General features: G+C 37.2%; 2 protein-coding genes across 2 annotated transcripts in view; both read left to right on the top strand.

The window, feature by feature from the left end:
* The first annotated feature begins 45,159 nt into the window (after positions 1-45,159).
* INTU (inturned planar cell polarity protein) lies at positions 45,160-116,978 on the top strand. Its single transcript, XM_060147435.1, has 16 exons — positions 45,160-45,382; positions 58,252-58,790; positions 69,319-69,404; positions 77,875-78,078; positions 82,428-82,546; positions 85,924-86,013; positions 88,334-88,411; positions 90,747-90,936; positions 94,683-94,736; positions 101,365-101,427; positions 102,258-102,479; positions 103,110-103,565; positions 104,582-104,679; positions 108,460-108,649; positions 111,385-111,542; positions 114,031-116,978. The coding sequence occupies exons 1-16, from the start codon at positions 45,237-45,239 to the stop codon at positions 114,140-114,142; spliced, it is 2,805 nt and encodes a 934-aa protein (XP_060003418.1). The 5' UTR covers positions 45,160-45,236; the 3' UTR covers positions 114,143-116,978.
* A 3,281-nt stretch (positions 116,979-120,259) lies between these two features.
* SLC25A31 (solute carrier family 25 member 31) overlaps positions 120,260-144,179 on the top strand; it is a 24,137-nt gene continuing 217 nt past the window's right edge. The window contains exons 1-5 of the mRNA XM_060147436.1: positions 120,260-120,503; positions 129,132-129,259; positions 137,868-137,985; positions 138,782-138,936; positions 140,626-140,751. Coding sequence (XP_060003419.1) covers positions 120,260-120,503; positions 129,132-129,259; positions 137,868-137,985; positions 138,782-138,936; positions 140,626-140,751 — 771 coding nt within the window. The remainder of the gene's footprint in view (positions 120,504-129,131; positions 129,260-137,867; positions 137,986-138,781; positions 138,937-140,625; positions 140,752-144,179) is intronic.

Below are 144,179 nucleotides of genomic sequence, written 5' to 3' on the forward strand. Positions count from 1 at the left end.
TCTTTGTCTTTCTCTCTCTCTTCTTACCCTCCTTCCTTCCTTTTCCTTTTATCTCTCCCTCTTTCCATCCTCCATTCCTCCCTCCTTCTTTCTTTCCATTCTTTATGTATTGGCTCTTGTTTTTAAAGATTTTTCTTTTCATCTCTATTTCTTTTATTCTCATTCTTTGTGTTTATTTATTTTGTACTGTCTTTTATATTGGTTTATGCCATTCTCTCCCCCCGCCCACTCTTTCTCTCTCCCTTCTTCTCTGTCTCCTTCTTTATTTTATTCTTTTTAAAAATATTGACTTCTACTTTTAAAATCTCCTCCCCATCACACAAAATTGTACCTCATTTTCTTATTGGCCCCTCCTACTCACATTCTCTTATTCTCCTTTATTTCACTCCTTTCCTTACTGATTCATCATTTATAAACTACTTTTATTTCTTCCTTCTTTCCTACTTTCTTTCCATCATCTTCCTTCCTCACCTCCCTCCCTCCCTCCTACCTTTCTTCCTTCATTACTTGTCTCTATATGTCCTTATTCCTTTCACCCTCTCCCTCTGGATTTGTCTTTTCTTTGTGAACCTAAACTCCTCCCTTCTTTCCCTTCCTTTCTACTCCATTCCTCCCTCCTGCTCTCCCTCTGTCTTCCCTCTCTTCTTTTACTCCCCCACGCTTTTATTTTTTGGCCACACTCTGCGGCATGAAGGTTCTTAGTTCCTCAACCAGGGGTTGAACCTGTGCCCCCTGCAGTGGAAGTGCAGATTCTTAACCACCAGACTGCGAGGGAAGTCCCTTCTCCCTTTTTTAAAACTGGTTCCTCTATCAAATTCTTTTCATTCCTAATAGTCTCTTTTAAAAATATTTTGAATATTGTCTTTTGTACCAGGCCCTCCTTATAAAATCCTATCTATCTATTTATTCATCTAGTTGTCATCCATCCATCTATCTACCTTTAATTCTTTGTATTTTAACTGACTTCTTTTCATCTCTCTCTCCTTGCCCTCCACTTTCACCCTCCCCTTCCTTCCCCCTTCCTTCCTGCCTGCCTGTCTTTATGCCCTTTCTCTACTTCTCAATCCACTTCTTTGCTGTCTTTCTCCCTCTTTTCTTCCCCACTTGCATGGGTGCACTCTGACTACCCCCTCCGCAAAAAATTGACCTCAGATAAAGAAGTGAACTTTTTATTCATAGGATGCCTCTGTCTTCTAAAGTGAATGGTTCTATGCATTTGAAATCATTATAAGATTAGTAGGAGTCTCCTTCTACATAAAATCATGACCAAGATGGGAAATAACCTGCCATGAGATGGTTTATAAATGTCATTCCTTCAGAATTGGAGCTTAGGTAGCCTAAGGGTGGACAGAGTTGAGGAAATCTAAGTGTCTTACCAAGATGGAGATGCCCATGGTGCACACAGATAACACTATGTAACTGGCAGTTGGAAATTTATACCCAGACCGCAAAAGCAAAAGTAAAGTCAATAGAAATGTAATTATTTATAACATATCCACATAAAGTAAAGTGGACATGTTTTAGTGTTCCAGGTACCCAAAGTCATGATCTGCAGATATCAGTAAATGTGCTGAATGAATGAATTCAGCTTTTTTCCCTCCGATAAGAAGTTCAAGCTGCAATAGCAGCTGGTATAGAAAGCCCTTCCACTAAAGCTGCTTTCCACTAAGTTCTCCACATTCTGACACGCTTTGTGGTTTGCGTGGATTCTAGAAAAAAGAATTAGAGGGAAAAACTTTGGAAAGAGGGTGTCCTGGAAAATCAGTTGCACTTGGTGAAGAATGTCACCGGTCTCCAGAGTTTGATTCAATTCCTTAGGGTCATCCAATTGCTCATATTGACACTATAATCATCAAGCAACTGTCTGATCCCAACTTGACCTCAGATAATTTTTTATTGAGAAGAGAATAAGGTAACCAGTCAATACCAGAATTTTTACTCACTCAGAAGTTACATTCTTCAGTATAAATATTGGCCTTCAGTTTACAAGTTTGATTAAAATCCAGAAGTTTCACAACCTCCCCATAGGTGAAGTAAGGAACTCAATAAGCATTGAGGGCTAGACCCTGGACCTCCAGAAAAATGGGAACTTCATTCTATCCCCATGATATATGCTCAATAACTAATGAAGGAATAAAAGAAGGGAGGGGAGCAGGGGAGATTTGTGATGACCTATGAATTCTGGGAGCTTTTCAATGTCTTTCAATATCTTAAAGCTCTCTCGCTCTCTCTCAACTGCAGCAAAATGCCACATTTACCTGTAGATAAATATATTGCCATTAAATATTATGCAAAACAGCTGTATACTAAGTGGGACAGTGGGAGAAAGAGAGGGAGATATTGTTTCGGGACCAAGAAATACATGTTTCTATCTGGTATTTGAGTTTCAGAATTCTTTATGCAGATGCAGTTAAAAAGAATCAGTAGTGAAACCAGTTGTACTGCATTTGATTTATCATATAATTTATAAATATCCACTTTACTGTCTTGAACAGATAGTCAAAACTCAAGTTTCAGGCAATAAGAAACAAATCCTGTGTGAGATAAACATATAACTCACTTTCAGAATGGTTTTATGTTTGGAATGGAGCAATAGGGCAATGACTGAAAGCCACACATGACTAAACCCCATTCTCCAATTAAGCAACTTTATACGTGCAAATAAGTGGACAATCTGCAAGTGAGACCTAGGATTTATGTAATTTCCCAAGTTCTAAAAATAAGTAATATGATTTCATGGATAATATTTTTTAAATCCCAGATGTTATTTTGACTATAAAAATGGATTTCAGATCACAGCACAAACATATACTATGTGTGTGTTACAAGGATTAATTTAATCGAAGTATTATCCCTGATGGCTCTGATCTATGTATAGAGTTTTAGCTGAAAGTTGCATAGAACATTAAATACTCATTGACCTTAAAGAATAATTCACTAAGTGTATGGATTTTGTGTAATTAATTTTCATTAAGTGAATCAACAGGAAAAAATCAATAACATATGGTTAAGTATCTGGCTTCTGTATAATCCATTTCCCAAATAAATAAAATCTCATTTCTTTGTTAGTATCTATTTTTAATTAGTAACTACTTCTTTCAAAAAAATCATTTTTTAGTTATTCATATTCACTTTTTATTGTCCAAATATGCAATTTATTTTATATACATTATTCTATATAGGACATTTTTCTATACAGTCTCCAAATTCACTGGTTAAAATTTAAAATAACTAGAGAGGAAAAAAGAATACAAATATTTCCAAATCCTAAAAAATTAAAAGATATATTAAGGGCACTCATAACACTTCAAAGCTAGCTAAAGTTTGAAAGCATTAGGACATATTATAAGTCTTGAATAATAGTTTTTTGTTCTTTGAAACTTTCTCAAAAGTCCCTTAGAACTTTTCCAAAACTGATTCTTTATTCCTCAGGTGTCAAGATGTCTGCTACAGATTTTAGCTCCAAAGCTTTCCTAGTTTTAGGCTGTATTAAGATTTATATTTTTTTATCCTGGCTCTGCTACTTATTCACTGTTTGACTTGGGGATAGTCAATGCCTCAGTTTTCTCATTTGTAAAATGTAAATAACAATTCCTACCTCATAGGGTGGTTGTAAGGATTTGAAGAAGCATATTCATATAGTGCCTAGCACAGGGCCTGGCCCACTGTGGCAGCTGTGGTGGAGGTAGAGTTGATGGCGGTGTTGGCTGCTGATTGACCACAAAGGAAAACATAGACAGTATTTCCTGGGCTTCACTAACTGAATGTGGGAAAGGGCTTTAAGTGGTAGTGTACTGCTGTTTGCTTGGTCTGGCTTGGAGTGCCCACTGGAAATATTCATTAACTTTTCAAGCTTGGCAGTTGTAGAAGCATTTACACCATGGGGAATTGTCAAACTCCACACCAGGGCTGCTTCCCATCCCCCTCAACCCCCGGTACTACCCCAGCAAGTTGCCTGCACAATGCCAGCTCTAAGCCTTGTTTTATGGAGTTTATTTATTAAAGAAACTTGCCTAAGCTCAGATTGTTCTTTCTTTTTTAATATTTATTTATTTATTTATTTTGGTTGTGCCAGGTCTTAGTTGTGACAGGTGGAATACTTAGTTATGGCTCCAGGGTTCCTTAGTTGTGGCTTGCAGGCTCCTTAGTTGCAGCAGGCAGGCTCCTTAGTTGTGGCATGTGAACTTTTAGTTGTAGCATGTGTGTGGGATCTAGCTCCCTGACCAAGGATCGAACCCAGACCCCCTGCATTGGGAGTGTGGAGTCTTATCCACTGTACCACCAGAGAAGTCCCCCTCAGATTGTGTTTATGGCCACATATTTCAATAGATCCTTTATTATTCATGATTTAAGCTTAATTTATGGGTTGCCCCAAGGAATAAATGCAAACCTTTTAACCCTTGTTTTTCTTTTCTATTTTTTCCCTTTTTTTTTTTTGGCTGCACCGCATGGCTTGTGAGATCTTAGTTCCCCGACCAGGGATTGAACCTGGGCCCTCGACAGTGAGACGGCAGAATCCTAACAACTGGACCACTAGGAAATTTCCCAAATCCTGTTTTTCAATATTCTGCTCTGCTTCTTCAGCCTGCTTAATAATGAACTGCTCTTCATTTCTCTGCGTCTTTACTCTCTATTTCATGATTTTCTGTACCAGGAATCTATAGGTTAACACTCAAGGAAGCAGAAAGGAAGAGAAAAATGAAAAACAAAACAAAACAAAAAAACCCTCTGCAACTTCCTTTTTAAGCCTGTATTTCTTTGTGTTCATACACTGTGGCAAAGACAATACTATGTGTACACCAAACTATTTGCATTTTCCTCCTGGACACACAGGAAGGTTACATTTCCCAGCACTCTGGCATCTGAGTGGGCCCATATGACTAGTTCTGGCCTAAGGAATGTCAGTAGAAGTGATGTACACCACTTCTAAATCTGGTCCTTAACAAAGTTCTCACACCTTTTCTTCTCTCTCTCAATCTCTCTCCCTCTCTGTCTTCCTCTGTTTCCCCATGTACCAGCCTGGACATAGGACTCCAAAATGGCAGAATCACACAAAAATAGCTCAGATAATTGAGGCCCCTCTGAGAAGAGGTGCCTGATCTGACCCAAACACAAGTGAAAATAAACTTACACTGTGTTTGTCACTGAGAGTTCAAAGACATCTTATTACAACAAAAAGAAACACATAAATACTATCAACCCTCCCTGTTTATACACAAAGTCTTCAGAAAGAAGGGGAGGGAAGAAGGTCTATATTCAGGGAAGACTAGACTAGTGTTATTTCCGTTCTCTATACTTGGCTTGTGTTTTAAGAATGTTCAGTAGAATAATTTTAATGCCTAGTTTACTGTAGAACTCTACTGTTTAATCATAGTCATTTACCCTTTCTGAATCTCAGTTCTTCATCTAATAAACTGAGAAAGTTTGGAGTAGATGATTCTGTGTGATTCTTCCCAACCTCAAAATGCTATATAACCAATAGTATATTTAGAGTCTGAAAAATGACTCTTGAGAAATATTGAATTTATGGGCTTGCTTTTTTTTTTAACCTATCTTTTTAACTTGCTTTGGTAAAAGTATACCAAAGTCCTTGATCAGGCACATATGGAGTCTGAGAATTATATTGCTCCCATGCAGAATACAATCTAGTTTGTAATAATTCGTTTTATAATATGGTTTCCTGAACTATTGATATAATGTGTTGAAAAACAGTCAGTCTTTAAAATCACCCCATATTAATAAGAAAGTAATGCCAAAACATTTTATTTCTGATTGTGCTATGAATGAAAGTAAAATCACTGCCTAAAAAGTCTGTTTTTTAAAATTAATTAAAATACATTTTTAAAATTGAAGTATAGTTGATTTACAATGTTTCAGGTATACAGCAAAGTGATCCAGATATATTTTTTTTTCTTTTTCAGATTCTTTTCCATTATAGTTGTTACAAGATATTGAATATAGTTCCCTGTGCTATACAGTAGCTCCTTGTCATTTATTTATTTTATATATAATAGTGTGTATCCATTAATCCCAAATTCTCAATTTATCCCTCCCCCCACCTTTCCCCTTTGGTAATCATAAATTTGATTTCTATGTCTGTGAGTCTATTACTGTTTTGTAAATAAGTTCAGTTATATCATTTATTTAGATTCCACATGTAAGTAATATCATATATTTGTCTTTCTGTCTGACTTACTTCACTTAGTATGATAATCTCTAGGTCCATCCATGTTGTTGCAAGTGGCATTATTTCCTTCTTTTTCATGGCTGAGTAATTTTCCATTGTATATATGTACCACATCTTCTTTACCCATTCATCTGTCAGTGGACATTTAGGATGCTTCCATGTCTTAGCTATTGTAAATAGTGCTGCAATGAACACTGGGGTGCATGTAACTTTTTGAATTATAGTTTGTCTGTATATATGCCTAGGAGTGGGATTGCTGGATCATATGGCAACTCTATTTTTAGTTTTTTTTAAGGAATATCCATACTGTTATCCACAGAGACTTCCCCAATTTACATTTCCACCAACAGTGTACAAGGGTTCACTTTACTCCACACCCTCTCCAGCATTTATTATTTGCAGAGTTTTTGAGGATGACTATTCTGACTGGTGTGTGTTGTTACCTCATTGTAGTTTTGATTTGCATTTCTCTAATAATTAGTGATATTGAGCAACTTTTCATGTGCCTCTTGGCCATCTGTATGTCTCCTTTGTTGAAATGTCTATTTAGGTCTTCTGCCCATTTTTGGATTGGGTTGTTTGGTTTTGTTTATACTGAGCTGTATAAGCTGTTTGTATATATTTGAAAATTAAGCCCTTGTCAGTCGCATCATTTGCAAATATTTTCTCCCGGTCCGTAGGTTGTCTTTTCATTTTGTTTATGGTTTCCTTTGCTATACAAAAGCTTTTAAGTTTAATTAGGTCCTATTTGTTTATTTTTACTTTTGTTTCCATTACTATAGGAGTAATTTTTGAAGAGTTAATTAATTAAAATACATATTTTTTTAAATATGCCTACTTTTCAGGTAATTCATGTGTAATTTCACATAATTTCATTATTCTGAAGCTCTACTAAATGGGAAATGAGCCAGTAGAAAGTTCAAGGATAGACCTGGGAGTTACCCCAATTCAACAAATATTTGTTAAGAACCTGCTGTGAGTCAAGTCCTGTTTTGGACACTGTATGAAAAGATAAAACTATGGATAAGATACTCCTGTTCTCAAACACAGAATATGAAACAAAGATATAATAACTATAATATAAGACAGGTCATAAGACCTGGCAAAGCCATAAGCTAAAGGTGTAATTCAGAAAAAGGAGGGGTCACATCCAGACAAGAACAGGGAGGGCTTAATCAAGAATTTGGTACTTGGATGCTTCATGAAGACAGATAGAATTTTGGCAGATGGAAATGGAAAAAGAGTATTCCTAGTAAAGGGAACAGCAAGAGCAAATGTGCAAAGGTGAGAAAATGTGGCATAATTTTAGAAAAAAGCAAATTGATAGGTTCGACTGAAGTATAGAAAACTGCATAGGAACTCATGAGAGGTTATATTGGGAAAGTAAATTATGGAGGGCCCTAAATACCAGGCTGAAGAATATGTATGTACTCAATTTGAAATAGGCTTGTGGGTCACTAAAGATTTGGGGTGAGACGGGTTCAAGATAATGTCAGTAGCTTAAGAAGAAGTAAAAATATGGGGGCCGTCAAATATCAACGGAAGCAATTAGACATGGACCACAGGATTGCTGGTAGGTTAGATTCAAGTTTCTTGAACTTTTTCAAGGTCCCAAATGCTCTTAATGGATTCTGTGGGAGAAGCTGCCCTGCTGGCCTCATAGTGTTACCCTAAATGCCACATTTTCCCTGGTAGTTATCAGAACTAGGAGTTGCCCAGTATATTATCAAGATTAAAATTTTAAAATTGTTCCAGATATGCCTCATTCCCAAAGTAGATATAATTCCCCGCAAAATGTGGATAAATAAACGTTTGAAAGATCAAATTGTATTCTGTATGCTGCAAAACAAAAGATCATTTTGTACGAAGAAACACTGTTCACAGTTTGTTTCTCAAACTTCTTTTAAACCTGTTGCCCCTTTCTAATAAACCTAAAAATCTCAGGCCCTTTAAATTTAAAACCATTTAAATTTAAATGTTATTTGAAAGTTCAGTGTAAATAAGTATTAAGAATACACCAAAATAATTATACAATTAAATACTTTTTTAAAACTAAATATGTTTGTTTGCATTCTGATGTCACCACCCGCTACCTCCCAGGATATACCTCCCCCCACACACACCAAAAACATCTAAAATATTTGAAAAAACAAAACAAAAACAAAACACTGACTCTAAAACAGTGCCATTGCTTACAAAAACAGCGCTTTGCTGTCTCAGAGCTAATTACACACTCAAAGGAGGGCAAATTTATTAGTTAAACTTCCAAATTATCTACACTAAAGGAGGTAACTAAAGACAGAAAGAAAAAAATAACAATGAATAATCCAAAAGTCATATATTTCTTACTTTGGAATGCTAACTGGTATACTTTTCTAATACTGTTTAACCTAATCTATTATTGTATCTCCTATTCCCACACTAATTTATAACGTAAGAGAGACTGAAAACAGTGCTGATTTGAAGAAGCCACTGGAAGTTCCAGAACATGTCTGAGTAATCCATAAAACATGTAACCCATACACAGAAAGTTGAGAACCAAGATATTATAAGGTTAGTGACTTAAAATAGATGCAAATGCTTTCCTTTGTAATTTTTTTCTCATCTTTTAGGTTGGTAGTATTACATTACAATACAGTTGAAAACATCGTTCTTACAGTTTTGTAATTTTCCCTTATTTGACATAATTTCCCCTTGCTCTTACCTTTCTTGTTCCTCAGCTGCTCAGATGCTCTCCCACCTTCTGATGTGCCCAGACACTATCCATCAACTAGATCGTCATTTCTCAGGGAAGCACTGAAGCAAAAAAGGAGGGGAGACACTAAATGAGCCATCTCCATTTTTACAGATGAAAACACTGAGCTTATAAAGGACAACTTCTTGCACTTTATACTTTTTAAAGTGTATTATTTCATATGTTTTATTTCAATTTGTTTAACTTTCATTAGAGTCTTCCTTGATCTGAAAAAGTGAGTTCCTAAAGGCAGGGGTGGGATATGTTAAGATTCATGTTTATGATACTTGGATTAAAATTTTTTCTTCATATGTAAATACAAAAATTAGGGGTAAAAATGCTAAGAAAATGTTTGTTTTCTTGGACTTTGTTAAGCCATGCATTTTTATAAAGTTACCTATCTATGAAATTGTTTGTATGATTTTACATATTATGGTCTTAAACCAAGCAAATAAATATTTAGCCTTATGTCCAGACTAAAATAAATGTATCCAAGGGAAATTGAAGCTAAAAGAAATAGCTGTTTCTTTCAGCCATCTCCCTAGTAAAAGTTCATGAGGACTTGTACTGAGTCTCAAATTATTTGAGCACATTTTGCTGTGGCCTACACACAATATTTTGAGAATTGCAATACCCAACACAATACTTATGCATAGAGAATGTGTCCAAAAAAAGAGGTGAATTTGTAAATGAATAAGTTAAATCTTGTATAGGGAGCAAGAGAATTGGTAAGTATAAGAACAACTGAAATGGAAATAAAAGTGGGACAATTTCAGTGATATTTTATAATAAAGTGACAACTGTGTAATATTTAGATTATTTAACTCATTTATGTTACTTCTACTTCATAATTCATTTTTGTATTTTTAAATTCCAAGAGCATTTAAATAAAGGTAAGTCTAAAGTTATGTCAAATTTGTTTTTCTATGCTAGAAATTCTAAAAACGATATTTTGTATTACTTGTTAATACAATATGTTAAATTGTTATATTTTAAGAGAAACTGTCACATTAAAATTAAAGATTTGTTTCTATTATAACCTCAGTGTATATTGGATATTCTTGCACCCTGTGGCCCACTCATCCATTTTTGTTTTTACTTTTGTTTGTTTGTTTTAGTATTCAGTGATACACTGACATAATTTAGAAAATGAGAATTTTCATATTTTATTTCTCAAGCATATGAACAAATTGCATTGGAAAGTATAAAGTGTACAAATGTCTTTGAACAGAGCAATGAATGCCCTCTAGTGTTTCTTGCTAGAATATCAGTTTAATAATAGCAAATGTGAATATGCATATGATATTTTCATAGCTATTTAAAAAATTAAACTCATAAACAATAGACTCTTAATGTGTATGTTTTAAATGTTACCAAAAAATGGAATAGCAAGGCATTTCATTAAATGTTGTCCTACCTAAATAATAGATATTATTATAATGTATACACAAAGGTGATAGAAATCAGAGCTGTTAGTTTTTCAGATATGGGGCAGCTGACACCCCTGAAAAACACATACTGTCTTTCTAGTACTACCTTTCTAGCAAACTCCAAACTAAAGTAGTTACAGGAGGCCTTCTTAAAGCATCAATATACAAGTAATAGTCACCAAAGCCACACTTTTTCCCTGTCCACTGGTATGCATATACAGAGCTTCTACCTCTAGAAGACAAAACACTATTTCCGAACTAGTTCCGGGAAGATGGCGGAAGAGTAACATGCGGAGATCACCTTCTTCCCCACAGATAACACCAGAAATACAACTACACGTGGAACAACTCCTACAGAACACCTACTGAACGCAGGCAGAAGACCTCAGACCTCGCAAAAGGCAAGAAACCCCTCGCGTAGGGGTAGGGCAAAAGAAAAAAGAATAAACAGAAACAAAACGATAGGGATGGGACCTGCACCTCTGGGAGGGAGCTGTGAAGGAGGAAGGTTTCCATATACTAGGAAGCCCCTTCGCGGGCGGAGACTGTGGGTGGCGGAAGGGGAAAGCTTCGGAGCCGCGGAGGAGAGCACAGCAACAGGGGTGTGGAGGGCAAAGCGGGGAGATTCCTGCACAGAGGATCGGTGCCGACCGGCACTCACCAGCCCGAGAGGCTTGTCTGCTCACCCGCCAGGACGGGCGGGGCTGGGAGCCGAGGCTCGGGCTTCGGTCGGAACGCAGGGAGAGGACTGGGGTTGGCGGCACGAACACAGCCTGCAGGGGGTTAGTGCACCACGGCTGGCCTGGAGGGAGTCCGGGGAAAAGTCTGCACCTGCCGAAGAGGCAAGAGACTTTTTCTTCCCTCTTTGTTTCCTGGTGCGCGAGGAGGCGGGATTAAGAGCGCTGCTTAAAGGAGCTCCAGAGACGGGCGCGAGCCGCGGCTAAAAGCATGGACCCCAGAGACGGGCATAAGACGCTAAGGCTGTTGCTGCCGCCACCAAGAAGCCTGTGTGAGAGCACAGGTCACTATCCACACCCCCCTTCTGGGGAGCCTGTGCCACCCGCCACTGCCAGGATCCTGGGATCCAGCGACAACTTCCCCGGGAGAACGAATGGCGCGCCTCAGGCTGGTGCAACGTCACACCGGCCTCTGCCGCAGCAGGTTTGCCCCGTACTCCATGCCCCTCCCTCCCCCCCCCCCCCGGCCTGAGTGAGCCAGAATCCCCGAAGCAGCTGCTCCATTAACCCCATCCTGTCTGAGCGAAGAACAGACGCCCTCCAGCGACCTACACGCAGAGGCGGGGCCAAATTCAAAGCTGAGCCCCGGGAGCTGTGAGAACAAAGAAGAGAAAGGGAAATCTCTCCCAGCAGCCTCAGAGAAAGCGGATTAAAGCTCCACAACGAACTTGATGTACCCTGCATCTGTGGAATACATGAATAGACAACGAATCATCCCAAATTGAGGAGGTGGACTTTGAGAGCAAGATTTATGATTTTTTTCCCCTTTTCCTCTTTTTGTGAGTGTGTATGTGTATGCTTCTGTGTGAGATTTTGTCTGTATAGCTTTGCTTCCACCATTTGTCCTAGGGCTCTATCCGTCTGCTTTTTTTTTTTATTTTTTTTCTTAATAATTATTTTTTATTTTAATAACTTTATTTTATTTTATCTTACTTTACTTTATCTTCTTTCTTTCTTATTTTCCTTCCATCCCTCCTTCCTTCTTCCCTCCCTCCCTCCCTCCTTTCTTTCCTTCTTTCTTTCTTCTTCTACTAATTCTTTCTTTCTACTTCTCCCTTTTATTCTGAGCCATGTGGATGAAAGGCTTTTGGTGCTGCAGCCAGGCGTCAGTGCTGTGCCTCTGAGGTGGGAGAGCCAACTTCAGGACACTGGTCCACAAGAGACCTCCCAGCTCCACATAATATCAAATGGTGAAAATCTCCCAGAGATCTCCATCTCAAAACCAGCACCCAGCTTCACTCAACGACCTGCAAGCTACAATGCTGGACATCCTATTGCCAAACAACTAGCAAAACAGGAACACAACCCCACCCATTAGCAGAGAGGCTGCCTAAAATCATAATAAGTCCACAGACACCCCAAAACACACCAACAGACGTGGACTTGCCCACCAGAAAGACAAGATCCAGCCTCATCCACCAGAGCACAGGCACTATTCCCCTCCACCAGGAAGCCTACACAACCCTCTGAACCAACCGTAGCCACTGAGGACAGACACAAAAAACAACAGGAACTACGAACCTGCAGCCTGCAAAAAGGAAACCCCAAACACAGTAAGATAAGCAAAATGAGAAGACAGAAAAACACACAGCAGTTGAAGGAGCAAGATAAAAACCCACCAGACCTAACAAATGAAGAGGAAATAGGCAGTCTACCTGAAAAAGAATACAGAATAATGATAGTAAAGATGATCCAATCTCTTGGAAATAGAATAGACAAAATGCAAGAAACATTTAACAAGGACCTAGAAGAACTAAAGATGAAACAAGCAATGATGAACAACACAATAAGTGAAATTAAAAATACTCTAGATGGCATCAATAGCAGAATAACTGAGGCAGAAGAACGGATAAGTGACCTGGAAGATAAAAGAGTGGAAATAACTACTGCAGAGCAGAATAAAGAAAAAAGAATGAAAAGACCTGATGACAGTCTCAGAGACCTCTGGGACAACATTAAATGCACCAGCATTCTAATTATAGGGGTTCCAGAAGAAGAAGAGAAAAAGAAAGGGACTGAGAAAACATTTGAAGAGATTATAGTTGAAAACTTCCCTACTATGGGAAAGGAAATAGTTAATCAAGTCCAGGAAGCACAGAGAGTCCCATACAGGATAAATCCAAGGAGAAATACACCAAGACACATATTAATCAAACTGTCAAAAATTAAATACAAAGAAAACATATTAAAAGCAGCAAGGGAGAAACAACAGAAAACACACAAGGGAATCCCCATAAGGTTAACAGCTGATCTTTCAGCAGAAACTCTGCAAGCCAGAAGGGACTGGCAGGACATATTTAAAGTGATGAAGGAGAAAAACCTGCAACCAAGATTACTCTACCCAGCAAGGATCTCATTCAGATTTGATGGAGAAATTAAAACCTTTACAGACAAGCAAAAGCTGAGAGAGTTCAGCACCACCAAACCAGCTTTACAACAAATGCTAAAGGAACTTCTCTAGGCAAGAAACACAAGAGAAGGAAAAGACCTACAATAACGAACCCAAAACAATTAAGAAAAAGGGAATAGGAACATACATATATATAATTACCTTAAATGTAAATGGACTAAATGCTCCCATCAAAAGACACAGATTGGCTGAATGGATACAAAAACAAGACCCATATATATGCTGTCTACAAGAGACCCATTTCAGACCTAGAGACACATACTGACTGAAAGTAAGGGGATGGAAAAAGATATTCCATGCAAATGGAAACCAAAAGAAAGCTGGAGTAGCAATTCTCATATCAGACAAAATAGACTTTAAAATAAAGACTATTAGAAGAGACAAAGAAGGATACTACATAATGATCAAGGGATTGATCCAAAAAGAAGATATAACAATTGTAAATATTTATGCACCCAACATAGGAGTACCTCAATACATAAGGCAAATACTAACAGCCACAAAAGGGGAAATCGACAATAACACATTCAGCGTAGGGGACTTTAACACCCCACTTTCACCAATGGAAAGATCATCCAAAATGAAAATAAATAAGGAAACACAACCTTTAAATGATACATTAAACAAGATGGACTTAATTGATATTTATAGGACATTCCATCCAAAAACAACACAATACACATTTTTCTCAAGTGCTCATGGAACATTCTCCAGGATAGATCATATCTTGGGTCACAAATCAAGCCTTGGTAAATTTAAGAAAATTGAAATTGTATCAAGTATCTTTTCTGACCACAATCCTATGAGACGAGATATAAATTACAGGAAAAGGCCTGTAAAACATACAAACACATGGAGGCTAAACAATACACTACTGAATAACGAAGTGATCACTGAAGAAATCAAAGAGGAGATTAAAAATACCTAGAAACGATAGCAAAGATCAATAAAACTAAAAGCTAGTTCTTTAAGAACATAAGCAAAAGTGATAAACCATTAGCCAGACTCATCAAGAAAAAAAGGGAGAAGACTCAAATCAATAGAATTAGAAATGTAAAAGGAGATGTAACAACTGACAGCAGAAATACAAAAGATCATGAGAGATTACTACAAGCAACTCTATGCCAAGAAAATGGACAACCTGAAAGAAATGGACAAATTCTTAGAAATGCACAACCTACCAAGACTGAATCAGGAAGAATTGGAAAATATGAACAGACCAATCACAAACACTGAAATTGAAACTGTGATTAAAAATCTTCCAACAAAAAAAAGCCCGGGACCAGATGGCTTCTATCAAACATTTAGAGAAGAGCTATCACAGAGTGATATTCTATCAAACATTTAGAGAAGAGCTATCACCTATCCTTCTCAAACTCTTCCAAAATATAGCAGAGGGAGGAACACTCCCAAACTCATTCTACGAGGCAACCATCACCTTGATACCAAAACCAGACAAGGATGTCACAAAGAAAGAAAACTATAGGCCAATATCACTGATGAACATAGATGCAAAAATCCTCAACAAAATACTAGCAAAGAGAATCCAACAGAACATTAAAAGGATCATACACCATAATCAAGTGGGGTTTATTCCAGGAATGCAAGGATTCTTCAATATATGCAAATCAATCACGTGATACACCATATTAACCAATTGAAGGAGAAAAACCATATGATCATCTCAATAGATGCAGAGAAATCTTTCGACAAAATTCAACACCCATTTATGGTAAAAATCCTGCAGAAAGTAGGCATAGAGGGAAATTTCCTCAACATAATAAAGGCCATATATGACAAACCCACAGCCAACATTGTCCTCAATGGTGAAACACTGAAAGCATTTCCACTAAGATCAGGAACAAGACAAGGTTGCCCACTCTCACCACTCTTATTCAACATAGGTTTGGAAGTTTTAGCCACAGCAATCAGAGAAGAAAAGGAAATAAAAGGAATCCAAATCGGAAAAGAAGAAGTAAAGCTGTCACTGTTTGCAGATGACATGATACTATACATAGAAAATCCTAAAGATGCTACCAGAAAACTACTAGAGCTAATCAATGAATTTGGTAAAGTAGCAGGATACAAAATTAATGCACAGAAATCTCTGGCACTCCTATACACTAATGATGAAAAATCTGAAAGTGAAATCAAGAAAACACTCCCATTTACCACTGCAACAAAAAGAATAAAATATCTAGGAATAAACCTACCTAAGGAGACAAAAGACCTGTATGCAGAAAACTATAAGACACTGATGAAAGAAATTAAAGATGATACAAATAGATGGAGAGATATACCATGTTCTTGGATTGGAAGAATCAACACTGTGAAAATGAGTCTACTACCCAAAGCAATCTACAGATTCAATGCAATCCCTATCAAACTACCACTGGCATTTCTCACAGAACTAGAACAAAAAATTTTACAATTTGTATGGAAACACAGAAGACCCCGAATAGCCAAAGCAACCTTGAGAACGAAAAACCGAGCTGGAGGAATCAGGCTCCCTGACTTCAGACTATACTACAGAGCTACAGTAATCAAGACAGTATGGTACTGGCACAAAAACAGAAAGAGATCAATGGAACAGGATAGAAAGCCCAGAGATAAACCTATGCACATATGGACACCTTATCTTTGATAAAGGAGGCCGGAATGTACAGTGGAGAAAGAACAGCCTCTTCAATAAGTGGTGCTGGGAAAACTGAACAGTTACATATAAAAATATGAGATTAGATCACTCCCTAACACCATACACAAAAATAAGCTCAAAATGGATTAAAGACCTAAATGTAAGGCCAGAAACTATCAAACTCTTAGAGGAAAACATAGGCAGAACACTCTATGACATAAATCACAGCAAGATCCTTTTTGACCCACTTCCTAGAGAAATGGAAATAAAAACAAAAGTAAACAAATGGGACCTTTTGAAACTTAAAACCTTTTGCACAGCAAAGGAAACCATAAACAAGACCAAAAGACCACCCTCAGAATGGGAGAAAATATTTGCAAACGAAGCAACTGACAAAGGATTAATCTCCAAAATTTATAAGCAGCTCATGCAGCTAAATAACAAGAAAACAAACAACCCAATCCAAAAATGGGCAGAAGACCTAAATAGACATTTCTCCAAAGAAGATATACAGACTGCCAACAAACACATGAAAGAATGCTCAACTTCATTAATCATTAGAGAAATGCAAATCAAAACTACAATGAGATATCATCTCACACCAGTCAGAATGGCCATCATCAAAAAATCTACAAACAACAAATGCTGGAGAGGGTGTGGAGAAAAGGGAACACTCTTGCACTGCTGGTGGGAATGTGAATTGGTACAGCCACTATGGAGAACAGTATGGAGGTTCCTTAAAAAACTACAAATAGAACTACCATATGACCCAGCAATCTCACTACTGGGCATATACCCTGAGAAAACCATAATTCAAAAAGAGTCATGTACCAAAATGTTCATTGCAGCTCTATTTACAATAGCCCGGAGATGGAAACAACCTAAGTGTCCATCATCGGATGAATGGATGAAGAAGATGTGGCACATATATACAATAGAATTTTACTCAGCCATAAAAAGAAACGAAATTGAGCTATTTGTAATGAGGTGGATAGACCTAGAGTCTGTCATACAGAGTGAAGTAAGTCAGAAAGAGAAAAACAAATACTGTATGCTAACACATATATATGGAATTTAAGGGAAAAAAATGTCATTAAGAACCTAGGGGTAAGACAGGAATAAAGACACAGACCTACTAGAGAATGGACTTGAGGATATGGGGAGTGGGAAGTGTAAGCTGTGACAAAGCGAGAGAGAGGCATGGACATATATACACTACCAAACGTAAGGTAGATAGCTAGTGGGAAGCAGCCCCATAGCACAGGGAGATCAGCTCGGTGCTTTGTGACCACCTGGAGGGGTGGGATAGGGAGGGTGGGAGGGAGGGAGACGCAAGAGGGAAGAGATATGGGAACATATGTATATGTATAACTGATTCATTTTGTTATAAAGCAGAAACTAACACACCATTGTAAAGCAATTATACTCCAATAAAGATGTAAAAAAAAAAAAAAGCACTATTTCCATGGGCATCTTCTGCCTCTGTTGGTATTAGCCATGATGAAAATAGAAAGCAATAAAGGAACACAATTTATTTGGACGTGTCAAAACTGTGATGTACCAGTATGCCTTGCCTTAACTTTACACAATGGCAATCATACCAAGAATAAAAAATGTCAGTGCCTCAGTGGTCAAGAACGAGTGCCTGGTCTATCTACTCGTCTTTCCTTAGAGAGAAGCAAGGGCACTAAAAAGCATGTTCGTGAATATCTGAGCTTGTCACAACTTAACAGATCATCTCAGTAACTATGGAAAATGATTGTAACTATCACACACAAAAAAAAGCATTAGAAAATATTTGAGTTGAATACATCAAGTAGCAGATATTTGTTATCTTTTCTTGCCCAGTATCCTTTCACTTTCTTTTAGGGCACCTTCCCTCTTCTAGTGCATGGAATTGGTATTGAATGGAGGGCACTTTACCTTCTCAAGACCACAGGGTGGGCATGGAATGCAACCTTGGCCAGACTTTGAGGAATATAAATCTTGGACAGAGTAGAGAAGATGAAAAGTTGCTCCCTAGGGCCCCAGAGCTGCCTGTTCCTGCACATCCCAAGGCACAGACATTCAACTTTTCCTTGGAATCTGTGTGATATACCAGTTGTCTTATTATTTTCCCTTTTTGCTTAAGCTAACCAAAATAAGAATGCCTAACTGAACTATTTTATAACAATGACATTACACTGATTACATTTGCAGTTGCATAAAATATGGAGAATAAAAGGGAAAAAAATGAAGAATAAAGTTAAATGATATAATTATGTTGTCTTTTAATTATAAATGAATAATTTATGGACAATATTTTGTTATCTTAGAATAACATTGTTAGCTACCGTTTTAAAGCAGAATTTGTGGAGATAAGTTATATTATTAATGTACTTTCATAAAAACCTCCAAAAGAGCACAATTTTTAAAAGTATTAGAGCAAAAATATTTTTTACTTCTTATGGTTACAGATAAATAAAAATGCCTTCTTTCATTCTTTGCTCTAATTGTCAGGTAGGTATAAGTAGGTTTCCCATCCACCACGACCATCCAATATTGAAGGGAGAAAATTGCTTTTCTATCTCATCCAAATCTTTCATTCAATTTAAATTTATACTCATTTTTGTTTCCAGTTTTAATCTTTCAAAGCATAGTTAAATGATAAAATCTTTCTCTTTATTATTAAACAATTCATATATTTTATATGAAAGATACAAAGTAAAATAAGGCCAATTTTGTTTATGTAAGTAGTTGTTTCAGAACATCTTTATTTAAGAAATGTCGTAGCATGGACTATGAAATCCATAACTCCTGTAAAAGGTCAGAACACCTACTTGCTTCTTTAGCAGATAATTGCATTAGAAATACAATTAAACAATGACAATGTAACCTGAATATGCTATGTGCTTTAGTTAACAGAAATGTTTTTATGTGGATTATTTCCTTTAACCCTAATGATTGTGTGAGTCAAAGATTTGTATCCGCATCTTACATATAGGGGAACTGAGGCTAAAAGAGTGTAAGTGGGTTACCCAAGGCCTTGCGGTTTATTACATAGTGAAGCCAACTCAGATGCAGGTAGTTTATCTTCCAGGTTATGGTTCTTTCCAATATACCACACTACAAAGTAGTGTGAAGTTTTATTTTCCTAGAGTTGTATTACCTTTCAGTGTAAGTATCAGTGAGACGGAAGTAAACTAAGAACATAGCCATGGCGCAAGACCCCTGGGCAGTTTCCAGGACTTGTAAGTTACTGGAGCTCAAGGTCCTTCTGTCAGGAACTGCAAAGAGTCTTTTACTCCACGACATTGATTATTTTCTAGAATATTCCAATAATGTACGTCCCATTTCAATGATAAAGACAAACAAATCTGAATCTGCATTTGACTCATCAGCAACACTTAATATTTAAATGTAATACTGAATATAATTTATTGTGTTTGTACAAATATGACACTAAAGTCCCTCCCTCCATACATTAAAAAAAAAAATCCACAGAGGTATTTTTCTCGAAGAGGCATTGGATTTGCCTTGATTCATCATCACTCTTGCCAAATGCTCTTTTGACTGGTACAAACAATAAGATGGTTAGCTAAGTTAGGAGTCCAACCTCTGGCCATGGAGCATCAGAGCCCAGTGGCCTCTTCCACACATGCACTAATTAGCCAAGCTAGGAGAGACCCAGACCTGAGTTTAAGATGTCAAAATCTAATTTAATGCGTACGAACCAGATATTAGTTAACCCAAATATTAGAAAATAAGACGGATGTCTCCACTTTCACATTTTCCATAAAACTTCCGGAACGGTTACTGTTGTTAGTCTGAGATTTCTTAAAAGCAGGATCTCTACCAAGACAGGATTAAAAATGCAAGGATTCTATTAGAAGAAAATGCCTGTGTAAAAAGAAATGGGTGGGGGGAGGGTGCTGGGAAAGGCTGGGAGAGCTGTCAGACTGCATACAAGTCTAATCTGCAAGAATAAGAGATTGAGAGACAAAATGAATGGACGCATCTGAGACTGCTGTGCAGTCTAAGGAAGGTTTGGCAAAACAGTGGGGGAAGGCCTGGAGCCAAACTGGGCCAACAAAGGAGTCCCACCTGTCTTCCAGGGCAGGGTCGGCCTCAGTACATCACTGCACTCAGTCCCTGGTGGGAGCCGCCAATAGGAGGTACGGCCTGGGCCAAATCAAGGGGTGGATGGATTTCAAATCACAGCAGCTGTGGCCCTCGGTCTCTGAAGAGTGTTCTTACTGCTCCACTGCATAGTATGAAGGGAAGGTGTAGGGGAAAAACTTTTCCAAAACCCTTTAAAATGTTAAAGAGGCCTGTTTTTATCAGAAATGCATTAATTATTTCATAAAAGAACCAATTGCACATAATTTGGGCACAATATCAACAGCATTACTATAAACAGAATACTGAGAAAAGCATTCTGAATTACACCTTTTATGAAATGAACAATTCTAAATCATCAAATAAAAATCATTCAATAGTTTTGCTCAACACCAGGTGGAGCTCTTTTGCTTTTTAAAACAGTGAAAGAGAATATAATTTTCTTAATTTAACACAGGTTTAGGCTGATTATTTCATAGCTCTTAAGTCATCTTTTGAAATCACTTTAGTGCGTTCCCACCATATTTGTCACCATTGTAAACCTGATATTTTTTCCAAATACCACGAACTAGATCAAACTGCAATGTTAAAATAAAACCAAGACTAAAAATATTGTTCAATCTTTAAAAGTTGTAAATGTCTACATTCTTCTAAAGGAAAGTGCAAAGAACCTAATTTAAATCTCATAGTCAATCCTAAAACAAGTCAACAACTACAGAAAATGCTCTCCCAAATCTCTAATTTGCTCTATAATCATTCTCTTTTTATCCAAAATACCTTCTCTATAGGAAAGATATTGTTGTAAAAACAGCTCTCAGGTTATAAAGTATAATGTTTTTGACAATTTTTCTGTGCCAGTTTTCAAAAGAAGCTAAAGGATTAAATTAAGAATGTGTATAATGTAGACATGCTTTTCTACAAGTAAATCGTGACTATGGGAGTCGTATGTTCTGTGCCTCTGCTTCAGTGTTCTTTCGTTCTCTTTGCAAGGAGACACATACAGATACAAATACATAAATTTTTATAATCGAAAAAACATTTTTTTAAATGATAGGGTTGACATACACTTAAAGGAACATATTTAATGGAATAGTTTGAATACCTATTTATTCTTTCATTCATTCGAGAAATACTTACAGAGAGCTTGCTTTTGCTGAAGAGATAGGAATGAATAAGGCAAACACTGCCTGCCCCCCTGGAGCTTGAGAGTTCAGAAAGCATACAATGATGCAATCAATTATAATAAAGGCTATTGTAATTAAGGAAATACAGGGTACTGTGGGAGCACAGCAAGGAAACCTAATAGCTGTCCTAATCTAGGAGACAGAGAAGACCTTCCCAAAGAAGTGAATTTTTAGCTGAGACGTCACAGTAGGAGAGTATGAGGCGAAAAACAAAAAGCAGGGTGTTTAAGGTGAAGAAACAGCTTTTATAAAGGCCTGAGGTGAGGTAGAGTAGGCCAAATTCTAGAAAGCAAAAACATTTCAACATAGCTAAAATACAGGGTTCTAGAGGAAGGGAAAAAAATGAAAGATCAGCAGATATTTGTGACCACCAGAAAGCAGAGGATCTTTTGACTGAATTTAGAAAATTGACTTTTATCCAACAACAATGGGAAGCAGAAATCAAGGTTCTGAGTTAAAAACTGAAAGGCTGTGGTAACCAGCTTAAGAAACGTTCAGTGTCTATGGATGAATCATCAATGTCTCTACTAAAATAAACTGCTTAGACGTGGTAATTTCAGTTTTTCTTATCCATTAGAACAATAACATTGAAACATAGACCAATTTGTATAATTACTATTGACTTTGATGACTTTGAAGAGTTATACTGTCTTTCAGATTCTCTCTTTTTTTCTTGGTGTAATTATATTTATACCCCAAGCACCCAAATTAAATTCACTGTTAAAGTGAAATTTCAACATTACAGTTTCAGAAAAGGTCAGTCACCAATTTACCCAATATATTTCTGGGCAGGAAATTTCTAATGGGGAAATTTGAATTGAGCTCCAAGATTAGATGATCCAAAATATTTTGCTAAGCAGGCCTATCTATGCCAAGAGATCTAGGCTCTGCAGGTTGTGGTGCACATTGGCTATTTCCATGTGTTTCAAAACACTGTGATGTTTATCTTTTATTTTGCTCTAAAGGTGTTTTTAATTGCTCTGTCTTCTTAGGTGCAAAATAATCATGAGCCTCCTTAAGGTTAAAAACTGGTAAAGATCATGCAGAAGGAAGACTGAACCTTCCAAAGAGTGACTCCTTGCACCCTCTTCCACCACCCACTACCAATCATCTCTTTCTCCTTTGGAAAATATAAGAAATCTTCATTATGTTACATTTTACGTACAATCTGAATTTACTTACTTTCACATTTTGTTTATTACATTAGTTACATCATTCAATTGCTGTATGTTTTTCCCTGTGAAAAGTGTTTGGTTATCTTGAGTTGAGACGGAATACATTGTCATCTTCCCCTTTAAATTCACAGAAATATTTTTAAATTTATGGCATGTTTTTAATGCGATGGTATGGTTTTCAGGAATGAAATAATGTCACCAGTCAAGGAATAGGTGTCCATCAAAGGACAGAGTTGAAATAAAATATTTGAGACATGTCAATAAATGTAAATAAGCTTGCACAAAATAAGAAATTATAGGGACTTCCCTGGCGGTCCAGCGGTTAAGATTCCACACTTCCACTGCTGGAGATGCAGGTTCGATCCCTAGTCGGTGAACTAAGATCCCACATGCCATGTGGCACAGCCAAAAAGTAAAAAAAAAAAAGAAAAAGAAAATTATAAAAGAGAAATAAACATTAAAACAGGATATTTTTAAGTCATAAGAGATTACTTTGTAAATAAATGAACTGGATAATTTCCCAGGAAAAAGCAATTTACTAAACTGATTCCAGTAAAGACAGAAAGTTTAAAAAGATGTATAGAAAAAAAGTTATTAAGAAAACAAACAGACATACTACTCAGATAAGAAGAAGTAAAACAATTTCTACATGCAGATACCATGATAGTATACCTGCTAGCCCAGGAGAATCACTAATAAAGCTAACCCAAACAATAAACGTACTCAATAATATAGCAAAAATCAATGGCCTTTATATAGTCAAACAATAGCCAGTTAAAAGGGCAAACTTGGGCTTCCCTGGTGGTGCAGCAGTTATGAATCCACCTGCCGGTGCAGGGGACACAGGTTCGAGCCCTGGTCTGGGAAGATCCCACATGCCGTGGAGCAACTGGGCCGTGCGCCACAACTGCTGAGCCTGTGTGCCTAGAGCCCGTGCTCCACAGCAGGAGAGGCCACCACAATGAGAAGCCCACACGTCGTCACGAAGAGTAGCCCCCGCTCTCTGCAACTTGAGAAAGCCCGCGTAGTGCAGCAGCAAAGACCCAACGCAGCCAAAAATAAATAAAATTTTTAAAAAATGATAAAAAAAAAGAAAAAGGGCATCCTTACTTTGTTCCAAGTCTTTGTGGGAATGACTCTGGTATTCTTCTATAAGTAAGAGGCCAGTTTTAAGACTAAAGTGTGTAAAATTAGATTTATTTATTTTAGAGATGAGAAGGTCAGGTATGAATATAAAATTTTGTTGAAGTCTTTTTCAGCTTTAATGGGAGGGGAAATGCCAGTTAAAAAAGCAATTAAAAATATATACAAAGTACCTAGGAATAAACTTACATAAGGAAAACTTTTAAACACGCCTAAAGAACACAAAAATAGACCTGAACTAATAGACTTGTCTTTCTATTGGATAAGATAAATAAGATGATTCAACATAATAATGATATCAATTCTTTCCACGTTAATACATAAATGTAATGTGAACTCAATAAAAATGCCCAAAGTTTTCTTTCTTTTTTTTTTAGCACTCAGATATTTGATGCTAAAGCTTATATGGAAAAATAAACATGGAAGAATAGCTAGGAAATCCTGAAAAGTAAGAGCAATAAGGAGAGAATAGCCCTAACAGAAACTGAAACTTTCAGAAACCGAAAGCTCTAGAATGAAAAGAACATGGTGAGAGTGACAAGTAGACCAGTGGAACAGAACAGAAATTCCAGAGATAGATCCAAGTACACATGGTAATTACTTTGTTACTGTAACAAAGGTGGCATCTCAAATCACTAGAGAAGGATGAGATTCTTAATAAATGGTGGCCTGGATAATCATTTGGAAGAAGATAAAATTAGATCCACACTTCTCACCATACACCAGAATAAAGTCCAAATGGTTAAAGATCTATCAAATGTGAAAGAAAGAAAGAAAGAATGAAAGGAAGGAAGGAAGAAAGAAAGAAATGAGAAAGAAAAGGAAAAAGAAACCATAAAAATAGTAGAAAAGGGCTTCCCTGGTGGTGCACTGGTTGAGAATCTGCCTGCTAATGCAGGGGACACGGGTTCGAGCCCTGGTTGGGGAGGATCCCACATACCACGAAGCAAATAGGCCCGTGAGCCACAACTACTGACCCTGTGTGTCTGGAGCCTGTGCTCCGCAACGAGAGGCCGCGATAGTGAGAGGCCCACACACCGCGATGAAGAGTGGCCCCCGCTTGTCACAACTAGAGAAAGCCCTCGCACAGAACGAAGACCCAACACAGCAAAAATATATTAATTAATTAATAAACTCCTACCCCCAACATCTTCTTAAAAAAAATAAAAAATAGTAGAAAAATTAGGTAAATTCCTTTATAATCTGAGCATAGGAAAAGCTTTCTAAAAATGATTTGAAATCCAGATGCAACAAATGATGTTAAATAAATTTGATTGCACAAAGAGAAAAATATTTTGCATGAACAAAAAAGCAAAACACCATAAGCAAAGTCAAAGGATAAATGACAAACTAGAAGAAAATATTTGAACAGATATCATACATAAAGGGCAGATCTAACATGTAAAATAATCATAAAAACTAAGTGGGGGGGAAGCCCCCATCATGAAAACATGACCATAACGGAGTAGCAGAGACTAGATTACTCTCCCATCTTAAACAACTGAAAAAGCAAACAAAACACATGAAAGAATTGTTTTTAGACACTGGATCACAGGCAGCTCGGCATAATCCTTGAGAGAAGCAAAACAAATGAAGCCATGCCTTTGATGGCCCCAGATTACTGCCTGGAGAGAGTTTACAGGCCACAGCAGAAGGGCGGAAGAACTCAAAGCCAGGCTGTCTCCACTGAGTTGAGGAGACAGAGTTAGAATTTGGGGGAGGTTAGAGTGCAACAGAGCACAAGAGAGAGGAAAGATGCTCAGAGAGGAGAGAGCTGTGCAGCTAGAGAGCTAAGGAGGACTCCTCTTGAGTCAGCTCAGCACTGGTAAGAACACGCATGTGAAGGAAGCTCCTGAGGCCAGAGAAAGAACCACTGGAAAGGAGCAGATGGAACAAATCTCAGAGTGTACACAGTACTGGAAGGAGTTTATTGCCCCCAGCCAAAGTGGGGAAACCTCAAAATATTGAATAAATGGGAAATCTGGTAGAATATGTGTCTGTAACGACAGAAAAGAGGTCAGTGTTTGCTTAGGGATGGGAGTGAGGGAGGAAAAAGAGATGGATTACAAAGGATTCAAGGAAAACTGGAAGGAATCAGTATGTTCATTACATATGTTAAAGCTCAAAAATTGTGTATTTTTAATGTGTGCAATTTATCATATGTTGATTATTCCTCAGTATAAAACTGTAAGGGCAAAAGCTTTTTGAAAAATTAAGAGGGAGAGAAAAGAAACCAAAATCCCAATAGAGAAACAGGAAGACAGGAGCAGACAGTTTAAAAAAAGATAAATACCCTTACATATACAAAAAGATGAAAAATTTCACTTATAATAAGAGAAATACAAGATAGTTGCCATTGTTTTTACCTCTCATACTGGCTTAAATTCAGGAGCTTTTCACTACACACTTGGAACTATGGAGAAACAGGCATTCTCAAACTTTCCAGGTAGTTGGTAGTGCAAAATGGTATAATCCATTCAGTGGAGACTGGCAATATCTACCAGAACTGTACATGCACTTATTCTTTGTTCCAGCATTCTCACTTCTTGGAATTTACCCTGAAGATAAACCTACAAACAAAAGTTTATACAATGTGGCATTACTGATAATAGCAAAAATAAGGAATGATCTAATTGGCCATCCATAGAAGCCGGTTGAATAAGTTATCGAACATCCACACAACTGAGTATTCTGTAGCTCTAAAGTTGGATTTTAATAAAAACAAAAGGACCTAACTATGTATCGAATTGATAACATAATTACAGAAAAAGAATTAAAGTATCCTTAAAGTACAGTAATCTGACTGTATCCTTAGTGTGACATACTCAAAGGACAAAAAGAACTGCAAACAAATATTGAACTTTACTTAGAAGATTTGGCTTTGGTAGTGGCCTTGGCATAATAATTCTAATTAAAATTTATGTGAATTATAAGAAAGAGCAAAGGAATGAATATGTTGATATTTTGGGAACTGAGGTTCTCTGTGGGAGAAAAGAGATGTAAATAATGGAGAGGAAGAACCTTGTTGGGAGGGAGACGCAAGAGGGAAGAGATATGGGAACATATGTATATGTATAACTGATTCACTTTGTTATAAAGCAGAAACTAACACACCATTGTAAAGCAATTATACTCCAATAAAGATGTAAAAAAAAAAAAAAAAGAACCTTGGGGCATTGTTCTGGAATAGGAGATATTAGTATATCAAAATATGTTTTTTAAAAAATACGTTTTCTAGTTCTCTCCGCTGTAAGGGCATAGAATAAGTGAACACACCTATTTCTCAGTGTCAAAAACTGTTCGGGGTCTGAGATTTTATTCCACTTGCAACCCAACAAGCCAGAGTTTCATGAATGCTAGCAGAACACAAGGAACTTCTGGGTCAGCAACAAAGGACTTTATTATTCATGGAAATAGCAGTCACCAGATAGTATTATTTGTGCCAGCTCCCAAACCCCAGTTCCCCAGGGCAGTGTGAAAAGGGCCAGGTGATGTCTGGACATGCAGTGGGTTCTGTAACAGAAGGACCCTGAACTTAGGGAACCGGAATCTTGTAGAATGGGAAGGCTGTCTGACATTTGCCCCAGAGGGAGACATTGTCTTTATTATACTGGACAGTAAACAAACCTGTCCTTGGCTCTGGAGGGAGACATTTTCTCTATCTTCTAAGGCTGTTCACTAACTACGCAGACATCTTTGAAAAGACAGTTCAGAACAAAGGGCAGTTACTGCATCACTCATAAGATGTACAGAAACATGAGAGAACCAGCACCTAGATCTAGGTGTCTAAATACTATTCCCCTAGTAAAAAAAAAAAAAAAAAAAAAAAAAAGACTCCTTTGATAAATGGCTGATTATGAATTTGGAGCAGGGAAAGTACAGGTGAATCTGGCATAATTTATGATGTCAGAAAACAAGGGAATCCTTAAAAACAGATGAAGACATTCAAAGGCACACAGGAGCTAGAAAAATTTGAGCATCAAAAAGAATAGTTATGGAATGGATTATAACACATTAAATATAAAAAGAATCCACAATACCACAGTAATCCTTTAAAAGGGTGATGGAGGGAGTTCGTCTTTACAGAAGAATGCCAGCAAATACATGAAGAAGCAATGAAAGAATGAGAAAATAAATACGGATCATCAATGAATGCCAAAACTCTTGGTTAAAAAGTTGTTGGGGAATACAACCTTGACATCACCCCAGAGATTGTTTATTGATTGCAAATGGAAAGAGTTACTTTTATAGAGGAGAAATCTGACAAGCTTCACCTTAACGAAATGTTTAAACTTTACATCAGCAATGATGAGGCAAATTGACAGTATCAGCCTCCCAATGCCATGCACTGAAAGCAATAAGTAGTCGTATCAAATGCTTAATCTGAAATCAGTCATAAGAAAACTAAGATAAATCCAAATTGTGGACCATTCTACAAAACAACTGACTTGGACTCTTCATAAATGTAAAGTCAAGACCCCCACCAAAAAAGACTGATAGTGTGTTCAAGATCAAATATTAAAGAGACATGATAACTAAATGCAACAAATAGTAATTGATTAGCTCCTTTTTTTTTTTACAAAGCTATCGAAATATTATTGAACAATTTGAAAATATAACTTTTTTTTAATAGATAATGCTTGTTGGTATATCAATAATGGTATTGAAGTTATGTAAGAAAATGTCCTAAAGTATTAGGAATAAAGCAACATCTGTCTGCAACTTATTTTCAAATGATTTGGGAAAACAGAGTATGAGTGTGGGAAAATGCTAATTGATAAATTCTAAGTGAAAAGCATATGAGTGTTCATTGTACTGGTCTTCCAACTTTTCTGTAGGTTTGGCATTTTTCAAACTAAAAAATCAAAAAACAATTAATAAATCACATTCCCTGGCCATTCTTTCCAAACTGTAATCCTAATCCTAAACCCAAACTGTAAACCCTAATCTAATTTTTTTTGTCCATTCATATAGTTATCAAGTTCTTCTTATAGTTTATCCCACAGTAATTAGAATTCCCAAGATAGTTTAGTGACAAGTGATATCTTCAAGTATAAAAATGACATTGCCCATGCCTGCTTTCCATTATTTATAAATTGTTAAACCTATCCAGCCCTAGCTTTGGTTTTGGAGGCCCCTACTGTTCACAATTCTCTTCCCAGAGACTTTTTGTTTTATGTTTCTAATATTATTCTTTACACCTTTTAAGTAGTCTACCCTCCTCATCACTTTACCCCATTGTAACACTGGAAATCTCATGAAAGACTTTTTGAATGATAAAACAGATTATGCATCATTTCTGTATGTCCTCATTCATATATGTCCCCCAAATAAATATGAGCCAGATGTAATAACCTTAAATAAATTGTGCTGTCTTTCCCTTATAGGAAACATCTGTTTAAGTGTTCTAAATTCCATTTAGTCCACTGAGGTCAGAACACGGACGTTCTGTGCAGCCATTGCCTTATTTCCTTTCAGGTTTCATCTCATGTCCTTAATGCTCATTTATGTGGACGCATCATCCTTATTTTTACCACTGCATTATGTCATTGTTTATATTTGGACCACGTCAGACTGAAAGGTACTTAACAAAGGCACAGGGGCTTTGTAGCTCTTCTGTCTATTCCCACCTCTCACACAGGTTCTTACACATGCTTATGGCTTGCCTCACTTTTACCTCTGTGATGCCCTCAAAGGTTCAGTGAAGGTGATACAGTCCATTATTAAACTGCATTATTATCAGCAGCTCACACAATCAGAATCCAAAAGAGTGTTCAAAACACGTTCCTGTATTCTATGATTGAGTTGTATCTTGCAACTCAAAAATTGAGGGGTGTTACCAGTGGTCTCTATGCCACTCAACTGATCCCGGCTCCTGAAGAAGCTGGTACATGCCAGGGAGAGGAGTTGGTGGAGGAGCCCTTTCCCCCTATTTTGTTCTAAGGATTTACACACAGAAAGAATTTAGATCCAGGCAAATAAAATTTTATCCACCTCTCTGCCTATCATTCTATCTATCTATCATCTATTTACCTATGTATCCATCACTCTACACATTTATTAAATATTAGGATGAAAAAGCCTGAATGTAGGTTCAGTGGCCTGGGTAATGGCAAGGGTGTATCAATAAGATATCAGATCATGGGGGTATTAGACGCTCATGTTAAGTGTCAGTGGGACAGCAGTGGGAAGATCCTGAGACAGGGCAGAACCTGGAGGGTCAGAGCTGAGAGCCAATTCCTGAGGAAGTGACCAGCGTCCCTGGCCTTATGCGAGGCTTAAAATCAAACAAGATGCCCCCACTGGTTAGGAAGATGGAACAGGAACCAAGTGATAGAGGGTTTTAAAAGCTCTTTTAACGATAACACAGGAATGCATTTAAGAGTACTCATTAAATCATTGTTAAATAAATATACATGAGAAAAAGTCAGAAGTGCTAAATTGTTATAACCTTGTCATTGTGCCCCTTCAGTGTCTGGAAGAGCATACAAACAGGCATAGATCATTAGCAGAAAGAACACAATCTTACCAGAATTCAATCTTAAACATATTTAGAGTCCATAGGGTCCAAAATATTTATTTACTACCTATATTACATAGGTTGGTGTGTACTCAGAAGTCCTATTTCTCTTCCTCAATCCTCTCAGCCTCCCTCACTCCTCCCACTTATTACAACTTGCCCCTGCTGGGGAACCCATCGCTCTGGTGTCTTTTGTGGTCAAGGCTGTTCGAGGTCTGTTTTTGGTTCCATTTGCTGGTGCAATGGTGGATCCTCAAATTCTTCGCAAAGGAGCACCTTAACAAATGAAATCCTCCAGATTATTGATAATAACTTCAATCTATCTTTAGGCTAAAAGAACCCCCCTAAAAGATAAGAAACTGAAAGAAAACTGAAGGATTACCTCCCTAGGTGTAGAGTAAAGACTAGATCAAGATACTTCTATAATTTAAAAAAATGTAGGGCTTCCCTGGCGGTGCAGTGGTTGAGAGTCCGCCTGCCGATGCAGGGGACACGGGTTCGTGCCCTGGTCCGGGAAGATCCCACATGCCGCGGATGGGCCCGTGAGCCATGGCCGCTGAGCTTGCGCGTCCGGAGCCTGTGCTCCGCAACGGGAGAGGCCACAGCAGTGAGAGGCCCGTGTACCGCACACACACACACAAAAAAAGTAGACATCCTATATATGTATTGTCCTGGGAGGTAGAAGGACAAAATCAGGTCTGATGTGTGAAGGGCAGTAAATTATTAAGACTCCACTCCATGCTTTCACATTGTTACCTTTTTCCTAAAGCAGAGAGTCCACGAATGGTCACCACCTCAAAGCTGCAAGGGTAGAGCAGTGCTGAAGCAACCAGAAATGTTAGAGAAGGAAAAGCGTTTTGGAAATTCTCCAGACACTCACACTCCACTTCATTTTTCTGTTCAATACTGGACTCCACTGTGCAGCATCCTTGCCAGGTCCTGAAACCTCTGTGGATAAACTCCTTCAATGACGGAGAGCCCCAGCAGGCTAGTGAGTCTTCTTTTGTATTGCATTAAATGCCATGATGTACCACTCCAATCCCTCTTCGCCGCACCCTCCCTGCCCCTTTTATGAGGGAGGCATCCCTTCCCCATCCTGCTGGGAACGTTGACAGGTGAGGCTTTCAGCTGAGTCTCTCTTCAGGAACTGTCCTCAGCTGAAGAGGGTCACTTTGCCCAACATTACACCTCTTTTCTAGGTTGAATTGATAAGAAGATACAAAGGCCTGTCCCTCTTGCCTCAACTCAGGACAGCTCTGCAGGGTCATCCCATATCAAGCCCATGGGATTGGCTGAGGCCTTTGTTGAGACTGCACTACCATTCAGCTTTTCACTCTGCTCAATCCTGGTCCCTTCACTCTCCCCACAGTTGTTGACTCCAACAGCATTTCCTGATAAACTTCCTTAAAGTCAGTTTCCCAAGGAACCCAAGTTGTGGTATAAAGTATAAATCAGCCTTCGTATAAAAAAGTCCACTTGTCCTAATTTTGACCTCAGAAGCTGTACTGGGTAAAGCAGTTTCTGTTCTACGTGATGGCCTTTCGGATGTTTGAAGGCAGTTATTATGTGCCTCGGGGAGTTTGTGAGAAGGAAGAGGCACCAGACCATGCAATATGACTTTAGGGCCAGAAGAGTGTGGTGTCTTGGAAACCATGCCTGCATCAGAGCTGCCAAGCACAGTTAGAGAGATTCCCACCCACAGGACCAGCTGGTTCCATAAACAGTTTCCCATAACCAAACTTGAAGACAGTCTGTATTCATTTTCTATTATGCAAACAGTTCCTGCATAAAAAATACCACAAATGTAGTGGCCTTAAACAACACCCACTTATTAGCTTACCATACCATAGGTCACAAGTCCAGGAGGACTCCACTAGATTCTCTGCTTAGGGTCTCATAAAGGCAAAATCAATGTTTCAGTGGGGCAAAGATCTTAACTGAAGGGTCTGAGGAAAAACACTCTCCCAAGCTTGTTCAGGTTGTTGGCAGAATTTAGCTTTTTGCAGTTGTAGAACTGAGCTCTCCATTTCTTTGCAGACAGGCAGTCACGGACCACTTTCTGCTTTTAGAGGCCCTTCTCACATAGCCCTCTCCATCTCCAAACCAGTGATGTCCTGTACGTTTTTCTCATGCAGATCTCTCTAACTTCCTTTTCTTCCATCAGCCAGAGTAGGCTTTTTGCTTTTAAGGCAAACAAGTAACTATAGATATATCTCACTTTATGAAAATATGACACATGTAAAATCCAGATTTATTATGAAAACACAACTGAATAGTGATCTATAATATCATGGGTTTTCACAAAATTTAAAGTCAGAAGGAAAAGTTATCTAATCATTTCAAACAAAAGATAAATTAATGAACACTTAAGGCGAAATAGTAATTACCTGAAATAGTTACAAAATAACTTCTGTATATAAAATATTTGTAATGGGCTTTCTTTAAAAAGCAGGCTACCCATGTATCCTTAAATGATACAATATGTTGCAAAACCACTTATGTACATCTGAGAATGGAAATTATAATACATAATAATTGAAAGTTTTCATGTGCAGAATGCCAACTTCAAATTATTCTTTTTACATATTTATATTTGAATACATCCTGATTCTAAAAGTAATATATATTGTTTTAAATTTTGAAAAAAACCATAAAAGAATAAAGGAGAAGATAAAAATCACTCATTTCTACTTCCAGATGCAGTCATTTTTAAGATTTGGTGAATATGCATCCAGTTTCCTAACTGAACGCCATTAAGCTTTCTATTTAAACTTCATTTTAATAAATACGTATTAGTTCACTGTATGAGTGGACTTTAACCTACTTAAGTATTACACTAATTTTGGATATTTATACTTTTAATATATTTGCTATGATAACATACTGGGATAAACATCATGATCTACATTTTTTACCATTTCCCTGGGATTAATTTCTGAATAAAAAGATATAAACATTTTCAGTTTCTTGAAACTCTTGGACTCAAGGACACCAGGCAGAGTGTAGAGCAGTGGTGAGGTACCTTACTGAAAACAGAAGTGTTAGGTAAGGGGCTTCCCTGGTGGCACAGTGGTTGAGAATCCGCCTGCCAATGCACAGGACACGGGTTTGAGCCCTGTTCTGGGAAGATCGCACATGTCACAGAGCAACTAAGCCCGCGCACCACAACTACTGAAGCCCGCATGCCTAGAGCCCGTGCTCCGCAACAAGAGAAGCCGCCTCAATGAGAAGTCCACGCACTGCAGCAAAGAGTAGTCCCCGCTCTCCTCAACTGGAGAAAAGCCCGCACACAGCAACGAAGACCCAACTCAGCCAAAAATAAATAAATAAATAGATTTACTTTTTTAAGAAAAGAAAAGAAGTAATAGGTCAAAGTCTATGTATATTAAGAGATGAGACCCTCATTAATCACCCTCTTCACCCATTTGGCTCCCAGAACACTGGCAGCCAGGATTCAAGAAACTGACCCAAGAGAAATGTCCTACAACAATGACATTTGGAAATCCTACAATGAATAGCTAAATCCCATCTAATAATCCTACATTTTAAAATTAATCTATTACTCTTTATATCTGTCATCTACAACCAGTAGTACCTTACAACTCAAACTACATTTTCCAGTCTGCTCTCCATTTGTCCACCATTATAGTATCCTACAGAATACTTTTCACTGCCCTAAAAGTCCTCTGTGCTCTGCCTATTCATTCCCTCTGCAGGCAAACACCAATCTTTTTACTGTCTGCATAGTTTTGCCTTTTCCAGAATGCCGTATAGTTGGAATTATAAATTATGTTACCTTTTCATATTGGCTTCTTTCACTTAATGTTCTTCTATGTCTTTTCATGGCTTGACAGCTCGTTTATTTTTAGCAGTAGATAATATTCCATTGTCTGCATGTACACAGTTCATTTATCTATTCACCTACCGAAGAACACCTTGGTTGCTTCCCAGTTTTGGCAATTATGAATAAAGCATCTATGAACATCTTTGTGCAGGCTTTTGTGTGAACATAAATTTTCAACTCATTTGATAAATACCAAGGAATGTTACTGCTGGATTGTATGGTAAAAGTATGTTTAATTCTGTACGAAACTGCCAAGCTGTCTTCCAAAGTGGCTGTACCATTTTGCATTCCCATCAGCAGTAAATGAGAGTTCCACATCCTCACCAGCATGGTGTTGCCAGTGTTTGGATTTCAGCCATTCTAACGGATGTGTAGTGGTATCTCCTTGTGTTAATTTGCAATTCCCTAATGACATATGATGTGGAGCATCCTTTCATATCTTGTTGGCCATCTGAATATCTTCTTTGGTGAGGTGTCTGTTCAGGTTTTTTGCCCATTTTAAAAAATCAGGTTGTTCCTTTTCTTATTGAATTTGAAGAGTTCTGTGTATACTTTGGATAACAGTCTTTTTTCAAATGTCTTTGGCATATATTTTCTCCCAGCCTGTGGCTTGTTTTCTCATTATCATCAAGATAATCAAGCATCTTCGCAGCGGAGTTTTTAATTTTAATGAAATCCAGTTTATCAATTATTTCTCTCGTAGACTGAGCTTTTTGGTGTCATATTTTAAAAGTCATCACCATACCCAAGGTCATCTAGATTTCCTCCTGTGTTATATTCTAGCGTCAAGTATGTTTTTAAAGCGAATAGAGCCCCAAACGAAAATAAAGCGTCCACACTAGGCAGGTCAGCCACCACTTCTTATTTATCGTTGTTATCTCCAAAGACTAAAACTCAGCTTGGCACATAGTAAGTAATCAAGACGTATATGTTCACCTGGATGAATGAATGTAAATGGCCTTTTTGGTCAGCATTTAAATTCCCACCAATAACGGACGCCCACCTCGCCTCTCTTGCTCCTTTCCTGGCCTTCCGCGGGGCGGCGGGGCCTCGGAGCCCCTCAGTACCCCCTCCACTCTTGTTCGTGGCCCTCCAGGCTGCAGGTGGTAGCTTCCTTTGCTGGGGGCGGTGCCTGGACACCGGTGTCCCTCGCCTGGAACAGCCTTGCAGCCCAGAAGGAAGAGTGAAGAGCACTAGGCGGCGAAAGAGCGCGGCTTCGGGCGGCCGGGCTGGAGGCGCTCGACGGCTCGCCGCGGGCCCCCGGGACCCTGCTGAGCGCTCGACCAAGTTGGAGAGGCGGGGGAGCGCCCAGCCGTGGAAGAGGGGCACTCTGAACTGGGCCAGCCCCGGCGGGGTGGCGGCCAACAGAGCGCCCACCTGTCCCGGTCCTGCGGCGCCAAGGTAGCCGGGCCGCCGGCCGCGGGGTTTCCGAGATCCGCGCGGCTCGGCCCGAGGGCGAAGGAGAGGGAGGGCGGTTGCTGACACCGCCGCCCTTCAGTCCCAGGTCTCTGCGCGACCGAAGCTGGCGGACTTTTCCTTCAGCTCTCGGTTTCCCGGCGGCGGCCAGAGCCGTGCCGGAAGCAGGCGGCGCCACGGGCGCCGGGGGTGAGACCTCGCCGTCCTCTGCGCCTGTTACCTGTTGCGCGCCCTTACCGCCGAGTCTCAAGTGGGCATGTTTCAGGTGGGCAGGTCCAGCATCCCCAAACCTGCCGCCCGGAACCTGGAGGACCTGGACTCTGTGCAGCGCGTCCTCTTCCACAGGTCAGTGCTGGGCCGGGGGATCCGGGAAAAGACAGCCCTCAGTTCCCGGGGATGAGGGCCAGGGGAGGGGCGACCTTTCTTTCGGGCATCTTGCGGCGAAAGTCTCGTTTGGGATTCTCCTTGGGGCGGTGCTCGCCGCGGGAGGGTAGTCGGGACCTGCCCTCCGCCCTTTCCAGAATCGGACGCTCGGGATTCACCCGTTCTGGTCGCTCCGAGGCTGGCCCCGCGCGGGACGGGGTTACCCATCCCACTCCAGAGAACACCACCTTCTCTAGAAGAGATAGAACAATTAAGCAAACCTGTGTTTTAAACACCTCTAGACTTTCTCCAGGAAAACGAACTGAGAGGTTTGTTTGGATTGGGGCTGTGATTGGAATTAGAAGGAGGCACTTTTTAACAAATCTAAATTCTATCCCCCTCCCCAAGCACACACTCACGTACAGTCACGCGTGCGCATCCACACATGTAACTACACAAAAGAGATTTAGGAGTGCCTCTCAGAAGGATGAGAATCCCAACTTGCCGTAAACTGCTACTGTATTAATTTACTCTGTCGAACCTTATACTTTATGGAAAATAGACTAACAAATATTAAACCCCATGGTAACGGTTAGAGGTTTATGGAAGAAAAAGAACTAAGAATCCACATGGAGAGCAAATTCTATTTCCATTTTAAGATTAAGAGAGGATGGTTGAAACGCCAGGCAGCTTAATGCTGCTTTGACTGTAAGAGAGCCTGGCCTTCATAATACGTGATCTGGGAAGAACTCGCTTAGAAATATGTCAAAAGTATCTCTTGAAAGAGTAAGTGGCGCTTGGTAAATATCTGTCAGGGGGAGGCTTATGTGAGTTCTCTCATCTGTAAGCGTTTCAAGTGACTCTTTTAAGTCTTTGTACAAAACCATATGAGCTGTAGAAATCCTGTTCTGTTGGAAGTGTGAATAGAGAAGAAAGACGTTTCTGTATTTGAAGAAAAAGCAATATTTTGAAGGAAAAAACCAATATTCAACATTTTTAGCCTATAAATAAATAGTATCCTGTTTTACTTATTCTGTTAGCCAAAGATAAGGTTGGAAATGAGAAAATTGGATAATGCTTATGGATTTAAAAGTATTAGACAATGGTATTCGATTCTGAGGAAATAAAGGCATAAATGGAAAAAATGGCTTAGTACATAAATAGAAAAAATGAACTTAGTAAAGAATGACATTTAAAGGTTTATACAATCCTGTTCTGTTGGAAGTGTGCAAGGAAGAAATCCCGTCTCTTCAGTTTAAAAACTGTCTTCTGAAACCTGCAATTTTCTTCTTCTGAAGAAACCTGCAATTTTCCACAGTTGGTTTCCTTCCCCTCTCTCCCCAAGACAGCCCCTGCCATATACGATAAAATATTATCAAATGAGCAGCTAAAAGGGGATTCTGCTAAATTCCCAAAGACAGTTCTCCCTGCATTTGAAAAAATTACAGTCCATGAATAATCCCCCAATTTATTAACTAGAAACTCATTCACAGCATGACTTTGATAAAGCTGGGAGGGGTGTTTGTTTTAAATGCTTAAAACCCTGGTGCAACAGAATTTCTTCATGTTTTAAATGTCAGGTGCCAAAAAATTCCAAACTGATTAACCCTGCAGGGTTTCACATCCAAAGCACAAACCTGTCTGAATGAACCAGGACAAAAGAATATGTTTAAACTACAGCCATCAAAACTGAGATGATTATTTCAGAAGTAAGTAGTGGAGTGTTTCTGGAATAAACCTGCTCAGTATATGAAAAGCTACTTTATCTGAATTACAAATAACTGCACCCACATGCTATGGGAACCAATGGAATCTGAAACTTCAGTCAGTATGATGGCTACAATTCTCTATTTTTAACAATATGTGAAAATCTTTTTGCTTTTGCAATGCATTATTTTTATCAGTGGTTATTTACTGTTTAATGTTTTCAAACACACTTATTAAAAAATTGGAAACATCTGTAGAGGTTTCTGTTTCATTTCATTAAGATAGATTTTCACACAAGTTCATATTTAATCAAATGCCTTTTGCTCATATATGTAAAGGTTTGTTGAGACATAATGTAATAGAAATTAGAGAAAACAGATAACCTTTAAACTACACTCACCTACTCATCATAGTTCTTAGGCTCTAGACCAGTGCATGGCCTATTTTTTTTACGCCAGTTTTACAACATTTTCATGTTTTTCCTTTAAAACATCCCTTGTAAGATATCCACAAAATTTTGGCAATTACATTAAAGAGACCGGTAGCCTTGAGCCACAGAACATTTATAGACAAGAAAGAATAGCAGACTATTCTATTTTTACATCTTATTTTAAAGGATAACCCTTATGAGTGTTTATTTTTTAATTACTTGTATATTTTCCATTGTAAATATGGTTTTCAAAATGTAAAGCATTAAACTGCTGTGCTCTTGAAAAAGATACTCCAGCCAAACCAAAACTGAAGCAAAGTTGCAAATTTTTCTCTGCATGAGGTGTTAGCATTAAATTGCTGTGCTCTTGAAAAAGATACTTCAGCCAAACCAAAACTGAAGCAAAGTTGCACATTTTTCTCTGCATGAGGTGTTAGCTTCAAAATATGTCAATATTAAAATAACAATAGCTCAGCTAAAAATATTCAGCTATCCTACTTCATTTATTTTTAAATTATTTATTTATTTATTTGTGGCTGTGTTGGGTCTTCGTTTCTGTGCGAGGGCTTTCTCTAGTTGAGGCGAGCAGGGGCCACTCTTCATCGCGGTGCGCAGGCCTCTCACTGTTGTGGCCTCTCTTGTTGCGGGGCACAGGCTCCAGACGTGCAGGCTCAGCGGCCATGGCTCATGGGCCCAGCCGCTCCGCGGCATGTGGGATCTTCCCAGACCAGGCCTCGAATCCGTGTCCCCTACATTGGCAGGCAGATTCTCAACCACTGCGCCACCAGGGAAGCCCTATCCTACTTTTTGATTAAAAAGTTACATATAGGTTGTCTGAGTCAGGGAAAACTTCAGTATTGCATTTCTCAGTTATTTTTACTTAAGTAAATCAACAAATATTTGTGTCACTCTTGATTATAGGAAGTACTCAAATAATCATATTAGCACTCATTAGAATTTTGCAAAGAGTTTTCAAAAATTTATGCACTAGGTTACTGCAATTTAATCATTCCCTTGGAGTCCTATTCTGTTGCATACTGCATAGTTGTGGGATTTGGCAAGGTTTAACTTGTCTATATTTTCCTGTTCATTCTATAATAAAAAGGGATAATACCCACCTCACAGGATGGCGATGTGAATTTCAGGTGTTATTTAAGTGCTCTATCAAAGTAAAGTTCTCTGAAACAGAAGGGATTATATTTACAACTGTCCTAAAAGAATTAAAACAAAACCCAAAAAGACAGCTATTCCTAAAGGCTCTGAGAAGATTCAGCTAAGTGACTTTTGCCCAGAGCCTAAAGGCTAATGTATGCTTCTGGTCCAGGCTAGAGTGCCGACATTTTGACACCTAAGCCAGCAGAGAAAGTGAGCTAAAGGCGAGTCTCTTAAAATGTTTGATGACCTAAACTTCATGCTTTTGGCAACAGCAAAATAAGCATATTTTAAATACCTCAAATATCCAAAACTCTCGGGGGTAAAGGTGTGCCCCATTAGATAAAATTCCTGATGAAAAAAATATCCTTTTAAACTCAAAAAGTAAGATCTAAAATAAATAATAAAAGCAAAGCTCTTTGAAAATATGGTATATATCACACACTGCTCTGTTTCCTAACGTGTAAGACATCAAATTTCAAAGGTTATCTCAGGGCTTCCCTGGTGGCGCAGTGGTTGAGAGTCCACCTGCCGATGCAGGGGACACGGGTTCGTGCCCCGGTCCGGGAAGATCCCACATGCCGCGGAGCGGCTGGGCCCGTGAGCCATGGCCGGTGAGCCTGCGCGTCCGGAGCCTGCGTGTCCAGAGCCTGTGCTTCACAAAGGGAGAGGCCACAACAGTGAGAGGCCCGCGTGCCACAAAGACAAAAAACAAAGGTTATCTCAGTTGGTTCTTAGCAAGCCTGTATAGTAGGCAGGGACTATTATTGCTGTCTTCAGATGAAGACACTGATCTTGTTCCCGGTCACTTGGTTATTAGTGACAGAATCAGGATGAGAACCTGGCTCCTCTGACTGGGGAATGCCTGGCACTTACGGATTATCAAGCATTTTCATAGTGGTTATCAAATTACTGTAGAGTTTGACAAACATAGTGGGGTTTTTTTAGGTGCTTCTGAGGCCGCATGACACTAATTTATAAACTATGGTTTTTGTAAATCTCATGTGTGTCCTACTTTTTTCTTCATCAGCAGATTGTCAGGCATCAAGGATTTTTGCTGCTGTGTGTTCCTGTTTTAAGGAGCCCTTCCTTCCTTTTGGTTGGCAGCTACTGATCTATGGCAGTAGAATAGTTTACCAAATTTGTTAGAACTTGTAAATGAAAATATAAAATGAGGATAAGTAAGAGTAAATGAATTGGGTTTGGGGCTTAAGCTCTGTGCCCTTTACTTTAGTTACTTTTACGTTTGCCTCTGGATTCTCATCTATATTCCGTTATTGTTCAAACGCAGCATGCATGATCTTAGAACAAGTTCCATACATTTTTACGGGTAATTCAATTTTTATATAGGAAAATGAGAATTTTCAATCATAATGCAGTTCTATAAACATAAGATTGCCAAAATGTTATTCTTATATATTATGACTCTATCCCAAATTTGAAAAATTCCACATTATGAAGTCTGTTTTTAAAATGCTATTTTGCTGAGTCTACCAAATTAATTATTCATGATTTTAAAATGACTGCAGTTGTCAGTATTACTACATAGTTCATGAATTATTATTTCCATGTGCACAATTAAGGCCCTATGAATTAGTTCCTAACAAAACTCTGTGACATGAATTTCTTACCTTGCAATTAAATTTTTCTTAATGGACATGACCTCCTGTGGCCCTGTTTTCATTTGGTTCTCATTGCTAGCTTATATTACTATTTAGGAAAGAGCTCTTGAACCTGCTAAAGATACTAAATATTTAATTATGCTCTTATCTGGTGTATTTAATGTCAGAATTGTATTGTTTGCCTAATTGAGATGGTAATCAATGGAAATAAGGACCTTATGTCTCATATATATTAAACTAAATGTATGTGGGCCTCAGAAGATGGCTGGCCATTTGTGTAGTAGAAAATAGAAAATAAGAATATACCCTGGCCTGGAAGTACCCTGGTGGCCTAATGGTTAGGATTCTGGGCTTTCACTGCTATGGCCCAGAGTTCAATCCCTGGTCGGGGAACTGAGATCCTACAAGCCATGCTGTGCAGCCCCCCCCCCAAAAAGAATATACTCCAGTCTCAATCTTTTAAATTTTCCTGCAGTTGATAATTGTGAAACAGACAGACAAAGTCAGTATTCTTATAAAGCTCCTGAAAATGGCATTTTTATTCTTTTCCTTTCTTCATCCTCTCCAGTATATCTAAGGGTATCAAATATTAATTTAGTTAGTATAAATATGATATATAAAGTTAGAAATCTGGAAATCAGATTACCATACCCTGAAAATTTAATTATGAATTTAAAATGATTGCTATTATTTCTTCTTTTGTGAAAGATCAAGCAAAGGTGTAACTTTTTCTGGGGGCAGGGGAGGAATTTTGTTCATTAAACATACGGAAATAAAGTCGACATAACTCAGAGGTTTATCTACTGTGAAAGGACATTTTTTTTTTTTTTTTGGCCGCACTGCGCGGCATGCGGGATCTTAGTTCTCCGACCAGGGATCAAACTGGAGCCCCCTGCAGTAGAAGAGCAGATTCTTAACCCCTGGACCACCAGGGAAGTCCCAAGGACATTTCTTAAAAGATATACTTTTATGTGGCACTTCTTGCTCTGGTTCAACTTTGTGTAAGATAAAAGACTGAAAAAAAAAAAAAAACAAGTCATGTCTTCTAGGAGTTGTCATTTGGTAGCAAAGATAGATACATTCCTAAATAGTTTAGATACTAGGCAGACTGGCAGTTAATTATACCAGAACTTTATGGGATATGTTATGAGGGGAAGATGGAAAGAGGAATTCTTACTATAAGGTAGGAAAAGAGTCTGGGAAGACTTCTTGGAAAAGGTACAGCTTAAATTGGGACTTGAAGGAAAATGTAGTGTTTCGGATAAGCAGTGCTCCACAGACAGGGAACTGTGTGCATAAATGATCCAGAGAATAGCTAATGTTTTTTGACACTTTGTATGCTAGGTATTTTACGTGCATTAACTCACTGGATTCTAAACAGTCCCGTGAAAGAGGTACCAATATCCTAAGTCGCAGGTAGGAAAAGTGAAGCTTGCAGAGATGGGTGCTGAGGCAGGGAGAGGTCTGCCTGCCAGGCTTAAAACCAGGAGGTGGGAGTGGGTTCCAGCCTGTTTGCGAAATGGTCAGTGGGACTTATAGGTATGAAGCATAGAACTGAGGTAAGGCTAAGGGCAGTGTTTCCCAAGTTTGCCTTTGAGGATCACTGGGGTTACTTTTTAAAATAGGGATTTCCAGGCCCCTCCCCTGGAGGTTCTGATCCTGTTGAAGTGGGGCAGGACCCTAAAGTCTGTATGTTTAACAAGCACCTCAGGTAAGATATTTTGATTAGCAAGTTGGACACACTTGATTAACTTAATTAATGCATAGCAGGAAATAAGGCCTCTGATTCCTAGTTGGTGCTCAATTATTTGTAGAATTGGAAAGTTTTTTTAAGAGACTATACAGTTTGGATTTTATTCTCTGTTTAATGGGGTGGCATTGAGACTTATAAGCAGGGTACGAAATTATTAGATATTTATAGAAAAAAATGAAGTGTTATTTATAGTAAGAAAACGTGGAGTTTTGTTAAAATTTAAAATGTCTTTTTTCTTTTTTTACTTCCAACAAGTTGCTTTTAAAATGATGAAAGGCTAAGTATTAAAGAGGTGCCTAAAGCATTTTAATTTTAGAATGGAATCTTAGGGATTGTGGTGAGAATAAGTATGTATGTTTTAACATGAAACAACTATTAGTGATTCCACCTTTTAAAATAATAGTATCTCTGATTTTAAAAGTAATACGTATTTTTGGGGGGGACCTCAATACTGATGGAAATATTTGTTTCTCTTCTTTCCTGGTTCCACTGTCTTCAGGCTTCTGACCCCATTACTTTCTCCATCACTTTTAGCTGGCAAGGTTGCCTTCTACTTACCAGAGAAAATAAACACCATCACATGGAGACTGCCTCAGCTTCCTGAGTGAAACTGGCAAGTCGGCATCCACACCGGCACCGTCCTTTGGGTATCAGCTTCAGGGAAGAGGTGTTAAGCAAGGTCATAGCCCTCCATCTGTTCCTAGGGAGCCATATCCTCCTGCCACCTCAAGAACCTCCTTTACCATTTATGAACTAGTCCCCTGTTCTCTAATTTGAGTGGTATATGGACCTCTCTTTTCCCTCTTGCAGATTTCCAGGGATGACAAACTTTATTATAATTTTAAATAAACAGGCATAAGCTCTGTGCTTTATAGCTCTTATATAAGATAAAAACAATTTTATAAATTAATACAAATAAACTACAAAATAAAATTCAATAGCTAGTTTACAGTTATAAAAAAGCAAATTTAGAAATTAATACAAATAAAACCGTAAAACTTAGGATATTCAAATACGTAGTTTAATGTGACAAATGATACTAAATTGCAGCTTGAAAGTTTAAATATTTGATGGCTACTGCCCAGGTTCTTTTGAGTTCTTCATGCATATATCTCTCTGGGCCATGGGGTGACTCATCTTCCTCATCTTCACTACTCTTCTCTGTTTGGAACATAATATCCCGTAAGTTAAGCCTTCCTCTAAGAAATCTGCTGTGGCCCCACATGCCCTAGTTTGTTTCCCTTTGGGTATTCCAGTAGAACTCTGTATTTATCATAGAACACTATATGTTATAAGCTGCCCATTCACCTTTCAGTCTCTACCATCTACCCATGTAGTTTAAGTTGAATCCCCAGCACCCATCCTTTGAGATCATAAAATAACATTATATCCTTCTCTTACCTGCTACAATAGGAACATTTCCCCATGCATTACTCTTTGAAAACATTTCTATTCATATCATAATATTCATCATACTTTATACATAAAGGTGTATTTAACTTTTCCCCTATTGTTGAATATTTAGATTGCTTTCAGCTTATCACTTTTACAAATTTTATAAATTTTATTTATATCCTTTAGACGCGCAGGCCCAGCGGCCATGGCTCACTAGCCCAGCCGCTCCGCGGCACGGGGCACGAACCCGCGTCCCCTGCATCGGCAGGCGGACTCCCAACCACTGCGCCACCAGGGAAGCCCCACATATCCCTTATTTTCTTAAAAATATATCTCTAATAGTTGAATTACTGGGTCCTGAAGAGTAAATATAATCTAGTGGTTAATGACTTAAGTTCAGTTCTCTGTTGGCTTTGATGCCCGCTAGCCATGTGACCATTAACAAGATGAATAAACTCTAAGTTTCAGTTTCCTTATTTTAGTATAGGGATATTTAGTTTATATATTTATATACATATGAATAGAACAAGTAATTAGAACAATGGCTGAATCTCAATAAATGCTAGCTATTATTTTGTACTTACAAAAAATATTTGATGTAGGTATTCGCAAATGACAGGTAAATTTTATCTGTTTACACTTCCAACTTATGTGATAACACTTTATCAAATTATAAAATTTTCAGTTAGAAAATGAACACGCAGTAGATTTCACAATATGGGCACCAGTTTGAAGCACCTCCACAACATCTGCTTGGGAGAACTGTTAAAATGTTTGCCACTGCGAAACAATAAGAAAACCAAAGAAACAATGGCGCGTATTTACATCAACAAGGCATTGCTTAAAGGCGTCCATTCCTTGCGCGTATGGAGAAGTAAAGGGTAGCTTTCTTTACCTCAAGGGAAACTCAGGCGGAGCCCCTCTAAGGTTTTGGACAGCTGTTCAGCGTAGAAACAAAGTGCAAACTGCAAGAAAACAAAACAGTGGGCCTCCGCCAGTTTTAATAAGTTACGCTGCTCCAAAGGAGTGTTTAGGAGAGCGGAAATGGTTAAGTTTCAGCTTCTTCCATTCCTCCAGGATACCCTCCTGGAAATTCGAGTTCCTTGGCTCCTTTCAGTCGTCTCGGTTCTCTCAGGGAAGCTTCCTCGTCTCCCTGGCAACCTGAGCTGCCACCAATTGAAGCTGAGGATTGGTGGTCACGTGTCCCCTACCCCTTCCCGAGCGGAGGCAACATGGCGGCCCCGGTAAGCAGTAGCTGCGAGATTTGAATTACCCTACTTGTAGCTGCTGCGTCCCTGCTGATGGCGTCTCCGGCGTTGTGCGGTTCACGTCAGAGCCCAGAGGGACTCCCTGGAGACCCTTCCTCACAAGAAGAAGATGAGGATTGTGATCCTGAAGATCCGGTCAGCGACTCGGGTTCATACTCCTCTACAAGTACCGATTATGAGTAAGGTTCTCGAAGAGGGACAATTAAATCCATTCCTTCTGCCTCGAGAGTGTACACGTGGGCTGGGGGGAATTCGAGAGTGTTGGCGTGGTAGAGACCGAGTGTTTGAGGTTCTATAATAAGTGGGGTTTATTTGCACCACGTTTCAATTGTGTGATAATGTGAGACGAAATGACTGTGCCATTCTTTGTTACTTTAGGCTTTTGTGATTTTCAGAGGAGGAGGTTCTCTTCTTTGTGGTGGATTCTGTAATATATGAGAGTGTATCTATCTGTTAGAATGTTCATAAAATTCTGTTCTGTCGCAGTGTCTTCTTGCTTTGGTGTCATGATCTTTGTGACTTTAACCTCAGTGTTTAGAGTGAAGTGACACCCTCCACGTTTTATGTCAACTATTTAAATTATGTAGTTTTTCTGGTTATAAAAATGAATATATATATAAAAGAAAGAAAATCCACCCTAGCCTCACCATCGAGAACAACCTCTCAGCATTTTGGGGGGTATTTCTGCTGTATTTTCCTATACATTCCCATGGTTTTCTTGTTTTCTATTTTATGTTATAATGTAATTTTTAAATACAGAATATCTAAGTGTTATTTTCTACTTTCTTATCCCTAAAAATAATGAAAAAGTTATTTTTATTCACAGTACCCAATGCTACTTCAGTTTTGAAGGAATTTATCCCTTACTGCTATGCACTAGAAAAGTCAAAGTAATTAGCTGTAGCTTGAAATGACTAGCATTGAAAAGGTTCTGGTGCCAAAACATCAATCAGTGACTGCCATATATAGTCATTTTTAGGATGACATTTTATGTGTATTTAGAAATAACAGTTACAGGTATTTAATGTGTATTTAGGAGTATCAGTTACTTGGCAATTATTTTCACCCATAGGTATGTAAAACATTTTTATCATTATCTTTAAAAGCACAAGGGAGAAAACCATCACTAATGGCTGCTTAATTATATTCTAGAGGCTTAATGAGGACAGATTATATTCTGGAAGACTTGAACAAATTTAAGGATCAAATACTTTGTACAATCTTCTACTGTGGTCGTTTAAAAAATAATTACAAAATTCATGGCTATCAAGCAAGGCTGCTGGAAGGAAGTATGGATTATGTAGAACCTTATTTGGTCTTGCTATGGGAGCCATAGACAGTGTGAGATTCAAATTCTTGCTTTCTCTACATCTTAGAATCACACATTTTCAACCCAGAGAGAATCTATAATATTCCCATGGTCACACAGCCAAATGTTGTCAGTGGAGAAATTTAAGAGACCTGATTTCAAATGGGGTGCATTGATTTTGATGAGTTAATAAATGAGCTAGTCCTTTTTTCTAGGAAATAAGCAAGCTGAGAACTCGAGTTAGAAAACTTATTTCAAAGCATTTTGTGATTTGGAATACATGTGTGCATATATATATATATATATATATACACACACATATATATAATACTTTAGCTTTTAAACGGGCATTAAACTTTCTATATCAGTCATTCACTGATCACTCCACATATTCCAGTGTCTTTATCATCCTAATAATAAAAGTACAGGAAATCTCGATTGTAAACTGTTTGGCTGGTCTATATTTCAAGTCCTACCAAGATTCAGATTTTATGCCTGTCGCTTCTTGGTGTTTAGGACATGAGAGTTGATATACACTGACCAGGTAGCCTTCTGTTCTGTTTCTTCCTTATGGTATTTACTTCCCGAAGCTGCAGCGTCACCAATGCAAAAGGTGGGCTTCCCAGCATGGACAGGACACTGGAACATGTGGATCCAAGGTATAGGGAGGCGAACCTAAGCTTTCTCATCAAAGCTAAGAGATATGAATTGCCTATTGTCTTTCATTGCCTACATGGAGGTTATTAAAGAAGTTATGCTACTTATTGATTCACATAAAGTATCCTGAACTTTCAGGGTTCTAGTTAATTTCTGCATATTCTTTCTGGAAATTATCATTGTTTCTTGCATGCTTTGAAACTGAAAACCAGTTTGAGCTGCAAGTGATTGTCAGTATAGAATTAATAAGTTTATCATTTTTTAGATAAAATGTCTTTAGGGTAATTCTGGTATAGTACTTTTAATAGGGTTGTTTAAGACTTATAAGAGAACATTTTTAGGTTGGTGCAGTACATCTTAACCTGGCATATTGGCAAGTTCCTGTGGAAGCTTCAGAGGTAATACTGGAGGGTGGGTTGGGTTGAGGAAACCGTTAACTAGTTTCAGTATTAAAAAAAAAAAAAATTATTTATTTACTTATTTGGTTGCACCGGGTCGTAGTTGAGGCAGGTGGGCTCCTTAGTTGCGGTGTGTGGGCTCTTTAGTTGTGGCATGCAAACTCTTGTTGAGGCATGCATGAGGGATCTAGTTCCTTAACCAGGGATTGAATCTGGGCCCCCTGCATTGGGAGCATGGAGTCTTATCCACGGCACCACTAGGGAAGTCCTGACTAGTTTCAATGTTGAAATAACAGAAATCATACATTTACTTGCAATAATGCCACGCTTTCTTTGCTTTGGTTTACAATTACCCAACTCATTGAAGCCACATTGGTTCATGTTGGCCGAAGTCATCCATTTTATGACTTAAATTTTTGATTTTTCAGAGTGAATTGTTTATTGTTGTGAGTTTTACAGCCTTGACTGATGGAGAGAAAAAAAGGATACTTTGAAAAGAGAATTTAGCTATAAAATGCTAAGGAGCTTCCACTGACAATAAGAAGAATGACTGGAGAAGAAGGAAAATACGTCCTTTAAGGTTTTTTTTCTGGGTTTTTTTAACAACTTTACTGAAGTATAATTGACATACAATAAACTGTACATATTTGAAGTGTACGGTTAAGCTTTGATAAGTTTTGACATGTATATATCTGTCAAGATAATGAACATATCCATCTCGTCCAAAAGTTTCCCCGTGTGCCTCCCTCATACTACTCATGCCTGCCTCACTGTTTATAACCACTAATCTGCTTTCTGTAATGACAGCTGAGTTTGTGTTTTCTAGAGTCTTATAAAAATGGAGGTATGTAGTATGGACTCCCTTTTTTGTCTGGCTTCTTTTAATCAGCATAATTATTTTGAGACCATTCATTTTGTTGCCTGTATGTTGTTCGTTCCTTTTTATTTCTGAGTAGGATTTATTTCTGAATAGGATTCCATTTATTTCTGAATAGGATTTCCTTTTTATTTCTAAATAGGATTCAGCGTAATTATTTTTTTTTCTTTGTGATTATTCAGCATAATTATTTTGAGACTCATTCATGTTGTTGCCTAGATGTAGTTCTTACCTTTTTATTTCTGAACTGGATTCCATGGATATATCAAAATTTATCTTTTTCTTGGGTTTTAACTTGGGAATGTGCTACTCGAAGAATAAAAATATTTCATTAAAAGTTGTGATGCAATATATTAATATCAATTTAGTATAATATTTTCCTTTTTCTCTCCTGCTCTGAACCTTGACTTTTTCCTTTTAATTTAATTTTTCTTTTATCAAATTATATAGATTAAAAAGTCAAATAGTATGTAACTAGGTTTATGATGAGACATGGTAATTCTCTGCCAGCATCTCTGTATGCTTCCAGCTCAGCATGTTTGAAGAGAATTCATTGTCTGCCTTGTTTCTCCTCTAGTGTTGCCCATCTCATTTGCTGACCTCACTCTCTTCTTCCTCAGGTCCTCAGATCTAGTAAGTCTCCAGTCCTGTTGACTTGCTTTTCTGATATCCACCCCACCACCTCCTCCTGCTTCTCACAGGCACTGCCTTACTTAAAGGGCTTGCGTCTCCCATACACCAGTTGTCTAACTGGTTTGGGTGCCTCTAATTTCTCCTGTTTTCAGTCTTTCACCCATACAGCTGCCAGAGTTTGCTTTCTAAAATAATTTTTCTCTTAGAGAACCTACTACAAAAAGATATAATGTGGCAGTTTGGATCAAAAATAGAATTAAACACATGCATGAATATTACCAGTGAAGCTAACTAAAATGAAGTAAATATCCATGTGCTTAACCAGGTCATCCCTGTGATCAGGAGGAGAAGGCCGAGATTTAAAAACTAACGGTAATACTTCAGGTTTGTTTGCTGATGACTGTGTTATTCAGAGAATTCAACCACTTCAATTACAATGGAATGTCTTTATAATGTAGCCTGAAATAACTGAGACTTTTGAAAATGAGACTAATTCTGTTAGTATTCATAGCACATTTACAGTGTCGGAATAATTTTTTCAACAGATTATTATGAGAGGCATCCTAGTACAGAGTAATAAGTACTAGATTAAGAGTAGGAGTCAGACAACCTGAAAGTGTTAACATTTTCATTTCATCAGGTTTTCTCTGGTCTTGAGGGATTCAGAATTAGGAGAATTCTTGGTTATAATTTACTGTTTTACAAGATGTCTCAAGACTCCTATATACTAAGGGGCAAGTACTTAAAGAGAAAATAAAGGCTGAATATGTAAGCATTTCTACTTCTTTGGAAATGAAGGCTTTGTGTAGATGACCTAGAAAAGACATGCTTTTCTTTAACACGAAAACTATCTTCCTGGTACTGGGAAACTTGATGGGCCTTCATCTATTTTGACTTTTATTTCAAAATTTAAAATATTAGGACAATTGTGTTAGGGCAGTGGAACTGTATGTTACTATATGATACTATAATATCATATAGTATCTGTATAATACTATACAGATACTCTATGTATCTGTATGATACTATAATTATACTCTAATGGTGGATGATACATGTCATTATACATTTGTCCAAACCCATAGATTGTACACCATGAGAGTAAACCATAATGTAAGTTGTGGATTTGAGGTGATTATGTTGTGTCAATGTAGGTTCATCAATTGTAACAAATGTACCACTCTTGTAAGGGATGTTGATAATGGAGGAGGCCATACAAGTGCGGGGACAAGGAGTATATGGGAAGTCACTCTACCTTCTGCTCAGTTTTGCTGTGAACCTGAAACTGCTCTAAAAAAAGAAAAGTCTTTTAAATCATTTTTCTACTCAAAAGCTTGATGGCCTCCCAAATAAACTCCAGATTCCTTAGGATGCTTTTTAAAGCTCTTTTAGATCTGTCCCTAGCCTATCTGATCTCATCTTTGATGATCTTCCTTTAAGTCACCTGTATTCCTGTTTGTCTTAGCTCTGGCCACTATTTAAAAAACATCCTAGGGAATTAATTCCCTGGCCGTCCCGTGGTTAGGACTCTGCACTTCCATTGCAGGGGGCATGGGTTCGATCCGTGGTTAGGGAACTAAGATCCCACGAGACATGTGGTGTGGCCAAAAAAAAAGAAAATCCTAGACTGAGTGGCTTATAAACCATAGAAATGTATTTCTCACAGTTCTGGAGGCTGTAAGTCCAAGGTCAGGATATCAGCATGGTCAGGTTCTGGTAAGGGCCCTCTTCCAGGTTGCAGACTGCAAGTTCTCATTGTATTCTCACATAGCAGAGAGGAGAAGCAAGTTCCCTGTGTCTCATAAGGGCACTAATCCCGTTCGTGAGGGCTGCACCCTTATGACGGCATCCAATTCTAATTACTTCCCAAGCGCCCCACCTCCTAACACCATCCCATTGGATGGAAATGTTTCAACATATAAATTCTGGGGGAACATAAACATTCAGTTCATAATATTACTACACTGAAATATTCACCCATTCTCATTCCTAACATTTTCTTTCATACCTATTGATACTTTGTTCTCTGTTTGAAACACCTTTTCTTCCTATCTCTGCTTGTCACAATCATTCAAGTTTTCATTTAAGTGCCACCTTCTCGTAGGACCTTATTTGATCCTTCTTAGACTTAATTTCTCCAATAACAGTTTTTCTCCTATAGCAGTTTTCATTCCTCACTTTTATCACTTGCATTTCAGCTAGGTGATGAGCTCTCTGTCCACCTGACATCTTTTTAAAAGCACAATAAAGCCCTATCAAAAAATGATTTGCTGGTCTTTGATTTCAGTTCTACCAGAGTTAGATCGTATCCTTAACTTAGTGATGTGTAGACATGCCCTGTTTAGCAGAAGGGCTGGGGTAGGGAATGGGACCATTATTAGCATAGTTCTAGTGGAGATGTGTTCCTGATGTAAAAATTTATTTCATGCATTAACTACACAGTTAGTAGTTCACTGGCTGATCCCTTCTTCTCTGACATGCTCCACATTTGTTCCAGTGGTAACTGGCTGGGCTAGAAGCAGCATCATCAGCTCCCACCAGGTTCCCCACCTCCTCAAGCTGCTATAATAGCTAGCATAGATTTTAACCCTTAAAATCATGGTTTCCTTTTAGAAAACAATCAAAAGACTTCGGGGATGAAAATTAGATACTGCTGGTAGACAGAACACAGAAATGAAAACATAGAAAAGCATTAGGCAGACCCGTACTTACTGAACAAGCCCCAGATAGAATCCATGATAATTTGTCGTGGTGTTTTTATTTTGTGTGGTTTGTTTCTGTACCTAGGATTGTCTTGCTGTACCTATTAGCATTATATAACTATGTAACTACATGTGTTGGCCACTTTGGTAAAGCACATTGTGCTTTCCCCACTAAAACGAAAAAAAAAGAAACAAAAAAGTATTGTAACAGGTTTTAAGTAGTAGCAAAAGTCTGTTTTCCTTAAGGAAATGTGCCATGAGGGCTGGCTATTTTGTTAATGTTCTTTCTTGTGGTGGCCAAGGAAATTGTGATACTACTTCATTTGGTGAAAAATGCTGACATTAACGCAACTAAGGACCTGAGAGATTCAATAACTTAGAAGAAGAAAAAAAGATTTAGTATCAACATAGAATTTTGAAACACCTGAGTAATTGAGAAAATTAAAAGCATTATCTGAAGTTCATTTTCTTTAATATACTGTTAGAGCTTATGTAAGTGAACTTGTTTATTTGCAAATTAGCAAGTTTTTCTTTGGTAAGAAGGACTCTGGTCACATTTACCACATTATTTAGGGCCTTGAAACCAATTAAAGTGCCGTCAAACTTTGCAGGCAGACTATAAATATATAGTTATTTCTGTTTAGAGCAAAGTAGAATGAACAAAATAAAAGTCTCATTGAAGGACATTTGCACAATGACAGCTTTGCAGCTTGCACCATAGGCTCTCAGAAAAAAATGAAAGAATATTTATATTAATATTGATTAATGTAACCCATGTATTATAAAAATCTTAATTAAAACTGCTAGATTTAATTCCTTTTTAAAGATAAATATTTTAGACTACGCTGGTGGTGCAGTGGTTAAGAATCTGCCTGCCAATGCAGGGGACAAGGGTTTGAGCCCTGGTCCGGGAAGATCCCACATGCAGCAGAGCAACTAAGCCTGTGCACCACAACTACTGAGCCCACGTGCCACAACTACTGAAGCTCACGTGCCTAGAGCCCATGCTCCACAACAGGAGAAGCCACCACAAGGAGAAGCCTGCACACTGCAACGAAGAGTAACCCCTGCTCGCCGCAACTAGAGAAAGCCCACGAGAAGCAATGAAGACCCAACGCAGCCAAAAATTAATTAATTAATTAAAAAAAAACTTTAAAAAGTATTTTATTTTGGAATAAATTTAGATTTACAGAAAAGTTGAAAAGATAGTACAGAGAATTCCTGTAAATTCTTCACCCAGTTTTTCTCTGATGTTAACCTTTTACACAAATAGGGTACATTTTTTAAAACTAAGAAATTAACATTAGTGTAGTACTGTTAACTAAACTCTAGACTTTATTCAGATTTCACCATTCCCCTACTTATGAACTTTTTCTGTTCCCGGATCCACTCCAGGGTATCATATGACATTTAGTCATCACGTCTCCTTAAGTCTCCTCTGGTCTGCAGTAGTTTTCTCAGTCCTTCCTTGTTTTTCATAACCTTGATCACTTGGTTAAGGTGATGTCCGCCAGGTTTCTTCACTGTGAAGTCACTGTTTTTCATTTTCCATACTCTGTTCTTTGAAAGCATGTCACTGAGTCCAGTCTACACTAAAGAGGAGGAAAGATTAAGCTCCATCTCCTGGAGTGAAGAGTGTCTATATATAATATTAATTTCATTATTAATAAATAGTTACAATGAAAAGTTGGCGGTTTTGTTTTATTGTTGTTTTTAATACACTCCCTCCATTCTAGAACTAGTTTGAGAGTACAGTCTTTCCACCTCTGTTAAACTTTCTGATACGTTAATCAGTTATGCTCTTGATGTTTTTCTAAAGAGGAAGTAATCACCTGTAGTAGGAATAAGGAACCTTTTGGGAATCCTGAACTGTGGCCTTAAGGGCAGTATCTAGTTTTGGTTCATATGTTACCAGCACTTAGCCTGGAATCTAGTAGAGATCATTGGAGGCATCTTCATTTATTGCTAGGGATTGGAAAAGTGCAGAAGTACAGGAGCTATATCTAATAAAGGTGTAAGTTTCTCTCCAGTTCTGACTGTGGTGCAAGAGGATGGGAACTGTCATTTATTTGGCCTTTACCATGCCAGGCACATTATTTTATTTGCTGTTGATAACAGCCCTGTGAGGTAGCTATAATCTGTTTTCTGGAAAAGGAAACCTAAAGCCTAGAAAAGTGAAAATCTCAATAGAACAGTGTTTGAACCAAGGTCTGTGACCTCTCAGGTCATTTTCTTTTTACTATATGTTTTGTCGTCTTTTACAGTTTCCTATGTTCATTTCCTTGTCTTTATTCCTGTCTCTTTTCTCCCTTCTTTTAACTTCTCCCTTTTTAAAAAAATTTCTTCTGCTTAAAGTGAAATATTTTTTAAATATAGAGCTTAAGAAAGTGGATCTCATTCATTGCTGGTGGAAATGTGAATTGGTATAGTCTTAGGGTAAAGACACCTACCTATCTATCTATCTATCTCTCTATCCCCCTACATAAAAGAATGGTTACTGGGCGTCCCTGGTGGCACAGTGGTTGAGAGTCTGCCTGCTGATGCAGGGGACACGGGTTCGTGCCCCGGTCCGCGAAGATCCCACATGCCGCAGAGCGGCTAGGCCCGTGAGCCATGGCCACTGAGCCTGCGCGTCCGGAGCCTGTGCTCCGCAACGGGAGAGGCCACAGCAGTGAGAGGCCCGCGTACCGCAAAAAAAAAAAAAAAGAATGGTTACTGTATTGTTGTCCATAGGGGCAAAAAAAAGTGAACACAAAGCTTATCATTAGGTGACCAAATGTGCTACATCCCTCATGCTGCCATTAGAGGTTTTTAAATTGTTTTTTTAGTGATAAACGATAAAGGGGTGTGTGTGTGTATGTATAGATTCCACTCACTTTTTCAAAACAAACAGTAACAACCCTATATATGTTTTATATGATTATAAGAACACAGATTAAAAAAATTTTTTTATTGAAGTATAGTTTATTTACGATGTTTATTTTTGGTATACAGTAAAGTGATTCAGTTATACATATATATCTATATTGTTTTTCATATTCTTTTCCATTATGCTTTATCACAGGATATTGAATATATCAGTAGTTCCCTGTGCTATACAGTAGGACCTTGTTGTTTAGAACACAGATTTTTAACATGTCAGTGAAAGGTAGGAAGGGAGAATGAAATGTATGATAATTACGTGCCCATTTATATAAAATGAGTCTGTGCTTATGTGTACATGAAAGTACAGTCACCAACTAGAAATCTAGTCAACACCAGTTCTTTCGTCTCCCTCGTCATCGCATCTAATCAGTCTCAACGTCCTGGTGATTTTCAAGCATTTCTCAAATGTTTTTCCTACTTTCCATTTCCTCTACAATTGCCTTAGTTATCATCTTTGCTTGGACTACGGAAACAGCCCCCTAAATGGCCTCTTATCTTTTTTTTTTAATTAATTAATTTATTTATTTTTGGCTGAGTTGGGTCTTCGTTGCTGCATGGGCTTTCTCTAGTTGCGGCCAGCGGGAGCTACTCTTAGTTGTGCGCAGGCTTCTTATTGTGGTGGCTTCTCTTGTTGTGAAGCATGGGCTCTAGGCGCGCGGGCTTCAGTAGTTGTGGCCCACGGGCTTAATTGCTCCGCGACGTGTGGGACCTTCCCTGACCAGGGCACAAACCCGTGTCCCCGGAATTGGCAGGTGGATTCTCAACCACTGCGCCACCAGGGCAGCCCCTGGCCTCTTATCTTGAATCTTGTCCACCTGAATTCCTTCTATTGTCCTGTCAAAGTAGATCTATTCAGCGATTTCTAACATGTAAACCCCTCTACCTAAAACTCTTCATTGATACTCTCTTACCTACACAACAAAACCCAAACCCTTTGCCAGGGTCCAGAAGGGCTTGCAAAATTACAACTTGCAAAATTAGACTTCTCCTGTCATTCCCCACCTCACCACCTCCACTCTGGCAAGCGCAGACTAGCTTTAGTTATCCACATAGGCCATGGGGACTACCCCTCAAGGCCTTTGCTTGTGCTGGTACTTCTGCTTGGGATTCTCTTCTTGTCTTCCCCCTCAGCTCCCCAAGCCCTCCTCCCCAGACACTTGTTGCTTTAAAACTCACCTCTGGGGTCTCCTCTACCAGAAAGTCTCCCTTGACCTCATCCTCAACCCCAGGCTAAGCTGGATGACCTCTCTTTTGCACCTACCATGTGTATTGTCATGAATTCCTTCTCAGTTTCTCTTCCCCACTAGACAAGGGAAGGAACTGAGTTTTTCATCTTTGTAATTCCAGTACTGTCCACCATGCCTGGCACTGTTTATTTGTTCTACAACTGAATGCCACCCCCTGTGGCACCTCCACCTGCAGGGATCTTTAAATCATAACCAAAAAGTGGTTTCACATTCATATTTTAGAGAATAAGTGACTTCCCTGGTGGTCCAGTGGTTAAGACTCTGCACTTCCACTGCAGGGGGCCCGGGTTTGATCCCTGGTGGGGAGCTAAGATCCTGCGTGCCACACCACACTACCCAAAAAAAAAAAAAAAAAAGTATAAATTCCAAATTTTAGAGAATTAGGTGAACCATCTTCATGTTTAGCAGAGAGGGAAAAATGTTTCTTTGGCGTCACATATCTCTCATACGAACAACAGACCATATTAAAAGGGTGAGATTATAAAGCAAGTAAATTTCATTCATTTTTCTAATTAATATATATCTTCATAAGTAATTGTGTTTAATTATGATATTTTCATTGTGCCATTTTATTTTTTAAATAATTAATTCATTTATCTTTTGGCTGCGTCGGGTCTTAGTTGTGACAGGCGGGATTTTTTGTTGCAATGCGCAGGCTCTTCCTTGCACTATGTGGGCTTCTCTCTAGTTGTAGCATGTGGGCTCTGTAGTTGTGGTACACGGTCTCTCTAGCTGTGGCGTGTGGGCTTAGTTGCCCTGTGGCATGTTCCCTGACCAGGGATTGAACCAGCGTCCCCTGCATTACAAGATGGATTCTTAACCACTGGCCACCAGGGAAGTCCCTGTGCCATTTTAAATTACGGTACATTGTTATCTAAATTTTTTATGGTGGGGACACAGTTATTTAGACTCATCAGAGTAAAACTACAGAGATATTAAATACTGATTTCTGCAGGTACAGACAGATATAGTCAAAACAACTGATAATGGTGAATAATCCACAGTAAGTGGTGCTAAGTGCCTAAAATGATGCCATACACTGGGAACCAGCAAGTGCCAAAGAAATGTTAGTTTTGATATCTGGGGATAGTTATGCCTTTTTTTTTAACCATTCATATATAGTTGAAAATTCTATGTTAATTACCAACTACAGACCAGCATAGTGGTTAGTTTCTGATTAATAGAATAGTGCATTTTTTGGATGAATTTTCACAGTATTTAGAATGACACACTTGACTTTTAAGTTAAAAGAACCAGGATTGCTAATAAACACTGCAGATGTCTTCTGTCTGTTTTAGACATCTGTCTAAAACAGATGTCTTCTAACTGATTGAATGATTAGAACACAAATTATAACGTGCCAGGATATTACAGCTCATGTTTCTGAAAAGTCTCTCCACATGTTAGTTCTTCCACTGTAACCAGTTTTGCTTTAAAGAATAGCAGTTTGAAAGGTAAACTGTTCGTAACATTGAACAGGGTAGAGTTTGTGGTTAGGTCTGTTACCCTAAGATGGGTATTTTTGTTTTTTAATGCTCTTTGAATCATTTTAATAATAATAATTTTGTTTTTTTCAAAGGCCTATTTCCCAGTTAAATATCATGTCATGTGTGGTTTACTCTTCTTACTACAATTATTCATTAAAAGGAATTTTATGAAATTATAGGCTACAGAAGTGATTATTATTAACTGTGATTACAAACTAGTTGTTTTCAGCAAAGATTTTAGTTCATGGTGGGTGAATGTTCCTTTTTTGAAAACTTATTATATAAACAAAGTCTTTTAATACTGGTAGACTTTCACTTTTGTTTTAACGTGTCAGCCATGCTGAATAATTTCTTTGCAAATAGGATGTTTTTATGTGCAATTTCTGAATGTCTCACATCTGTGGATATAATTGTATAATCAACTACTAATGTAAATCATTGTCCAGTGAAATTGTCTAAAGTGAACAGTAACCACACAGGGACTGAATTAAATTTAAAAAACAAAATAGAACCTTAGATTCTAGAAGGGGGCCATCTCTTTTTTAATTTGCTTTCTTTTCTATCACTATGCCATTTTGATTCCATCTCCTCCAACCCCAGTTCTTCAAGGCTCTACAAAAACCATTCTACAGGAAATAATGTTGATGCTCACAATAAATTAGAATCAGTGAGGAGACTCTGAAATAATCAAAGAACTTTCACCCTTCCCGTCTCCCCGCACCCCAACCCCTACCCTCACCCGCCTGCCGGAAAGGCATAACTGTTTTTCCCATGTTTGGCTGCGATTTAGATTATCTTTTCTCTTTTTCACAGTGACCTGGAGCCTGAATGGCTGGACAGTGTGCAGAAGAATGGAGAGCTATTTTATTTGGAGTTGAGTGAGGATGAAGAAGAAAGCCTTCTTCCTGAGACACCTACTGTGAACCATGTCAGGTTCAGCGAAAACGAGATTATTATTGAAGAGGATGATTACAAAGAAGGAAAAAAGTATGAACCCAAACTCAGGCGGTTTACCAAGATTTTAAAAAGTAAAAAACTTTTACCCAAGCGCTATAATAAAAAAAATAGCAATGCCAGTGGGCCAGTATCCATTCTAAAGCATCAGTCCAATCAGAAAACAGGAGTTGTTGTCCAACAGCGGTACAAAGATGTGAACGTTTACGTGAACCCCAAAAAGCTAACCGTCACCAAAGCCAAAGAGCAGCTCAAGCTTCTGGAAGTACTGATTGGGATTATCCATCAGACCAAGTGGAGCTGGAGAAGAAGTGGAAAACAGGGCAGTGGAGAGAAGCTTGTGGTCCATGGCCTGCTGCCAGGAGGATCTGCTATGAAGAGTGGTCAGATATTAATTGGTAAGTCCTGCTCGTGAGCATCAGTCCTTGTTTGCAGGGTTAATGGTTGATGCTGCTTTGTGAGGAAAGTGATCAAAACAGAATTATACCCAGTGTCTCAACCAATAAAGGACTGCCTGACGATATTTGGGACAGTAGTGAAGTTGGAAGGATTGTGTACTGCAATGCACAGCATTCTTAAGACAAGCACTTTAGTGCCTTGAATACACATGTGTGCCTTGTTAGGCCAGGGAACAGCTTAACTAATTTTCAAGTTTTTATATAATTTTATTTCATCTTGGTTTTCTTTGCTGACAAGAAAAAGAAAAGTTAACTGTACAGTGATAATTTAGGTTTGAATGACCTATATCCAATAACATGATACAAAAATATATAATTTATGAATAAAAATACTTTAAAATTGTATATTTGCACTTAAGTGCCCTGAGTTCTTGGAGTAGTTTTAAACTGTTTCCTATGGCATATGTAGCAACATTGGTGTTATACGTAAATTTCCTTTTAAGGGCGCTTGTCATAAAATATCCCACCAATTTTGAGGGGAAAATAAGAAATCCACAAGTTATTCTGAATATATGTTAAGATGAGCATTTTGTGTTGCTGATACATTTTAAGCTGTTGGATATGTTTGAGTTAGTAGCAAAGATAGATTAGTTACCTAGAGATAGATTAGTTACCCAGAGATAGATTCATTACCCAGAGATAGATTACCCTACCCAGAGATAGATTAGCTACCTAGAGATAGACTAGTTACCCACAGATAGATTAGTTACCCAGAGATAGGTTAGTTACCTAGAGATAGACTAGTTACCTAGAGATAGATTATTTACCTAAAGATAGAGTAGTTAAAGATGAGTATATGTTGTTAACAAAACTTACAGGTAGTAACAGTTCTCCAAGCTGATGGTCTTAAGTTGATCCAGCCTGAGAGATTTTGATAAAGGAACTTTTATAGATTCTTTAGAAACATTTCAAAATATTTCTTTAAGTCCAGATTTTTTGTTTGTTCATTGATTCATTAGATAATTTTTTAAGCACCTGCTAAATGCCAGGAGCACGAAGATTACTCTAATGATCCAGTAACTCCTCCTAAGGAGCTTATGCTGTAGTGGAGCTCACGTAGTGTCAGAAATAAGCAGACAGTTTCCCACAGTGTGATAAGTGCCACGATAAGGTTTGCAGGGAGGAACCCTGTAGGAAGGGCATCTGTGCAAAGCGTGTATTCCACATGGTTGCAACAAGATCTCCACATTCTCTTCTTACAGCGTGATGTTGATACTCCTCCCATGGAGAGTTGTGGTATGTGTGTGTGTCTCTGTGCCCCACTGCCCTGGCCTTGAATCTGGGTGGGTCTGTGACTACAGCTTAATTGGTACTGTACACACAGACTTAAGGAGTGGGCTTATAAAAGGGGATGCACCTTCTGCCTGTCCCCATTCTGTGAGGAAGGCCAGGCCACTTGAAGAGGCCCTGAGTCGTAGCATTCTGGCTGATAGCCCCAGCTGAGGCCCCAGCCACGCTCAGGAACAGCCATCAGACGTGAGTGAAGAAGCCGTCCGGGTAACCCCTGCCTCAACCATCTGGCTGCAGCTACACAAGGAACCCTGAGTGATAACCTCAGCTGAGCCCCATCAACCCCAGAACTGGGAGAGACAATAAATGGTGGTGGTTGTTTCTTTCGTTTTTTTTTTTTTTTTATTGAGATATAATTGACATATTACATTACATTAGTTTCAGGCATACAACATAATGATTTTATATTTGTTTATCCTCTGAAATGATCACTGCAGTAAGTCTAGTTAACATCCATCTCCACACATAGTTGCAAAGGATGGTTGTTGTTTGAAGCTACTGAGTTTTTTGGGTGATTGCTTATGCAGTAATAGGTAACTGGAACAGGAGCTAATGCATACTTACATTCTCTCAGGTCCTCACCTTCCTTTTTTGTCAACTTACAGAATTGGACTAAAATATCTCTAAGGTTTGTTCTGTTAGTTCTGTCAAAGGAGACCAGAATTCCTGCTTATGAAATCCTGCCTGGTTGTTGCCCACCACCATAACTGTATGATCCCACATGCTGGGAAACCTCGGCTACACATTCTCCTTATACTCACCTGGGGCTTCTGCTTGGAATGCCTATTTGGACCGAGTTATAGACGGATCTCTAAAATTCTTTTTACCCTTTTCTCTTGAAACCTAACAGAGTGGTGGTTATGACCAGTGAGCCTCCTATTCCATATTTCCTTTCCCCTGATACTCCAGTCTGCTGAACCTTCTAGGAATGGCAGTTACCTCTGGCCGTGGTCTTTGCACCATTTGTATGGGAGGAAAGAGAATGAACCAGAGAGAGGAAGACTACCAGGGTGGTCCTACTGTTTATCATTAAAGTAATTTAAAGATACACAAGATGCTAGTAGTCTACCTTTTAACCTGAGTGTGGTAACATGGATGCATTCACTTTGTGATAATTCATTGTGTTGTACTACAATTTATGCACTTTCCTGCATGTGTATTAAATAGCAATAAAAAGTTAGAAAAATGAGGCTCATGAGTTCAATTTTGTAATAGAAAAGATTATGATTTACTAATAAGTAGAAAGGAAATTTGTCGGAATAAAATGATTATTTCATCTTTGATGCGTAGCAAAATGGTTGGCTCATAATAAGCCCTCAAAAACATTTACTGAATGAATGAATAAACCATGTAAAAAAAGAATACATGCAGGGAAAACAATTAGAAGTTAATATCAATACAGCAAAATGCTAATAGTGTTGGATTAGGGTGGGGGCATTATGGGTAATTGTTATCTCTACTTTTCTAAGTTTTTAATTTTTTGATTATGTTCCATATTTTTTAATTATATAATTTTGGGACTAAAGAATGGATGATTTTTTTTCAGCATTAATTTTTTAAAAAGTCTCTGAGCAGTCACAGGTGTTAAGCTTATAAATAATGAATATTATCTTATGCCCCTTAGAGCAGAGATATAAATCGCTGTTAGGAAAGAGACTTCGTCCTTGAATACTTCATCGAGCAGATGCTCTTGTTTATCAAGATCAGAAATCCTATTCCAAGTTGGGTATGTGTTCATACCCATTTGCAAGAATGGATGATTTTAATGTCATGGTGGGTTTGCTAATCGCACAAGGTGCTTCTGTGGTGGTAATTTCTCACTCGCTTCTTTCATAGCGACATTTCACACTGCAGTCACCCCACAGGTAGGAAGATCATGAATGCTTTGTCCGGGTCAATGCAGTTTGCTCAGGGTGACTTCCGCTGTTGTCTGGCTGGAGGGTGACCCACTGTTGACTAAAGTCCCTTGACCAGCACAGTGAGACGGGTGACTCTTCTTTCCTTTTATGACAGCAGAACTCTGTTCTATTCTCATTCTTCTTTGCTGGATTCTTGGGGGTCTTGCTACCTTTTTTGGTGCCATTTTTGCTGTTCCTGCTGCCAAGGTCTTGCATGTTTATTTTTTATATTTCTATTTTTGCATTTCTGTTAAAGTTTGACCGTTGATAGCTCCTGGACTACCTGTAGCCAGCCTCTGACTCAGTCCAGAACAAATAGAAGTTCCCCTTTTATCTACATCCTAGAAACTGCATATCATCTCAGTGATTTATTTTTGTCTTCAAGATTACCCTTTTTTTGGTCATTTTAAACTAGATGTTTTTTTGAGGATTGGGAAGGATAGGGTTAGAGAAATTACACATTGATATTCTTTTTTTAAAATTAATTATTTATTTTGGCTGCGCTGGGTCTTAGTTGCGGCATGCGGGATCTAGTTGCGGCATGCGGGATCTTTGTTGCGCCATGCGAACTCTTAGTTGCAGCATGCATGTGACATCTAGTTCCCCAATCAGGGATCGACTTCAGACCCCCCCTGCATTGGGAACATGGAGTTGTACCCACTGGACCACCAGGGAAGTCCCCACATTAATATTCTAGACACACATACCCCTGGAAACTTTTTCTGATGAAGAATAAACAAAGTTTTTATTTCAAGCTCTTTTCGTGTCAACTTCTAATGTTCTCACCTGTGATCACTAAAGAGATTTGTATAATACTTGTGCTAAGTTTCTCTTTTAAATTTTAAAAAATTTTGGAAGTATTTTTGGATTCACTTTAAAAAAATCATTTTAATTGAGGTATGACCCATAATATGCACAAGTCTTAAATGTATACTCAGTAAATTTTGACATATGTTTGTCCCTGTGTAACTACCACCCAGGTCAAGATATAGAATGTTTTTGGTACCCAGAAGCCTCCATGGTACATCCTCCTAGTCAGTACCCCCTCCCAAAGGTAATCTTTTAAAAGTCAGAACTGTTCTATCAACAGAGTTGATTTTGCCTCTTCTTGAACTTCATGTATATGAAAGTGTATGGTGTGTATTCTCTTGTTTCTATTATATTTTCTTTAGCTTATAATCTATGAGAAATAACCATGTTCTCACTATGTAGTATTCCGTTGTATGAATACATACTATTTATTTTTCCATTCCACTGTTGATGGACATTTTGGTTATTTCCAATTAAAATATCTGAAGTGCTCTTTTGAAAAGACAGATTTGGTTTTTATGAACACATAACGCATGGTTTTATTCTCTAATGTTTTGCAGACTATTACTTGGTATACATTTTTATTTTCTCCTCTAATAGGTGTAACATTTTGATCTTCTTAATGAAAATAACTCTACTTGTTTGTCTCTCCTCTCGCACGTCATTTTTTCCCCATACTTCTCCCCATGGTACTTGAACCACTAGTAAAAGAAAGACACTGAAGCAGTGTGTTCACTGGAAAGACAGTATTTTAGAGTTTTTAGGCCTTTGTTGAGAGCGTCTGGTTGTTACTTCCCCCTACGGATGAGCACCAGAGGAATCGCATGACTTACCCGAGAGCAGACAGCCAGTCAGTGATACAGCTGAGACCCATGGGTTGTGAATTCCATTCACAGAGCTCACTTGAATGGGTGTGCCAGGTTGCTCACTTGAATGGGTGGGGAAAGTGCCAAAAGATTTCTCTTTGAAACAAAAATGGAAAGAAATGATTTAATCCTTTCAAAATGTGATTGGGAAATAAGTGTTAAACTACCACCATGTACTGTTTAACCCAGTTAATTCATTCTGAGACATTTGTCCTAAAGAAGTAATCTAAAACACATCTGCAAACCGCAGCCAGCAGATCAAATCAGGCCCACCCCCCATTTTTGTACAGTCAGCAAACCAAGAATGGTTTTAACCTTTTTCAATGGTTTTTAAAAAAAAAATCAAAAGAGTGATATTTTATGACATATGAAAATTATATGAAATTCAGATATCAGTGTTCATAAGTAAAATGTTATCGGAACATAGCCACATTCATTTGTTTATTGCTGCTTTGAAGCTACAGTATCAGAGTTGAGGAGTTGCGACAAAGGCCATATGGCCTGCAGAGCCTAAAATATTTACTGATCTGACCCTTTACAGAAAAAGTTTGCTGACCCTAGATGTAAAAACAGGAAAAGCTATGTGCACGAAAACATTTATTTGAGCATTCTTTAATAATAATAAAAAGCATGAAAATGTCAAACCAAGGGTCTGATTATTTAAATTATAATTTAATAAATTTGTATGTTGTTTGACTATTAAAATTGTAATTCTAAACACTGTATACCAGCATAAAAATTCTTATTACTTGAGAAGTTTAAAAGGAAAAAAATCCTTGATGCCTCATTTGTGTGAACAAATGTAAAGACTAAAAATAATTTGCAGAAACAATCATGGCTATAATGCCATCAATAATTTATAGCTATCAATAATTTTTACAACATTTCTGCAATATTATTTTCTATTTTAATGAGAAATAGTTTCTTATCCATCATCTTCAGAGAATGTGATGTTTTACTTAATATTCTGAATGGTAGTTACAGTAGATGAGCTATCCTTATTCAAGGAATTCTAAAATGGTAGGTTGGGAGGGACCTTAATTTTCTCTGGTTTAGTGCTTACATGTTATAGTTGAGGGATTGATATTGAAGTTAAAAAAATACAATAATTTTTATTCTCTCAAAACTTAAGAATTTGTCAGTAAATGCATTAACTTGAATGTATAAAATGGCAGTATGTAACTATGTTTCAAAAACCATATGCTTTCCCCTCTGAAGTCAAATTCAGCTTAATTTAAATGATCTATTTATTTATTTATGTATATTTATTTTTTTTTTTTGGCTGTGTTGGTTCTTCGTTGCTGTGCGCGGGCTTTCTCTAGCTGCGCGCAGACTTTCTCTAGTTGCCGCGAGCGGGGCCTACTCTTTGTTGCGGCGCGCGGGCTTCTCATTGCAGTGGCTTCTCTTGTTGCGGAGCACAGGCTCTAGGCGCACGGGCTTCAGTAGTTGTGGCATGCAGGCTTCAGTAGTTGTGCCTCGTGGGCTCTAGAGCGCAGGCTCAGTAGTTGTGGCACACGGACTTAGTTGCTCCGTGGCATGTGGGATCTTCCCGGACCAGAGCTCAAACCTGTGTCCACTGCATTGGCAGGCGGATTCTTAACCACTGCGCCACCAGGGAAGTCCCTAAATGATCAATTTAAATGCACAATCTGATCCCACCCCACTGTCTCATACCTATTTCCTAGTCCTCTTGTATGTAAATACCAGATTCTAACAAGACTGATTTATTCTTTTTCCAATGACTGCCAAGTGTACCTTGTATATCCTTCTATTCTTTAGCATTCATGGTCCCTGACTCTCACTTGGTGCTTAGCCAAAGTTGCTTTGTTCTGTTAAGCGGGTATATTAATTTTCTATTGCTGCTGTGACAAAGTACCACAGACTTAGTGATTTAAAGCAGCACAAATTTATCATCTTGCAGTTCTGGAGGTCAGAAGTCTAAAATGCGTCTTCCTGCACTAAAATCAATGTATCCACAATGCTGCATTCCTTCTGGAGGCTGCAGGGGAGAACCCCTTTCCTTGGCCAGCTGCTGGAGGCCACCTGCATTCCGTGCCTTGTGGTCCCTTCATCTTCAAAGCCAACAGCGTGGTATCTCCATGTCTCTCTTTCTCTGACTCTGTGGTTTTCCTGCCTCCTTCCTATAAAGGCCCTGTAATTACATTGGGCTCTTTTGGATAATCTCCCAATCTCAAGATCCTTAATTACATCTGAAAAGTCTCTTTAGCTATGTAAAGTAACATATTCACAGATTTCAGAGATTAGGGTGTGGGCATTTTTGGAGGACAGTTATTCTGCCTACCACGGTGTGTGTGAGTTTTAATTTTTTTCTCTTTGCAGTAGTAATAATATATGCTTATGGTAGACCATTTAGAAAATGTAATTAAACAAAACAAAGAAAAAGCCCAATCACCCAAAGGGATTTACTTAAGCATTTTGATAAACTGATCTCCCCCTTTATGTTTTATTTGATTCTTGAATGAAATCTCTTGATAAACTTGATAGATTTTCCCTCTTACTTCTACCCATCAATAATTCTCAGACTATTTCTTATTTAACAATTCAAATCAATTCATGCAGTTCATTTCCTTTCAGCCTTTGAAATGGAACCCTGCATACTAATGACTCCCATGCACTTGTTGAGAAAGAACTTTCCTGGAATGCAGGCTGTCCACTGCAGTGATGTGATATCCAGGAAGCCTGCCATCTCTGAGTCACCTCACAGAGGGGCTCAGAAAAATGTGAGGAAAGCAAGTATCTGGAAAATGAGAAGTGGATGTACCATTTCTTTTATAGAAAGAGACAATTTTCTACTAAACATTTAGAAATATTGTGTATATACTACACTTGTTCTAAAATTTATTTTCATATCTTTTGTGATGATACATGTCTCCTATTTTTAGAGGTTTGTTGGACATGATGCTTTTAGATGATACTTCCTACAACACTCAACTACAGAACTGTATTCATTAGGGTTTGGAGGGGAAAAAAAACAAAGAGTCATTTGGGACATTATCCAATGGAGTTTTAGTTTAAAGGAGCAAGGTTTAAATCTTTTCACCATTTAGGTGTCCTGAGGATAGAATAATCTATAGACAGTAGAACTCATGGTTGGTACAGTCCAGAAGGGATTTTGTTTTATCAATACATCAGTACTTCTATATTGTGTTCACCTCCCTCCCTCCCAATCTCTCTCTCTGTCTCTCTTTCCCTCCCTCCCTTTTTTTAAAAAATGTTTATTTATTTATTTATCTATCTATTTATTTGGTTGCACCAGGTCTTAGTTGCAGCAGGTGGGCTCCTTAGTTGTAGCATATGAGCTCTTAGTTGCAGCATGCATGTGGGATCTAGTTTCCTGACCAGGGATTGAACCCCGGCCCCCTGCATTGGGAGTGCGGAGTCTTAACCACTGTGCCACCAGGGAAGTCCCCTTCCTTCCTTTTTAAACTCATGATAGCTATAAATAATTTGATATAGTACACTTGTTTAATATCTTATTTAAAAATAATTAGGGGAGTATGTTGCTTTTTCATTTTTCCAAGTTGAAGTTGGAAGCTTATTTTAGTTTGCAAGTTCTTACTCTTTTCTTCCAGTTTGACTGAGATATAATTGACATACAGCAGTAAATTTAAGGCATACAGCGTAATGATTTGACTTACATACATCATGAAATGGTGACCACAGTAAGTTTAGTGAACCTCCATCATCTCATATAGATACAAAATTAGAGAAGTAGAAAAAAAATTTTTTTCCTTGTGATGAGAACTCAAGATTTACTCTCTTAACACCTTTGTTATATAACAGACAACAGTGTTAATTATATTGATCATGTTGTACATTACATTCCTAGTACTTACTTATCTTATAACTGGAAGTTTGTACCTTTTGACCACCTTCATCCAATTCCCCTCTTCTCTCCTCCCCCACCTCTGGTAACCACAAATCCAATTTCTTTTCTGTGAGTTTGTTTGTTTATTTTGGAAGTATAATTGACCTACCACCCTATGTTAGTTCCTGTTACACAACATAGTGATTCGATATTTCTATACATTTCAAAATTCTTTTAAGAAAAGTTACCAGGTTGCTCAAAGTGCTGCAACAGCGGACCATCATATAAGGCTTGGTGCCCAAACCTGAGGAACTCTCAACTGAATAGCATCTCTTGAGCATTTGAACCTAGTGTAGGTCATTGCAGGCTTTCAGAGGGCTGGCCTAAGAAACTCATGCTCACTCTGCATTTAGCCCCTTTCCCATATGATACACATCAGGGAGAGCAAGGAATGAAGGGACGGGGGGTGGTGAGGAATAGCAGTAGCTAAAGTAATGGCAGTTTCACCTGTTCCCCAACCCTCATTCCCACAGGGCATCATGAAAAGGGCCAGGTGACCCGTACACACATAGTGGGTTGCATTAAAGGACAGGAACTTGGAGCTTAGGGAACTTAAATCTTTTATAAAGAACAATTATTAACAATAAGATATTGTTAATATATTTTATACAGTACTTTTTTTTTTTTTTTTTTTGCTGTTATTATACTGTACGTTTGCTCTGGAGGGAGACACTATCTCATCCAAAGCTGTTCACTATACAGACAATCTTGAAAAGATAATCCAGAACACAGACTTTCAGTGTCTTGGCTTTTAAGATATACGAAAATATGAGAGACCAATGGAGAATTGTCTACCAACACTATTTTGTCTATATATATCAATATATATTTATTATCTGTCTTCCCCAAAGAGTATTAAGCTCCATGTGAGTAGAGTTTTTTGTCTGTTTTGTTCAATTCTCTATCTGCAGTGCCTAGAACAGTGCCTGGCATACAGCAGATGCTCAATAAGTATTTGTTGGATAAACTAATGAATGGATGAGTATGAATTATTTAATCAATTTCCTAATGATGGGAATGAGGAGAAAAAATAACCTTGGTATGTGTATTTCTATTAATATACTGACTGGTGTTTAGATATTACCTTTATGTTGTGAAAGTAAATTTCCATTTTAACACTGATCTTTATTAAAGCCACCTGATTTGATAATATACACATTTAAAGAAAAGCCATGGAAAAGGAGATTTTTTTACCGAAACATGCTATAGGTTTTATTGCGGTTGGGGGCTTTTGAAACAAAGACGTGTGTAGGCACATATCAGTAATAACAGTGAATGCACAGCATATTGAGTTATGATATACCACATGGATTTAATTAAAATGTCAGCTGCATTTTTTTTTACTGTGAGTCTAAGTGGTTAGATTCAATTTTGTTAATTGCAATATTTGGCTACAAATTTTCCATTTGTCCCTTGGGTTTATGTAATTCTCCCAATTGTATCAAAAATGAGAATATTCATCTCTTTGAATATTCATAGGTTGTATTAAGTTATGGTGCAATGTTGGGCTGTGTTACAGTTTAAGAAAGAGTGGGGTGGGAGATTAGTTCTGCCACTAATGAACTTTATAACCTTGAACAAGTCCCTGAATGTCTGTACCACATTTTCCATTGTACTTTGAAGATCAGAATAGTTGCTTTATAATGTTCCAATTCTAGATCTTTTTCCATTTTGGATACTCACACAACTGTCTTTTATTGTGATTCTGTTTTCAGGTGATGTCCTTGTTGCCGTGAACGATGTAGATGTGACCTCTGAGAACATAGAGAGAGTTCTATCTTGCATTCCTGGACCTATGCAGGTGTGGACATTCTTTTTCTGTGTTTTATGATGAATTACATGAAATAAGTTTTTGTGCTATCTTTTTATGAAATTCTGAAAATAGTCATGTATAATGGGCGAGTTATACTTAACATGCTAGGATATTTCTAAAATTTTAGCTCTTAGAGATTGTTCCAAAAAGAGAGAAATATCTACAAGAACAATAATAACATACATAATGACCAACTTGCCATTATAAGTACCATACCTGCTGATGAAAATCCAATTCCTAGAAAAGCCATTTAAAATAGTCATGGAATTTTCTATGTTCTCACTTAGTAAAATCATAATTGCTATAAATTTTTTTATTGTGGTTTTGTTTATTTTAAATGCTATACTATTTTCTTGATTTTTTTTCTTTTTTGTTATCTAGTTTAGCCTTACTCCTGAGCTTTTAGCTTAATGAATTATTTTTCATTCCTTGTAGGTAAAAATAAATCTCTTTCATAATAAGTTATTTTGATTCTCTAAGCATTGACATTTTGTATTACAGATGACATTTTTATGTCATTAGATGTATTTTTTCTTTTTTAGTTTTGTTTTTTTAAATTTAATTTTTTTTTTACACAGCAGGTTCTTATTAGTCATCAGTTTTATACACATCAGTATATACATGTCAATCCCAATCTCCCAATTCATCACACCACCACCACCACCCCCTGCCACTTTCCCCCCTCAGTTTCCATACGTTTGTTCTCTACATCTGTGTCTCAACTTCTGCCCTGCAAACCGGTTCATCTGTACCATTTTTCTAGGTTTCACATACATGCGTTAGTATACGATATTTGTTTTTCTCTTTCTGACTTACTTCACTCTGTATGACAGTCTCTAGATCCATCCTCGGTTAGATGTATTTTTAAAATGCTATACCTCCTGTTTAAGAATGTTCTGCTCTTGTTATCATCAGGAATTGGCTTTCTCTCTTTCGAGGGGTAGGGACGGTGATATGTTTTAGACAGGTTAGAGACTCCATCAGGCAGTGAGAGGATGAAGCAAGTTTCAGATTGATCAGGATGAAGAACAGAATGCCTGATAAATCAGAATCATATCTGCATCTGATTTGAGATTCTGAAATAATAGGACCCATTATGAGATTTCTTGTTTTCTAAGAAAAAAGACTCCTGTTATGTTTACTTCCTTCTCTTAACACACACACACACACACACACACACACACACACACACACACAAACACACACACACACAGATGCTCTGTAACTTTAGCTATCTTCAGAAATGCAAAATGAAAGTGCTAGAATAACTGTGGTAGCCAGTGACTAGCAATGTCTAGGAGTGGATAGAGAGATGGGGATGGAGGTGGGGTGCTGTGTGAAATAATAGCAATCAGGCGGACATAGTGCTTCAGTAGGGTGTGCTGGTATCCCCTTTAGTTGCTAGATGAGGGGAGGAACAGGGATGGGCCAAGGTACTAGGGCACCTTAAGGGGTCCAGACAGCAGCTGTTTGCCAGTCAGTAATGAAGAATCACAGTATTTTAATGACTGAAACAGTGTCACCCAAGTAAACTGGCTGCGTATCAGCCCCAAGTGAGGGCTCCTCCTTTCTTGCCTATGTCAGTGGCAGGTGTCCTGTCAGTACTACCAAAGTTCAACCACATCTGTTCTGTCCTCAAAAAAAGAATTATGTTTCCAGTGGAGTCACATTATACTTATATTTAATTAACATTTGTAAATTCAGCTATGCACCCTTGGCAGAAAAAGAAGAAAAAGAAATAATGATTTAAATATTTTTGGACCAATTTCATCCACCATTTCCATGTCCTCATTAAGCGTGAAATAGCAGTGTATCTGCTGTCTGCCTGGTTTGCCTTACAACTGCATTAAATGTGGTTCTGTGCTTAAACACACACACACACACACACACACACACACACACAAATATATGTATTTGTATATATATTTATGTTTATTTTATATATTTTTTTAACAACATGGCTCTTAAGTGCCAATTCTTACATCTTGTGCAGAAATGAGGAAACAGCAATTTGTTTTAAAGACAGAAGAAAAACTGTTGTGAGTTGGAATTAGCCTATTGAGAGAGTATGTTGTACTCCAGCACGGCCTTGCCTTCCTACTGCAATTTCAAGGGGATTTTGACTATATACAACCTGAGAATTGGGAAGGGAACTAGTGTTTGTATGTGCCATCAAGTGTGTCAGTGCTTTGCTAATAGCATTCCCTTTGATAATTTCATTTGTTCCCCATAACAGTCTGTAAGAATCTGATCATTTGTATTCCTGTTTTATACATGAGAAAAAAAAATCTGAGAGAGAGTTAATGATTTGTCCAAGGGTGCAGAATTAATAACTCAGAGCTAGAACTGAAACTGACTCCAGAGCGTGATACTCCCATTTCACACACAACCTGGGTGGATCTTTGTGTCTGCATCCCCTTGTTCTTGTTGGGCCAGAACTAACTGCAGTGGACTTGTCTCAGAAAAAGCTGTTCTACCTGGTTTGTGTCTATGGCATTTGAAACCCTTATGCAAGCAATAAGGGGAGAGGAATGCTGGTTTATAAAGAATACCTTAGCAGACTTAACATTTAAATTTGGAAATAGCCAACAGTAACATTTTAAACTTAGAGTATAAAAATAGCCTGAAAGCCTTCTTGTCATCCAACAGAAGATGCCCTGGAGGAGAGTATAATGTGGTAGAAAGGTCACTGAGGAGAAGGAGGGCAGATCTCTATTTTAAACCTCGCTCTGAGCAAGTTTCCAAACTCTTCTGGGTTTCAGTTTCCTCATTTATAATCAGAGGGGATTTGAGAGAATAAATCTCTGAGCCCCATTCCAACTCTACAGTTCTGTGTTTGAATTTTAAATAAGTTCTGTTATAAATAGTTTCAGAACACCAGGATGAAATCCAGAGGCAAAGCCTATATACTACATGAGGCACAAAGAGCCCAAATCATTTCTTTTGAAGCCAGGTTTTAAGATTCTGCAAAACAATCATCTTAGATTCTTCAAAAATGTTAATGTCATGAAAGAAAAAAAGGCTGGACAACTGTTTTAGACTAAGACAGACTGAACTAACATACAACCAAATGCAGTGACTAATCCTTTATTGATCCTGTAGTGCACTTAGGAACAGCTGTATTGGGATAGTTGGGGAAATTTGAATACAGCCTTTACTAGAGAATAGTATTGTGTTTAATATTAAAATTCTTAAGTATCATAATTGTATTTGGTTTTGTATCCTTAGGAGACATGGACTAAAGTACTTAGCAATGAAGCATTAAAATAGCTGCAAATAATTCTCAGGTAGTTCAGGCAAAAATTTTTTTTAAATAGAGAGAGAGGGTGAGGATGGAAGGAGAGGGGAGTCACACAAGCGAGAAGAGTGGGAGGAAGCAAATGTGGCAAAATGTTAAAAATTGCTGAAACTGCGTGAGAAATATATGCATAATCGTACACACCTTGCAACTTTCCGTAGGTTTAACATTTTTTGAATAAGAAGTTGTGGGTTTAAAAAAAAATGTTTTAAAAATTCAAAATGACAAGAACAAAGGTGCAAGTACTTTTCTAATTACTGACTTTTGTGACCTTGACCTGTTGTCACAGCTCTGTTCACTCATTTATTCAACAAGCACATAATGATGCAGTTATGCCATCCCCTCCCCTGGCTTGATCAAGAAACTTGGGTCCAAACATTGCAGTTGACCGGGATTGATTGCATTAAGCCCTGGGCCATCACCGTGTTTCCTGGAACTTTGGAGGAAACCAACTCCTTTTCTGGGAGATCAGCCTGCAGAACATTCATCTTATACTCTCAGCTTTCAAGTACTTCTTAGGCCTAAGAGAGAGGAGAAAAGGCTTCTTAAAGGAGATGACATTTGAGTAGCATATTTTAACTTTTATTATTTCTTTGTTCCACAAAAAGTGGTGCTCATATATATTGTGGAAAGATTAGGAAATAGGCAAATTTTTAAAAAAAGTATTTGTAAGTGTTTTTTTTATTCTCAGAACCCAGAAGTCACCAGCTATGTCAGTGTTTTAAAGAAGAAGACTGATGTGATCAGATTTGCATTTAGGAATGTATCCCTCTGGGTGGGACTGGAGGTTGGGAAACCAGGTGGTCAGCTTTCCAGTAGTTCAGAAGAGAAGGGGTGAAGGCCAGAAGAGAAGAGCAAAGGCCTTGCTGTGGATATGGAGGAAAAGGAGTAGATTAGATTTTAAAGTATGGGAAGTAAAGAGGACAGTACTTCCTGCAGGAGAGAGCGGAGTCCAAGATGCCTTCCAAGTTTTGTCTTGAGTAATCTTGTGAGATCACCCGGAAGAGGAGGATGGAAGAGAGAGAATTTGCTGAGCCACGTAGACTCAATTCCTTCAGAGTTTTGACTAAGGAATATTCAGAGCATCTGCCAGAAAGGAGAAAAGATCAGACACATGGAGAGCAACGCAGAAGTTGTGAGAGAGAGTGCAGACCATGGGGCAGAAGTGAGAGTGTGGTCTGGCTCTGGAGCTGCTTCAGATTCTGACAGCCTCCCCGGGTCCCATGTGTGAAGAGGATGGCATGGTAGCTAATGGGGAAAAAGGGTCGGTTGGTTGGTTTGTCAGAGGCTGAAGAGACATTGCTTGTCTTGTGGGGTGGGTTGGAGGTGGGAGTAGAGAGAGGATATAATTAAAGCAACAAGATTTTGGAAGTGGTGAGTTATAGAGAGCATATCCTTGGACCTGAGGCAAGACATATCAGCTCCTGAACTGAGGGGCCGGGGTGGGGGTGGGGGACCGAGGAAAGAAAGGATGGGAAAATATACAAGTAAGAAAACCTTTTGAGGGAGACAGGAGATGATAAAACTTGTCACCAGTTAATGTCCATGGAGGAACAACAGAAAACACTTTTTATAAGAAGCCTCATATAAACCCAACAGAAAAACCCTCTTTATAAGAGCCTTCATATGAACTCTTATAAAAACCTTTTTTTATAAGAAGCTATAAACTATCTTATATCAGATGCTTCTTAATAAAAGTGTTTTCCTGTAAAACGCATAGTATCCTTAATATTTACATATATCAACCCCTTTTTAAAAATGGCACTTAACTCTTAATTTGGTTGTCTGTCTTACCCATTTATCATTTTATCAAGACAACCAGATTTCCTGACATTTATAGCTACTTAACATGTAAGCATTTCAGAATGTCTTGTTAAAGTGTAGTTATCTTTGCATTATGGAGCCAACTTTACTTAAATCAGAAGAATGGTGGGTAAGATAGTTCCTTAAAGAATGTTAATGGATAGTTCTGTAGTTTGTGTATTTGTTTGAGTTTTTGTCATGCTGAGGGGAAAAGGTTCTTGCCCCACAGAAAAGAAGTTCTGATGTTTGCCAAGTGTAGCATTAAAGTTAGTTTTCAAGTGTGTCGTTCTTCACCAAGCATAGCAAACCACTCTTAAATTTTAGGTTGCCGTTGCTGCCTAAAGTAAAATTGGTAAATTTTTATTTTAAGTCTACCAACTCATTTCCTTTTGTCATTCTTGGTGAGTCATACCCTATCTTTTGACCTCTCCACCCACAAGAATCTCAACTGGAGAAGGTGCCCTCCCTTCTGTCTCTTCGGACACATATTTCTTTCTCTGAGGACCACTGGGGCGCACAGCTCTCACAGACGTTCCAGCCGACGCAGCCCGCCTCTGTGACACCTGCTCCCCTAGGATGTCGCTCATCTCCTGCTTCCTACAGTCAGATTTCTCACCCTCCACTCCATTCATATACCTAGTTCCTCCCCAAAGCCCAGTGCTGGGGACAATCTTCAAAGCTCCCCTCTATATTGGTACAAAGTCTGCACTCGGGATTTCCCCCAATTTGAAAGATTTCTCACATTCCCAAGGAACACCGTCAAAGACTCCCATATATTTTCTTTTGGACGCTCCTAAATCCTCCTTCTCAAATGAAAGAACCCCCTGAGCTCCAAGCCATTTTTACTTCATTGGATCCTTGTTCAAGGATTTAATATGTTTATGCTTATGCTTATATTTTTACTTATGTATACATATATTGAGCATTACCCACTAGAACAGATGCCATTCTCAGAACATAGTCTTTCAGGCCATATAATGCTTCCATGTTGCTTGTTTGGGTCAAAACCTCACACCAAATATTCTTTTTCACATATTTCTAAGATTATGTTGGAAACAGTGTCTCTTCATCTCTCCTCACCTTATCCTTATATTAATTTTCCTCAGATAACTCTTGATTGTTCTCATATAGGATCTCTAACTTTTTATGTTTTTGTTTAGCTTACTTAATATTTTCCCCCCAAATATACTAGTGTTCTATTAGCCTTTTTAGATACAGTGTTCTAATAATACCAAGGGCCCATTTTTCAACATCAAGTTTACAGAAAACATTAAAAATTAGTAAAGGTTGATCTTTTCCATTTGGAATATTAAATGTTTTGTAAAGAAACATGATCGTTTGGCCTCAGAAAAATTTCATGAGGAACTTCTCCCTTCCTACTCTCTAGTCATGACCTGGTTCATCTTAGCTCTGAATATATATATATTGATGAATTTAGACCTCATGTCTCTTTTCTACTTGTTAATAAAATAAAATCTGAAACTTATTTTTTAAAATTATTTATTTATCTGGCCACGCCAGGTCTTAGTTGCAGCACGCAGGATCTTTAGTTGCGACGTGTGGAATCTTTACTTGATATGCCGAATCTTTAGTTGATATGCGGGATCTTCTAGTTTCAGCATGCAGGCTCTTAGTTGCTGCATGTGGGATCTAGTTCCCTGACCAGGGATTGAACCTGGGCCTCCTGCATTGGGAGCATGAATTCTTAACCGCTGGACCACCAGGGAAGTCCGAGAAACTTATTTTAGAAAATATGTTTATTTAACTAAATTCACTTAGGTAGACAAAGATAACTTAGTGCCTCTGAAGCGCCAGACAGCTACATATAAGCAAAATTGAATACAACCATAAATAGTCACTCTTTGCCAACCAAAAAAAGTATATCTAGATATTTCTTCATTTGAAAGCTTTTATTCATCAGGATAGATTTATTTTACAGTATAATACTAACAATAGTTAGATGGGCTGATGGGATTATGAATGAATTTTAAAGAATAATATCCTTAACATTTTTGATAAATATGTATGGCTCATTTTTTAAAGGAGTGATAGTAGTAATATATTCATATTTATCATATAGTTAAAGTTGGCCTTGAAAATAGTACCTCTTTTAATAAATTATTAAAAATAGGTATTGTTTATTATTGTCTTCATAATAATTTTTAAATGTTTCCTCTCAAAATGCAACTTACTGCATACAAACAATTTTATCTTCTTTTAAATATTGACATTTCCTTTTTCCCCCAGTTTTTTGAGGTATGATTGACAAATAAAAATCATATATGTTTAGGTTGTACAGTGTGATGATTTAATATCCTATATTGACCAGACTTCTTTATTCTTGATCAAGCATGAATTTATTTTTTGACTTTTAAAATTTAATCTAATTAAAGGAGTCATTGCACTTTAATGTCTAAATTTAAAATTTTATAGGTTGTTACAGTTAGAATGTCCTGTCTTACTTATCTGTATTCTGATAAGACTTTAAACATTAGGAACATTTTGTGCCTATATAGCTTGTGATGATGTCCTTGCTACACAAAATTAACTATATTTAGTGAAAAGTTCTTTTAGTCAAGATACACACTGGTGCTTCTTTGAAGTAAGCAAGTTATCTTTGGCCAGCTGGCATCTAGACACATATCTCCTTTTTCAAGGAAAGTTAATTGAGAAGTGGAAGCTACCTTTCAACAACTGGAAAATGGCCACATTCTGGACTCTTACCAATCTTGTTTGACATCAGGCCATGAAATTAAAACTATCTTGACAAAACTGATAGATAGTCTTCTTGGGGTCATGGTTCAAGATCTGGCATGTTGATGGTTTTTACTGTCCTTAGCCTTTATTTTAAAAGACCACAAAGAGTGTCTAAGAGAAGAATATTTGAATATCACCTCACTTGAAAGGAGAGCTAATTCTGGTTATAAGAGGTTGCTTTTAATCCTGAATCTCTTCCTTTTACCTTCCCCAGATGAGTCAGTGCTATTACCATTCTTAATGTAATGTTACTCTCTATTACGCTATTAGATCATACTAATTTTTGTTTTTCCATGGCATTTCTTGTATTTGTTGTCAGTACTTGGAATAAAATGATTAAGTTTAAACTAATGAACTTATATATAGAGAATTATATATTCTTAATAAATATTTGTAATAACATGTGCCAGATACTGTCCTAGGACCTGGAGATACAAATATAAATAGAATACACAGTCCCAGCCATCAAGGAGCCCATACTCTAGAATGATTTTTATGCATACTGTGCATACCTGAGTGAATGTGCATGTACAGATCCTTTGTGAAAACCACAGCTGATTTTCCCTTGTTGAAAAATCAACACATTTTAATTTTTTAAAGGTGAAACTGACATTCGAAAATGCATATGCTGTGAAAAAGCAAACAACTCAACCAAGACAGAAAAAGGCGCAGTCAAACACAAGTGATTTAATCAAACTTCCATGGGGGGACGAGGACAAAGATACCCAGCAGAATATTCTAAACACTCCTCACATCGTTATGTATCTCACACTACAGCTCGACTCGGAAACATCAAAGGAAGAGGTGAGTGTCTTCTCAAAAGTGCAAAGGAAAAAAGTAAGGACCTTTTTATAGTCTTCCAAATGATTCTCAGTCATTCTGTGTCTTAGGTTTTTGGTATGTCTCTTACACACAGCAGTCTTCAAATTGACAAGCTCAGTGGGTCCATTTATAGAGATTACTGAAATATTTGAATTTGTTTCTTCTACCTTCTTTAAAAATTTCTATTTGAATTGCTTTTTCCATGATATTTTTTAAACTAAACTTGGTTGCTTGTATCATTATTATTCTTGCTGTATATTCTTATTTCTATTTTCTTGTGATTACTCTAAAAATTTTATATTTCTCTTAACAGATTCTAAAGTTAAATAATATCTTAACCCCTTTTCAAAATAATTCAAGACCCTTAGTACACCTTAACTCCAATTTTCCCCTCTTCACCTACATGCTATTGTCGTCAATCTTTCAGTGCTATCATTTTTTTAAATTCCACAAGTTGGGCATAATTATACTATTAGTACTACTACTTATTATTATCATATTTTATACATTATAAAATATATAAACTATATATGATAAAATGCATATTTTGTACGTCGTATTTTGTACAGATGAGTCATCTTTAAATTTACATATATGCTTGCCATTTCCTTTATTCACTATTCTTAAATCTCAGGCTGACCTTATTTGATCATTTTTCTTCTTCCTAAAACATATACTTTAGGCATCTCTTTTTAATGAAAATCTGTTGGTGATAATTTCTTTTTGTTGTTATTTATTTGATGATGTCTTTTTCACCTCTTCTTGAAAGGTAGCTTTATAATTATACATTGTGAGAATAGGCCAGTCGCTATAACAAACAATCCTAATGTCTCAGTGGCTTAAAATAGTAAAAATTTATTTCTCATTTCAATGTACATGTTCCTGGTCAAATGGCTCAATGATTTGAGCCCTTCATCCAGTGGTTCCATTATTCCCAAGCACTTCAGAGTCCTCTCTTGGATCTTTTCCATCTAGTTGGCCAATAAGAGAAGAGAGAAAGCATGCAATATCACATGGGACATTTCAGAGGCCTAGCTTAAAAGTAGGAACATCACTTCTGCTCATGTTCCAATGCCTAGAACTAGTTATATAGTCTCTCCCAGTGCAAGAAGGTGAGAAATATAGTCTTCCTGTGTGGCCAGGAAGAAGATGAAGTCAACACATAGCATTACTTATGCCAACTAGGTAGAAAGTTATTTTCTCTAATCTGTTCGAAGATAGTATTTCTTTGTCTTCTGACTTATGATTGCTGTTAATAAGTCTACAGTTGGTCATTTCTTTTAAGGAATCTGTCTTTTATTTTCTTTGTTCAGTTTCTTGCTTCTGGTATGTTCAAACTATTTTTTAACCTCTCCATAGTGTTTTTTTTGTTTGTTTGCTTAAACATTCCTATTTTTATTTTTAGAAGTTCCTGAAAAGTTTTTAACTAATCTACATGCAAATCTGCCATGCTGTTCCTAGTAGTCTTTTGTTGTTTCCTTGTCTTAGTGATTCTATATATTATTTCTCTAAGCATCTCATACGTAGCTCTTCTTCATTCTATATCTTCCCATTCCAATATCTCTAAGTGCTAATGGGGACTCTGACTTGTTGTGGCTTACCTTGTTATTTCCTTGGGTATCATTGACTACACTTACTGCTTGATTTTATCTTTGGGAGTCCTGTGGTTCTAAATGGGAAATGCCTTCCTTCAAAGAGAATTTGCTTCTTCTGCTTCTATCACTGACATGGAGCACTTAAGCCTCACTAAAGGGTCTAGGTTTAATGCAGTGGTCCTAGGCCCAGCTCACCTACCTAGCCACTGGCCCAATGCTCAGTGTCCTGACTGAAGACACTGTAGGTATCAGCCCTCAAGACAACCTGCCTCTGTCCTTCTGCCCACTACTCACCACTCCCAGCTGAGGCCCCAGCTTGCTTTGCTGTGCTGGGGAAGGGGGTTGGAAAGGTATGGAGAAGATGTCATTGGAAGGTATGGAGAAGATATCATTGGAAACCTCTCTACTTGTTATATATCCAGCAGTTTAACAAGTATGTTTTGGCCATGAATCCAGTTGCTTTACAGCACAAGGGTCTCAGAGCATCTAGTTTACCATAATGCTTTGAGCAGAAGCGAGATCTAAAAAGTTTTTACCTAGTTTACATTTCTTTCCTTTTGAAATCCTTGCAGCCTATACTCTCAATGCCAAACCCATTTTATCCAAAGGGTGTATTTCCTTGTGTTGTTTCTTCATATGTCAAAATTTAGCCAATAATTGAACTGGAAAGGAAGGGATTTACTTCTACATATTTTTATAATTTTCTGTGTTCTGAAAAATACATGGAGACCTAGAGTTGATAATTCTAATTTCTTGCACGTTTTACTAGTCCTTTGTATCTTTAGAACAATAAGAAATTTAACCATGTATTAAATAGAACACACAACATATTTCTGGGATGGTAGCATCCTGAATCTTTCAAGGTCATCTTGGAGTAGGATAGTGCTGAGGCCTTTTGTTATCCTTGCCTTTCTTTCCATGGGAAAATGTGTAGATATTTCTTTAGTGAACAGGTTTCTGTCTGTGACAGCCCTGTATCAACACTGTAATTAGGAGAGGCTTTTTATTCTTACTGAACAGAGTGGAAACTGCTGCAAATGCATGCTACTAACGAGTGCTTTAAAATACAGCTAATTAAATTGGTTAGGAACTGTAGAGCTTGCCAGGTCTTGAATTGTGAGGCTTTCTGGTCTGGTCACAGCAGAGGTTGGAATAGAGACTTTCTCAAATGACCTTTGTATTCTGGTATTACTTATTTTACAATTAAATGTCATAGGGTCATTTTGTTTTCATGTGAGTTACATATTTAATAACAGCTTGTTTTCTTCAAGTTACAAGATTTGGACATTTTTAAAAAAATGAATCAAAGACTATATAGTTATTTGTTTAAAGTGGTGTTTGGTATTTGGCTAAATACAGTAAGTTTATTTACCAGTTAAGGTTTAAATTTATTAAGTAGACATAACAGAAGATCTTCACTGGTGTTTGAGTTAATTTCTAGAGATAAAATGTTTTATAATATTTTTACATTATTACAGAGATTTTGAGTTGTTAGGCAGACTGTATTCGGCCACATAATTCCATAGCAATTTTCATATACTGAATGTGCTTAATAAGTATAAAAAACAGATGTGTCCAGTTTGTCATTATTTATATTTTATCCTAATGTAAAAGTTGCGAAGGCATGGACTCCAAGTCACATAAGTATTTCGTATAAAGAGAGACCAAAGCAAAGTGTAGAATGCTCTTTAGAGAGAGAACCAAAGAAAAGATACAGTATTTTAAGAGTTTGGGCTTTCAATAATGGTTATGTTAATATTTATGAATATTGTTATTAAGTAGCATAACTGGAAATTACTCTGAATTCTCTATGGTTTCTATCTAGAAATTTTAATTTTGCCTGCTTTTAATTTGTCTTGTGAGAAAAATAGCATGTTGCTTTAAGTAATAGCAAAAAAGTGAGGCAGAGAATGATTCAGTCCGTCATGTAAAAGTACTAGCAATGCACATCTTGATTTTGCAATTTATAAAAATGAATTTTTTTAAAAACTGTGTGTTTCCTGGGAATATGCTCTTCTTGAAAATAGAAAACTATTAAGCATTTTGTGAAAAATCTTATGGATTTAGTATTTTCCGTAATTTAAAATGTCTCTCTTTTAAAGTTTGAATACAGATTAATTTGTGGTGGGCAAACGATTTCAAATTTAAACAGAAGATTTTATAATATCATAATACTTCTTTCTTCCTATCTGCATGACTTTAATTTAATTTTGTATTCTCACTCTGTAAGTTTAATTGCAGTCTTGTCTTGTGTTTAAATAAAGATTTAATGGTGTCACCAAAGATGAAGCTTATCTTAAAGACTCCTAAAATTTACATTTGGTGTCTGTGTGCATATGCAACCACAGGAGATAAGAATATCTATATAACGAAATATAAATATTTTAATTTATTGTAAAGGGAGATTAATGTTTGAAACATTGTTTGCAATTAGTTGTAATTATTCCAACTAATCGCTATCCTACTCAGCATATGTATCATGACTAATTTTGACAGTCTCTAACTTATTTTCAAATGTGGTATTTTAAATACTAGGTAATGTGTTAAAATTCCAGGCATATTAAAAAAAAAAAAAATTCCAGGCATACTCCTCTCCTTATGTTTGACTAAACCTCCCACTGAAGCTGAAAGGAATCTTTATTTTTTCCTTAATTTGAAGTCTGAACTTGCCATGAAAAATATAACGGTTGGAAAATTTGGGGGGAATTGACATTTCTATTTCTTTTTATTTAACAGCAGGAAATCCTATATCATTATCCAGTATCTGATGCATCTCAGAAACTTAAAAGTGTGAGAGGGATATTTCTCACACTCTGTGACATGTTGGAAAATGTAACTGGGACACAAGTTACTAGGTAATAATTGATTTTTATTTAGCTTTAATTCTCTTTCTCCCAAGTTCTTCACCTTAATTCTGACAAACAAAATACTAATACAGGTATCTATTATACAAATATATTTGTATCTATAATGTAAATATTTATATGGCAGATAATGATGTCTGCAGATATTTTGTTTCTCACCTAGGTTATTTCTGCTAATCATCTATTTAAAATGTAAGTTCTGAGAACAGCTGTAGATCTGGATGTTTTGGACTTTAACAAACTTAGATTAATGACTCTACTTTAGACTTTCTTCATGAAGGCAGTCTCTCTTAAGCACAGCATTATGATGAGTTTGGGCTTTTTTATGACTTTATCTTGATTATTAACTTGCTTGACAATAGCTTTCTGGTTGGTAAGGATGACTGAATACTGAATTTTTCATATAGTTCAAAATATTTTGTTCTGTTCTTAGAACAATGATAGAAAACACACAATACACATACACTTTAGGAAGAGTATTCAGAAGGCAGTATCTGTGCAAGTTCACTCAGTGATGGATAAGCAAACTGGTGTTAAATAACCTTTTGAAAGTTGATTATAGAGCCACACATCCCATTCCATGTTGATTTATCAAGTCTTGACTTTGAAATATTATAGTTAACTTATGGAAAAAGGGGGCTCAAAGTTTTTTGAGTTTCGTTTTTGCTTTATTTCATAAAACAGATCTATAGATTATAAACCATTTTTCTTCCTTAATATTTCAACAATTTTAGACTTTACCAAAAAAGTTTATCTCAAACTTTAAAAACTCCTTAATATTGATAGAATATCAAATTGGATTTTCTAGGCTTTAAATTTTCTTTTCCCATCTTCTGATTAAAATGACACCTCTAGGATTTTTTTTTTTTTTTGAAGTATATAGTTGGCTTACAATGTCGTGTCATTTTCAGGTATACAGCACAGTGATTCAGTTATACACACACACATATATATATTCTTTTTCAGATTCTTTTCCCTCTATAATAGGTAATTACAAAATATTGAGTGTAGTTCCTTGTGCTCTATAGTAGGTCCTTGTCTAGGATTTTAATAGATGGGATCTGCAAGATAACGGGAAGAATTTCCTTGTTTTTCTAAATGAAAGTGATGTTTAACTCTGGGATTTTTAGTATAATGTATATAGAAAAGATTAGTTCATTTCAGAATACTTGTAACCGAGGCTCCATTTAGTCTATAAATTCATATTTATAAAAGCATGTGATAGGCCTTTTACTTTTTTTTTTTTTTTTTTTTGCGGTACATGGGCCTCTCACTGTTGTGTTGTGGCCTCTCCTGTTGCGGAGCACAGGCTCCTGACACGCAGGCTCAGCGGCCATGGCTCACGGGCCCAGCCGCTCCGCGGCATGTGGGATCTTCCCGGATCGGGGCACGAACCCGTGTCCCCTGCATCGGCAGGCGGACTCTCAACCACTGCGCCACCAGGAAAGCCCATTTTTTTAAATTGCTTTATTGAGATATAGTTCATATATCATACAATTCACCCACTTAAAGTGTACAATTTAATGGTTTTTGTATATTCAAAGATATGTGAAACCATCACCAGAGTCAGTTTTAGAACATTTTTTTAATCTCAAAGAGGAACCCTGTACCTTTTAGCTATCAATGCACCTACCCCACCCCAAGCCCTAAGCAACCCCTAATCTACTTTCTGTCTCTATAGATTTCGCTATTCTGGACATTTCCTAAGAATGGAATTGAAATATGTCGTTATTTGTGACTAGCTTCTTTCACTTAGCATAATGTTTCTAAGGTGCAGGACTCATTTTTAATCTTATTCGTAAGAAAATGTGTTTAAGTTTCCCCATGTGGATTTTATTTTATTTTTCTCCAAAGTATAGATATTTTACTTCATATTTAGACCTTGTTAGCTAAAATATGCGTTAGACATGTAGAAACCAGTAAATATAGAGAGAAAAACTTTTTTGTGAAAGAATATGACAATAATTATTATTTCAGGGATTCCGTAGCAACATATCTTTTGTTGCATACACTGTTTTGAAACTATAGTGAAATGAATTATGACTATAAAGGAGTCTAATATTTGTCTAAAAGTATATGCATTTTTAAAACTTTATTAAGGCAGAAGTAATATCCCTTTAAAAAAATCTATTTAGCAATTCATATTTAAAATCCCACACACTTATCTACTGTAGTATAGAAGTACACTATATCCTAGGACTCAACAGATAAAGACTGATGGGTGTATTTTAATTTCAAAGAAAACACTAAATATATATATATATTTTTTTTAATTTTTAAAAATTATGTTTAATTTTAAAGTAGTTTTAAAAAGAGGTATCTGATCAGTTAAGAAAACATGGAAAATATAAAAACAAATGGAAAAAATTAAAATTACCCCAAAGTCTACCACTCAAAGATAACCACCACAGATTCCATGAGGCAAAGGACTTGGCTGATCTTGTTCATTTCTGTAACTCCAGGGCCCAGGCATGTAGTAAGTGCTCAGTAAATATTGCTAAATTAAATGATAACCTTTCACTTAATTTTTTCCATCTATTTTATACAAATGGAATCATATTCTACCTACTGTATTGTAACTTTTTTTGTGTGGCAGTATATCATTTAACATTTTCCCAAATCAATAAATGTTATTTTACATTATATTTTTATTTTATCTTCTTCCCACCACCTACCCACACTATAAGAAGGAATCATGTTCTCTGTATTTCCACAGTTTATTGTTGTATCTCTCTTTTAGAAAACATTTAATTTGTTTTCCAACTTCATTGAAGTACAGTAAATTGCACATATGTAAAATGTATAATTTGATCATTTTTGACATGGTATAGACCCTGAAACTATCACCATCATGAACATAGCCATCACTCCAAACATTTCCTTGAGAATATGTTTAAATCTGACTTATATTTTGGTTACTTGTTTACGTATCTGTGTACCATACTGAATGATCATCTTTTGAGCTGGGACCACATCTTTGTTTCTTTGTAATCTCTTTTAGTAAACCATGTTCATAAATAGACAATCAGAAAAGATTTGTTAAATTAAAACACTGGGATGGAAGCTTTCTTTTGAAAAACAAAATTGCATATAGTCAGTTAATGTTAGGAAAAGAATTTCAACATATTTTTGCTGTAATGGGTCTACTTTTGTTTGACCTAGAGTTTTTTGTGGGTTTTTATATTTCAGAATATGTTTTTGTTGTACAATTCCTTGCGTTTTCTGTGTGGCAGGTATATGCCAAGAAATTTGCTGATTAAGCGTGCATTTCTTAAATCATACCATATGTAATCTTTTATGAATGACTGTTTATAATTTTATGACATTTAAAGATGTTCTAATTTCATTTTGACTCTATTTCTTCTTAGCTCATCCCTTCTTTTAAATGGGAAACAAATTCATGTAGCTTATTGGAAAGAATCTGACAAGCTGTTGTTAATTGGCCTGCCTGCTGAGGAGTAAGTTGAGATTTTTGTTTACCTTAAAATCATTTCTAAAATACTGCTAACAAAGTCTGTTTCATTAAAATGATGACATTTTTGTCAAAGGTAAATTCAAGAAGTTTTACGATTTAAAGGTTTGCTGCACTAGTATAATGACTACCTGTGTTCATTTGGTATGAATAGTACAGAAAGGTACCGGGAAGGCCCAGCTAGACCAATTAGTAAGGGTAGAGGCTGTCAATACACTTTCCTCTGAGATATGGCCAGTACAGAGGTGGCTGAGAGATGAGCTTGTCCTCTGCTCAAACTTTTGACAGTATCGTGGTTTGGATTTTGCATGTTTACAGTTTTTTACTATTGGTGATTTTAGAGAATTAAGGGTCAGCAGAAAGGTGTTTTGCCTCGACATTGAGCACCTTTGACCAAATAATGAATATTTATCTTTAAAGTGACTTCTCTAATAGTATGTCTTATATTATCATGGTCTCCTTCTTAACTTTTTTGCAAGTATTTTGAAAAATGTCTTATTTTAATAGTTGGAGGTAAGAGCAGGGCTGACCATTTATACATTTGGTAGAAGTGAGTTACTAAATCCAGCCCACACTCAAGGGGAAGAGTATCAAACAACTGTGGACTTGTTTTAACACCACAAAGAGGAATTCCAAAGGAGGCTGCAGTGAAAAATATCAAAATTATTATGTTTTAAAGTGGTCTTTAATTTTGGACAGAAAGAGATATGATCTATCATAAATGTGGGATTCAAAACTTTTAACATGAGGGGACAGTGGTGCCATTATATATGTTAAATGATGGCTCTCTTTTACCAGCTAATGTGCACTTTTCTGTCTAAAAACGCTGCTTGGAGACTGCCCTATGCCAATGGGTTGGATCGTGAAAAACTGAGTTGTTTTGAAAGAACAAGAATCAGAGAACATCCAGAATAAGATACCTTAGGGTGTGGTGGCAGGGTGAAACATCTGCCTTTGGACTTTCATAGTAGCCCAAAACGCAAAAGACAAGACACAGATAATACAATGGTGAGATAAGGTAGCGCGGGCAGTTAGACAGCAGAGAGGAAGGCCCAGCTAAGGAACTGAGCAGAGGCTGCTTCCCCACTTTCTGATGCCACCAGCCAGATTAGTTAGGCAGACAGAGGCAGTTTCCAGGAGAGGTTTTACCCTGAAGCCAAAAAAGGACTGTCACTGCTGAGCTCTGGATCCAGGTTGTGCTGTTTAGGGGATGCTCTAGCCGATTTCTCAACCTTTGCTTCCCGGGGTGGGAGTGGGGAGGCGGGATCTTCCCTAAATACTTATGTCATCCCTATCCTAGAGAACTTGGCTTGTTGGAATGAATTCGAAGGTCCTCCTCCTTCCCTATCCTGAGCTTCAGGTCAGAAGTAGCCCTAGCCACCTCTTTACCCAGTTCTCTTACTGCTCATAGCCACCACCCCGTACCAAACTCTTTTCCTTATTGCATCTTGTTTCACATGACTGTGAAAGGTAGTCATTATTATTCTCCTTTGCTTAGACTGGGAAAGAGAGTATTGAGAGGTCATGCACAGGCACCTCCTCAGTGTCAATTTATATGTCTGTATCTCCAGCATCGTACAGATGGTTTGTAATTGAATTCTGGCAGCCCTGGGATTGTTTTTCCCTTGTCTGTCTTAATGCCACAGTCTGTCCTTTCTTTCTTCACCACTGTGCCTTTTACAAGCAGGATGAGAAAAGTGTTGCCCCACCCAGGATACGGTGGAGCAGATACTCCAGGAACATGTGTTTTCACGGGGGGGAGGTCATCTTCCTGTAACAGCTGCAGTCAATAGCGGGGACCTAACCAGGAAGACAGTGTGAGGTAGTGGAGAGAGTAACCTTGGAGCTAAGGAAATGAATGCCCACCAGCAGGTTCTATTCCCTGGGTGTGCCCGTAGAAGTTGCTTAACTTCTTAAACCTCAGTTATACCCACTGGTATAATGGGAATAAAAGACCTGCTTTGTAAAATTCTTACAAGTCTTCAATGAGAAAATGTTAAGTTCATTTCTTTCCTTTCTCCTACTTTCTTTCCTTTCTCTTTCATTTTGGGGTGTCTTTTTGTCACAAGAATTAGAGGTTAAGTTGAGATCTGGCCTCCTTGACCCATGTTAGAACCCCAGATCTAGACATCAAACGCTTTAATTGCTAATGCAGGAAACAACCATTATACACAGCTATACTCAAAGTTAACACACATGCTTTTCATATTCTTTACATATAAAATGTAAAGATGATCTGCTTCTTTTATATTATGAATCAATTGATTATGTTATAAATGAACAGATGTATTTTTGCTTCTTTTTAGAGTTCCTCTTCCTCAGCTAAGGAATATGATTGAAGATGTTGCCCAAACCTTAAAATTTATGTATGGTTCTTTAGATAGGTAAGTACTTCCTTGAATTGAACCTCAAGTTTTAAGTATATGATTCGAAATCACTTTTTGGCACTTAATGGTGTTCCTTGGTTGTCAGGTTAGTTGTTTGGGTTTTTTCTTATTATTATTATTTTCTCATCCTTCATGACTGGCTTTTATTTTACAGCTCCAGGCAGTTTTTCATTGGATCCATTGCTTTTTCTTTTTTGGTCTCATGTTACTTTTGTGAAATAGTGATGTAACCACAATTATATTCTGATTTGATGTATTTTTGTAGGGGCAAATGTAAGAGCATTTCTTCAGAACAGATACAGAAAAGAGTAAGAAGTTTTCTGTGTTTTCCTCTGATTATAGCATTGTCAAATTCACTATCCTAAAATGTGATACTTTTTCCTTAAAAAAATTTTTAGCAAAAAAAATGAATGTGCTATTAAAATAAAGACATGGTAGAGAAGGTGATTGTCTATTTAGTTTCATGTATATTCTTCCATATATTTTCTATATAATATGAATATACATACTCTCTTTTTTTACACATGTGGGCTCATATTATGCATATTTTTCTGCTTGCTTTGTTTTTATAAATTTTTTTAATATAAATTATTTATTTTATTTTTATTTTTGGCTGCCTTGGGTCTACGTTGCTGCACGTGGGCTTTCTCTAGTTGCGGCGAGCAGGGGCTCCTCTTCATTGCGGTGCGCGAGCTTCTCACTGTGGTGGCTTCTGTTTGTTGCAGAGCATGGGCTCTAGGCGCACCGGCTTCAGTAGCTGTGGCTCGCGGGCTCAGTAGTTGTGGCTTGCGGGCTCTAGAGCGCAGGCTCAGTAGTTGTGGCTCACGGGCTTAGTTGCTCCACAGCATGTGGTCTTCCCGGACCAGGGTTTGAACCCGTGTCCCCTGCATTGGCAGGCAGATTCTTAACCGCTGCACCACCAGGGAAGCCCTGCTTCCTGCTTTTATAACCTTGCAGTATGTGATGTATCTTTCTTGATCTGAAAGAGGAAATTTGGGGTAACCGTTTAATATTTGAACATGTAAAATTATGGATGGAAAATCGATGTTTGTAAGTCCCAGTACTTCACAGGGCTAAAATGATGCCTTTGCTTTCAAAGCTTTAAGAGTATATCAATATAAAGATTCAAAGACAGTTTATACATTTTTTCCAAACCATAGTAGTATCAGATCTCTGTTTATCTAGAGTGGATCTTTATTGTCACTGTTCTCAAAGCCGCCTGAAGGACTTTTTTATGATGATGCCATCTGGGAAAAGTGTCTAATTTGCAGTATTTTCCTCCAGGAAAATATAGACACCTCCCTCTCAAACCCAATTACTTATTAGCATTTTCCAAATGTGTGAACTACAAAAGACTGGGCAGCCATATACAGTGCTTTTACCTTTTACTAATAAGAAAAATTTTAACCAATGAAGAATATAAACTCTTAAGGTGGTTATAAACTACCTCCTTAAATTTATAATAGATGAGCAAACCTTACTATGTTTTGCCCTAATTGAAGCTTTCTATTTTCATAAAACGAGAGATAATCAAAGATTAAATTCCTGTAATGAATTCTGTATATGAAGATAAAGCAATTGGAGTTGTTCTGCAAATTCCAATGGAGTAGGTTGGGGGCAGAGGGACTCTTAATTTCTCTGAATTTCATTTTGAAATTTGAAATAGCTCCAAGTTGACAGCAAATTTAAGTAGTTTCTTCTTGCCTAGGTGGGAATTTGAAAGGCAAACTAAGATAGTAAATGTGAAGATCCACTGAGTTCTTAACACCAGGAAGCAGTATGGATCCAAGATATTGTACAACATTTTTTTTAACCACAAGGTTTTTTTCAGATTATGAAAGCTATTAAAGGCCATTGTGAAAAATTATGAAAAGACTAAAATGTCCAAAAACTTAAATTATCTTTTTCAAGTTGTGAGCTGGTTAGTTCCCTGTGAGCCACAGAAAACTGATTATACATTAATAAAGTTTAGTGTTGTGATCAAATTAAAGATATAAATGGTTGAGAGATAGAGGTAAAAGCGAGTTACACTTTTTGCAAAAAGGGAACTTCAGCCCATTCTGTTATAGATATACCACTTGTGTTAGCCCTTTGGTTTTCCCGTAGTACCATCTGCCCTATGTATTTGAGAATAGGCTTTAAGGTAAAAAATATTGACAGGGTGAATTTCTTAACACACTCCATCAGTAACATAGCAGTAATTCTTATTAAGGGAGGAGAAGTAAGGAAGAGAACCTATGTAGTTAGGAAAGATCCAGTCCCCTTAGGAGCGTACAAGCAATGACTACCATTTCTGTGTGTTGTTCTAACTTTACAGCTCTTGTTTTTTCAGTGCCTTTTGCCAGGTTGAGAATGTTCCTCGTTTGGATCATTTTTTCAGCTTGTTCTTTCAAAGAGCACTTCAGCCTGCTAAACTACATTCCAGTGCCAGTCCCAGTACACAACAATATGATGCTTCCAGTGCAGTACTTTTAGACAATCTCCCTGGAGTTCGGTGGCTCACACTTCCACAGGATATTAAGGTAATCTTAGGTGTCATAAATAAGAATCAGAGCCAGTTGCCTTATATATATATATATTTTTTTTTTTTTTTTTTTTTTTTTGCGGTACGTGGGCCTCTCACTGTTGTGGCCTCTCCCGTTGCGGAGCACAGGCTCCGGACACGCAGGCCCAGCGGCCATGGCTCACAGGCCCAGCCGCTCCGCGGCATGTGGGATCCTCCTGGACCAGGGCACAAACCCGTGTCCCCTGCATCGGCAGGCGGACTCTCAACCACTGCACCACCAGGGAAGCCCGCCTTATATTCTTTATCTTCTCTCTCTTTTTTTTCTCTTAGGCTTTTTGTTATTTTCAGGGTTATGGGTAAGAGTTAAAGGGGCAATTGGTTGCTAAGTAGGAGGTTCAGTGCAGTGAAGTTTTTCTTTCTAAATAGAAATTACCTGTCTCATCTTACTTTAACATTTAAGCTTTGTTCAAACTTGGAATACTTTTCAGAAATCGTAATTATATGGTGTGTCTTACTTTTGAATTTTGTGATTTAGATTTTATAATGCAGGGTCATCAAGTTAGGTAGATGAAATGACTGGCTAACAAATTAATAATAGCAAAATCTTTGTTTACATGAACATTTGTAATTAGCTTTTGCCCTGTGCCAGAGATAGATCACTAAAGGTAAGATTCATGGTGGTTAAGCATTATCAATGTGACTTCAGTCATTTCTGTACATCCAAAATAACTTTACTGTTGAATGATTGAAAAGCTCATTTCAGACATTTTCATCAACAATAATGTATTTAGCCACAGCATTTGTAATAGTATTAATGAGGCACTATGCCATAGCAGTTCCCTGCCCATGAAGAAACCCAGGTTATGTTGTTGTAATATCCCAATTCAAGATTCTGCTCTTCATGGAATTCTACAATATATGATCAAACAAATGCCTTTTGAAGTTTAATAATAATTTAAACAGATATAGCAGTCCCTTTGCTCAGTTTCCTCATCTGTAAAATGGGAACAACAATACTACCTACTTCATAAAGAAGTTATGAGTTATCACACATAAAATGCTTAGAACCATGCCTGGCACTTTGTAGTTGTAATTATAGCTGTGAGAGTACTCTTATATAATGATTATTTGGAGGGAGTTGAGGGGTTAAAGCATATTTAAAGGAAACTTTACCTTCTTGTATTCTTTTTTTGTCCTTGCCTTTGTCAACTGCCCCCTGTTGCATTTTGTATCTCAGGCCAATGATTATCATTTTCCTAAATCATATAAAAAATAAAAAGTATGAGATAAAACTAAAAGTATGAGATATATAATTCTACTCCCATCAGTGTTTTCATAAGAAAACAAAATAGACAGTGTTCAAAATAGACAGAATTTAACTAGTTAACCTTACGTTTAAGATAGAAAGACACTGTTTCCACAGTCTGTCTCATGCCCATTCTGGGGTCTTTTTCTTCTGAAAGACACAAGGCCGCTTTTCGCGAGTCAGAGTTGCCATCTCATGAGGCCTGTCGGTCTGGTCTTGCCCAAGTTCTTTCTCCTGTCTCAGAATCTCTTCACTAAAGAAATCTCTTCCCTCAAAATATATAGTCTCTTCTGTGAGATTAGAGGTACTTAATGTTTTTAGGGGAAAAGTCTTTAGACTTTGGATATATTAAGATTAAATATTATTTTCCTTCTAAGAGTTCTTGTTTAAGACATTTAAAATATAGCCTATTTTGGTCTTATAAATTCCGTATGAAGGCTACCTTCTGTATTCAGATTTCTTTTTTATTGGCGTTTTTTCCCCTTAATTTGACATATATTTGATTAAAAGGACTGTATGCTTTTATTTCAACCTAAAAGAATATCAATCTGAGAAATCACTGTGTGAATTCTACTGTATATATTTTTTAATCTTTTGACTTAAACCGTACCTGTTGCTTATCTCACCAAAGCTCTGGTTGTCTTTGTCCTTGTTGAGTTGGACACTACTGTATGCAGATCAGCCTTCATTGTGCCAGGTACTCAGATTTGTGCTGTGCTTTGGGAATCCAGAAAAGTCCTCTGGATGCTCACAGTTTAGTTGGGTAGGTGGAATTAATACACGGGAAACAATGAGGATATAGCTTAGACATTTTCTATATTTTGTATTCTGGTTAAGAGAATTAAGAACAATATTTTTGCCAAGAGATAGATATCTTCTGATAAAGTGATCTAAAAGTCTCTGATGAATGTAAAGTTTAAAATACATAATAACCCTTAAAGTTTTTGTTTTTGCTTTACCAGCAAACTCAAAGAACTCATACACTTTCCTTTTGCCTTTGAGATTTCTTACTGTGTGAAAAATAGTAGGGTTTATTGACTATATATATTCTAATGGAAAATATTAAGGAATTTTATGCCTTGAGAAATCTAGTTAAAAACATATGTGTGTGTAAGGTAATTTGTGCCTGGTAAATTTTAGGTGGAAATAGTTGTTTTTAACTTGGAAAAAAATGTGCTTGTTCTGAGTTTAGTATATGATGAAGTCACATTTCTGTTTTCTTTCCCAGAGAACTTCCTTATTTTGTTTGTTTGTTTGCCAGGTTTTTAAAAAAATAATTTTTCCTAAGATACACTGGAATAATAAAGAGAAAAGATATTTTACTTTTTCTCTTAAGGAATATGAAGAAGCAATTATAGTAACCTTGTATATTAGCCTGTAGAGTTCAGTAGCAGGAATAGCAACCTGTTAAACATTAATGTCTCTGAGATTGAAAATCACAAGTAGGTAATTTTCTTTTTGTTCTGTAGTCTTTCACAAGGGAAACTGTAGCCACAAAAAGGAGAACATGAAGTATTTGCTAGATGCAGAAAAAAGTAGGTCACAAATGAGTAATAAGTCATACCATATGAAAAGCATTGAAAGGCATGACTAATGTTTCCACAGCTTTTGTCGTCTCAGTAAGACACATTTGTGAAACAGTCCTGCAGAAAGTGCCTTGGCCTTAAAAAACAAAACAAGGATTATTTTTCACAAATACCGTATATGCTACAAGCTTCAATTGTCAGTAGTTTCCAATTTATGTATATGCATTACAGATTAAACTGCAGATTAAATTTATTCTGTTTTTAAATTTTGAATGCTTCAGGGAGGGACAAATACATGAAAGAGTTCAGGCAAATTCCATAGAAACGAAAGCTAAATCCTAAGTAAGAGATTTTTCTAATAACTCTGTAGGGTGGTTAAACTGTACCAGATTCCAGGGGAACACTTGCCTTCATGATTTAATCCGTGAATAAAGATGAACAGCCTTTTTATACAGAACATAGGAGGGAGACAGGGAAGAATGTTGGATTCTTGGATTTTCCAAGAATCCAACTGTTGAAAAATACATAGGAAATAGAAAAATTAAAACAATTCATACTAGACTGGCTACATTCAGATTGATTGTTTTTCCTCTTAAGATTTTTAAAATGTTAAAAATTTTTCTAACAGAACTGTAAAGCAGCTTTTTAACATCATAAATTAGTTTGCATTGAGTACAGAGTGAAGCCCATTTTGCAATAATTGAGATTTAACTGAAAAATGCCTATAGGTTAAAATACATTAATTTTTTTTTTTTCGTAATCGCAAAGCTTAAAAGCAAGATGTTCCATTTGGGGACATTTCTTAAATAACACAAAGGAGAGAGATATATTTATTCAATTCTTCAAGTAATTATTAAGCAATTTTATATGGTCATTACTAAAAAGTAAGTAATATGAGTTAAATGTTTGTGTTATTCTTTTCTCACATAGGTGGAATTAGACACAGCATTGAGTGACTTGGAGGCTGCAGATTTTGCAGAACTGGTAAGAGAAGCAGTGGATTTTAGGAAAGGTTCATTGTTGATTTCTTCTTTTGTGAATCAATCATTATTCTAAGTATTTTCCAAGGGGGCATGTAATAATCTTGGAATACATAACATTAGGTTTCTATATTGAAATGGACAAAATCTATTTTGCTTGCCTTAAGATTTTCTGTTCAGTTAAAAATATTTGTTATGTAATGTATACGTAATGATTACTTACATTACTACCGTTTGGAACCGGGCTTTGAGAGAAAGGATACACATGTAACATTGGCTGGCAGTATGGTTTTTAATCTTTTTAAAAAACTATTGATATATTTCCTAGCTCTGTCCACTAGAGCACCACTATCACCCAGGCCATGGTGTATAAATAATATTTCTCGCTAAAGGGAACCAGGACTCCTATGAGAAATGACTGATTCCAGATTTAGGGCTGACAGTGTACAAGATAAGCCTGGCAACATCTTGTTATATCAGACATCCAGGAAGCTTTCAAAAAGTACTAGGGTTAATTTAGGGTTCAAGTAATCAGGAGGCTCCCTCTTGAGCATCTATAAGGACAATAACTGCATTGGATTGAAGCACATCAGATATGTCTAAGTCCATGAGTTCATAATGGTACTAAAGAAAAAAAGAAAGTTCTTGGTCAACTTTGGAGGATGCTAAGGAACTAATTCATTATTGTGAAAACTGGTAATTAAGGAGAAAGAATCAAACATTTATCTGCCTTTCCTATCTGAACCATACCTCAAGGTTACCAAATAGAGATGGGGGGGGGAGTTTCTCTTTATGGAAGTGGTCTACCTAACATATCAAGAAAGAATGACAGAATTGGAATACCATCATTTTTCAATTCCCCTCAGTAAGTTAAAGGATCTAAGCAATGATCATCAGTAGCTGTTATCACAAAAAGAAAGTCAGCCAGATAGTATGTGGTTCCTGATGGAAGCACACAAACCACCTATGAAATATACCTGATCACGCCTCCAGGTCTAACTACCAGTTTACAGGAAATACAGGGGAAGAGGGACATGTTAAATGACCCCATTTGGGGGAGGGGGATTGCAGTTAGCAAAATTCAGACTAGACACAACAGGACGGTTTCTTCAACAAATAACTTTGTTGAAGAAGGTGAGGGGGTGGGTGTGGGGTTAGGAGAAGCTGAGAGAGACCTATCAGTCATAAGAGACTCAAGAAACATATCAACCAATTTCAGTATATGGACCTTACTTGGATTCTGATTCAAGCAAGCAAAAATTTTTAAAACATCTGTGAGACAATCAAGGAAATGAAAACAGTGTTAACTGGATATTAGGTGGGAATAATTCTCTAGATGTGGTAATGATATTATGGTTATGTATTTTTTTCAAGTCCTTCTGTTTTAGAGATGCATTCTAAAGTATTCACAGATGAAACGATATAACATCTGGGATTGATTTTGAAATAATTCACCAGGGAGAGGGAAGAAGGAGAGAGAGATAGAGATGAAACAAGATTAGCTATGTACTGGTCACTGTTTAAGCTGGGTGATGATGGGCACATAGGAACTAATTATACTATTCTTTTTTTGTATATGCTAAAATTTTCAGTAATAAAAGTCTTTAAAAAGTAAACGGGAAGTTAGGAAGTAGAAGCCGTGAGGCTGGATCATTCTTCAGCAGATTGCTGGTAAATGTAGGGAGAGAATATTAGCTTAAGGGGTGGCTTAGTCTTAGCTAAGATCCTGAGCAAATGGAAGGGTATCTTGTTTGTAAAAATAGTGGAAATTTAAGCAAGGTGAACTCTTCATAGGTCATAAATTTTTTCACTAATGGAAAAAAATTAGCTAAATACTAATCATTAGGAGAAGTTTAGATCTAAAATATGCAAATATCTGGGTTTTTAGGAACCTATGTCCAATAGATTTAATTAAAACTCTAATTCCTGCCTTTATGGAACATCGTTTTAATGAGCAGTGGAACTAACTATGGCTAGAAAACGATCTATTGGGATTCCTTGCATACAACGTCAAGACACAGTACATAAAAGAAAAAAGTTGATAAATTGAGAATGTGAAATGATACATTTACTTTGGAAAACAGTTTGGCAGTTTCTTAATAACCTAAACATACACCTACCATATAATTCTGCCTTTCTATTCCTATCTAATTACCCAAGAGAAATGAAAGCTATGTCAGTACAAAGACCTGTAAACAAATGTTCATAACAGCTTCATTTTTAATAGCCAGAGACTATTCAAATAACTCAGGTGTCTATCAACAGGTGAATAGACAAACAAATTGTGGTATATTCATGCAATGGAATAATATTCAGCAAGAAAACTGGCAGGGGGTATTGATGGAACTGTTCTATATCTTGATCTTGGTGGCACACAGCTGTACACATTTGTCAGAATTTGCAGAATAATTCACAGTGAGTTTTACCTTAATTTAAAGAAAAAGAAGGATTATTCTAAACTTTTTGTGAAATTAGATTTAAGATTTAATCTTATATTTTAATTCTGTGTTCTTTTCTTTAGTTGTTTTAAATTATTATTAAGGTATAATTTATATTCAGTACATTCTTCTGTGCCCTTTTATAGTCAGTCCCTCTCCCTAGCCCCAGCCTCTGGCAACCACTGATCTGTTTTCTGTCCACATGGTTTTACCTTTTCTGGAATGTCATATAAGTTGAATCATATGGTAGATAATATTTTGGGTCTGACTTTTTTTTAAGTAGGAAGTTAAAATATGTATTTTTATACAAATATTACATGAGTACATTTTTAGGGAAAAGTACAAACAACAAACATAAATCTAGCATTTTGCTTGACCACTCATACATCAAAACCAGCCCAATTCTTAGAGTTAACCATTGTTATCAGTTGATATATATTCTTGGTAACCTTGTATTTATGATCATACACTGAAGTAATTTTGTCTGATAATGTTCAGTATAGATGATGCTTTCACACTGCTAGTAGGCATATAAACTGATGCAACCTTTCAGGAAAGCAATCTGGCAAAATACGTTAAAAATATATATCCTCGGGCTTCCCTGGTGGCGCAGTGGTTGAGAGTCCGCCCGCCGATGCAGGGGACGCGGGTTCATGCCCCGGTCCGGGAAGATCCCACATGCCGCAGAGCAGCTGGGCCCGTGAGCCATGGCCGCTGAGCCTGCGCATCTGGAGCCTGTGCTCTGCAACGGGAGAGGCCACAACAGTGAGAGGCCCACGTACCAGTAAATTAATTAATTAATTAATAAAATAAAATATATATATATCCTCTGATCTCGGAATTCAACCTCCAGGACCTTATCTAAGGAAGATATCAGGGATATACACAAAATTTATTCATAGTAATTATCTGCACAACACTATTTATACCCTGAAAAATTACTGGAAACAAATTAAAATACCACATTATGGAATCTGTTAAATAATACATCCATTAAAATCATGTTTAGAAAACTGTCTATTGACATGAAAAAATGTTCAAGATCATTTTCTAAGGAAAAAGCAGGGTCCAAAACTATACACATAAAACAGCTTGCCCACACCCATTGGGATGGCTACCATTAAAAACAAACACCCCAGAAACATGAAGTATTGGCGAGGATGTAGAAAAATTGGAACCCCCATGCACTGTTGGTGGGAACGCAAAACAGTGCAAATGCTATAGAAAACAGCATGGTGGCCCCCCAAAAAATCAAAACCAGAACTGCCACATGACCCAGCAATTTCATATACTCAAAAGAATTAAAAGCACAATCTTGAAGAGATATTTGCACACCCACATTCACAGCAGCATCATTCGCAACAGCCAAAAGGAAAAAGCAACCTGTGTCCACCAACAGATGAATGAACAAACAAATAGACAAATCCATGGAAAATACATACAATGGAACATGACTCAGCCCCAAAAAGGAAGTAAATTCTGACATAGGCCTCAACGTGGATGAACCCAGAGGACAGATACCACACTAGGTGAACCAAGCCCATCATGAAAAGACAAAGTAGGGACTTCCTTGGTGGTCCAGTGGTAAAGAATCTGCCTTGCAATTCAGGAGACACAGGTTCGATCCCTGGGCAGGGAACTAAGATCCCACATGCCACGGGACAACTAAGCCCACATGCCACAACTACTGAGCTCACGCGCCTCAACTAGAGAGCCTGTGTGCCTCAAACTGTAGAGCCCACGTGTCCTGGAGCCTGTGCACCACAGCTAGAGAAGAGCCACAGCTAGAGAGAAGCCCGCACACCACAATGAAGAGCCCGCACGCTGCAATGAAAGATCCCGCATACCTCAAGAAAGATTCCGTGTGCCACAAGTAAGACCTGACGCAGCCAAAAATAAATAATAAATAAATCTTAAAAAAAAAAAAAGACAAAGTAGTGCACAATTCCACCCACAGGAGATGCCTAAAGTAGTCAAACTCATAAAGACAGAAAGTAAAAGAGTGGATGCCAAGGGCTGCAGGAAGGCGGCGGGGTGGAGGGGGGCGGGTTGGGGGGGTGGGAGGGGGGTGGATGGAGAGTTGTTTAATGGATACGGTGTTCTGGAGATTTGGCTGCCCAACAGTGTGAATGTACATAACACTACTGAGCTGTACACTTAAAAATGATTAAGATGGGCTTCCCTGGTGGTGCGGTGGTTGAGAGTACGCCTGCCGATGCAGGGGACACGGGTTCGTGCCCCGGTCCGGGAAGATCCCACATGCCGCGGAGCGGCTGGGCCCGTGAGCCATGGCCGCTGAGCCTGCGCGTCCGGAGCCTGTGCTCTGCAACGGGAGAGGCCACAACAGTGAGAGGCCCGCGGACCGCAAAAAAAAAAAAAAAAGATTAAGATGGTAAATTTTATATTATGTGTATTTTACCATGATCAAAATTTTAATTAAAATAAAACAATTTTTAATTAATTAATTTCTATTTCATGCTTTTTTAATATTACTGAACACCCAGTTAATCGCATTCCAGAGAAGGGTGACATTTCTGGGGCACAGAAAGAATGGTATTCACAGCTGTTTCCCCAATCACATTTACTACCATGACCTAAGAACATCCAGTTGATTGCTTAAGGGAATGTATCTCACCTGAAATCCTCTTGGACCGCATGCATAAAATAAAAGTTTTTAAAAGCTTACCTATGGTGAAGCCAGTCAGAGCTTCCAGACCCTCAAAAAGCTTCCAGTGAACTTAATACCTTGTTCTTAAATATGAGGACAAAAAGGCAGTCAAAACAAATGAAAAACGGTGGGCCTGATTTCTTTCACTTAGCATAATGCATTTGAGATTCATTCATGTTGTCTATATCAGTAGTTCAGTGCTTTTTATTGCTGATAGTATTCCATTGTATGATGATATCACAGTGTTTATCCATTCCCCAACTGAGGGATATTTAGATTTTTTTCCCGTTTTCAGTTTTCCTTAGGTTTCGTTGTGTTTTGGGGTTTTTTTTCAACGTACAAAAGTAATGCATGCATATTGGTTAAAAATAAATGCAAGCATGACTATTAAAAACAAATGTCCTCCCTCCTCATCCCTCTCCCCCAGTTCCATCCCCAGTTACAACTGTTCTTACAGTCTGGAATATATTCTTCCAGACCCTTCTCTATACACATACATACTGCCATACAAACCAACACATATGTATATACATACATGTATATAATTGAGGGTGCTGTTTTTAACAAGACTTAGATCATAATGAATACTTTGTTCCACAGCTTGCATTCTTTGCTGAACAATGTATTCTAAAACCTTTTGTGCTTGCTCATATAGATCAACCTTATTTTTTTAAACAGATGTATGATATTCTGTGATGTGAACATAACCTTATTTCCTTAACCATTTTCCATTGTTGAACTTTCTCTCCAGTTTTTGCATATTAAAAATTCTACTCTTAACTTTTTATACAAACATCTTGAATCTCTTATTCAAGTATTTCTGTGGATTTCTAAAAGAGGAATTACTCAAAGAGTATGTGTATTTAATTTTTTTTTCTTTACGTACTGCTCAGTTGCTCCCAAATAGGTTGTACCAATTTGTACTATCAAAAATAGTATATGGTAATATTGGATAGTTTAGGTGATGTCCAGTAGAAGCATTTTGTCTTGGTAGATTTCTTTCAATCCCTCTTGGGGTAACAAATCTTATGTTCTACTCTTAGATGTCTCTAATCAACATTATCTTACAAGAATCAAAAATAAGATTGTTCTCAGTCAAAAATAAATATATAGGCACCTTATGTCTCACCCCAATAGCCTAGTATATTGATTTCTAAAGAAGGCACTATGAAAACTTCAGTTACTACAAGGCCTGCTGTTCAGGGAACTATATTCAATATCTTGTAATAACCTATAAAGGAAAAGAATCTGAAAAAGAAGGTGTGTGTGTGTGTGTGTGTGTGTGTGTGTGTGTGTAACTGAATCACCTTGCTGTACAACTGAAACACTGTAAATCAACTATACTTCCATAATAAATAAATAAATACCAAAAGAAGAAGAGATAAGTTACTTAAGAATGTAATTTCCATTTTAACTGTTGTACCTTAACTAGGATTTTTAAAAATCATAAAAAATATATAAATACATATATTTACATATATATAAAATTTTATATATATATAAATCCACTGTGGTTTTTCCCCCAGTCTGAGGATTACTATGACATGAGACGGCTATATACAATTTTGGGCTCTTCTCTATTTTACAAGGTAAGTTGAAGCTTGAAATTTTTATATATGTCATACTGCTATATGAACAGACCGAAAGTAAATTTTCTCAAATTGTTACAAACATGAAAAATACAGTTATCTCTTTTTCTGTGAATGTAGGTACCATAAAATTAGATCTTAAAACAAGACTTGTACCTACATATTTACAAATACAATAAATATTTCTGGTTTCATTATATTTTAAAGCATTTACAAATGTGTAAGAGAGAAACAGTACTCAAAGAACCAAGTGTATACGAGAGAAGAGCAATACTGCTTTGTTGATTTCCTTTTGCAATCATGTGGTTTTTTTCCTTATCTTCAGAAAGTAACTATGCATCTTTCTGGTAAATTTTCTAACATTAAGTAGTTGACTTGCATGTAAAGCAAGTTAAACATCAAATGAATTTAAGTATTTTAATTTTTAAAAAAGGTTTTTAAGCACAATATAAAACATATCTAAAGAAGAATCAAACAATACAGAACTGTAAGCAGTGAAAAGTAAGTCTCTCCCCACCTTGACTCCTGCTTCTCCACTTTTCATCTTCAGAATTCAGTGCTTTGGTAATTTTGCCAAATTCTCAGGCTAGTGCTACTTAGAGGTTATCTTGCTTTATGCTAAAGTGTACCTATTATAGACTTAAGTTATCCCAAATACTTGATGTCTAGTTGAAAAAAACACCTATTTTTACTATGTCTTCATTTATTCCATTTGAAACTGGAATATTTTAAGCCAACTGAAGAAATACCTATAAAACTTTTAGAACTGTATTATAGGATTATTGCTTTATGTCACTAGTTGACTTTTATTCTCTGTGGTTAAATTCAAGGGTTATTTGATATGCAGTCATTTGCCTAAGGATGATCTTATTGATATTGCTGTATACTGTCGCCACTATTGCCTACTGCCTTTAGCAGCAAAACAAAGAATTGGTCAGTTGGTAATATGGAGAGAAGTATTTCCTCGACATCACCTCCAACCTTCTGCAGACTCAAACACTGAAGTCTTTCAGGAACCTGAAGGGAGGTATTTTTTGCTAATTGTTGGCTTGGTAAGTTTACCTTAGTTTTTCTTCGGGGTTTTTTTTTTTTTTTTTTTTTTGCCATTTACAGACTAAATAAATACACAAACAAAAATGATAGTTTAAAATTATAAGCATGTCAAATAGTAGTATTCAAACAAAATGTTATGTGCCCTTATTTCTTCTCTTTTGTATCCATTTAATACTCATAGAGAAATATTAATGAAACTCAAGATAAGATTTTAGCAGGTTCTTAAGATCTTTTGTTCCCATTTCTATAAAAACAGAGGTTTTATCTTCTAGTTTGTTTTGGGAAATAGAGAGAGACATGAAAAGAATATAGAACCAGAAACAGAATAAATATGTGATTGTAAATGAAAGGACTACCAATTATTGAGCCTCTTTGAAAGCTACCTTAGGGAATTCCGTGTGCCAAAAGTGGCAGTTGATGGTATATCAGGATAAGGCAATGTGAGATTTGTTTTCACGGGTGATCAAGAAGCATTGAGGATAACTAAGAAGGGGAGGGAGGATTTTTCAATAATCATCACACGATTATGCCACATGCCCATATCTGTTTAGTATTCATAAATATATACATGCATGTTACATACAAATATTTTCATGTAGCTAAACCTATATTAATTTGTTTTCTTATAGAGACATTATATGTTGTGTGTACTATTAGAAGCTGGAGGCTGTGCATCCAAAGCTGTTGGGAATCCTGGACCGGACTGTATATATGTGGATCAGGTCAAAACAACTCTTCACCAGCTGGAAGGGGTAGATTCCCGCATAAATGAACGGCTAGCCTCTTCTGCAACCCCCTGTTTGTCTTGTGCTGACTGGTTTCTTGCTGGATCACATGAAAAATTAGATAATTTAACAACCTCACCTATCCTCAGTAGGCTACAAGGTACTTCCAAAGTAGCAACCTCTCCAACATGCAGAAGAGTTCTTTTTGGTGACTATTCCCTAAAGACACGTAAGCCCAGTCCATCCAGAAGTGGAGGATCTGACAGTGGTTGTGAAGGTGGAGAAGGTGTTGGCCTGAGTCCCCACACTACAGCATCTCAGGGTTCTGATGGTTCAGAAGAAAGTGGGGCCTTGCTTAAGGTGTGTGTTCATTCAAGTGTGTACGTTCTGGGAGCTAAGCTGTCTCTCCAGTCCTTACTTATAACTGCAAGAGAATTTTTAATGGCAGATACTTCTTCATTTGTACTAGTGGTTTTAGTCACTGTTGGCAAACCAACGATTTAGGACCAAAGAAAGAAGAAAATGTCAAGTAATAAAACATTAGCCCCTTGACAGCTAGGACATCTACTTGACAGTAATTATAAGTAGGGAAACTCTTTAATCCCGCTTTCCATGTTCAACTCTTTCTTTTCTATTCACAGTGGTAACAGAAAACATCCTACTTGTGGGGCATTTGGTGGCTGATCTAATTAAATAGCTAGAAAGTGTTCAGTAGAAACAAAAGAATCAGAAACTTTAAAAATTAGATAGATAGGTAGATAGATAGATAGATTCGATCTCCTAATTCCAAACAATAGAGCACTCTTGGAGCCCTAAGTGGGTATATTTAGGAAGTACTCACAGTGGTGGTACTCATTATCCAAGTCTGTGAAATTGGTAGGAAATACAGGAGGAGGATAAGATAGGATTTGGATAGACTTAAAGAGCCCTGAACAACTCCTAAAAGAAACTGAATTAATCTCTTAAGATTCAGCCATTTAACAAATATTGATGGAGCATCTACTATGTGCCAAGGGCTATGCTACACAAAGGAGATAAAAAGATGAGTAAGACGCAGCTCTTGCCTTTGAGGAGTGCAGAGTCTAGAGAGGGGGACAAGTGTGCATACATATAAATTGTAACAAAATTTGGTGATAGCTCCGTTATGGCTCCAGTAGAAGGTTTACAGGGAGAACTGTCATGTCTTCCCATGACATGGCTCTCGGGTCACTGTTAGCATAGGATAACCCAAGAAGTACAAGTTGGCATCAAAAATATTTAAAAGAAACATTGCAAAATAGTAAGTAGTTCTCTTAGAAGGATTTTTAGTTTTACGTCATTTCTCCTGTTTGATTCCATTCTTAGATATAAACAGATCTACTTAATAATATTTTTAGGTCACTAAAAAGAAGTCTACTCTTCCAAATCCATTTCATTCGGGGAACCTGAAAAAGGACCTTTCAGAAAAAGAATTGGATATATATAACACAATGAAGTAAGAAACTTCCTTGTTTTATTCTTTTTCACTTAACTCTATGTCTTCGAGGAAATGTTGCAATGAAAAAGTGCTATTCCATAATATATAGAGATTTTATTCAACAAATGTAATTATGATATCTCTTACATATGAAAGGTAATAGCTATGCTATTTCTTTAATATCTTTCATTATACATATAGGAAACATACTCATAAGAAATAAAAAGCATACAAAGTAATACTTCAAAATATGAAAGTTCCCATTTATGTCTCTTCCACAGGTAACCTCCCTTTTGTGTGTCTAGTTTTAACATTAGAGTTTACTATTTTTAGACTCTGGTGGATGCTGTGTTTTTGCAGATAGTCCTTAGCCCCGGATACTCATTCCCAGTGCTTGAGAGTCACGGCTGCTAATGGCTCATGCATGGCTGAGTCCCTCCCCTGGCCTTGTCCTATTTGGAAGTTTACTGACTCCGCCAAGGTTACAACCTCTCTCTAGGAGTAGCCTACATATAATGACTAATAGATAAGTAAGTACAAAGGCTTGGCCCCCACTTAAATTCAGGACAACTCTAAAAGGCCATCCAAGCTTCAGCGTTCCCAGTGGTATCTGTTGAGACGTCTGTCTCAACTGCGGCATGGTTCAACTTCTCCCATTGCTCAGTCCTTCAGTCTTACCCCCACAGGTGTTGTTTCCAAGCATCCTCCCTGATAAACTTCCTCCCTGCATATCTCCTGATCAGAGTCTGGGGCCAGAGAACTGAGCCTGTGACACCCTCTTTAGAAAATAGGTAAAACCTCAAATTTACAGTAAGTAGGGAATTCTGGTGTAAAAGGAACTAAGTGAGAGGAGAATGTTTAACAGCTTAACTATTAAAATATGAAATGTTACATATTTACTTCTTGTTGGGCAAGAACAAGAGCACTGTTATGTGGTGACAAGCTGGTCTTCCTGAGCTTCATCTGCTATTTAATTACGATGTCATGCATGGTATCAACTTGTGTAGAAAAGTCAATTGCACACTTTTTTTTTTTTTTTGGCCGTACCACGCAGCTTGTGGGATCTTAGTTCTTTAACCAGGGATTGAACCCGCACCCTCAGCAGTGAAGCGCAGAGTCCTAACCACTGGACCACCAGGGCATTCCCTCAATTGCACACTTTTATTTGAACAAGTAGACATATACAAATAGAATTCCCATTAAAAAAAAGAAGTTCAGAGCTACCGCCTTCTTGATCGTTGAAACATTTTATAATAAGTTCAAATACATATCTCACAGAGTTGTCAGGAAAAGCCTTTTTCCTGAAGTCAGGGCAAAATCAAGGTAATTTGTCTACATAAAATAATACTCTGGAAATATTGATATAATGTGTTAAAATTTGGAATTTAATGCCTTCCAATATGATGTTTAATTTTCTAATAGTTAAAAATGTTTTTTAATCAAGGAAATCTAAATCAAACCTTTGTTGGAAGCCTGAAATACCTTCCACAAACCCTAGTCTTCCATTTAACAAAAACTACTGCTCTGAATTTTTATTACCTCCATATCTTATTTTTTAAATATGTATGTGTGTTATTTGGGCTTTATCTCTAGTAAAAAGAAACTCTTTTTCCAACTTTATAACTTAAGTTTATATTATAACTTAACATAAATGTGTAATTATGTTAAATTAAGCATAAAGTAATATGTGATGTAAATCATAGGCTCTCCTATTTAAAAGGATGCTACAGATACATATTTATTCTCTCTATTAACATGGAAAGATCTTCAAACTATGTAGTTAATTTTAAAAGTGTGATATAAACCAGTGTGTAATATATTATCCTAATTTGTACTTGTTTTTGTAAAATAAAAATATATAACATACTAAAAACAATCATATACAGAAAACATTTCATTCAGTAACCAAATCCTATCCATTCTGCATGGATTCAACCCCTAATGATCCTACCCTAGATCAAGCTCCTATTCTCTCACCTGGTTGTATTGCAATGGGCTCCCAACTCCCAGCCTACCCTGAATCCATTCTCTGCTGTAGGAGTGACCTTTCTGAAGAACTAATCTGATTTAATCTACATTTTTTTGAACAAAAATGAACAAAATTTGTCTTCCCAGTGAGTAATTGCTTGTTTGATGATTTTTAAACTTTTGGTTTATACACTGAGTGAGTTAATATACACTGAGTTGATTTATGGTTTTCAAGCACTAGACCTACTCATTTTGTCATGGGGTTGTTTTCAGAGAAAATTAAAGAAGTTAACACAAATGTTAATTCTAAACTTCCCTAAATAGGAATCTTATTAATTAATGATTCCTATTAAGAATTAATGATTCTTATTAAGAATCATTTCTGTTCTATACCTTTTCTTGAATTTGGTGACCTCAGGATTAAAATGTATGTTTTAAATTATTTTCCTTTTTGAATAATTATAATTTTTTTCATTTTGATTATTTTTTACTTGATTGAAAAAATATCCGCCACCAGTATTAATGAGCCAAACACCCTATGGAAAAGTATGAGAAAAATTTGTAGATGACCTCCTTCCCTGCCTATCCCTGGTCTCTAAAGAGAACCAAGAGCATTAGTTAGTGATCAAAAGTTATTCTGATCTTGCTGCCTAAGTAACAGTTTAACAGGAATTTGGTTATCATGGATGATTGAGGCAGTATTTAGGCTAAGAGCTAAAATATGCCTTTGCTTTGCCTCTGTGCTATGGCTGGAAGAAAAATCAACTAAATGATTTTTTTTAATAGACATTAGAATGAGAATAGAGCAGCCTGAGTGAGATGCAGCTGGGGAATTGCTGTCCATATATTTAAAGATTGCCAATCAGGAAAAAGCAAGGTATAGTGGAACAGAGTCAGTTAAGCTCTGACACTTAGCTATGTGACCTCAAACAAGTTAATCCAAGTCCTCTGAACAGTGATTTCCTCACGGTTGCAATGAGGATAGTAATGTTTAATATCTTACAGGGTCATTATGAGAATTAAGTCTAAGGTATTTTAAAGCATCTACCCTGGAACATAGAAGACATTCAGTATATGATAACTATTGCCATTATTTCACTGTTGCCGTTATTGTTGCTCTTTAGCTCTTCTTACTGCTGGTAGAAATAAGCAGTATTTATAGGTTCTGCTGGCCTGTCTGAGATCTCAGTAGGGGAAGAAAGGATGGAGAAGAAGAATGGAGAAGTGAAAATAGTAAGAGAACATAGAAGAGAAGGAAGACTGTAATGATAAGTAGTAGAATACTTCTAGCAATTGCCATGGTATTCTAGAATATTAACTCAGCTTTGCAGTTGGTACTAATAATTTTATTTTTCTTCAGGATCATCAGTTTGACTATCGTGGGAAGAGACTTTAATGCTACTAACTGAAAAGCTTAGTTTATTGGAAGGTATTTTTATTTGTGGTCCACGCTAGACATACCTTGTTTATGGCTTGTAGATATCTGGCCCAGACATGGGCTGAGTTATTCATTACCAACCATGGAAAAAGAGGAGTTTAGCCAGTTTGGGTTGTTTAGCAAAGGGATGATTAAGTTACTTGCAAACGAATTGGTGTTTATTTATCCTTGCATAACATGTAGTGTTTGCCTCCATTAAGGGAATTGACAATAACCGTAGCCTGTATTTCAGATAAGGAGGAAGAAGGAATTCAATGTTTGGCCTAGTTTCCCTTCCCTAATTACACTCCTAATATTCTATTGTAGTTAAAAGCTTATTAGATGTCTACAGCATTCAAAATGAAGCAACATTTTTAAGTTTACTTCTAATATCTTTTTTTTTTCTTTTCAAGATTGACATCTGGTCCTGAGAACACACTTTTCCACTATGTCGCTTTAGAAACAGTGCAAGGGATCTTTATTACTCCTACCCACGAAGAGGTGGCACAGCTAAGTGGCTCTATCCATCCTCAGCTGATAAAAAATTTCCATCAGTGTTGTCTCTCCATTCGTGCAGTTTTCCAACAGACACTGGTTGAAGAGGTAGGGCACTGCTATAAATATAATTTTCTGCCAGTTTATTTCCAGACTTCTAAATATTCTCTCTAAAACTCTTTAATCAATATGTCCAGCAATGACTATTTTCATTAATTTTTTTTAACAGTCATTCCATCTACCTTGAATGCCAAAGGATTATATTCACTGTACTTAACTTTAAAACTTTGTTTCATAATTCTGAGTTTGATGTCCCAGATTACTATTTCAGGAAACGGTGGACCTGTGTGTTTTCTGTAGCAAAGTAGAACATAGTTTGTAATGTAAACTTGCCTCCCATATTTGACCCAACCATTTCTCGGACAGTTATCTCTACCACTTGGTAACTGCTAATTCTTTAAGTATTCAACCAGCAGGATAAGGTATTTTGGAACAAAATGGAATAAAGTATAGCAGTAGGTGCAATACTGTTATGTTTCAGCCACTTGGTTGGTTGGTTGCTTGCTTGCTTGCTTTTCAATCCAGGATGAAGCTTCATTTAATATTGTACCTCTGGATAAGTAGTAATGTTGTATACAATTAAAATATCAATTAGATAGTTTTAATAGCAGGGAAAGATAAGTATTGATTTCTTGAAAAGGATAAACATGCAGAAGTTTATTTGTGACTGGTCAAACATCATACTGCCCAAAAAGAAAAAAAAAAAACCTCCGTGAAGAATGATTGTAATGCACATAGCAATACGTGTACTAAGGATGCTAAATTTGTGAAGAATTTAGGCTTAAAGGTAGAAGAACATTGGGCTGGGAGTAAGGAATCCTGGACTGAGCCTTATTAACTCTTCCTATTTTCTCAGCTATAAAGTGAGAGAGCTGAATTATATCATCTCTTAGGACTCATTCAGCAGTAAAATTCTTTGTCTTACAGGATTTCTTCTTCGAGCTATCAGAAATTGGTATTCAACAAAATGTTATGTTTGACTATATATCTCTATGTGCTTTGCATTCTTAGGCTCCTCCTTTCCTGTTTAACATATTGATAGATTCTATAAGGTTTATTTCATTAACTTATTTAGTAATATTTGGTAATATAAATTAGGCTTCCCCATATTATTTAAATATTGAGGTACCTACTACACACCAGATACTACTCAAGATGCTGGGGATACAGCAGTGAACAAAACAAAGTCTCTTTCCTCATGAAGCCTGTATTCTAACACGGGAGGCTAATGAATTAGCAAGCAGTGTAATGTATCAGGTAGGGTAAGTTTCAAGAGGAATAATAAAACAGAGTAAGGTTGAGAGGTGGGGGTAACTATTTTGGAAGATGCCTCTGATCATGTCAAGTAATATTTGAACAGAGCCCTGACTAAAGTGAGGGACCAAGCCATGTGGCAGATGTGGAGGCACAGCTTCCAGGCAGAAGGAACAGCAAGTACAAAGCCACAGAGGTAGGGTGGCTGAGAGAGCCCTGTAATGGGCTGAGTAGGGAGAAGACTGGTAGGAGTTGAGATGGCAAAGGTAGCAGGGCCAGGTCATGCATGGCCCAATAGATTAGGGAGTCTGGGCTTTGTTTGGAACAAGATGGGAGGTTCTTGGGCAGTTCTGAGCAGAGCAGGGACATGATCCTTAGCTTTGAAAGGATCACTCATGCTACTGTGAACGAGCTTGTAGGATAGAGAGGGTGGAGGCAGGGACCAGTTAGGAGCTGTGGAAACTCTCAAAGCAAGAAGTCAGTGGCCTCTGGATCTTGAATATATTTTGGAGGATGAGCCAAAAGGATTTGCTGATGTCTTAAATAAGTATTTTGAGAGAAAGAGCAGAATCAAGGATCACTCCACTGTTTTGGCCTGAGCTTTACAAAAAGTCTTTATATTCCAAATGAGTCACTGGTTTGCTAATGATTTGATCAGTGGGAAATTTAGAGTATGCTTTAGAGGAAGAGACAATACTGCTTTAAGTATATGTGTTTTAAGTATATTACAAAATCATCTATTCATTTAGTAACTCATTAGTAATCTGTTCATTAAGCACCTACTGTGTACCAAGCACAGCTGCTTTCAAAGAATACAAAGATGAATAGCATATTTTGTCTGCCCTGGAAAAGAGATTTTAATGTACTGGGAAAAACAAACCTATAAACTGCTGATATAATATAGTGTAACTACTAATAAGGTAGGGCTATGAACAAAATGTTCCCTTGGAGAGTCAAGAGAGACTTTATCCGTGAAGTCTCTTTTAGGAGATGGTGTTTCAAGTAAGTATGAGGGGACTTCCCTGGTGGCACAGTGGTTAAGAATTGGTCTGCCAGTGCAGGGAACACAGGTTCGAGCCCTGGTCCCAGAAGATCCCATATGCCGCGGAGCAGCAAAGCCCGTGCGCCACAACTACTGAGCCTGTGCTCTGGAGCCTGCGAGCCATAACTACTGAGCCTGTGCACCACAACTACTGAAGCCCGTGCGCCTGGAGCCCGTGCTCTGCAACAAGAGAAGCCACAGCAATGAGAAACCCGCGCACCGCAACAAAGAGTAGCCCCCGCTCGCCGCGTGCAGCAACGAAGACCCAACGCAGCCAAAAATAAATAAATAAACAAATAAATAAATGTATAAAAAATAATAATAAAGTAAGTATGAGGAAGAATAGAAATTTTCCTGCAGGTAAAGAGAAGAATGTCATTGCAGGCACTTAAAGTATTATGATCAACCAATTCAAATCTATATATAAAATGTTTTAAAGTAACATTATTAATACCAGTTAATATTAATAATACCTATTAATTTACAGAAGAAGAAAGCACTAAATGGTGGAGATCATTCAGGTTCTACAAATTCAGTGTCTTCTCTTAACCCTGTGAAAGAACATGGTGTATTGTTTGAATGCTCACCTGAAAACTGGACTGATCAGAGAAAAACACCACCAGTTATGGCTTACTGGGTAGTAGGGTAAGTGGAAAAAAATATTAAAAAGTGACAGAAAAGTGGTAATGGAGATAAACATGTTCAGATATAGGCATGGAATTATTAATCTAACTATAATATTTTAATGTATTTTAGAATTTTACTTTATTTCCTAAGTATCTCCTTTAAATTACTCCCAACTCTTTTTCTGTTACCAAAAAAAAGAAGAAAACTTATTCAGTTATCTTACAAAATTGTATTAGTCATACACTAAAAGGTAATGAGTCCACACTTTCACTGCTATTTCCTTCTCTCTGTCCCTACTTCTTTTTTTTTTTTTTTTTTTTTTGCGGTACGCGGGCCTCTCACTGTTGTGGCCTCTCCCGTTGCGGAACACAGGCTCTGGACTCACGGGCTCAGCGGCCATGGCTCACGGGCCCAGCCGCTCCACGGCATGTGGGATCTTCCTGGACCGGGGCATGAACCCGTGTCCCCTGCATCGACAGGCGGACTCCCAACCACTGCGCCACCAGAGAAGCCCCTGTCCCTACTTCCTTTCTTCCCTCTCTCCTCCTTTCTTTCCCTCTTCTCTTCCCCTCTCCTTCTCCTACCCCCAACTAACTACAAGACCCTGCCCTCCCTGGCCCCTGCCCACCTGTCTGTTTCCACCTCCTGTCACTCTCTTCCTCCGTCCGCTGTGCACAGTTACATTGGATGGGGGATGGTCTACTTCTTCACCTTTGCATATCTGGCTCCTGGATATTCAGACCAGTGCTAGCATGCCATCCCCTGTTAAAGAGACAAGCCATGATCTCTTGCCCACATTAAAGTGGCTACGTGGTTATTCTCTATCACCGCTTTATTCTTAATTTTCTTGTTTGTTTATGATCTTTCTCCCCCTCACTAGAATGTCCGCTTTATGAGGTCAGGAATTGATCTGTCTTGTCCACCACTGGCACCTGCAACAGCACCTGGCACACAGTCACTTGATAAATATGTAAGGATTTAGTAAATGGAGCTGTGCTTGGCAAAATGTGGTGGTGGGTAGGTGGACTGGCAAACGCAAAGCTAAACACAGTCATTGCATCTGATGCTCTTACATCTAGCAGAAGAAATATGAAACATGCTTAAATACCTATGTATATATGGATGCATATTCTATGGAGATAGAAAGATACTGGCTATGTATAATAAATGAGGTAATACAACCAAACTCTCTGGGAATTCTGAGGAAGGGGGCAAATCTAAGCTGAGATTATAAAGAAAGCCTTAGAGGTTCCATTGATCTGCTTTAGAAAATGAATTGGCTTTGGATAGAGCATCCTAGGAAAAGGATGGGATGAATAAAGATCCAAACAAGGGAAATCATAAGGCATGGCAGTGAGTAGACTGGTTTGCTAGAATGGCAGGGGAATAGCATATGCAAAGATGAAGTGAAAGATCAAGCTGGAAAGCTAAGTTAGGACCACTGCAGAGAGCTTTCAATTCCTGACTAAGGAATTGAATTTTGAGGGAAATATTGAGCCACTGACAGTTCTTTGAGTTGCAGTAGAGAATTGGTGGAGGAATGAGCACAGAGTAAGGTGGGACTAATGTTACTGGACACCTATCATATAGTACTAAGCTGTATGACAAACGCTTTACAAAGGTTATCCAAAGCAGTAATTCCCATGTGCTGGTCCACGGGATTTATAATCACCTGAGTCACTTATTAAAATCAGAGATGCCTGCACCCCACCCCAGACCTACTGAACCATAATCTATGGGAGTGGGACTCTGTATGTTTAGTAAGCTCACTTGAGATTCTGATGTGTAACCAACCAAGCTTGGGAGCATCAGCATGATCAAAACTCAGTGTAGTGTGATCAGAGCTGTGCTATTGGAAGATCAAGCTGGGAACAGCATATGAAAACAGTGTGGACACAGGAGAGAACAGAGATAAGAAGACCAGTTAGGCACACATGCAGGTGTACAGTGGAGCCTTAACTACATTCACAATTGGAATTGAAAAAAATCAATAGGTGTTGAATTATGACGTTGCTGATCTATGTAGAATAGAGAAATTTAAGGCAGTCACGCAGAACTACACCTGATTTAAATGGCTTGATTTGTATACATTAGTATTGATTAAATAGACTAAAATTTTAACTCTTTAAGACAATCAAAGTTTCAATGTTAAACCCAATTCAATGTCTAGTAACTATTGTACTTAGAATGATGGTATACCATTGGCTGTATTGTAATAATAATGACTACATTTAATACTTTAAAACTGAGGGACATGATTATACATATTGATAAAATAGGCTTTTTACACTCTGGAAAAATAAACATAATTGACCTAAGGCATATATTATTTATTTTATAATAAATCTAGCTGCATTTCCCCCTACTGTAGATTTAGATTAGTGGTTTTGAATTTACTACTTATTCTTTCAGAAACAAAAAAATTAAGTAAAATAAATTGAAGAGTTGGAGTCTTTTTCCTTTGTTTTTGGAATTTCTGAAATGAGTGTGTTCTTTTCCTCTACAGGAGGCTCTTTCTTCATCCCAGACTTCAAGAACTTTACGTCTGTTTTCATGACTCAGTCACAGAAATTGCCATTGAAATGGCTTTTAAATTGTTCTTTGGATTAACCTTGTAGCTGTGTTTTCTTGTTGTACAGCAGCACTGCACAGACCATAAGGTAGTGTTAGAACTGCTGAAATCCATTCACAAAGAGATAAGGTTTAACTTCTTTCCTCTGTTCAATACTGAACATAAGATTGTTAAAGACTGAGATGATATGCTGCTGGATTTGATGCACTAAATCTTTTTGTGAGACTTTTGAAGAAGATACTTGATCAAAATATGAAGAAGGGATTGTTAACTTATTTCCATTTTGGTATATACCATTAATTTATTTACTAGTTTGAAATACTGTGATGTGTTTTATGTAAAATTAATATAGGAATGTTTATCTGGGAAAAATACCCAATTCGTTGTATATTTTTCTTAAGACTAATATTGATATCTGGCGAAACAATCATGAAATTGGGAGGAGGTGACCAGGTTCTGTAACTGATTAGTGCTGTGACCATGAGCAAGTTGTTGTACCTCTGTGAGCTCACAGTTTTCATGTACAAATGAAATGATTGCTTTGAGGTGTCTAAAGACCCTCTTAAGTATAAAATGTGCAATTTTTTCCCTCTTGCCTATTGTTTGGTACCTAAATTTGTAATGTCCAAGTACTGATTCCTTCTTAGATCAGATACTTTTCTTTAGTTTAGGTGTTTTAGTAGATACCTCACAGTGGGGGAAGAGAGGATTGAAAATTAAACTTTTTTTATTTATTTGATTTTCTTTACTCTTCCAGGTCAATTCTATTTTGACTAGGATATATTTTTTTAAACTATTTGTCCATAAACTTTCATTGTTTTTCTCTTTGTTGAAATATATTCAGGTATACACACACATTTTATGCAAGTTCATGAATTTTGGGAAAGTTGTATGTAAACCTTTTTTAAAAACCTAATCATGTTGAAAACACTGAAAAAGCTGATTAAAGAAATTCTATGGCGACTTTTTTTGTTCAATACAAATTTTTGCCTTACAAGTATGGATCATTATGTATTGGGTTTTCCCAAAGGGGGACATTTTAATGAACAATAGTTTACTTGACTTTGAGTAGAGAAAGAAAAGTACTAAGATGAGAATTTTCATTGGCTGTCAGAATTTGGTGGATTGAAAGAAAGGAAGAACATGACAATTCTTAATTGACATTTACCCAATGGATTCTATTGAAGTCTCAGATGCCCCCAAGACTTTAAAATACTGGGTTCTTTATCCTTCAGGACTTAACTTTGGAAGGCAAATTATGTCGGCACATCTAAAGCCAGTCCCTTGCCTTTCCCCTACCTCAAACGTGAGACCTCCAGCTTACTCTGAATTAACTGCAAAATGTAGTGAATGCACCATTTGAAACATTTGGTCTTAGAAGAAACACTATTATTCCTCTGTCATGAGTTTAAGAGATTTTCACCCAGTCATTTAAGATGCAAACCACTATACTTGTCCCATTAGTGACTTGTGGGCCTTAATTTTGGCATTCAAAACAGGGAAAGAAACTTTGGTTCTTGAAATGTAGAAAATGGCTTGCAATATCCTCCCCCTTAAGATTATAATATTGGTCAAATGGTAGATAGACTCTTTACTACTGTCTTAGGACTGCTTGTGTACATATATAGGTACTGAGGTATTATTTAAAAGTATTTAGTAAATGTCTTAAATTTCTTGATATGTCCTCCAAAACAGCATGAGCTATTTTTAATACTGGGAATTATTTATAAATGCAGCTATTGATCACCTCAGATTTTCAAACAGACTGAACTAAGACTTGGGATTTTACCATCAGGAACTTTTTGTTTCATTTAATGAAATTTTGGTTTGTTGAACTGCTTTCCTGGTGTCAAAGAATCATGAGACCACCATTTAATAACTGAAATAAAAAGACAAAGCAGACTACTGATGGTAATAAGGGCAAAGTCATTTGCAACATTGTAGATATGCTCTGTAATGACCATGTTGCAGAGACATTACATTTTTAAGAAATAAAACTAAACATTATCTTGGCTTTTATCTCTAAATGGATATCAAAATAAGCATTATAAGTTAACTTAGCTGCCCATTTTTCCATATATGTTCAGACTCACATCTGAACACACATAATCAGATCAGTCTGATTATTAGACAAGAAGTGCCTATCTGCCATTTTATTAAATAAAGAGGGACAAAGAATATTTTAGCAGATATAGAAGCATTCTTAAGTTGGAGTTTATTAGCATCCTGCAAAAGTTCTTTTTTACCAAAGACTCTAATGCAAAAGCCTATATAACCAGCATTTAAAAAAAAAAAAAAAAGTCAAGTGCTGTCTTACCACCATCACATATTTTTTAGCCCCACAAAATTACATTTTAGCTTCTAACCCCTTTCTCTTTCTTTATCACTCTTTGTTTCTTTTGGTCAGGTTAGAGAAGAGAATGTTTCTTATTTGTGCCAAGGGACCCTTGATGGTGATGCATGCTGGCAAGATAGTAAATTTGCAGTGCCTGCTTTTTTATATTTCTAATACAAATGGGAAAGGCTATGAAATCAATTTACTAGGTTTGTCCACTTTGAACATTCTTGAAAATAATATTGTGAATAATCATGTGTTGTCTGTGTGATTTCCCTCTAAATAGTGCCTGACATATGCTATGTGCTATAAAAGTGTTAGCTGCTACTACTACTACTACTACCACCACCATTTATTATTATTATTATTAAATATCCATTGGTTGAAAACCATGGAGTCAGCTAAATCATACCTTCTACTGTACAAAATTTTGGAAAGCTAAGAAAAAGTATTCTGCACTAAACACTTCTAAAACGATGACTTATACTTTGGATATTTTAAAATATATTATTGAATGTTACTAAAACTTTAATCTGTATACTAAACTGTGTGGAAATAATTTAATTTTGTAGAGTTATACTTCTATATTCTATATAATTGAAGATATTTTTATACTATATTGATAGTTTTTAATAAAGATGGTTTAGAGGTTTGTTTGCAGTTGTGTTGCCTTTTTGTCCGTTCATCCTACCCTACAAACATTTATTACATTTCTGCTCTGTACCAAGCACTGTTCTGGATGCCAGAGATACAGCAGTGAACAAAACAGCTAAAAATCCCTACCCCCATAGAGCTTATGTTCCCGTGGGGGAGGTAGACCACAAGTAACACAAATAAGTAACTATGTTGACAAAAGCTAAGAGAAAAAAAAAAGTGAAGCAAGAAAATAAGATATGAGGTGTGGGAGACAGGGTGGCCAGGGAAAGTGGTGCTGAGGTGATCCCACATCTCAAGTAAGTGAGGAAACTAACCAAGCTGATTGCCAAGGAAAGAAGAGTGAACAGTGCAAAGGCCCTGAGACTCTATACTTTTAATATCAACATATAAATCACCAGAACTTTTTTCATTCCCTAAATCAGTAAATAAAATACAATGCAGCAAATTAAAATAAACATTTTCAGTTATATCTATTGAAAAGAGCTGATTCAGAGCTCTTAATAGGGTTAAAAAAAAAAGCTACACTTCTAAGTACTTTCACTTTTGCTGTCTCCTAACAAAGAATACATGTCAAAAGTAAGCTAGAGGATATCATAAAGGAATATGCTATGAACATGTCAACTATGGGGTCAAATGTCAGGGGAGAGGGGCAAGGGAGGCAAGAAAGGAAGGGACAGAAAATTGCCCTGGCAGAAGACTTGCTTTTGCGGCCTCCAAGATACTACGTTCCCTGTGACCAGAGATGGTTCTGTTGACCTCTCTTAGCACCTTAAAAAGACGGTCTGGCTTGGAGTGTGGTTCAGGCAATTCACCCTTTAAATTTCTCCCTAAGTCCTCCGAATTACCTTAAAAGAGAATGAAACATTTCATTTTTCAGATTTTTGCAGATAAAATGCCCATTATTTCTTGAATTTGCAATGGGTTTCACAAAGGATTTTGAAGTCAACACAATGAGAAAACTTTAAATTTTTCAAGCTAGGAATAATTAATGCAATTGCTTCAGAAAGATTAATCTGGCAGCAGCATGTAAAATGTAGAGACTCAGGCTGAAAAACCAGCTGAGTCAAATAAGCCACTATGGAAAGGAAGGTAGCACCAAACATGGTACCAGTAGGACTTGCCAACTAGCTTTACGTGAGGTAATCAAAATATTAACAGAATTCCTGCTCTGGAATCCTTCTGGCCTAAATATAAATATTTGTTTTTTTATTAGTGACAGGTACTATTAAAAGAGTTCGGACACACTTAAGATAATACAGAAATGTAACCTCAAGTTCAAAAAAGCCAGTAACTCATCTCACATTTTATAGATGTGTTTCAAGACTGCAAGTCCTACAGAGTAAGAGATGATAAGATGGAATCTTCCTTTATTAGAAACCATCAAACAAGCTGTAAAGATGAATCAGGAATATATTCTTTTATTAATAATACTAAGACATTATTTGCCTGTTTCACTCATTAGCGTACAGTGGAGTTCTCCACCAGCTACGTTGTGTGATATTGCAGCAAATGGAATGCAAAAGCAGCTATGTAAATCCAGCTGTCTTTTATTAAGCCAGACATTTAAAAAGACTTTCAAAAATATAAAACAAGGCTGTTCCCACTACGTTTTTTTGTTTGAAAATAGTTATTTTTTATTTTAAAATGTTTCTTATGTAGGGGTTTACTATTGTTACTTTAAATGAGTTGATTTTTAAACTTTTCTGTTTCAATTTGTGAAATGGTTAATGTCAACACGTATCACCAAAACAGAAGCTTCTTTGTGGTCTTCAATGTTAAGAGTGAAAAGCTATCCTAAAATCAAAGTTTGTGGACCACTGTTCTCGAACAGGTCATTGATTCTCAGCCCTGCACATTAGAATTACCTGGGGAGGACGTCCCTGGTGGCGCAATGGTTAAGAATCCGCCTGCCAATGCAGGCGACACAGGTTCGAGCCTTGGTCTGGGAAGATCCCACGTGCCGTGGAGCAACTAAGCCTGTGTACCACAACTACTGAGCCTGTGCTCGAGAGCCCATGAGCCACAACTACTGAGCCCGAGTGCCACAACTACTGAAGCCCAGGTGCCTAGAGCCCATGCTCCGCAACAATAGGAAGCCCATGGGCAGCAACGAAGACCCAATGCAGCCAAAATTTAATTATTCCTAAAAAAGGAAGAAAAGAAAATACAAGGCTTAAAAAAAAATCTAAAAAAAAAAAAAGAATTACCTGGGGAATTCAAATTCAAATACACACACCAGGGTTCACTTCTAGATATCCTGATTTAACAGGACCTAAGCCAATCATCAGTTAGACTAAACACTCCCCCACTCCCCACCTTTGAGTGTGCAGTCTGGCTTGAGCACCACTGCTCTATACAGAATTACCAATTTAAATAAAATACAGGAGAAAGAGGAACATCTTGTGTTATGGGGTGCAGTCAGTAAAACCAGACAGTGACTAGACAAATGACCCCTGCTAAATTAGACGAGCAGAAATTAAAGCAATTTCTAACAGAAGGTGTAAGGCAGTGGTCCTCAACCTTTTTGGCACCAAGGCCCAGTTTCATGCAAGACAATTTTTCCGAGGACAGGGAAGCTGGGGATGGTTCAGGCAGTAAGGCCAGCGATGGTTCAGGCGGTACTTCCAGCGATGGGGAGCGGCAGATGAGGCTTCGCTGGATAGCCCGCTGCTCACCCCCTGCTCTGCCGCAGGGTTCTTAACAGGCGGCGTCCCAGTACCTGGCCTAAGGGTTACCCTGGGAACTAAAACTAAACTCGGTTAATCCCACACAGTTGGTTTATTGCTCTGTCCTGGTTTGGGCTACTAAATTTCCTTATACAGAACTGGTTTTCCCGCGACCGTTCCCGCACCTTCCTGGGTCAGAACCCACTGGCCTCCTAGCCCTGCCTGCCGCAAGGACAGCCCCGCACCAACACTTGCCAAGACACTTTAAGAGACTTGCACCACGCGGAGTAGCCACGTGTCGGGAGTCACGTGGCCGGCGCCGGGTGGCGGAAGGCGGTTGGAGGCGCCTGCGCAGCTCCGCACCCCCGGCGCGCTGGTTTCCCGGCGTGCTGAGCGCCGTTTTCCAGCCGGGACGACGCTGAAGCGGTTTTTGGCTTCCCTTCGTCCGTCTCCCCCGCTCTCGTTTTGAGCTTCTGCTGCCCGATTTTACGTCCATCGTCCCACCATGCAGAGTGTACCTCCGAAGAAGAAGCTGGAGAAGAAAGCGGAGAAGCAGCTCTTTGACGCCGCGTCCTTTGGGAAGGACCTGCTGGCGGGCGGCGTGGCGGCGGCCGTGTCCAAGACGACGGTGGCGCCCGTCGAGCGGGTAAAGCTGCTGCTGCAGGTGCAGGCGTCGTCCAAGCAGATCAGCCCCGAGGCCCAGTACAAAGGCCTCGTGGACTGCCTGGTGCGGATTCCCCGTGAACAGGGTGTGTACGCGAGGCCGCCGCGCCAGCCTCTCCCCGCGCCGGTTCAGCTTTCCAGAAAAGCGGGTGGGTGGCCCGGGCGGGGACGCTTGCGGTCTCCACGGCCGTGTGTGTCGGTGATGAGTTTGTTTTCTTTGACTTCGATAATTCAATTTCTTAACCGGTCTAAGAGGCTCTGGTTTCCCAGGGCCAAGAAGGCCTACACGTGACCAGTCCTGGGACAGGGGAGACCACCACCTTCTCTTTCTCTAAATTTCTCCTTCGCAGGAGGCTCTGCACCTCCGTGCACCTGTGTCTGGCTCAGGAGGAAAATGGTTGACCTCCCCGTATTGGGGTAGATGCCATCAGGCCCTTGGCTGTATGTTAATAGGTGCTTTAAGTTGCTTAAATATTTGTTGAAATATTAAGAGAAGTATTCCAAATATGGAAGCATTGGGGCCTCTCAGTATCTAGTACGTATTCAGTGAAAAGAGGTTCTGTTTATTCTCAAGAACTACTAAAGACCAGGGCTGAGACCAAGGAGGCACTCACGTATGCCCAAATTTTAGGGGGACGCCAAAAAAAACCCTCAGTAGTAGAAACAAATAATATTTTAATGCAGTATTTTTAAAAATCGAAATTAATGCGAAAATCCCATGATGAGCAAGATATAAAAATTTTAAGTAAAGGCGGGATCAGTATTAATTTTTTTGCGTCAGGCTCTGTTTTTACTTAAAGTTTTGATAGTTTGGTTCTTTGTGGAGTTTTTTTCCATTAATATTGAAATGATTTCAAGGAATAGATAATGAAAATGCTTTATTAATCATTCAATGCCCTCTTCTTACTGAATGGCTCCTTAAGTTAGCTAAGTGGATAAGAGGATGAATTGATCAGAAATTTTCTGATATAGTTGTATTCAATTGAAACCTCTATATGAACTCTAAAAAGGAAAGAGGTCTATTTATTGTGTATTCTGAACAAGAAGTATAGTGGCTTCAACTCCAGTGCAGTCCTTTCTTTCACTCCTAAGTCTAGGGCAGGTTACTCTTCCTCCCATAAAAAAGGATCCCTGGGAACTCCCTGGTGGTCCATTGGTTAACACTCCTCACTTACACTGCAGGGGGCACGGGTTCAGTCCCTGGTCAGGGAGCTAGGATCGCGCAAGCAGAGTATTTCAGGTTGAGGGTAGACTGTTAAGGCATCATCTAAACTGTGGATTTAAAGTGCCCATCTGGGAGCTGAGTTTAGATCTTTAATGGTAAGTGAGTGGTTCACATCTTCTCACTCCCATTTTATCAGAGCAAGCTTCCCATTCCTCTTCGGAGAAGTAGGAGCCTCTTTATTATTTGCTAATCTGCTTTAAATATACAGTCAGGTAAAGTTAAATATTCTGGATAGATTGTGCTGACCAGTGCTAAATCGTTTGATATTTTAAATGTTTTTTGTAGTATTTAAACCTAAATTTATTCCGTATGGCTCTTGTAAATTGAGACTATTATGAATAGCATTCTGGTTCCAGCTTTCTTTAAGCAGAATTTTAAGAAAATGTTTTCTAGTATATACAAGGCCTTGTTATGAGTACACCATGGTATATGCTATGCTAAAAGATTAGTAATTCAAAACAGGGAAAATATTGCCATCTAGGGGCATTTTTGGAAACTTGTGAGGAATTTTTTGTTTAACACAAAGATAGAGGGGAGTAATCCTTAATTGCAATGATATGAAAGGCAAAATCCAGGGCTGCTAAACATCCTGCTGCTGCTGTACATGGCCAGTCCTACACAACAAAGACTTGCCCTGCAACCTCATGACTCAGATCTCCCACTGGACATTCACGTAGCAGTAAAACCTGTTTATGATTATCTAAGCCTAGAAACGAACTCCTATTTACCTATAAACACAAACTGTCTGGGGCAGAATCACACAGTGATTCTAGTAATGCAGCTATCTTGTAAGTAGAGGAAAGATTATATTTTGTTTTATTTAGAATTTTACTGAGAGTTGTTCATCATTGTGAAAACTCATGTTAGCAATTCTGTGTGTGATATTTAGTCACTACTTATATCATCTGCATTTTTAACTATTGAATTCATGATGATTGTATAGATATATTTATTAAGCCCTTTTTTCCAAATGTCAACGTGTGTCTTAAGCACAACTGATTCATTATAAATAGAGGCAAGCATTGGACTGTTATGTCTATGATGTGATCACGCCTCACCAATTTCCTAAGTAATATATATATTTTATTATAAACTCTTATTTTCTCTTTGTATATAGCAGAAAGGGCATTATATTGATTTTTTTGAACTAGTGAAGAGGTCATTGTCTTTGAATTCTACTTCTAACATTGTAAAATATTTACAGGAAACATTGTAAAATATTTATTATGTATAGAAGACTTGAACCTGGTAGTGCTGAGAATCACTGTGCTAAATCATTATGGAACTTTACTAGGCAATCATATTCTGAGGCTGTTATTTTCTGGAATTTACCTTCTGTCTCTTTTGTGAAAGTCAAGATACATTACATTCTCAGTGTTCTGAAGTTTCTCTTGTTTTTCCTGTTTGCTCAAGTTTTACTGATAACTTTTCCTTTCTTTAGGCAATATGGAATAAGCATAAGAGACAATGAATTCAGAAGGCACAACTAGATGCTCTCTCACTATCTTCTTACCTTATCTCTTTCTTTACATCTCAAGGAGAGAGCTCTTCATTCTTCCTCTGAACATAGCTTGACAATGAATTCAGAAGACACAACTAGATGCTCTCTCACTATCTTCTTACCTTATCTCTTTCTTTACACCTCAAGGAGAGAGCTCTTCATTCTTCCTCTGAACATAGCTTTAAACACCTCCTTGGGTGTCTTTGATACTTTTTATAAGCTTTCCTTGGCTTATGAAAGCTTCTGGATTTATCCTGACTAATGCTTTTTTAAAAATTTATTCTTTAGTTGGTATTATGACCTTCCAACTTTGTATGTGTACTTTTATTTTAGTACTTTTTAAACCTGTATTACACAAATAATGCATGTTTACTATAGAAAATTGAAAAATATAGAGAAACAAAAAGTTTTTAAAAAACACTGCTAACATCACCACAGTTAACATTTTGGTGTCTGTGCTGTGATTTTTTTCACTGAGCAAGCTATGCATCGGTAAATATATTTTAATTATTATAATTGTTTTATTTAATATATTGTAACATAGGCTTTTAAAGATGTTATCTCTAAATCTCATGTTTAAGAGCCTACCAGAACTCTTTTCTCTTTTAGGTATTCCTGGCCATGAATTCATCAGCTGTCTTTAATCTGAACTTTTCCAAACATATTTTCCTGAAGGCTAAAGCAGGGAGGTTTTTATATCTTGAAGATGATATTTTGGGGTATGGAAAGAAAATGTTAGGTATATGTGTTATCTAAATAAAATGGGAACATAAACTTTACTGATATTTAGTAAATGAATTGGCACTGGCACCTATGGTTGGCCAAATGTCAGTTATATATCACAGGATGCTAAGGTATCCTGAAAAAAAGAGTAGGAGTTACACAGGGTAAAGGGGATAACAGGTACCCTTACTCAATTATTGTATAATGAACATATTATAGTTTATGTTGGCTCAGATAAATGGATTTATAGAGATAAGAAGACTTTGAATATTTGAAATTGTCAAGAATACTATTTGAAATATAGATTCACATACACTATTTTTAAGAATGGACCTCATCCTAAGGGTGCCTTGAGATAATAGCAGATGATAGTATGAAAACATCATGATTAGCAAGATATCTGAAAATACTATTTTTTAACTATTAAAACAAATGCTCAGTTGTGCCCTAATATCTAAGTTTTTCCCGACCATCCTATCTAAATAGCCCTTCCTCATTCTCCAACTACATATACTATTTTTTTCTTCAACATATTTATTTGTTCATTGTCTGTCTTTCTCAAAATGTAAGCTCCATAAGACCAAGAACTTTGTTCCTATGCACTTGGTACCAAATAAAAGGTGTTTAAATGAAGAATCTTTTTTTTAAAATTTTTATTGGAGTATAGTTGATTTACAGTGCTGTGTATATGAAGAATCTTTAACTCATTCTTTCCTTTCTCTTTTGGAATAGTTTTACAAATGTACATAACAGGGTAGTATAGTAGCAAAGGTGTAGTATTTACTTTTTTAAGTATGTACATATTTGAGAGTCATGATTACATTTTTTTAACTGATAGGCAGACTGTCAAAGCATGTTGGAGCCTGCTAGTCTAGAATATACAGTTGACCCTTGAACAACACGGGTTTGAACTGTGTGGGTCCACTTACACATGGATTTTTTTTTTCTCCAGTAGCAAATACTACAGTACTTGATCCCTGGTTGGTTGAATCCATGGTTGCAGAACCGTGGTTATGGAAGAACCACATATAGGGAGGGCTGACTACAAGTTATTACTTGGATTTTTGACGGCATGGATAATCAGCACCCTAACCCTTACGTTGTTCAAGGGTCAACTGCATACCCAAACATGCCTAGCATTTCCATTCTTGGCTAGTAAGTGGACAAGTAAATGCCCCAGTAACTTTTTCCCATTTTCCCATCAGTTCTGTATTCTTAATTATTTTCTCAGAATTAAGTTCAGAGTAGGTTTTTCTCACCCTTGAATTTTGAAGAGATTATTTTTACTTAGCAATTAAGTAAAAAAAAAACTTAGATGTTCTGCTATTAGCAGAGAAATATACCACAACCCCTATGTTTGTCTCTATCAGTTTTGTGATTATATATTAGGAAACTGTCCTTTTGTTCTGTGTAACTAGAGAGTCAAATACTGCTACATTTGCATCACACTTGCTTTTCCCTTGTTTTATTCTGACCACAAAGTACTACTGTTTTTATCCAAAATGGATTTTTATCTAGAGGCAATAGAGATTTAATAGCTCTAGGTCTGGAGTCAGATAGATCTAGAAAATTATGGAGTTAAGTCCCAACCTTTCCCTTACCTTGTAACCTTGAACAATTTTTTTTTTTTTTTTTCCGTTACGTGGGCCTCTCACTGTTGTGGCCTCTCCCTTTGCGGAGCACAGGCTCCGGACGCGCAGGCTCAGCGGCCATAGCTCTCGGGCCCAGCCGCTCTGCGGCATGTGAGATCTTCCCGGACCGGGGCACGAACCCGTGTCCCCTGCATCGGCAGGCAGACTCTCAACCACTGCGCCACCAGGGAAGCCCCTTGAACAATTTTTATTTAACCTCTCTCAACCTCAATTTTCTCAGTTCTATACAAGGTGTAAAAATATTACCTACCTCATATGGTAGTTGCGACGGTTAAACAAGATAATGCCTGTAAAATACTCAGCCACGTATCTGTTGCATAGTTAGTGCTCAATAAATTTTAACTCTTTAATCATTTTGAATACATTCCTAAATTTAGAAACATGTATTCCTCATGTTCATTTGTAAATGAATGTATTTGGGATAAATTTGCATTACATGTAGAGTAGATTTTTGTAATCTATCTAAAGAACCTACATAGTACACAGTGTACTTAGAGTACATGTGAATAAAACCTTGAAACCTGGTCCCCAGAAATAATATTTCTATAGAAGATGCATTCAGAGTTCCACTTTGAGGTTCCTCCTCTTTGCACTCCTGCTAAGGACATTGGAGCTCCTAAAAGCATGGTACAGCAGTGAGATGCAAAGAAGGGAATAAGTTTTTTAAGTATGATCTGTGGAAAAAGAGTTTAAAGCAGGGGTTTTTAGCCTGATATCTGTAGCTCCAGGGAATCCATGAATCCTGAGAAATACATGCAAAAGTATTTTATGTGTGTGAGATACTTTTTCATATATAACTCTTTAAGAGCTGCCACTGTTATACTTCTAGGGATTTTTTTATTTCTAGATTTTTCATTGAGACATTGACAGTTGTTTTGATGAATCCTCTAGGTTTTTTCGTGCAAATACAATTTTGCTAAAAGGAATACGTTCTTCTGTCAATGCTAGCAAACCCCTTTAGTCATAAATCTGTCACTCTGTCATGGTCTTGTTAATTTGCAGATGTCTTTGTCATCAGAATCTTCCATTTATATTCAGTACATTAGCCAAAGTTACAAACCTTTATACTATTCTTATATTTATATGATACTTTTTGTGAAATAAATATTAATTCAGTACTATAATCATAATTAATTATAACTAATAACTCATAATCTGAAACCTATAATATCTCAATACCATCTAGCTGAATCAACCATTTCCAGAATGACTATTAATAAATAAGAGCCATGTATAAAATGGGAATTCTAATACATTTTTCATACATGACATTTTTTTTTTTTTTTTTTTTTTGCGGTACGCGGTCCTCTCACTGTTGTGGCCTCTCCCATTGCGGAGCACAGGCTCCAGACTCACAGGCCAAGCGGCCATGGCTCATGTGCCTAACCGCTCCATGGCATGTGGGATCCTCCCGGACCGGGGCAGAAACCCGTGTCCCCTGCATCGGCAGGCAGACTCTCAACCACTGCTCCACCAGGGAAGCCCCATGACACTTTTTTAAACTCAGTTTATTACTTTGTTTTTTTTTAAACGATGATTTCAACTTAAATCCCATTTGATCAGATTGTAGTTCTTCAGCCAGTATGTTCTTCTTTATCCTTTTAAGATCCTCTGCAAGTAGTCTGTTGTTGTGTTACTATAAAACATGGTCTAGAAAATCAAACCTTATTCTTCAGTATCATTTACACCGTCACATTTTACTTTCAACATTTCTCTTCCACAGGTCTGACCTCAGAAAATAAAAATGCTTAACTATGTTTTTAAATGTTTTTTATTAACTATGAAGAACTTAAAAATCTCTAAAAATACCTCCAAAAGTTAGATTCACCAACTTCCCTCAGTAATTCAATGTGGCCATAACTAGCAAGAAATATTCCTTTATAATTTGCTTATATTTCTCATGTTTTAAGATTTTTATTTTGCTTCCATTAAAGAAAAATTGTTAACCTTTCTTAGTACAGAAAATATTTGTATGATTAAATTATTTATGGAAAAGTATTATAGTTAAGGGACTGAATTATTGAGCCAGATTGCTTGAGTTTGAATCCAAGTCTACAGTTTTCTGACTAAGTGACACTGGGCAAGTTACTTAACTAACATCTCTCTGCCGTAGAAGTTTTTTTAACTCAGTTCTTCATATTTAAAATGGAGAGACTAATAGTACCTACATCATGGGTGATTATGAGAATTAAATGAATAAAAAGCAGTTCCTAGAAATTAGTATTATTGTTTTGTTAATATTGCCTCAAAAATTTTTACAGTAATCATTTTCCATTTTTTAAAAAAATAGAGCTTTATTTACCATACTTTAATAATTTTAGGAGTTCTCTAAGATTTGTTTCTCCAGAAACCCAAAGCTGAAGTAGAGCTTTGGAGACAGACAGAAGCCTTGATTCAAAATCCTGGTTATAGTTTCTAAACTTATAAAAGTTTCAATTTATGCATGTATAAAATGGGTATTATAGGAGAACATATGTCATAAGCATAGTGTGGTGATGAAATGAAATATATAAAGCGTTTGCCAGTGCCTGGCACATATTAATTGCTCAAGAAGTTGTAGCTATTACCATTATGTGTTAAATGCCCTAGTAATTTATGCCTACAACTGAATGCCTTGTAACTGAATCAGCTGTGAGGACTGAGAAGATTTCTTGCTATTAATATACTTCTTAATTGCTTTTGTGCAACTGCTTTATATTTAGCTTGGGATCACCAATATTCAGTGTTTTTTCCCACAAAGTATAGTTATTTAACAAATAAATATCTTTCCCTTTTTGTGTTTATCTAATCTAACTTTCAGTTTCTGAGCACCGGGCCCAGTCAACTGAGATTATCTTCATTTGTATTTTTATCTTTAGAAGACTGATTCTGGGTATCCTATTCTCCCAGCTGGGACTAGAGGTATCCTATTCAGAGTAGCAGAGTCAAACCATCTGTAAAAACAGCTATGGGTCCTGAAGGGCTAGCCTGTTGTATTCCAGGGCAGCTATGGATTATAAAGGCAGTGTTGAATTTTGAATTATCAGGGTAACACAGTGACTGAATTATAAAGTTTGGTCATTCCATGGAGATTTGAAGTGGGAAGATTATTGACCTTGAAAGTTTCCTACAATCTCTCCATCTAGCCTCTGGAGACTGCCTTGAATTGTAAATTGATTCTTTTTTGGCTAGGTTTTAAAATATAAAGGTAAGACTCTTTTATCCCTTTCTCATTCTCAGGAGTGTAGATACAAAACAGTTTTGTTCCAACAGCCTTGTCACCATAGGAATTGTATTTTATGATTTGGAAATGAGGCTAAGGATTACTAGCTTCTCTGACAAATACTAGTAAGCTCTGTTTTTCTACTACTAAAGAGCCCTATATTCAACTGGTAATGCTTTCCATAGGTTTTTAGGCATTCAAGGCTTCCTATTGGAAATTAACAAAATTGAAATGGGGTACATGGAGTTAACACTGCCTTTTTTCTTTAGTTGGAGACACATGTAAACTTTATTTTTTTTCTCATGAGGAAAGATGTTTTAGATAGTTTGAACAGCTAAGTTTGTTAAAACTATGCAAATTATTTAATAATAATACAATATAAGTTTATATTTAGTATATTTTCTTTTGTAGGTTTCTTCAGTTATTGGCGTGGCAATTTGGCAAATGTTATCCGGTATTTTCCAACACAAGCTCTAAACTTTGCTTTCAAAGACAAATACAAACAACTGTTCATGTCTGGAGTTAATAAAGAAAAACAGGTAATTATTGTTTATTTTATTTTGTTATTTTTTAATTGAATGAAAGATTCTTTAAATTATATAATACTTTGCAATTTTCAAAAGTTTTACACACGATTTCATATTGTCTCATAGTAACCCCTTTTTTCCGCCATCCCTGTCTGCCCCTCCCCCTTCCCTCTCCCCACTGGTAACCACTAGTTTGTTCTCTATATCTGTGAGTTGCTTCTCTTTTGTTTTATTCATTAGTTTGTTGTATTTTATAGATTCCACATATAAGTGATATCATACAGTATTTGTCTTTCTCTGACTTATTTCACTTAGCATAATGCTCTCAAAGTCCATCCATGTTACTGCAAATGGCAAAATTTCATTCTTTTTTATAGCACAATAGTATTCCATTGTTTATGTATACCACATCTTGTTTATCCATTCATCTGTTGATGGACACTTAGATTGCTTCCATACCTTGGCAATTGTAAATAATGCTGCTTTGAACATTGGGGCGCATGTATCTTTTCGAGTTAGTGTTTTTGTATTTTTTTGGTTATACACCCAGGAGTAGAATTGCTGGGTCATATGGTAGTTTTATTTTTAGGAAAAATAGGTAATTATATTTTAATATCTCTAAAATTTTTTAAGAAGTAGTTGGATTTGTCTTGAGGGTTTTTTTCAGTTGAAGTATAGTTGATTTATCAATACAGTGTTGGTTAATTTCTGCTGTATGACAAAGCAATTCAGTTATACATATATGTGTATATATATATTCTTTTTTTATATACTTTTCCATTATGGTTATTCCAGGATATTGAATGTGGTTCCCTGTGCTATACAGTAGGACCTTGTTGTTCATCTGTTTTCTATAAAACAGCTTACATCTGCTAACCCCCGCCTCTCCCTCCTTCCTCCCCCACCCCCATCCCCCTTGGCAACCACAAGTCTGTTCTCTATGTTTGTGAGTCTGTTTCTGTTTCATAGATAGGTCCATTTCTGTCATATTTTAGATTCCACATATAAGTGATATCATATGGTATTTGTCTTTCTCTTTCTGAGTTACTTCACTTAGAATGATGATCTCTAGTCCATCTTTCTGCAAATGGCATTATTTATTTAACTATTAAAAAATAATAGTTAAAACATAGTAACTGTTAGGGACTTCCCTGGTGGTGGCAGTGGTTAAGAATCTGCCTTCCAATGTGGGAGACATGGGTTCAATCCCTGGTTGGAGAACTAAGATCCCACATGCCGCAGGGCAACTGAGCCCATGCAACACAACTAGAGAGAAGCCTGTACGCCACAACTACTGAGCCTACCTGCTCTAGAGCCCATGCACCACAACTAAAGAGACCACACACTGCAGCTGCTGAGCCCGTGCACTCTGGAGCCTGTGCACCAAAACTAGAGAAGCCCACGAGCTGCATCTACTGAGCTCATGTGCTCTAGAGCCCATGCACCACAACTAGAGAAGCCCGCATGCCGCAACAGAGAGCCCATGCACCGCAACGAAGACTCAGCACACCAAAATAAATAAATAAAAATAATAAATAAATAAATACCTTAAAAAAAAAGATTAATAATACCTGAGAAAAAACATAGTAACTGTTAGCATACTATAATTTGTATTAAGTTATAGAAATGACATATGGAAAACATAGAATTGTATTAACTTTTACCAGTTTCTCTAAACCTCTTAACACAGTTTTAATAACTAAGAGATGTTTTGTCTCAACACAATATTTCTCTGAATAAATATTAATTTTAATATAATTTACATTTTATAATCCCTATTCTGCACTAGAAAAATTCAGCATTTAATCTGGTTTTGATAAGCAAAAAAAGCAGTCAACAAATGTGTATTTCCTAATTCTGAAGTAATTTATTTCCTAAAGAAGCAAATTGTTTCTTCTTTATGACTGAGGTGCTATTTGGCTGAGATTAAAGTGTGTAGGAAGATCAAGTCAAATACAGGAAAATGATAAATTTAACTTAGAGAATTCTCTTGTAAAGCAACTATATTCCAATAAAAATTAATTTCAAAAAAGTTAGAGAATTCTCTTTTTTTTTATCACAAAGGTGCTTTTACTTTTCAGGGTAATCACTCCCTTGGTTATAAAATCTCATTTTCAAAATTTCCTACTTGCATGAACTATGTGTCATTTGTCCTGGTCTCCATTTGTTTTGTTACCTCCGTATACACTAGACCACCTACATTACTGTCAAGATCTTCCCCTCACCCGCCCTTATAAAGTCTCTCTACCCCTTCATCCTTTGTCTTTTTCTCTTCCCCCAGCCAACCAACTAATCTGTCCTAGCAGATTCTTTAAAAGCAACTATTTATGGAACATTTCTTTGTTGCTATTTCCATTAATTTCCTTTTAGACCCTTTATTTCCTTTATTGAGTGCTTTGCGCTATTATGTAGTTGGAGGTATAAAGGTAACAAAGAAAATTCTTTACGCTTAGATTCAGAAGATCTGGATTTAGGTCCTGGCACTCAGCTTATTTAGCTGTGTGAATTTTTGAATACCGCCTCTCTGATCTTTAGTTTCCTCATCTGAAAATTGGACATAAGAATACCTACCTCATGAGGTTTAGATGAGTAAGGTTTAGATGAGACTAAACATGTAAAGACACATAAAGTGCTTACTGTAGTGCTGTGCTTTTTTTTTTTTAAGTAATTGGTATTTTAAAAAAAATATTATTTATTTATTTTTGGATGTGTTGGGTCTTTGTTGCTGCATGTGGGCTTTCTCTAGTTGCGGTGAGTGGGGGCTACTCTTCATTGCGGTGCGCAGGCTTCTCATTGCGGTGGCTTCTCGTTGCGGAGCATGGGCTCTAGGTGCATGGGCTTCAGTAGTTGTGGCACACGGGCTCTAGAGCGCAGGCTTAGTAGTTGTGGTGCACAGGCTTAGTTGCTCTTAGTTGTGGGATCTTCCCGGACCAGGGCTCGAATCTGTGTCCCCTGCATTGGCAGGCGGATTCTTAACCACTGCACCACCAGGGAAGTCCCAGTGCTGTGCTTTTATGGTAGGCACTCAGAAAAATGTTTGTCATCTTTAGGTAACAACTCTAATAGTTGGAACTTCTCTTGACTAAGGACCTATGTCAGAGGGTCCTCAAGACCATTTTCATGTTCAGCGATTCACTAGGCCTCAGAGAACTCAGAAAAGCTGTTATACTAATGGTTTATTACAACAAAAGGATATAGATTAAAATCAACAAAGGGAAAAGGCACATAGGACAAAATCCAGGAGAAACTAGGTGCAAGCTTCTAGCTGTCCTCTCCTGTAGAGTCACCTGGACAGCACTTAATTCTCCCAGCAATAATGTATGACAACACATATAATGTGCTGCCAAATAGGGTTGCTCATTTGAGCCATGGTGGCCAGGCTTTTTGGGGAGTCAGTTTCATAGGCATGTGTAATGTGACTGACCTTAGCTACTCAGTCTCCAGCCGCTGCCCCCACCCACTCAAGAGGTCAAACTGATATAGTTTAGCCCAAAGCATACAAAGGGGTGTTCACCATAAATCAAGGTTAGTATAAACTATCTGGTGTTACCCAAAGCTTCAGGTATATAAAGACACTCTAATTAGGTAGGATATTCCAAAGGCTCAGATGGTTATCTCAAAGGAACCTTTGAGTTTGAGCAAGGGTGGTCCTGAAGATCTTTTCAGTGTGTGTAGGGTTTGGGCAACACAGGCCAGCTGAGTTAACTCTTTATTGAACATTTTCCACCCCATCTCCCCCAAAAGATAATTCCTATAAGACTAAGCCAAATGGAGCAATTAACTCAAGAATTAACCAGAAAATTTATGTTACTAACATCTATCCCTAACAGTGTAAATAACATGGCTCTAAAATTTTTGAAGTTAACTTTGATCCGTGCTAAAATTCTGTAATAAATTTCAAATTAGTAGAGCCTGAGGTAAAAACATTTTTAGTATACCTATAAAGAGCATGCTATCTTATTTGGAATGTAAAGGTATTCAGTCACAAGTAATAGTGTAATGTTTAAATATATATTATTTACTAGATCTGGATACTAATGACCATTTTATTTCTCCCCTTAGACATCAAAATTGTATCCTATCTCTGCTCCCATCCCCCTACCAAGAAAAGTGGGGGAAAAAAAAAAAGAACTGAAAAAGAAAAGTCAATATTTTTGGTTTCTTACCTGGTCTTAAAAGAAGCAGAGAAGGTAGAAAAAACAAGTACAGTGTATGTGATTTAAAAGTGGTTGATCTACCACAGTGAGGTATCTCTGCACACTTACCAGAATGGCTAAAATGGTGACAACACCAGATGTTGGCACGGACACAGAGGAGCTGAATCATTCTTACATTGCTGGTGGGAATGTAAAATGATATTGCCACTCTAGAAAAGAGTATGACAGCTTCCTACAAACTGAACATATGCTTATCATACAGTCCAACTCTAGGGCATTTATCCCAGAGAATAAAAACTTCTGTTCACAAAAAAAGCAATGTATACAATGTTCATAGAAGATTGTTTCATTATACACAAAAATTTGGGAATAACCCAGATTTCCTTCAACAGGTGAATGCTTAAATAAACTATGGTACATCACACCATGGAAGATTACTCAGCAATAAAGAGGAACAACTCTTTGATAAAACAAATACTGTATAATCCCCTTAGGGACCTAGAAAAGGCAAATTCATAGAGACAGAAAGTAGAATAGAGGTTACCAGGAGCTGGGGAAGGGAGATTATTTAATAGGTACATAGTTTATATTTAGCATGATGAAAAGTTCTGGAAATAGATAGTAATGATGCTTATACAGTATTGTACTTAGTGCTGCTGAATTATATACTTAAACATGGCTAAAACAGTAAATTTTACGTATATTTTACCACAGTTTTAAAAAAGAACAGACTTTTGATACCTACAGCAACTTTGAATGCTAAGTGAAAAGAAGCCAATCTCAAAAATTATATTTGCTTTCTGATTTCATGTATATAGCATTATTAAGGTGAGAAGATTATAGAGATGGAAATTATAATAGTGGTTGCTAGGAGAGAGGGAGGTGGCCATAAAAGGGTAGCACTGTTCACCGTGGTGATTGGTGGTTACATGAATCTGCACACGTGATAAAATGGCATAGAACTAAATATACACACAAATAAGTGTGTGTAACTGGTGAAATATGAATAAGGTAGATTTTTATCAGTGTTAATTTCCTCTGCTATAGTTATGCTAGATATTACCATTGGGGGAAGTTGGTTGAAAAGTTTATAAACTCCATATGTATTAGGATGCATGTGAATCTGCAATTATCTCAAAGTAAAAAGTTTAAAAAAAATAACCATGGTAGGGAGGTGTGTGCCTACTATATACTGTTTCACTGAATTTTTACCTCATCCTTATTTTTATCCCAAATGTACAGATAAGGAAAGCAAGACAGAGCTTAAAGCACTTACCCTAGTCATGTGTTCATGTCTTTCTAACTCCCAAATTTAGTGCTTTCTACTGCACTCTATTCCTCTCTCAGCTGAGGTGACTAGACTAGATGAGTCTTAGCTGAACTGGGCATAAAATATGCCTCTGCCACTCCTTAGCAGCTACCAGCACAACCCTCAGCAGAGAAGACTAGAACTTCCAGCACTCTTCCATGCCCAGACAAACTGTTAGAAAGAACTTTGGTCTCAGGGTGTTTGTTCTTGGAGGCATCAAGTCTGTTTATCATCTATTTGTCAGCAGTTGCAAATAAACAGGATTATTTACCTCCAAACCCCCTAGACTCTTTTGTTCTCCTCTCCTTGCCTGATTCTTTTTCATGCCCTCTCCTTTTATAGTATAGTAATATCTGAAATTACTAACTTATAATTAAAAACTCATTTATGCTGATATACAACCTCTCCTGGGTCTGTTTTATTTTCAGGCTTAATTGTGGAGGGACAGACTTGTTACACAAACACTTGCAGGATTATCATTCAGCATAGATTCTTATTTCTTATCTCCCTCTCCTTCCTTCCACCCTCCCCCTTCCTCCCTTCCTTCCTTCCTTCCATTAGTAGTTTGGCCATACTGTTTATACATGTTGTGCCTGCCTGCTTTTTCATAGGCCCCACTTTCACTATCAGAGGGGTCCTCATTTGAATAATAAATTATATGATCATTCACCCAGAAAGTCATGGATCTGTTTTCTTTTATCTAGGAAGGAAAGAAAAAGGTTAAATAGAATTTAAGATGTACTTTATAAATCTTTGTGCTGCATATCATATTTGGTTTGGCTTATTTGCTTGTAAGAAACAGAGACTTAAATTACTTCAAGAAAAATGGGTATTTCTTGCAATGATACACTGGCATTGGAAGTTGAACCAAAGACAGCTCTAGGGATCAAACTGTATTCTTTATCTTTGTCTCCCAGGTCACTTAGTCTGTCTCTGTCTCTAATGATCTGCTTTTTGTGTGTGTTTGTTCTGTGTTTTCTCATTATTGCCCTTTTTTTACTTACCTATATTTTCTTTGTTTCTTTTAAGTTCAGTGTTATTATCATAGTGATTCCTTCTAACCTTTCAGATGGTGAGAGGTTCTTTACCAGAGATCCATGCATGCTTGAGGAATAACTTACACTAAAAGTATATGTTTATATATATGTGATTTTTATTGGAAGAGTATCTATAGGTTTCAACCGTCTCAAAGTAGACTGAAACCTAAAAAAAAATTATTTAATATCTTTTCCATTTCTGTCTTACTGATAACCGGCATAGAACTTCTGGAGTCAAATTCCTAAGACTTAAGCTATGGCCCAGTTCTACTTTTTCTACCAGGTTATTCTAGACTATGGATTAGCTACCCTGGGGTGAGATTCAACCTTCTGGTCTAATCTCTGTGTGATTAGGAACCGTGGCTACCTATGCAGTAGAACTTATGAGTTTCACTTAAAAGGCATGATGGGAGTCTGAGTACCCTTCATTAAACAAATATTTATTGAATGCATTACTCTTACTCTGGGCAAGGCCCCATGACTTGCTTTCTGAAATAAGCAAATGAATTAAGAATCTAGGCCTCATAAAAATGTAGACAACCTAAATGTCCATAAACTGATGAATGGATAAATAAAATGTGGTTGTGAAATATTATTTGCCAGTGAAACGGAATGAAGTGCTAACACATGCTACAACACGGATGAACCTTGTAAACATGTTATATGAAAGAAGGCAGTCACAAAAGACTGCATATTGTGTTATTTCATGTATAGGAAATGTCCGGAATAGGCAAATCTGTAGAGACAGAAAGTAGCCTAATGGTTATGTAGGGCTCAGGGGAATTGGGAAGATGGGAAGTGACTGCTGGTGGGTACAGGGTTCCTTTCGGGGTGAAGAAAATGTTCTGCAACTGGTAATGGTTGCACGGCTCTGTGAATATGCCAACAGTCCATTGAACTGAATTCTTGACGTGGATGAGCTGTATGGTGTGTAAATATATCTCAACAAGTAAAAATAAAAATAATAATTCTGGCCTGAAGAAATTTATAGTCCGTAGAAGACAAGAGAGGTACACAAATAATTATAAATTGAAAGTAGAAAGTTATTGTAAATACTATTTTAAAAAAAAGAGAATCTGGAACATGTTGACACATTTTACATATTGATCACATGATTCACCTTTAATTCTCTGAGAGATGAAGTACTTACGGGAAGAGGGTATGATTATATACAGTTTTGGGTGGGTTGGGGATCAGAGAATTCGTGGAAGAAATAGAATTTGAGTTAGAGCATAACTTGATAACTTTTTGTTTTAAGAAGATAGGAAGAAAATATTAAAATAAGAAGGGCATTCCAGGCCAAGAGAAAATTGAGAGTTCCAAAGCATCTGAGACTTAAAATTGTTAGAAATAAGAGCTAGAGAAGCAAGAAACTGAGCTTGACTAGCTAGAATGGTTACTGTGGCCTTGTACCCTAGATTTTCTATGACAGTTCCAATTCAAATATTCCTTTCTTCTCCAGTGAGCTCTAGATGTTGAAAAGCGGTTTATGGACTTAAGCAGGGCACATTTCAAAGGTTTATCAAAAAGAACTTCAACAGCCCACGTGAACTAGTAGATCAATAAGGTCTTACATGCCACTCAACCACATTATAATTGATTTCTGCCAATTTACATGTTGGCATTTGAACATAATTATATTTTTGAGCTACTTACATTTATTTCTACTAAAATACAAAGTGAAATTGTGGCATTATGATGTATTACTGTCCCTCTCCACTGCCGCCAAGAAGGGGAACCACTAAAGCCTCCACAGATGCCTAACATTTTAGTCATAACTAAAATATATTATTAACGAATAACTTCATACAGTCTAAAGAGCAGAATATCTTATGTGGCCTCTTTTGCTAACTTGGGCTACTTTTGCTGGAGGACATTAAAATATCTTGGAATTTTAGTATGTCAGCATCTAAGCTGTATCTCCCAGACCGCCTGGTAAGAAATAAAGGCTGCATGGACATGAAGGGAAGTATTTTGCATGATAATATATGCGTTATTATAGGTGTTCACTTTATAAAAGCAGTTTGTAAATCTGGCTTTTTAACCTTATAAAAACAAGGGTATTTAAAAATCAGATTCTATAGTTTAATAACCATGTTTTAATTAATATGTTTCAGTTCTGGAGGTGGTTTTTGGCAAACCTGGCTTCTGGTGGAGCCGCTGGGGCAACATCCTTATGTGTAGTATATCCGCTAGATTTTGCACGAACCCGATTAGGTGTTGATATTGGAAAAGGTATGGGATTTTTAGAAATACTCTTTCTTCTTTGTGTTTTTGAACACTGTATTATCTATTTTAGTTATGCTTATAACAACAGTGTTGTATTCCATCTAAAAATTTTATTCTCAACCAAATGATAAAGTTATAGAGCCTAAAGAGTACTACTTTTTTCTTTTCTCTTAAAAGAGGGAAGGGGAAGGCCAATACTGTAGTAACAAAAAGAGTAAGCACAGAGACTGCTTATAACTTATTTCCAGTTTGTTTGTTTGTTTGTTTAGAGAGATCCCTAGATCCCTTCATGCACTTACTTTCCTGTCTTGACTGTGGCTTCTCTCTACATTAGGTGTATAACTCTCATCCTAGAGATTCTCTTTTCCTCTGTCCTTACTTATTTATCACATCTTTCTGTGTTTTTGTTACACCCTTGTTTTGGTAGATATGTTCTTTGATAGCTTTCTGAGAAGGGTGGATAGGAGATAAATTGAGATCTTGCATATCTGAAAATGTCTATGTTTCATCCTTTTAATATTTTGCCATATGTAAAATTCTGGATTTAAAATTATTTTCTTTCACAATTTTGAAAGCATTAATCTGGATTCTAGTTTCTAATACTGCTCTTAAGAAATCATTCTCTTACTGTTGATCCTTTTTATGTGGCCTTTTTTCTTTTTAATTACCTTATATCTCTGATGATCTGACATTCACAATGATGTATCTTTGTGTGAGTCATTTTCAGTAATTGTGGAGGTCACTCAGTTGGCCCAATATCTGATATAATGTTGCTAATAAATTTTAAATGGCTTTATTTTAGGTCCTGAAGAGAGACAATTCAAGGGTTTAGGTGATTGTATTATGAAAATAGCAAAATCAGATGGAATTGTTGGTTTATACCGAGGGTTTGGTGTTTCAGTTCAGGGCATCATTGTGTACCGAGCCTCTTATTTTGGAGCTTACGACACAGTTAAGGTAATTTGGTACTTTAACTAGTATATATTAAATAAATTGTTTGTTTCTTTTTATTCTAATTAGTAATATTTTCAGCAGGTATGTTTACTTTTAATTATAGAAATCAAAATAAATGATGACATAAGAGATATTATAGCATTCTGTTTAATCATGACTTTGCCATAACCTAATTAAATTACAACTGTATTATGGATCTGACTCTGGATATAAAGCATAAATATAAACGTTAGGTTTTTGTGCTGTTTGCACCGAAAGACTCAAATAGAAAACATGCTGATTAGATTATATCATAATTAGATCTTTGGTATATAGGAAGGCATCTTCTAACAGAGTTTTTCTGATTTTACATTCATTTTATTATCCGTTTTTTTTTTTTTTTTTTTGCAGTACGCGGGCCTCTCACTGTTGTGGCCTCTCCCGTTGCGGAGCGGAGCACAGGCTCCGGACGTGCAGGCTCAGCAGCCATGGCTCACGGGCCCAGCCGCTCCGTGGCATGAATCCGCATCCCTCTCATTGGCAGGCGGACTCTCAACAACTGCGCCACCTGGGAAGCCCTTATTATCACTTTTTTACATGCATATTATCAGTTTACTATCATCAATGGAAAGCAGGCAAGGCATAATTAATTAGTTAAATATGATAAATGCTACTATAGCTCAGTGATCTATTGGATACTGTTAGATTTTGTGTTGTATTTTCCAGGTTGTTCTGCAATTTGCCTTTTCAGTTCAGATGTAAATAGCATTTCATAAGGTAGGAAAGAGAAAGATTGTAATAATGGCTACCATTTTTTGAGCTATTACATAGTTTTGAGAACCTTATTAAGGACTTTATATCCTCACAGTGTTCTAGGATAGCTTTTAATATATCCCATTTTAAAGATAAATAACCTAGGAATGGCTAAGTCATTTATTTATGTGGCAAGCACAGGTCCCGTGCTCTTAATCACTACATCATAATGCTTCTAAAAAGAAGCAATGAAATTAATCCCAGTATTATTTACTAAATAAGCTTAAAACTTGAGGGAAATTTTATAATAGTTTTATACATTATCTCTGCCCTCCCTCATTAGTATAAATGTATCAATAGTTGAATGTTATTTTTATTGTGGTCTGGACATAATACTTTTAGTTTGTAGTGTATTTTTTTAGACAGATAAATAGATTAATTGAAATTACAGGATCTTATATATGTTTATTTAATCACAGAAAAATTTATGTTTAATCGCCCTCTGCTTTCCTGTGTTATCACCTGTAGTAGTTGTAAAATTTAGGAATTTTTCTTCACTAGCTCAGAGCTTTAAAGCTGCTTATCAAACATCATCTGTTAATAATAACAGGCATTCTTTCATCTTTTCCAACTCTATGAGGAAGAACCAGGAAGGAACTTTTTTGGTCACTGGCTGCCATCTCTAGTTTTCAGTGTTATTAATAACAAATCTCCTGTAATAGCAGATATGCTATTCTTTTTCAAATATGCTTTTAAAATATAGCCATGTGTGGGATTCTCATTTCTTATTGATCTCCCGCTATTATTTTAATCTTACCACATTAAATCCAACTGTTTTTTTTACTGCATTTTAAGTATAACTGAGCCCTCTTTCATATATTTATAAGAATTATCCTTTGACTTAATGATTTAAGATATTTTGGAAATTTCGATGGTTACTTGATAATTTTTCTTTTCTAGGGCTTATTACCAAAACCAAAGGAAACTCCTTTTCTTGTCTCCTTTTTCATTGCTCAAGTTGTGACTACATGCTCTGGAATACTCTCCTATCCCTTTGACACAGTTAGAAGACGTATGATGATGCAGGTATTTTATATTATTTGTAAGCCTAATTGAGTTTTCCAGTATTTGATATTCAGATGTAATTTATTAAAATTTTAGAGACATTTTGGCTGAAAGGCATAGGCCATTTGTTTTACTTACTAAAATAAATACATAATGTGTTCTGTCTTGTATTCTTTCCTATCCCAAAGCAGCCATCATCCAGCAAAGTTTCTTCCATGTCTCCTATCAGAACAGAAATGTCTTTTACTCCTATAGCATGTATTGTTGTTTGGAGAGTGGAGGGGCATGGCAAGGATTAGATGAGCATGTGTCTATCTTAACTGAATATTATTAGATTAAGTAGAATAAGCCCAGTCATAGGCCACTGACATATGTAATCATTTGTTGTAGTATATTTTAATAAAAGTAAATAAATTTTAACTCCAAGGATGAAGACTTGTTTATAATGATGTATGTTCTAAATGTAAATACCCAAACCAAAATTTTGATAAAGTCAATCTCCATTGCTGTTACTTGTTACATTCATTCATTCAACAAATAATTGAGTGCCTATTCACCAAGCTCTGGTGACACAAATAAAATAAGGCAGAACCTGCACCCAAATTCATAGCATAGTATTGAAGGCATACTGTTAATGGTTTAAGTAGAAATGTGCATAGGTTCCAGGAATGCAATAGGGGAGGGGTACCCAAGTGCTTAAAGTGATCAGATATGGCCTCTTAGAGAGCTAAATCTCAGTAAATAGGCTTTTTCTCCAGACAGTGAAGAATACATTCTCAGCATAGGGGTAAAAAACATACCTAGAGGTATGGCTTGAGAAGAATTTCAGTATACCCATATGATAGGTTTCATGAGGGCAAGTGAAAATAATGAGGCCAGAAAGCTGTGTTTATTATGTGTCAGAACTGTCCTAAGCATTTTAACTCATTTAATTCTCAGAACAATGCTGTGAGGTGTAGTTATCCTCATTATCCTCTACAAAATGGTCCTGGAAGAACCCAGTGGGCCACCTGAAAGGGTAAAGCATATCTAACCTATTGCTTCATCTATGGACTATCCTTAAAGTTGTTCCTTTTATATCTGTGTTTCCTCTTGATCTATGTCTAGCTCTAGTTTACTAAACTGAAACACTTTTGAAAATTAATTTGCGAATAGACTGTGGATTAAGTAAATGGTACTGTATCAATGTTAAATTGTCTGATTTTGATAACTCTACTTCGGGTATGTAAGAAAATATTCTTAGAAAATGCACACTGAAATGTTTAAAAATAAGGGGCAATGATACCTGTAACTTACTGTCAAAATAATTCAGAAAAAAAATTGTGGGTGTGGATTTTTATATATATGTGTGCATTGCTATATGTATAAAACCGTACCACTGCCATAACATAGTACCAAAGACTGGGTGGCTTAAACAACAGAAATTTATTTTCTAACACTTTGGGAGGTTAAAAGTCAGTCAAGGTGTCCAGCAGGGTTGGTGTCTTCTGAGGGCCTCTCTCCTTGGCTTGTAGATGGCCTTCTTCTCTCTACGTCTTCTCATGGTCCTTTTTCTGTTTCTTTTCTTATAAGGCTTATCATAATGGATTAGGGCCCGCTCTAATGAGCTTATTTAACCATAATTATTTTTATAAAGACCCGGTCTCCAAATTTAGTCACAGTCTGAGGTTCTGGGGTTAGCTCTTCAATATATGAATTTTGTGGGGACACAATTCATAACAGTATTCTTTAATTTTTGCATTTTGATTTTATATCCCACAACTTTATTAAGCCATATTACAAACACTAATCTATATGTACACCCTTTGAAGTTTTTTTTTTGTTTTTACACACAGAGTGATATAATCTGCAAATAATAGCAGGCTTTTTTCCCTTCCTTATCAGTTCTTATGCCTTTTATTCCTTTTCTTGCCTTTCTGCACTGGTTGAGACCTCTGATTCAGTGTTACATTAAAGAAGTAATAACTGGCAACCTTGTTTTGGTCCTAGTCTTACCAGGAATGCCTTCAATGTTACAGATTACAAAGTTTAATGTTCGCTGTGGGGTTTTCGTAGTTATCCTTTATTATATTATGACTGGTCCTTTCTGTTTTGGATTCCAGTAATTTTTGTGTGTGTGTGTGTGTGTGGTACGCAGGCCTCTCACTGCTGTGGCCTCTCCTGCTGTGGAGCACAGGCTCCGGACGCGCAGGCTCAGCGGCCATGGCTCACGGGCCCAGCCGCTCCACGGCATGTGGGATCTTCCCAGATCGGGGCACAAACCCGTGTCCCCTGCATCAGCAGGCGTACTCTCAACCACTGCGCCCCACCAGGGAAGCCCATGGATTCCAGTAATTCTTAATCATGAATGGTGGTCATGTTTTTTTCTATATCGAGATGATCATATTTTTCTTATATGCCTGGGGTCAATCCAGCTTGGTCATGATGTATTGTATTTTATACCCCTTGCTGAGTTTGATTTGCTGGGTTTTGTTCAGGATTTTTGTATCCATGGTTTCTGTGACATAAGCTTGTCATGTTTTTCCTTCTTGCGTTATCCTAGTCTAATTTTGGTATCAGGCCTATCTATGCAAGCCTCATAAAATATGTTAGGGAGTCTCCCCACTTTTTCTCTTCTTTGGAATAATTTCTGTGAGATTGGAATTAAATTTCCATTGAATTTTTAGTAGAACTCACATATAAAGCCATCTAGACACGTGGTTTTCTAATTTATGAGAAGATTTATAACAACTGATTGAATTTCTTTAACAAATTTAGTATATTCTAAAGTTTTTTGATATTCTGTTGGTAAATTATACTTTTTAGGAATTTATTTCCTCTGTGTTTTCAAAATAATTGTCATAAAGTTGTTCATAATATCATCTTGCTCTTTCTTAATCTCTGGGTCATCTGCAATGATGTTACCTTTGCCACTTTTAATAATTTGGGTGCCTTTTCTTGTTTTTCCTGAAACAGTGTTTCTAGAAATTTGTCAAAGTATTTCAGATAACTAACTTTTGACTTTTTATGCTTTCTCTTGCATTTATTATTTCCTTTATTTCTGGTGGTTAAAGTTACCACTCAAGCTGCGTCTTACAAATTTAGTTGAGGAGTTTTGTGGTTGTTAGTTAGGTTTTAAATATTTTCTAAGATGTGTTTTTCTTAATACCCAAACGTGATATTTTTCTGGTTATCCTTTTTGTTCTTGATTTCTCTCTTAATTGCAATGTGGTGAGAGGATAAATCATGGTATGTGATGCCAATCTTTTAAAATTTGTTAAGTGTAATATGTGGCCATTTTTCAAGTGTGCCTGAAAAGCATGAGTATTTTGCAGTCAGTGGGAACAATACTCAATATATGACCATTAACTCAACATACTTACTCAACACAGTGTTAATTTTAATCTATCCCTGTTGCTAAATTAAATCTGTCTTATGATAAAAGATGTTAAGATAATGGCAAACTCTTT

The sequence above is a fragment of the Lagenorhynchus albirostris genome, chromosome 4, assembly GCF_949774975.1.
Source record: "Lagenorhynchus albirostris chromosome 4, mLagAlb1.1, whole genome shotgun sequence".
NCBI classification, from domain to species: domain Eukaryota; kingdom Metazoa; phylum Chordata; class Mammalia; order Artiodactyla; family Delphinidae; genus Lagenorhynchus; species Lagenorhynchus albirostris.

Coding starts and splice junctions, on each gene's coding strand:
- INTU (XM_060147435.1), top strand. CDS start 45,237: ATGGCGTCTCCGGCGTTGTGCGGTTCACGTCAGAGCCCAGAGGGACTC. Junction 69,405..77,874: donor GCATTCCTGGACCTATGCAG/GTGTGGACATTC, acceptor AATTTTTTAAAG/GTGAAACTGACATTCGAAAA. Junction 108,650..111,384: donor AACAGACACTGGTTGAAGAG/GTAGGGCACTGC, acceptor ATTAATTTACAG/AAGAAGAAAGCACTAAATGG.